The 144,179-nt window shown below is 47.8% G+C and overlaps 1 protein-coding gene across 3 annotated transcripts; it reads right to left on the bottom strand.

The window, feature by feature from the left end:
- Positions 1–31,255: 31,255 nt before the first annotated feature.
- Positions 31,256–134,942, bottom strand: NDUFS5 (NADH:ubiquinone oxidoreductase subunit S5). 3 transcript variants are annotated; one of them, XM_078680762.1, is made up of 3 exons: positions 134,756–134,942; positions 90,904–91,121; positions 31,256–31,493 (listed from the first exon to the last, which is right to left on the bottom strand). In XM_078680762.1, exons 2-3 carry the CDS (start codon positions 91,117–91,119, stop codon positions 31,398–31,400), a joined length of 312 nt encoding a protein of 103 aa, XP_078536888.1. In that variant the 5' UTR covers positions 91,120–91,121; positions 134,756–134,942; the 3' UTR covers positions 31,256–31,397. The 3 variants fall into 3 exon arrangements, with proteins under 3 accessions (XP_078536888.1, XP_078536886.1, XP_078536885.1); XM_078680760.1 differs by lacking the exon at positions 134,756–134,942 and adding an exon at positions 120,859–121,076; XM_078680759.1 differs by lacking the exon at positions 134,756–134,942 and adding an exon at positions 120,680–120,818.
- Positions 134,943–144,179: the final 9,237 nt, after the last annotated feature.

The raw sequence follows: 144,179 nt of genomic DNA, 5'->3' as shown, positions 1-144,179 counted from the left end.
TATTCTCAGGTGACCATTCATCTTCACTTTTACAACTCTATGTAGCATTGGCGAAGCAAACTGCCTTTGCATATTTCCAATGGGAAGGCAAATCATGAGTGAATCCCATTTCCAAACCCCCAAAATGAGGAATGGACATTGCTTTATGTTGACTTTTGAAACTTGAGAGCTCTCTGAACCTACCAGTTCTGAGTCACACTGTTGTGACAAGTCACGAAGGCCCATTGCAGCTAGCTGTGGCCTGTTTCCTGATGGGAAATACTATCCCTTCATGTATCACATGCTGACATACGTCTACTAACAGACACAGGAATGGCCTTTCAATATCCCCCGGAGTTCATGTAACATTCGGATGATCCTTTGGCCAAGAAAACAGAGGTCTATTTAGGTAGTTTTCATTGCCTAACGAAAACAAGCCCACCAGCACCACTAGGGGCAGGACGGATGGTGAAAGGTGAAGGTGACCTAAGACACATCCATTCTGCTGGACATTGTGTCTGTTCTGTAGGGGGTGCTCACCAGGTGGGGGCAGAGGGCAGTACCTTCAGAACCAGGTACTGAATGAGTAACAAACATGGACTCAATATACTCATTGCTGAAATGTATGTTTCTATTGCCTTGTGTTTTTAAGTTGATGAGTATTTCCATAACATGTTTTAAAAAAAAAATAATATATATATATATATGGTACGTGACTTGCATAAATCGAAACAATTCTTCACAGTATTAAATATACTGCTGTAGTAGGTATATCAAAAGGGTCTCTCTGTAGTGTTCTCATCGTAATTATAGGTAACGGAATGTGCTTATTTGTCGCACTTCTTGACAGTAAAGGAGTCTAAACCAGCACTGGGCTTCATTTTCACCGTGAAAGTATCTGTGTCACCTCTCAAGTGTCTCTAGAAATATTGTGTAGGCTACATTTTTAAGAGCAGAATTGATAAGAATTTCTTTCAACAGGTTTACATCCATAAATTGCATGCAAAATTTCTCCACCTGATATATTCCTTAAAATCCTGCATGAAAAATTGACATTCTATCAAACTCACACTTACTTCTAGCCCCTATTTTTCTTTAAGTGCACCAGCTTCCCTTGTTCCTTCTGCCTGCCTTTTCATGGGCCTAACCGCAAACTACTCCAAATAGCCAAAAAAGGCTGAGCACATAGGGTGAAACGACCTACCAGCGAAGGGGTTAATATCTGTGCTGATGACTGGTATCACTAGCTAACAGGTTTAAAGCTGGCACTGACTCCACTGTAGTTCACCAAGAACAGGTGCAATGCTAAGAGCACCTGAACAGTAACAAAATCAGTTTCAAACATGTCGCGTGGCACCAATGCCAGGAGAAAACCACTACAGAGGTCAAATGGGAAATGTTCCCATCAAGGCTTGGAAGGCGTCCTTTCCCCTGCACCCGCACTCACTCCAGTACATGGCTTCTGCAGACAACAAGAGGCCGATTCACAAAGACATTTGCGAGTATGTGAATTAGTACTCCTGTAGCACTACTTCATATACTCTTGAATGGCTATGCCAAACATCTAAAAATTGGAATGTTCAGGGAACTATTCTATTCAGTTAGTACAAATAAAAAGAACTAAGCCCTTTGTGCACTTTTACTAATAGTGGGCTGGATATTTCGGGGCCAATTCAGACACGCAATAGTACTCGTGAAACACTGCTTCTATACTTGTACTTGAAAGCCGTTAAGAATTGGCACCTGAAATTCTTTGAGTCAAACACATCTCTGGACGTACTAGGCTATCTGTGCTCAGCAAGTCTATAGGAATTTGACACACACCATTAGTACAATGCTTTTGCTATTCAGCAAACTTTCCATAGCCTAGCCTGGCCAGTCAGCCTGTGTCCACTAATTGAATTTCCAGGAGCCTCCCCGATCCAGAGGGTTGGTGTGATTCAGGAATCATCCCCTCACGCATCCCTCTGGCCTCTCCCAAGGCTGGTTTATACAGGCTGCAGAATCTCCTTAAGAAAAGCACATCCTGAGCAGGGAGAGCTGTAGGTTTCACTCCTGCCTTCGGGCCACAGCTACCTCAAAGGAGTTGGTGGGCTAATGTTCCACCACCCAATATGGCACCTGCTTTTGGGGAGGGAAATACAAGTCACTTGCCTTCCGAGGGAATACCCTTGGCAACTCAATTGGTGGCAACCACTAGTGAAGAGACACCAAGGGTCATTACTGCCATGCCATCCGTACTTGGGGTGCCGGTAAAATTGGTTTGCTGGAATATAGCCGGAGTCGTAAAAAACCTGAGGGATCTAGAGTGGGCTAATTTCATAGAATCTTTTGATTTTTGCTTACTTCAGGAAACATGGGCAGTTGATACTCCCCACAGGGTAGGTTACAAGACTTATGGAATTGGGGCAACCCCTTCCAGAAGTGGAAGGTCGTCGGGGGGACTTTTGATTTGGGTAAAAATAAATCTAAAGGTTAATATCGAGGTGATAGACGTAAATTCTGTAGATATTTTAGTACTAAAAGTTACAACTTGTAATGGGAATAAATTATTCCTAATAAATATCTACAATAGGCCAGCATCATCTTAAAAAGAATCACCAACCCTTTCTAAATTAGATTGTTTATTGAGTGGGCTGGATCCCAGGGAGGACTTTGTTATTTTGGCTGGCGATCTAAATTGCAATTATGAGCCTGTTTTGGGTCTAAGCGAGATTTTTGAGGAGGAAGACCAGGCGAACAAAATCCCCGTCCTCGAGAATATTAAATCGGTTAAATGTTCCACTTTGGCTCTCCAGCTGATTAAAATATGTACAGAGCATTTCCTTAGGGCCTGCAACGGTCGGTTACCCTCCGACACCTTAAAGAAACCAACCTTTAGTAGGAACACTTACAAAAGTAATTTGGATTTTGTGATTGTTTCCATCCCCCTTTGGTCGCATCTTGTAGATCTTGAAATAATGGAGAGGGTCGAAAGTGACCATTTTCCCTTAAAATTGACCTCAGATGTTGCACTATTTAATGATCTATCTCAACCACTCCCATTTGAGGAAGGTGGTGGCGATAATATCGAGATCCATATTAGTAATAATAGGAGATCGCTTAAATGGCCATTTATATTGGATCACAGTGACATTCTTAGTGAAATATATTCACTCTTTGCTGGGACCTTTGCATCCTATTTAGGTTTAACTCCTGAGGAGGAAGCTAAAACCCCCTTTTTGACAATACATCAGGAGTTCTTTCTCAAACTAAAATTATTGGTAACCAAAATGCCCAAAAAAACCCAGCAAAAGACCCAGAATCTGTCCCATAGTAAACCTTGGTATGACAGATCCTGTAGAGAGTCAAAGAGGGAATTATTATTTGCGATTAAGTCCAAGTCTCAATTGGATGTACAAATAGCAAGAAATAATTACAAGTCCGTCCAAAGGGCCTCGAAAATAGCGTGGGAGGAAGATAAATGGGCCGAATTGCTGTTAGCCGCAAGATTACGCGACAATGTAGCTTTTTGGAGGCTAGTAGCAAATGGGAACCATGTAGGTAGGGTGGTCAAGGATACTTTTTTAGACGAGCAAACTTGGGTAACCCATTTTACAAATTTATATAAAAAATATGATGATTCCCATATGGCATCGAATACAGTAAGTTACGAAATCCCAGCAGATTCTCTTGTTTTTAGTCTAGGGGAAACAGAGTTGGCAATAAGCCAAATAAAATCTGGGAAAGCCCCAGGTTTGGATAAAATTCCTGGGGACCTTTACAAGCATGACTCAAAAATATGGGCACCTTATATCAATTATCTGTGCAATAAATTATCTTATAGTTTAGAATTTCCTGAAAGTTGGAAGGGAGCCGAAATTGTTTTAATATATAAAAAAGGAGATAGGAAGGACCCCTGCAACTATCGGCCAATTAGCTTAATGGACATCCTTCAGAAAATCTACTCACGTCATATTTTATTACGTGTGAGTAATTGGTTGGAGGAAAACTCAATTTTAACCAAATTTCAAGCTGGGTTTAGATCAAAAGTCAGCACTATAGATCAGATCTTTAGATTCTGCTGCCTCTACTGGAAGTACGTAAAGATTAAAAAGGCCCATTTATATGTTGCTTTTGTTGATTTAAGGGCAGCATCAATCAATCAATCAATCAATCAAAGCATTTGTATAGCGCACTACTCACCCGGAGGGTCTCAAGGCGCTGGGGGGGGCGGCGGTCCGCTACTGTTCGAACAGCCAGGTCTTGAGCTGCTTCCTGAAGGCGAGGTGGTCTTGGGTCAGGCGGAGATGGGTCGGAAGGGAGTTCCAAGTCTTGGCGGCCAGGTAGGAGAAGGACCTTCCTCCTGTGGTGGCTCTTCGGATGCGGGGGACGGCGGCGAGGGCGTGGCTGGTCGATCGAAGCTGGCGTTTGGGAGCGTAGAAGTTGAGGCGGCGGTTGAGGTATCCTGGGCCTTGGTTGTGTAGGGCTTTGTGTGCGTGGGTGAGGAGCCGGAAGGTGATTCTCTTGTTGACCGGGAGCCAGTGCAGGTCTCTCAGGTGTCCGGAGATGTGGCTGCGGCGGGGGATGTCCAGGATGAGTCGAGCTGAGGTGTTCTGGATCCGCTGGAGTCTCTTCTGGAGTTTGGCGGTGGTTCCGGCGTAGAGGGAGTTGCCGTAGTCCAGACGGCTGGTGACGAGGGCCTGGGTGACCGTCTTCCTGGTCTCGGTGGGTATCCATCGGAAGATCTTACGTAGCATGCGCAGGATGTTGAAGCACGACGAGGAGACGGCGTTGACTTGTCTGGTCATGGAGAGGGAGGAGTCCAGGATGAAGCCCAGGTTGCGTGCGTGGTCTGTTGGTTTGGGTGCGCTGCCCAGGGCGGGGGTCCACCAGGAGTCGTCCCAGGCGGAGGGTGAGGATCCCAGGATGAGGACTTCAGTCTTGTCCGAGTTCAGTTTCAGGTGGCTGTTCGACATCCATTTGGCTACGTCTGTCATCCCTTCGTGCAGGTTGGCTCTGGCGGTGGCGGGGTCGTTGGTGAGGGAGAGGATCAGCTGGGTGTCGTCGGCGTAGGAGATGATGTTGAGGTTGTGCTGGCGTGTGATGGCTGCGAGGGGGCTCATGTAGATGTTGAACAGCGTGGGGCTGAGCGACGATCCTTGTGGTACGCCGCAGATGACTTCGGTGGCCTCCGATCTGAACGGGGGGAGGCGGACTCTCTGTGTCCTTCCGGCGAGGAAGGAGATGATCCACTCCAGTGCCTTCTCCTGGATTCCGGCGTTGCTGAGGCGCTGTACTAGGGTACGGTGGCAGACAGTGTCGAAGGCTGCGGAGAGGTCCAGGAGGATGAGGGCCGCTGTTTCTCCGTTGTCGAGCAGGGCTCGGATGTCATCGGTAGCTGCGATCAGGGCGGTCTCGGTGCTGTGGTTGGCCCGGAAGCCAGACTGCGAGAGGTCGAGGGAACCGTTTGTCTCGAGGAAGGCGGCCAGTTGCTTGTTGACGGTCTTCTCGATGACTTTTGCCGGGAACGGGAGCAGCGAGATGGGGCGGTAGTTTTTGAGGTCGGTGGGGTCGGCTGATGGTTTCTTAAGTAGAGCGCTGAGTTCGGCGTGCTTCCAGCTCTCCGGGAAGGTGGCGATGTCGAAGGAGGTGTTGATGATGTCCCGCAGGTGGGGCGCGATGACAGCGTCGGCCTTGTTGAAGACGTGGTGAGGGCAGGGGTCTGTCGGAGATCCGGAGTGGATGGAGTTCATCGTGCGGATGGTGTCTTCGGTGCTGATCGGGGTCCAGGTTCGGAGGGTGGTGGTGGGGGGCGGTGGTTCGGTCGTGGCGTGCGTCGGTTGGGTGCTGAAGCTGTTGTGTATGTCCGCGATCTTGTTGTGGAAGTAGGAGGCGAGGGAGTTGCAGAGGTCTTGCGAAGGGGTGATGTCGTTGTTTCCGGCGTTGGGGTTGGAGAGCTCTTTCACGATGTTGAAGAGTTCCTTGCTGTTGTGTGCGTTGTTGTCCAGTCGTTCCTTGAATGCTGTTTTCTTGGTGGCGTGGATCAGTTGGTGGTGTTTTCGGGTGGCGAGCTTGAGGGCAGTCATGTTGTCCGGTGTTGGGTCTCTGCACCAGGTTTTCTCGAGTGCTCTGCAGTTCTTTTTGGAGTTCTTGAGTTCGTCGTTAAACCAAGGGGCTTTCTTGCTGCCGGGTCTGCTCGGCGGGGTCTTCAGAGGGGCGAGGTCGTCTGCGCAGTCGCTGATCCATTTCGTGAGGTTGGTGGCCGCTTGGCTGGGGTTCGTTGTGCTGGTGGGAGGGTTCTTGCTCAGGGAGGTAGCGAGCTGGTCTGCAGAGATCTTTTTCCAGCTTCTGCGGGGAATCTGTTGCTGGTGATGGTGGAGCGTGGTCCTTCTGAAGCTGAAGTGGACGCAGCTGTGGTCCGTCCAGTGGAGTCCCGTGGCGTGGCTGAAGGCCATGTCCTTGCTGGAGGAGAAGACCGGGTCGAGCGTGTGTCCGGCGTAATGGGTGGGGGTGTCTACCAGTTGCTTGAGTCCGAGGTTGGCGAGGTTGTCCAGCAGGGTGGTGGTGTTGCGGTCGTTGTTGTTCTCCAGGTGGAAGTTGAGGTCCCCGAGGAGGATGTAGTCGGCGGAGGGGAGGGCGTGTGGGCTGATGAAGTCGGCGATGTCTTCGCTGAATTGTGTGCGTGGTCCCGGGGGTCTGTAGATGAGGGTGCCTCTGAGGGTGGTCTTGGGGTTGACGTGGATCTGGAAGTGCAGGTGCTCGGCGGGTGCGAAGGTGTCGTTGGAGTCGGTCGTGATGCGGATGGTGTTCCTGTGGATGATGGCGATGCCTCCTCCTGTCTGGTTGATGCAGTCCCTCCGGATGATCTTGTAGCCGTCCGGGATGGCGATGGCGATGTCGGGCGCTGAGGAGGCGTTCATCCAGGTTTCCGTGAGGAAGGCAATGTCTGGGGTTGTGGTGTCGATCAGGTTCCAGAGCTCGACGGCGTGTCTGTGGACGGAGCGGGTGTTGAGCAGGATGCACTTCAGGTGGGTGCTGCTGGTGCTCGGTTTGGTGGGTGCTGGTGCCGTGCAGGTCCGGATGCAGGTGAACTTGCAGGAGTGGCAGCTGAAGGGTCCGTGGGTGCGTCTCGGTGTGGCTCGGTAGCAGCCCGGGGTTAGGCCGGTGTTGAGTGCGTTGAGGTCGGTGGCGTCGTAGGTTTGTCGGGTCGGCTTCCGTCGGTGGGGGCCAGGGGTCCTGGCACTGGGCGCGGTCCAGGCGTGGACGGGCGCAGACGGGCTTACCTTTGGCGCACCTTCGGCGCTCAATCGGTGCTCCCGCTGCGCGCGTCCGCTGCGCGGTCGCTCTGTGGGCGTCATAAATCAGGAGCCGGGAGGGCGGGTCAGCTGGGTGGCGGGAGCGGGGCGGCCAATGGGGTGAAGGTGGGCGGGGCCGCAGGGGGCAGCGGCGGGAAAAACGGCGGGAAAAACGGCACAGGCGGGCGGCTCAGCGGCGGCTGGGTCGCTCGGGGCAGCGGCAGCAGGAGGCGTCGGGAGCAGGAGGGGTGACCCGGCCTAATTAAAGCATTTGATTTAGTGCCACGTAATCTTCTGTGGAAAACCTTGAGTGCAGCAGGTATGCCAAATAATTTAGTAGTTCAGATTAAAAAATTACATGAAGGGAACTTTGCGAGAATTAGATGGGGCCCAAATGGCGAACTAACACGAAAAATTCCAATCGAACGTGGAGTTCGCCAAGGATGCGTCCTGGCCCCCACGCTTTTTTCCATCTTCGTGAATGATATTCCCTCATATTTAGAGAAATGTAAAAATGACTCTCCCAAACTGAACGGCGAAAGGGTATCATCCCTATTATTTGCTGACGATACCATCTTGATTTCTCAAACAAAAAATGGCTTGCAGACATTATTGAACACTTTTAATGATTATTGCAGTCAAAAGGGGCTGGAGATAAACGGGAAAAAACAAAATATATGGCCCTAAATCCAACCAAACCAGACAAGGGTTGCCTAACTTTAAAAGGAATAAAGCTGGAATCAGTGCCCCATTTTTCATATCTAGGGGTGACACTAGATTCCAACTTTACCTGGAAAGCCCAATTGGAAAAAAGCAAACTGATATTTGCTCAGAATGTTAAACCAATACTCAGGGAGCAAAGCCTAAGCACTAGTAAAGCGGTGTCTCCAGTAATGGAACTATTCAAATTCAAAGTTCAATCATCAGTCCTTTATGGTGCAGAATTATGGGGGTCTGGGTCCAAGGAGACCTTTAGTGTCCTAGATAACAATTTTATGCGAAGCTTGGTAAGGGTTCCGAGAGGCACCCCATTAGTACCCTTGCAATTGGACCTTAACTTTAAAAGAACTGACCATCAAGTTCTTATTAGACCGTTAATGCTATGGGTTAGATTGTGGCATGTTCCTGAACTTCAAGCTTATAGAGATGGGCTGAAAGAGATCATGGCGCTGGACAGCCAGAAAACTATTCCATGGCCTAGACATGTTAGGATTTGGTTCAATAACATAGGTCTGAAACAATTCTGGGAGAACCCCGAGCTGTTACCACCCAACCCCAAATTAGTCCTAAAAAGGGCCTTTTGGTCCTTCGTAGCAAATATGACTGTAAACACCACAACCAGTGGCTCATTAGTTTCAAAATTTTTAAACTTTAAGGATGAACCACTCTATGAGATCTTCATGGATGAAATAGAGCCCCCACTTGCCAAAACATTATTTTTAAAATTTAGATATGGTAATCTTTTAATAAAATCAACTTTGGCTCGTTGGGCCAGGAACCGTGATCCATCTTCCCTAGTATTGGATGAAGTTTGCTCATTATGTGAAAACAATCAGATAGCAGCATATCCTTTTTTTCTGCCCCTTGTACGGTCAAGCAAGAAAAAGATGGATTAAACCAATATGCCTATTGTTAGGCTTGAGGTCCTGCTTTCAGGCTCTGAGAATCTTAACTACAAATACATCGCAACAGATAACATTTAGTGTTAGTAGATTTTTACTTTCTATTTTCTACCAGAGGAAAAAAATGGGGCATCAGCTGTAACTGAGTTTTTATTCATCCATGGGCTTGAATTTGTTTTTTGATAGTACCACTGAGTTCAATTTGCTCTTGGAAATATTGTGGCGTCCTCCAGTGTTTATATGATTTTATTGTCATGCTCCGAATGTCTTCCAACATGCATTGCACAGTTTCAAAGAATTAGTTTAATATTTTAATTGAATGTTTATTTTATCTATTGAACTGTAATGTATGTACTGTTCTTTTATGGCGTGAAGCCGAAATAAAGATTTGAAATGAAATGAAAGAGGCCTATATACAGGGCTCCGGTGTCTGAAATGACCAGTGGCAGCTTCACACAACAGTGAGCACCTACCTGTAACATATACTTTGAACCCCACTATTTACCCATGGATAGGTACAGGCAATCCTCATCTATGTACTAGACAAACAAGTTACATACCTTCGATAACACTCTTCCTGGTAAAGACTATCTAACCACAGATCCCTCTGCTTCCTAGACTTTCGATCTTATTAGTGAAAAAGTCCAATTCACTGAACGTGGATGATGGGGGCAGGTGAGGAATCTGCATTTAGATAAGTCACTACCAGAAAGAGCGTTACCTAAGGAAAGTAAACTTCTCCTTTTACCCATAATTTCTCACTTTCTGACTAGATACCAGAGCAGTACATATTAAGAGGCGGGCCTGTGATTTGGCTCAAACTAAATAGTCCTGCAGAACCGAGCAGGTGAAATACCCTTCCCGGCGGACATGGCTGTCGAGACAGTTGTGTTATGTTATGTTATGTTATTTATTTTTTTGTATAGCGCACGGCTACTCAAAAAGAGTGTCCCGGCGCTTTAAATAAGAAGAACTGCAGCACAATGACATAACACTGTAAACAAGGAGAGGAAAAGAACACAGAAAGGGCAAAACAGCGGAGCGGCCTACTGAGAAAACAGCCAGGTTTTGAGGCCTTTCCTACAGGCAAGTAAACTGGTGGCCCCCCGGAGTGTGAGCTGCAATGAGTTCCACATCTGTGGCGCCAGCAATCCAAAGGAGCGGCCTCCCAGGCGGGCTCTCTTCACTCGCGGGACAGCCGCCAGGAACAGAGATTCTGACCTCAGAGAGCGAGCCGGATGGTAAAAGGCAAGTCTCTTTTGGAGATACTTCGCTCCCACCGCATGGAGCGCTTTATAGGCCAAAGTCAATGTCTTAAAGGCAATCCGTTTGCGGATGGGAAGCCAGTGCAGCGTCTGCAGCAAACCCGCAGCACTTGCACGCCTGTTCAATCCAAAAATCGCCCTCGCGGCAGCGTTCTGCACGACTTGGAGCCGCTGTAGCAGGTACTCTGGTAGGCCCAGGTAAAGAACGTTAGAATAATCTAATCTAGAGCCGACCAAAGCCTGCACAGTCAGCTTCCTGTGCTCCTCCGACAAAAGGGGCAGAAACCTCCGCAGCATCTTTAGGAGGCCGAAGCACGTACCCGTCACACCGAGGATCTGGGCTTTCAACGTTAGCCCCTTATCTATCTTGACCCCCAGGTTCTTAGCAGTTTGGGAGGAACAAGACGGGGGGAACATATTAATGGGCCACCAGGCCTGCCAGTCTGGCTCCGTATCACACCCAAAGAAGAGTACCTCGGACTTATCGGAATTGCACTTGAGGCTGTTCAGATGGAACCAATTAAAAACAGCCCCAAGGCAATCCCGGATACTCTCCCCATCAAAGTCTCCTCCACTCTTACAAGAGAAGAGGAGCTGGGTGTTGTGGAAAATTAGTACGTTTTGGTGAACATTATCTGCGCCATCTTGCCTCTTCCCCTGATGCCACACTTTTGTCGTGCGCGCCCGCCATTTTAAGATGCCCCGATCAGAACAAACCCTTTTTGCATGCCGCTGGCCCCTGACATAGCCCTTTGCCTTCACTAAGCCTGCACGCTGACCACCCCCTGCTTGCACCTGCCTTGAGTCATAAACCCCTCTTCGGCGCTGCTCTGCCCCAGGCCCTCATCCTGTTCCCAGTGCGACACCTCCCTGCTTTCCTTTCATGATCTCCGGCCCTTAGATGCAAACCCCCTTTTTCCCCGTGTGCCCGTTTTGTCCTCCCCGTTCCCAAGCCGACACCCAGCTCTGCCGATACCATCCTTGCCCCTCCCCGTACAATAGAAAGCTTCCCCCATCAAAGAATCCCCGGGTTGATCAAAGCCCCCACCCCATGAGATCCGATCAAAACTCCCCACATTCCGTGAATCGGCGGATTATCCAGCTGCGCGATGCTCATCACCTGTTGTGACTAGGGTGGGGACTTCAACAGTAAATGTGTGTGGGAACGGGCCCAAAGGGGAGTTCCGAGAATGTCTTTTCCGTACATCAAAGCTTTAACATGTATATGTAATCTACAATAAAGTCATAAATGTGGGTATAAGAGGCCAGGCCTCAGAAATACAGTTAGAGCACCTCAGAACGATACCTTCTGTCCGTTTCGTTGTGTTCTCCTCCGGAGAGAATAAAAAACCTTGTTTCCTGCTTTCCAGTCTCCAGCGCCTGCCTCTTCATTGATTTAAATAACTAGGGGGTCACAGAGGCAATACCGCCGGGCAAATATCGATTGTCCCCGACCCGATTGAACTTTTTACAATTGGCGTCCCAAGCGTGGGGCCCATCAGCGACTCGTGGATCCAGTGGGAGAGGTCCCGACGACAGAGTGAACGACTGCAACGATCGGGAGAGCTCTTGCCCAATAGACCCTCGTCTGGCAGCCGATCATCCGAACTTCACTAGTTCCGAACAGACCTCTCTCGAGTGATCTACGGTCCTGACTGGGAACCATCAGGAGTGCCGTGAGAAATACGAGAAAAAGAGGACGATCGGGCGCTGGATTCGGAAGACAAGAAACTGTCCACATGGTCCGGGTAAGGTCGTGTTGCCACGACAAGTTGCGAAAAAAATTTGTTTTGATTGCTTGATTGTTCAAAATACTAGTATTGCTTTGTTTATTTTTATTTGGAGATTCACTGTCTGCAAACGGAGAAACAACAGGCTCCCTCTCCCTTTGCAAGCAGTGGAGGATAGGTAGGGTAGCAGCCGTGCTTGTTCTTTTTCTCCCCCACTCAATAATTGCTTGAAACTGAACTGTTGTTCACAAAACTATTGTTTCCTGGAGATTCCCTGTCTGCAAGCAGGGAAGAGACCACCCTTTTTGCAGATAGTGAAAAGGGTAGGTAACGCAGATCTTTGCGGACCTACTCATTCTCCCCATTGTTATTTATTGGTCGTTTGGTTTTATATTTTTTTTGATCCATGAGGTATTCACTACCTGCAAACAACGTAGAATAGAAATATTCTGTCTAGTCTTTGCACCTAGTGATAAGATAGGCAGTGCTGACTTTTTAGTCCCTCGTTACGAGCCGTCATGTCTGTCTTCTCCCCACTGATAAATAGCCTGTTTAGCCCGGACCGGGTGTTAGAGGTGGACCATATAGCTCCACTAGAAGGCACCCCTAATAAGGACATGTTCATAAACTATGGGTTAGTCACCATAGCTTATAATAAATTATGGCACAGGTATACCGAAGATAGCCAAGACAAACAGTGGCCACTGGCAGGATCCTTTGACCTTGATAAAATAGAAACGTTAGAAATAGCCCTTCGAAATAATAAGACGACGCCAATTATGCTCGACAGTCTCGGTATGTGGCGCAGAGAGGCTACGAAACGACAGAGAAAAGACGAGGATAAACCAAGTAGGGAAATATACCGACAGGACAACCCCAGGACACCGCTACCCACAACTTATCCCCCGACACTATGCAAAGGACGACCAGACTTAGGGTCAGACCAATGCGCTTTTTGTAGGTATGTCGGACACTGGAAAGCCCAATGCCCGACTCTACTGAGCGTGAGTAAAGGCAAAGGGCCGACAAGAACGACAGACCGACAGTACGAGAAAAGGCGCGAGACAGAGAAGAACCCGACTTACATAGACAGACCAGACAGAACCACCACGTTTGATTATGCCCGATGGCACAGATTTCGCCAGGAAAATCTCAGCGGCATGCTCAAGTTCTCCTAGGTCGGGCAATGTCAAGACGGGAACCCAGCCTCGTTTAAAATTCACAGACGGAAAGAGATAATTATGACCAATAACTGTTTTTATATTTGTCTTGGGTCTTTGTATGTCGTACTTGTACTGTCCCCCGTCTGAGTCTGTGTGTATGTAATGTACAAATCTGCGTCATCCCTCTACACGTGTTTCCGTGTTACTCGACCTCTGTTAGCAGAAACTTAGCATAAAAGCAACCTGGAAAGAAAGAAATGGTAAAACAAAATCCATAGACCATTAATAAACTTGAACTTTTAATTTAACACAACAAACAAGGAATAATAACGATAAACTGTAGAAAATGAAAGTCAAACAGAACATTCGCCCCCCCCCCATTCTGGAACCTTCCAAAGTAGGGCAGGGTTACGGCTACGCCCAACCAACGGCAACCCATATAAGGCGAGCCCCGCCGCCAACTCTTGGTCAGGAAATCTTAACGTATGGGGGAGCCGGAGGAGAGGCAGGAGCCCGCAGCCTGGGCATTTGCAGGTAGTCCCGCCACATGTCTCCTTGGCCGGCCGCAACGGGCCTGGAAAGACTAAGGTAGTCCCGCCACATGTCCAAAGGAGAACGAGGCACCTCTTCCTTTTCTCTTCCGTCACAGCCGCAGCAGTCCTGGACGGCGGGATGTCCTGCACGTACCTCCACAACAATTTGTCCAAGTTGGGCTGGGAGGGAGAGGCGACGCGGACGAGCCTCTCCCACCTCCACCGGTAGGAGGTTTCCCAGCCCCCAGCCCGACGCCGAACACCCCCAGTCAGGCGATGGTGCCCATACTTCCACAGCACCGGACACACCATGGTGGCACCCCAGTACTTGCGCAGCACCGAACGTACAATGGTGGCACCCCAGTATTTGCGCAGCACCGAACGTACAATGGTGGCACTTGGGGAACACCGGATGTGGAGAGGCCTTCATGCGGGGCGATGAAAAGGAACGGCATGGAGTGCACCGGGAGAAGGAGACGATGTGAACGAGTCTCCCTCGCCCCCCCAGGTGGGGGCATCACAGCTGCACCCCAGCTGAACGTCCCGCTCTCTCAAAACAGGGACCTCTTCCTTTCACTCCGAAGGGTCTCTTCCATTCTTGCAAACTCGACGAGAGTGGCCCCTGTAGGGCCTCAAAATGGCGTCTGGATCCGCTGAAAGGCGGGCCCCGGCCACTAGAGTAACTTTGGCCAGCCGTATAACTCGAACATTTGTCCCATGGAGCACGAGCCCCCATCTCCGACAGCATCTCCGCAGCCTTGAAGATCATACAAAGGTCCCCGGCGGAACCTTCGGCCTTTGCAGGTTTCCGGTAGGGGACGGCTGCCTCGATCGCCAACGAAACAAACATGACATTGCCACACCTTCTGTTAGCGTGAATTCTAGAACTGCCGAAAAGGACTCTGGTCCAAACTGCCAGTAATGGAAACATTTCCCCCTGATGCTGCTTCCGGACTGTGCCGGCCCCGCCCAAAATGGCGCTGGTATCAATCGGAACTTACGAACACCTCGTGGTGTTCCTTCGCACTAATATAAACTTGATGTTCTGAGATTTTATATGATCCTTTGTACACTTGGCTAGAAAAGACGAAGAGAACTCACTCGACGAATAGTGTGAAAAGATCCCCGTTACAAATGTTGATTACGAATGTACAATGTATTATATTTTTATAACTGGTGTAAACCCCATTTACGACGCACACGTACGGTATGCATATAGGAAATCTGATTACAACTGTTATGATTATGCTTCTAAATTATGAAAATATATGCCCCCGAACCCCCAGCCAATTAATAGACGTTTTAGTCTCTTACAAATGAATGAGTAAAACTTTCCGATGTTTTTATTGTTGCAAACGACACCCCCCCCACTGTACGCACTTTAGCCATTGCCACGACCGACCAAATACGACCGCACCCTCATAATCCATATGCTGAAATGATTTTTGCAAAATAAAGTCTTTGAAACTATGGACGGGTATTGCATGCTTTATTTTAAAACAATATGGGATGGGTGGGAAAGTTCTTTTCTGTGCACCCTACTCTGCTCTCTCTTTAAGGTTAAAAGAAGATGGTTGCCCAGCCCTGGAGGACGGATCGGATCGACAACACGACACTCCGCCTTCAAAGTACGCGACTGACTCATGAACTCTCGCGTAGAGGAAGACCTTGACTTCCAAGGATGGGTAAAACGAATGGTGTAAATGAGGGAATGTAAAAGGAGGGTGAAATGAAATAATGTAAATATTATAAAGTACAACGTTCCAAAGTAGCAGGGACCCAAGAACCGAAGAACTTTAGAACGCCACGGCGTTGAAAGAGGTTTAAGGATCCCGATAGTGAGATATATCCTTTGACTAGATACCTCGCACTAGGCACCTCTGGTTTCCTTTTTATGTTTCCCCGCACACGCCCTACATGAACACACTACCCCCCCTCGACTCCGGAAACCATATCCCCGGGGACCCTGCCCCAAGGAGGAAAGACGAGTAAGAGGTAAGTAAAGGACTTATGAATCCATGTATTTGAATGCGCGCGAATGCTGTCTCCCCCACCCCCCCCCCTTTTTCCTCCCTCTGCAGGTTACATCAGAGATTACAGCCAAGGTGTGGCGAAGATCTGAGACCTTGCCATGTCTAAATACACGAAACGGACTAGCGCCGCAGGGTGGTGTCTAAGCACGCCTGCAAACTACTCACGTATCGAACAAACCCGAAAAATTAGCACAACCTGATAAAAAGTGATCACCCTTAAACCAGACCGGATGAATGAACCCATGTCACGTATGATGCGAAACTATGAGGGAATGTGTGTGTGTGTGACTGAGGCGTTGGCCCAACTGGTCGAAGGACCGAGAATGCGAGAAAGTGCGACAACATGGTACCTCCTTTTTTCTTTCCTTTTTTCTCGAGGCACGTCCCCTCTACCCTGTCTAATGCTCAAACTGCATGATTACAAAATTCTAACGCAGACTCGTGAATGCCCTTTACTGTGTAACGCACTAAATAGCCTTTCTTGAATACACTGCCACCCTCTCTGTTGCACGTGTACTATTTAGCCTGCCGTTGCACTCTCTCTCTCTCTCTCTCTCTCTCTCTCTCTCTCTCTCTCTCTCTCTCTCTCTCTCTCTCTCTCTCTCTATTTTTGCACTCCCACTCTTCCGAGTGGTTAGCCCCGAAATTGGCAGATTGCCACCCCTAGCACACCACCTAATTGGCTTCAAATACCGTCAGTATTTGCACAAAAACTTGTCTTTAATACAATCATCCTGAAGCCGCGTCCTTACCTCTCCTTTTCCGCTAGAAGTCAATGAACCCAGGTTGGGCCGTAAGGGAAAGGACAGGTAAGACGACAGAGGTTCCCTAATCTGACCCGAAATAAGGGAACTACATGTCAAACGGCTCCTATAGTATAAAACAAGGACCTCAGAATACGCGACCCTCCCCTCCCCGAATTGTCGCAATACCCAAACCAGAAAAACGATCACCCCCGTTACCTCCCCTGTCTATGTCCCTGGTTGTTTCCCATAAAACCCCTGTCCTTCCTAGTTAAGTAACCGGGCTGTAAAAGGTTACGTAGGACCCAGAATGATGTTTTACAAGGTTAACAGATTAGACCAAGGTAAAGAAATCATCAAAATGAACCCCGCAGTAGTTGAAAAGCAGGATGCACCGATAGAAAGGAAATGTTTAGCCATGTTCGTCTCTCAGCAAAATACCTGTGTAGTACCATGTTGACGACTCACTGTACCCTTTTGTAAATGTGAAACTCTAGAGAACGGCATATCTTTGCCAGATTTGTCTCCCGAAGGTGGGTTACCATCAGATGAACTGTCATGCCTGTAATAAATAATTATGAAGGAAAGTCATAGTAAATCCAACAGGTCCGCCACCGGTCATTCATATGCCAGTTGTGAACATTAAATATAACGGACATTTTCATTCTTTGACTGGAGCTGGGAGAGAAATAGACTTTTTGATTATCTTCATCTGCAAATTTTCTAAAGACTGTCTTTTCAAACTTGTTTAAGGGTACTGCTGTTGGAGGAGAGAAGGACCGGATGTGGGAGCACGAGGCCCGACTGCAGACTAAGGAACACCTGCGACATTAGCCAAGGCGAGACCACGACTGAAAAGAGCTGCAGGACGAGGCACTGTTTTCGACAGCATGAAAAGAAAGGGTCGACCTGATGCCCCTGCTCGACGTCCAGTGCCTATCGACAAGTCCCCGCTCTCTGAATTCCGTCACACGCCCGCCTATTTGAAGTCTCTCGTTCCCCTAGTTTGCTCCCAATTTGGCCTTGCTCCATCCCCCTTTTTTTCCTCTGACCTACCCTGTGGACTGTTTTGAACGCTCTTCTTCCATCTGAACTTTCTGACAATCACCTCAAAGGACACAGGGCGAAAAGGACCTTTTCGACCGGAGACGCGAGGAAAGGGTCGTGCCCTGCAACGCAGAACTTAGAACAGAGCTGGACTCGTAGCTCCACCGCCGGTGCTCAACAGCGCCAACGAAAGACCACAAAGAACAATGAGAACTCGTAAACTTCGAACATTTGACATCCTCAACCACCGTTTTGCTACGCCTCATTTCTCTCCCAGCCGCCATTGTATTGATCCTGCTCCAATCCGAATCCGAAATATGTAATAACCTGCCAGTTCACGTTATGATATGTACTTGCTGCTCTCGCTGCAGAACCGTTTTTTGTATTTCATTCCTATGACTTTCCTGCTGAGCAAATTTATCAAAGTTTATCAAATAGGTGCACCTCCTAAAAACTAGAAATCTCAAAATGTATCGTTTACAACTCTTTTTCATCTAGGGTTCCTACCGTTTTCTTTCTCATGCTCACCACAGTAGAACCGAATAGAAAATGAACCAGCAAGATGTCTTGAATATGTTAAAGGGAGGACTGTGGAAAATTAGTACGTTTTGGTGAACATTATCTGCGCCATCTTGCCTCTTCCCCTGATGCCACACTTTTGTCGTGCGCGCCCGCCATTTTAAGATGCCCCGATCAGAACAAACCCTTTTTGCATGCCGCTGGCCCCTGACATAGCCCTTTGCCTTCACTAAGCCTGCACGCTGACCACCCCCTGCTTGCACCTGCCTTGAGTCATAAACCCCTCTTCGGCGCTGCTCTGCCCCAGGCCCTCATCCTGTTCCCAGCGCGACACCTCCCTGCTTTCCTTTCATGATCTCCGGCCCTTAGATGCAAACCCCCTTTTTCCCCGTGTGCCCGTTTTGTCCTCCCCGTTCCCAAGCCGACACCCAGCTCTGCCGATACCATCCTTGCCCCTCCCCGTACAATAGAAAGCTTCCCCCATCAAAGAATCCCCGGGTTGATCAAAGCCCCCACCCCATGAGATCCGATCAAAACTCCCCACATTCCGTGAATCGGCGGATTATCCAGCTGCGCGATGCTCATCACCTGTTGTGACTAGGGTGGGGACTTCAACAGTAAATGTGTGTGGGAACGGGCCCAAAGGGGAGTTCCGAGAATGTCTTTTCCGTACATCAAAGCTTTAACATGTATATGTAATCTACAATAAAGTCATAAATGTGGGTATAAGAGGCCAGGCCTCAGAAATACAGTTAGAGCACCTCAGAACGATACCTTCTGTCCGTTTCGTTGTGTTCTCCTCCGGAGAGAATAAAAAACCTTGTTTCCTGCTTTCCAGTCTCCAGCGCCTGCCTCTTCATTGATTTAAATAACTAGGGGGTCACAGAGGCAATACCGCCGGGCAAATATCGATTGTCCCCGACCCGATTGAACTTTTTACAGTGTCATCTGCATAGGATACGATCTGGGCCCCAAATGACTCCGACAACGCCGCCAAAGGGGCCATAAAGATGTTGAAAAGGGTCGGGCTCAATATAGAGCCCTGTGGGACCCCGACTCCCAAAGGCGGCATCACGGCGGAATCTGGGGAGGCCCAGACCGTTTGCCGACGGCCAGCTAGAAAGGAAGAAAACCAGCTGAGCACCGTCCCCCGTAGGCCGATCTCATAGAGTCTTGCGAGAAGGCCATCATGGGGGACGGTGTCGAAAGCCGCCGACAAGTCCAACATCACCAGCATGGCTTTGCCCCCAGTATCCAGAACCCCTTTAATGGTTTCTGAAACCTCTAGGAGTGCGGTCTCTGTGCTGAGATTTGGGCGAAAGCCAGACTGGGTAGCGTGCAGAATCTCGTGTGTCTCTAAAAAACTGGAGAGCACCGTCTGAACGTGCTTCTCCAGAATTTTCGTGAGGGCTGGCAGCAGAGAGATAGGCCTAAAGTTGACTGGGGCCTTCGGGTCAAGACCGGGCTTCTTGAGCAAAGGGATGACCATTGCCTGCTTCCAGGCCGGCGGAACCACTCCCTGGCTCAACGAGAGATTCAGGAGAGGGTTCGCCAGCGGATTGATCACTTCCGCAATTTTCGCCAAGAATTTGGCCGGGCACAATCAATCAATCAATCAGGAGTTTGTTAAAGCGCGACTACTCACCCGTAAGGGTCTCAAGGCGCTAGGGGTGGGGGGGATTAGGGGGTGCAGGTTCCATTCCATCAAGGAGGGGGTCTGTCGAAGAGCCAGGTTTTGAGGTTTCTTGTGAAGATGGGGAGCGATGTTGTCTGTCTGAGGTGGAGCGGAAGGGCGTTCCATGCTTTGGCCGCGAGGAAGGAGAAGGAGCGGCCTCCCGATCTGGTCTTTCTGGTGCGGGGGACCACAGCGTAGGAAAGCTGGGCTGATCGTAGGGTCCTTTGGGGTGCGTGGAATTTGAGTCGGCTGTTCAGGTATGCTGGTCCGGTGCCGTGGAGGGCCTTGTGTGCGTGGGTGAGCATCTTAAAGGTGATTCTCGCCTCGACGGGGAGCCAGTGGAGTGTGCGCAGGTGCTGGGAGATGTGGCAGTGTTTTGGCAGGTTGAGGACCAGTCTTGCGGCGGCGTTCTGGATGTTCTGTAGCTTGCGGATGAGGTTTTTGTTTATTCCGGCGTAGAGTGCGTTGCCGTAGTCGAGTCTGCTGGTGACCAGGGCGTGAGTGACTGTCTTTCGGTGTTCGAGGGGGATCCATTTGAAGGTCTTACGAAGGAGGCGGAGGGTGTGGAAGCAGGAAGATGAGACAGAGTTGATCTGGCGGTCCATTTTGAGCTCGGAGTCCAGGATGATTCCCAGGTTGCGTGCGTGGTCTGTGGGGGTTGGCGGGTTTCCGAGGGCGGTGGGCCACCAGGTGTCACTCCAGGCATCGGGGTTTGGGCCCATGATGAGTACTTCTGTTTTGTTGGTGTTTAGTTGTAGGCAGCTGTTTTTCATCCATTTGGCGACGGCTTCCATGCCTTCTCGAAAGTTGCGTCTGGCGGTGTTGGGCTCGTTGGATAGGGAGAGGATGAGCTGGGTGTCGTCTGCATATGACACGATGTTGAGTCCGTAGGTTCTGACGATGGGGGCAAGTGGAGCCATGTAGACGTTGAAGAGCGTCGGGCTGAGGGAGGAGCCCTGGGGGACTCCGCAGGTGATAGGTGTGGGGTCCGAGAGGAAAGGGGGGAGTCTGACCCGCTGCGTCCTGCTGGAGAGGAAGGAGCAGATCCAGTCGAGGGCCTTGTCCTGGATTCCTGCATCGTGGAGTCTGCGTATTAGGGTGCGGTGGGAGACTGTGTCGAACGCCGCTGATAGGTCGAGGAGGATGAGGGCTACTGTTTCTCCTTTGTCCAGTAAGGTGCGGATGTCGTCTGTTGCGGCGAGGAGGGCGGTTTCCGTACTGTGGTTTTTTCTGAAGCCGGATTGGGAGGAGTCGAGGATGTTGTGTTCTTCAATGAATGTGGCGAGTTGGCTGTTGATGGCTTTCTCGATGACTTTCGCTGGGAACGGGAGCAGGGAGATGGGTCTGTAGTTTTTGAGGTCGGTGGGGTCCGCTGAGGGTTTCTTTAGGAGGGGGTTGACCTCGGCGTGTTTCCAGTCGTCGGGGAATGAGGCGGTCTCCAGGGAGCGGTTGATGGTTTGGCGGAGGATGGGTGCGATGGTGTTGGCGGCTCTGTTGAAGATGTGGTGGGGGCAGGGGTCCGTGGGGGCCCCTGAGTGGATTGACTTCATTATCTTCAGTGTGTCTTCGGTGGTGAGGGTTGTCCAGTCATCAATCGCTGGTTTCCGGGTGTCGGGTGTGGTTGGTGAGGGTTCAGTGTGTTGGTTGTCTTCGTCGAAGTTGTCGTAGATGCTCTTAATTTTGTGGTGGAAAAAGATGCTGAGTTTGTCGCAGAGGTCTTGTGAGGGAGGGATGTCGGTAGACTCGCTGGTGGGTTGGGCGAACTCCTTGATGATGCTGAAGAGTTCCTTGCTGTTGTGTGCGTGGGTGGAGATTCTGTCTCCAATCGCTTTTTTCCTCGTTTCTCTGATGAGTTGATGGTGGGCGTTGGTGGCGGCTCTGAAGTTGTTGTGGGCTTCTGTGGATTTGGTGTTTCTCCAGGCCTTTTCGAGGCGGCGGCATGTGCGCCTGGACTCTCGAAGTTCGGTGGTAAACCATCTGGCTTTCTTGGCACGGGTATTGTCGTTTTTCTTGAGGGGGGCTATGGTGTTGGTGCTGTCCGAGATCCATCTATGCAGGGTTCGGGCTGCGGTGTTGGGGTCGTCGTTTTCCGCGATGGTTGGGGTGGAGTTGTTGAGTGAGGAGGTGAGCTGGTCATCGGTGATTTTGGTCCAGTTTCTTTGTGGAAGCAGGTGCTGGTGTCTGTGGATGGTGGGTGTTCTGAAGGTGAAGTGGACGCAACGATGGTCGGTCCATGGGAGTTGGGTGGGGTGGCTGAAGGTGATGGAGTTTCCTGTAGTGAAGAGGGGGTCGAGGGTGTGTCCTGCTGAGTGCGTGGGCTCGGTCACGATCTGGCGGAGTCCAATGTTGTGGAGGTTGTCCAGGAGGGATGTGGTGTTGGGGTCCAGTTGATTGTCGAGGTGGAAGTTGAGGTCTCCCAGCAGGGTGTAGTTGGTGGATGCGATGGCCTGCGGGGAGATAATGTCCGTGATGGAGTTGGCGAAGGGTCCGTGGGGTCCAGGGGGTCGGTAGATGAGGGTTCCTCGGAGGGCGGCGGTGGGGCTGGCCAGTATTTTGAAGTGAAGGTGTTCCATCAGTTCTGTGGACTCGTCAGGGAGTGTGCTCAGGCGGAGTCTGGATTTGTGGACGATGGCGATTCCTCCTCCTGGGTGGATGGGGCGGTCCTTCCTGGAGATCTTGTATCCTTGGGGGATGGCGATGGCGATGTCCGGTCCCGAGGTGGTGTTGGTCCAGGTTTCGGTGAAGAATGCTACGTCTGGGGTTGTGCTGTCCAAAGGCGACCCAGATTTAAGATTGCCCATAAGCGCTAAGGAAGCAGGGGCTGAAATAGATGGAAACACAGCCAACGTCACATCTGGGGGGGCCAGAGGGAGCATAGCAGCCTCAGAGTTGATCGGCCCCGCCGATGCTCCCGGTGGAAAGGAGTCCTGTATAAGTTTGATCTTGCTAGTGAAAAAATTAGCAAGATCCGAAGCCCAGGATTCAGAGGGCCTCTCTTCTGATGTAATGGACCGAGGGGCCATGAATTCTCTCACTATGGTGAAAATCTCCTTACAGGAGTTGGAGGCGGCTTCTATCCTCTCTGCAAGGTAGGCTCTTTTTCCAAGGCGAATGTCCCGGTGATAGGCCTTAACCACCGACTTATAGGTCAGCCTATCCGCCTCGTCGTATTGTGCCCGCCAAGCTCTTTCGGCCACCTTACACTGCTGCCGCATAGCCCACAGTGCTGCGGTGAACCAGGGAGCCGAAACCCGTTTCGGTGTCAAACGGGGGGCCAACACCGGGGCGAGATCATTAAGCCTGTCTAAAAGCCATGCTTGCAGGGACTCCAAATCCTTCTCCAGGTCGCCTGTGAGAGGGCAGGGGTGATCCAGGGCGGCCTGGGCCAACATCGCAGGTGTCACTCGATGGTAAGCCCTAGGCTCTCGGCCCCGCTGCTGTGGCACAAAAGTAGATGATTTAGCTGTGCCCCTAATCGAAAATTTAGCGAGCCAATGGTCCCGACCATAGCACCGGAAGAATCTCTTTCACCTCAAGCGGGGATGTTGAGAAGACCTGGTCAAGGGTATGTCCCTTATCATGCGTGGGCCCCTGAAGGTGAGGGATAAGGCCCAGCGGGGCCATAGCCTCTAATAACTTAGTAGCGGCCGGGTCCGACGGATCATCCAACCGGAAGTTGAAATCCCCGGCTACTATGCAGTGCTCTGCCTTCAGGGCCAGTCCCAGCAGAACCGAATCAAGGTCCTCAAAAAATGTTCCAAAAGGGCCAGGTGGTCGGTATACTAGTAGTCCTTTAACTGATTGGTGCGGAGCCAGAGTAATCGCAAACGCAAGGGTCTCGGAGCCGTTGATATCGTCCACTGGCAAGATAGCGCATGCCGTGCCCTTCTTCACCACCAGTGCCACTCCACCGCCCCTTCCCTTAGCTCTATCCTTCCTGAAGATATTATAATCAGGTGGAATTGCCATAGTGACGTCCGGGTTAGAGAATTCTCCCCACCACGTCTCAGTAAGCATGAGACATAGTGGCTTCTCCGTATCGAGAAGCTCAAAAATGTCTTGTGCGTGTCTGCACGCAGATCTAGTATTTAACAGCATGCAGGGGTATCCAGCACAGATGATGCTATTGTTGGGGGATGATAATAAAGCGCGATTGGGGCGCCAGCCGCAGCAAGGGCAGCATGACTTACCTCTGTAGCGGCCAGGAAAGACAGTACAACAGCCGCTCTTTAAATTGTGTAAAGAGCGAAGCTCCTCAGAGGTATATCGCAACATGGGTAACCCGGGAATACTCATGCCTGGTAACAGAGCCCACCCGCCACCCCGACAGCCTCCGGGACGCTGACGGGCGCAGACGGGCAGGACTCTGGCTCGACTCAGGCACAGCGAAAGGCGCACCTACTGCGCGTACCGCTGCGCAGTTAGAGAGGGTTTAAATAGGGCCCTCACACGTGAGCCGCCACCACTAGGACACCCAAGATGGCGCCCAGAAAGCGTCAAGAGCCCCTACCAAAATGGCGCCCGCACTCGAAGCACGAAGATGCACCCCCAGACCCGCTAAAAGAGCGGTGCAATTTCCTCTAAGGTGCAGGTAAGGGCCAGTAATCCAAGTTAAAAACAGGGACTAAGGAAACGTAAATAAAAGAAAATAGCCAAAAAAGGGAATATTAAAAACGCTAGGCGCTAGCAATACAGCGCTGGAAAGCAGTATCAGGCTGCTGCACAAAACGAGTTCTTCTTAGTCCTGTGCTGTGTGATTGTACGGCACAGCCCCACATAGCTGCCTAGCAGGTGCCCAGGAAAGGGACTCTGCGTGCCAAAACAGTGATAGTGGCATTGGCCCTGGTAGAATGCGCTTGCAGAACTTCTGGAGGCTGCATTTGGCCAGTGCGACACAGATCTTGATGCGGGGAACAACCCCATAGGAGATGGTCTGCTTCTGCATAGCCTTGCCTTTTCCCCCTCCAGCAAACCCCATCAACAGCTGATCGTTGTCCTGGTGATCTCTGGTGTGGTTGATATAAAAACTCAGTGTTCTTTTAGGGGCCAAGCAATGGAGTCTCTCCTCTTCCTCAGCATAGAACACCAGCAGGGTGATGGTTTAACTGATGTGGAACAGTATCATGATCTTCGAAAAAAAGGATACCCGCATCCACAGACCCAGTTTGTCTGGGAAGAAGGTGCTGTATGGCAGATTAACACCGAGCACCTGACGCTCACTCAACCGATGTGATGGCAACAAGTAATACAGTCTTGAAGGTGAGAAGCTACAAAGGACAACTGTGAAGCAGCTCAAGGGGAGTGCACCTGAACTATATGAGGACCAGGTTAAGGTCCCACTGTGGTATGACAAATGGAGAGGGAGGAAACAGATGTAACCTTTAAAGAAAAATATCAAACATGAGATTTAAATAATGAGCTCTGATCCGGCACCTATACAAAGGCTGAAAGGTAACCTTTAACTGTGCTCAGAGCAAATCCTTGCCTGCCGAGGGACAGAACAAACAATAGGATGTCAGATACCATTGCCTTGAATGGGCGAACCTGGTGTGTGCTGCACCAAGCCAAAAATGTGTCACAACGACCGGCGGATACTGTTTTTGTCAAGATGACATCAACTTGAAGATGTCCAGCTGTTGCCACTCAATCTTCAAGCATGAAAGTGGAGCGTGAGAAGAACCAGGTACAGAATCCTGCCCAGTTTCTGCAACAGTATAACCTCCCAGGGGGGCATACCTGATTGGGGGACAGTAGCTCATGGCCAGGAGTTCTGGATACCATAGCTCTGTGCTCAATGTGGGGCCACTAGGATGACTTGGGCACGGTCTGTTCTGATCTTCTACAGAATTCGGGCAGTGGCAGTTTCGGTGGAAAGATATACAGAAGTCTTTAGTTCCACCCTCGGGGAACGCGTTTCAAAGCGAGAGATGCCTTGAATATTCCAACATGTGTGCGGGCATTGCGCTTTTTCAGTGGCGGTATATAGATCGAGCTAGGTTTCTCCCCATGAACGTAAGAGGCCGTGCACCACCTCCGGATGCAACTGCCACTAACCGTCAACGTCCTCCCTGGAATTGAAAGATCCTGACAGGTGGTTCATCACTAGGAAATTCCCTTGATGATCTAGCCATTTCCAAAGGCACTGTGCCTCCGGACACAGGACCCAACTCCGCCCTGCCTGTTGCAATACCAAATGGCGGTAGTGTTGTCCATAAGCACGTGAACTAGCCCCTGCTTAATGGATGGAAGGAAGGCTTTCAACACCAAGTGGATGGCCCACAGCTCCTAGAGGTTGATGTGGATCCAGGACTCCTCTGGAGATCACAAATCTCTGATCTCCACCTCTCCTCTGTGGTCTCCCAACCTAGAAGTGACATCTTGGTCACCACTGACAACTCTGGGTGGAGTAGGGAGAGGAGTCTGTCGCTGACCCAATTGCAATCCAGAATTCATCTCTGCAGATCGTTTGCAGTCTCCTCCAAAATCTGGATGTAGTCAGAGAGGTTCCATTGATGTTTGAGCCCACTGAGACTTCAGATCCCACTGCACAGCCTTCATATGTCACCTGGCATGCATGACCAGCAGGAGGAAATAAGTCCCATCTGCCTCAGAGTCGAATTTGTTGAAATCCAGGGCAGAGGCTGAAAGATCAGGTTCACAACCGTCCTGGTCTATCCTTTCCAGCGGAAAAGCACGAAACAGAACTGTGTTCAGAATGGCTCCTATGAAGGGAAGCTTCTGAGAAGGAGTCAGGTGTGACTTCGGCACATTGATAGTGAACCCCAAAGAAGACAGGAGGTTCGCCATAGTCTGGAGGTGGCTGACGACTGTCTGGGGCAAGCCAGTCTTCAACAATCTTTTGTAAAGATAGCGGAAAACTGGAACCCTTGACCTCCAAAGATATACTGCCACCACTAACAAAGCAAATTGAAAATGTTCTTATCATGAACCACAGTTAGCGTCTGTGGGCCCGCATGACGGGCATATGCAAATACATGTCCTATAGATCCAACACCACCATCCAGTGCCCAGGATCGAGGAGAGACAAGAATTGGGCCAGGATGAGTATTTTGAACGTGTCCTTCTGGAGAAAGGCGTTGGGAGGATGCAAGTCTAAAATAAGACGAAAGCCTCCATCCTACATTGGCCCCATAAAGTAGTGGGAGTATCAACCTCTACCTACTTCTGATGCCGGCACTCTCTCAATAGCCTTTTAGATTCAAAAGGGCCTGCATCTCATCCCATAAAGCTGACAGATGGTCATCCACCAGTTGGTCCAGGAATAGTGGAAGGTTCCGCGGAGCGGTCAGGAAGGGTAGGGCATAACCCTTCTGTACAATTTGCAGGATCCACCTGAGGTTATAGATTGTCAACCTAGCAAGGACCATTGGATCCAGCTGTCAACCCGGGGGCTGTACTTCACTAAGAGCATGCTAAAAGGGCATGGCTATTAGGGCCATGAGGGGGCAGGGGACCGACTGGCACGGTATCTTGTACCATGGGGTTGGTGGGTGCCATGGCCTCAAAAAGGCAGGGGACCTTACGGAGGTTGAACTGGCTGAGCAAGGTACCTCTGCCAAAGCCACGAAAGGAACTAAAGGATTGATGCAGTTGGTGTCGAGGAGCAGAAAGGCCCAGGAAGCATGGTGTGGCCCTGTTCTCCTTGAAGCACTCAAGAGTAGAGTCAGCCTTGTCCCCAAAAAGAAATGCCCCATCAAAGGGCATGTCCATAAGGGTGTTGGCTCAAAAAGTGAGCTTGAAATGGGAAGCCAACTTTGAAGGGCAAGTGGTGTGCGCACACACAACAGAGAGGCAGCTCGATTGTTTAGTTAGACAGGCTGGCAGCAGGGAAAGAAAGCGGAAACAGTTGCCAAACTTGTTTTCCCGTGGGTGTGCAGCCCAAAGAAAGCCACTAGCCTAGGGCAGGTTACCATGCTCCCCACACCAATAAATGGATCCAGACAGGGGTCAAATATCTTGGGAGGAGGAAGAATAGAGCACTATGGAATAGCCAGATGCCAAACTTCACAGAAAGTTGTCATCAGGCGGCCGGGAACTACTTAGCCCATCGGCTATGTACCGCAACCTCCCCTAAGGGCACTTTCTAGGCATAACACGGGTGCCCCTGGCACCCAGAACACAGCTCTCGGCTGACTGGAGAAGAGGACCGAAGAAGGACCACCTTGCTTACCCTAGAACCACCTTGCTTACCCTAGAACTGGCAAAGAAGAGGCTGTAACAAAGCTGGACTGCACCTGCGGCTCTTTGGGCTAGCAAACACAGGAAAGGAATGTGTGACTGCTATGTTCTACTCGCAGATAAGTCGTCCCCTGAGCCCAACCAGAAGCAGAGCCTCCAAGAGTTGGTTGGCCAACTTCTTATTGAGCCTCAAAAGCTGAAGAAGCTTACATGGGAGGGTTGGTAACCCAGATCACCAAACTGTCACTCCTAGCCGCAGTGCAGCCTGGGAGACCGAATACCAATGCTCAAAAGTTACTCCAGAGTCTGCTGGACTTGGAGAGTCGTCGGAGTGCAGCATGGTTGCCTCGAAGGAGCGATATCACAAAAAGAAGGAAACCGCTGAGCTTGCTGTGACCGGTTGCCAGTAGTCCAATTGCGACTGGACTTTTGCTGGATCAAAGAGGACTTGAAGGAAGTCAACCCCTGTGGCCAGTCGCACCATCAGGACCATCAACCAAGGAGTGGCCCTAGGAAGACACCCCTCGACCGCACAACATCTTTGAGCATCTTCAGCATCCTGTATCCCTTGCATCAAGATTACCCCATAAAGACGAAGGGACCACCGAGACTAGGAATGGGGTGAAGACTGCTTTTCGTATTGTGTAAGCTGTTTATTTGGACCTTGATGGTCCCCTTGCATGGTACCCGGTCACCAAAATTAACTCTAAGTAACAGCATGCCACTCTGACCAAAGTTTACTTTAAAAAGTTTTTAAGTGTCAAAAACGTTGAATTTGCCAATGCTTGTTCACTCTTAAGTGAAAGTCTTGATTTACTGTTTGTTGTAAAATCTATAACTCCGGAACCCTCCGGTGGATCTTTTTTATTTTGGTTTCCATAAATTCACAAAAATATACTCTTTTTATTAATCAGTGTTGGATTTCTGGAGTATTGAGTTTTTTTGTTCAATTGTTTTGGTGCTGTTTAAATGCTTTACACTTGTTCCATTATCTAAATCGGACTTCGAAGCCACTGCTACCCAAGTTCGAGCCAAGGTTTGACAAACAAAATCGGACTGGTCCTAGAAAGGTTGGTAGTGTATCACACATTAAGGTCTCACATCCATACCATATAATACACCCCATTTCCACACATAAACAATCAGTGACATGTGAGCCTTTCATGGGCACATCTCTCATGTGCTGTCCCTTACCCATCACCGCTGGCATTTTGCAGATGATGACATGTGACCGTACTATTGCTCGGGCATCTGAAATCCACTCTCTTATGCGGGGAGGGGTGAGGGATCTCCTATGTGCATGTTTTAGGTGAAACGCTGGATACTGCCTCCCTACATAAATTTGTTGAACACTAAGGTATCCTACCACCCTTATTACGAGCCTTAGCTCAGTTGGAACGTATTCCTTTGGAAGGGGGAGAAACCTAAAAAGGCTTTTGATGGACCCTCACACACTATAAACCAGGGTGGGCGCGACAATATTCCATGGAGCATTTTGAATATTCCTTCTAACAGTGTTTAAAGATTAAAAATACCTAAGGGACACCCTGTGAGGGGACGGTGGGGTGTTACTACCCTGCACCCTAGTTTCTTGTCAACATGTTTCAGCCCTTTCAACGGCCTTTCAAAGGTCCTGAGCTTTCATCTGGACTATTCTTTTTCAGTGCCTAGCTATTGTAATTTTGTATTTTTAATCTTTAGACCCTGTTAGAGGGGAAATTCAAAATACTTCCTAGAATATGGGCAAACCCATCCTGGTTTGTGAAGCATGCCACCAACAGGGCCTGTGACGTTCCAGGGTCCATAAAAACCTTTTAAGGTTTCTTCCCATTTTGAAGAAATACGTTCTTAATGAGCTACGGCTCAGTCATTAGGGTGGTAGGATACCTTAGTGTTCATGGAACTAGTGCTCATACCTACCAGCCTGCTGATGACAAGGCAGACATGCAATGGACACTGCTCGCCTTTCTGATACAGGTGACTGCAGTGCTGCTAAGTTGCCCCAGAGGATGTGTGACATCGTTAACTAGTTTCAACATAGCCAGCAGCGCAAAGCCTAATGTGATTTGTAGTTTATTTTTTATTTATTTATAGGAGTGGGCTGTCAGTCTCAGCACATGAAGTGCTTTTGATTAACAAGCCAGAAACGGCCGGGGTTTTATTTAGCACATGACATGGGGCCAATAAACAGACACGTGACTGACTCCACTCCGGCCTCTTCAACCTTCCAAAGGCATATAAGTTAGAAGCAGCCATGCATACCATAAAAACATCAACATGTTATTGGCCAGACAAGTCATCCAAATACTAGACCCATGAAGTGATCCGATTCCCTCTCATCACATGAAAAGCAAACACTTACGAGGTCACAAACAACCGCTTCTTAAAGGTTTCCAGCTTACAGAATTTCTATTAGTGCGAAGAGACATTGGGCCAGATGTAGGTAGCCAAATACCGGTCGGTAACGGCCGATTTTGGCCGTTACCGACCGGTATTTGGCTTTTGAGATGTAGGTGGGTCGGAATTTACAGAATCTGTATATTTACCGATTCGGTAAATTTACCACTTCGGTATTTTTCCGAATCGGTAAATATACTGATTCTGTAAATCCATATGTAGGTGGCACAGTTTGCAGTGCCACAGGCCCTTAAGATTTTTTATTTTACCACCCAATCCTATGGGGTGGTAAAATACCGATTTCCAGTGTACATGCACATCTGTGCATGTACACCTATGCCATGTGACACACAGACATGCCCTTAGGGCATGTATGTGTGGCACATGGCACACAAGCCTGCATTTGGGGTGCTACAGGGTGTCAAAGTGACACCCCGTTCCCCCTGCCAGGATTTGGTATTTACCGATTCTGTAAATACCGAATCTGTATTCCCCATTGATTCCTATGGGCTTCAAGGCCCATAGGAATCAATAGGAAATACAGATTCGGTATTTACAGAATCGGTAAATACCGACTCTTACAGATCGGTAATTTTTTACCTACATCTGCCTCCTTCCAATTTACCGACTCTTAAATACCGATTCGGTATGAGTCGGTATTTAAGAGTCGGTAAATCGAAATTACCTACATCTGGCCCATTGTGTCTAAATAAATGTAGTCATGAAGGTATAGTAAAGAGAACAAACACCTTGCCGCCATAGATAATTAACTGCTTGTTTGCACACTCATCTCAACGCTGGACCACAACCAAACTAGCTAAACCCACCCAACCACCCATTAATCTAATTACTGCAGATTGGGACAAATCCTGCCATTTTCGCTTTCTCCCTTCCAAAATATCCTCCCCTTCAATGCAAGTAAATGGAGTTAATTACATCTCAATATATTTTTTCTCGAAATGTCCCGCTTAGAAGTCCCTAAATGTTGGCATGCTTCCCTCCCTCCCTGGCCCTCCAAGACTCTGCCCCCACGCCCCCCGTCCGCCCCCATCTCAATGGAGTCTAGACCACAGCACTTTGCACAGGTTCTCTTTATTGGGAGCTGGGAGGTGCTGGAGCAGGACAAGAGCAGGAGTTCTAACACCACGAGGAGCCCAGAGCTGCGTCACTCGCGGCTGCGCGCGCCTGAATGTTCGTGTGGAGCCTCCGCCATGGCTAGGGCCCGACGGGCGATCTGTTTTCAGGGTTGGTGTACTTCCCTTCCTTCTCCAGCTTCTGCTTCTGTTGTCGAATCTCGGCGAGGCGCTGGAGCTGCGAACGGAAAACACAATAATGAGACAAAAGAAGGCAGAGTGTGTCCACGGTATATGAAGTAGCTCAGACAGAACTGGGCGCTACAATCTCTGTTCGAGTTTTTCAGAATGTGTGAAGCGCACAGTCTTTGTTTAATGGTCTTATTGCACGTTTTAGGCAGGCCTCCGCCTTTAAACTTGCTCCCTAGGTTACCATATTTTTCAACGTATTTTCGCCCAGTCTAGCAAATCTTTACTTTGTGTAAAGCAAACAAGCAGACACGCTAATCCGCATTCCTCCGCCATGGAGCAAGAGCAGGGCAGAGACAGTGACCCAGAAGTAAGCAGACTCCTTAATTGCGGTGTGAAAGCTTTTTCGCTGCTGACTAGTGACTATTTTTAGTGTTATTTTATATTGGCTTAACTGAGCACAACCCGTTTTTAATTATTTTTTTGGGTGGTAGTTCATGTGCAGACATCAACTGATCATCTAAGACATATAACTCTTTACATTCTCTCTCATTCGAGTATATATATGCAATAAATGCAGCAGAACAGTTTGTTTAATATATATAGCGTTCCTAGGCCCAATAATCCTGAATCCCTACCATGAGTAGCGACCGGTCATGCAGATTGCACTTAGTCATACCCACCATATCTTCTCCAGGGGCCCCAAACATTTTCGAACTTGTGGGTGCAGCCGCGACACTCGTGTAATTTTTTTTCTGCACCCTTGTACCACTCCAAATTTTCCTCCCACTTTCCGAGCGAGGGCAAATGGGCCGCCCCCACAGCTGAGCGATATTTCTTCGTGTCACTACAAGCACCACGTGACTAAACAGCTTTTGGTACCTGCCACAAGTGTCGCCCCACATATTCCAAGGATATAGTACATAACCGGACACTGGTATGGCATCACTTTCAAGAGACCGAGATAACTTTCCAGGGTATTCCGAGGCGAGCACACGAGGGAACTTTTACAGAAGCAATGAACACAAATCATTTGCAGAAGATTGCAGCTTTTCATTTAGAGGTATTGGGATTAGGAGCGTTATTGAGAGGTGGAGGACGAGCAGGTGAGATCTGAATATACATAGGTATTACTTGACCGGAGCACACAACTAAGGGCACGTACAATAAAGGGCGGACATGGCCATCACAGAAGGACAGACGTAGCTTATCAACAAGTCCTATTACTGAAAGGATCTTTCCTGTCCAATACCACATTAAAGATGTATACTGGGTTACAACTGTACATAAACAGTCTGAAACGTGTAATAATGCTACAGCATCCTTCTACATAGGCAAGAAGGAATGGAGTCTCATTTTGGAGCTCCGCATCTAGGGGCGGCAGTCTATACAATATCCCCAACATCCTCCCGGTCCCAAGAATATCAGTGAAATGACAAAAAAACACAACAAATGAACTGTGCAAGAAAAATACCACCTCTTATCGTTATGGAGTGAAGTTTGAAAGCTGCATTATATAGGACCCTCTGGGGTCTAGAGCTGTGTGGGACTGATAACCGCAAATTGCTGGAAACTACCTGTATGCACACCAGAGTATATCCGTAGGACCTCCTGACGATGGTCAGTGGTCACAGATCGAGGAAGTGAAGGTTGCGGACTTACTTCAGGTGTGAGGGCCAACCACAGAGGTGAAAGCATGAACAGGTGGGATGCTTGAACCGTGCAGAGCAACCTCTGGAGGAGTTTGCAAGTCCTCTGTGGTCATCACTAGAAGACATTACAGAATAGGCTCCAAGCACTCCACAGTTCAATGACATATAGATGTCCAATGTCTTTTATTCAGACATATGTTCTCTTGTTCCTTATATGGATGGAAATGTGGGAGGATAGCTCGACAGACTGCTCAGAAGTAATAAGTTTACCCCAGCTCAGCTGCTCAGAAGAGAAGCAAGAAAAAGAGCTTGGTCGAAGACCTGCTCAAAATACTTTACACATCAACAAGGGTGATCCTGCATCGCTTCTGACACATCCTCTGCCAAAAGGTCAGGATTCTTGGTCACTTCTGTCCAGGAACCCATCATTTTGGCCGGCTGCGTACACCTGAGGACTCTTTCAGACCCCTTGTAGATGAAGATGGACGAGGTGGCAAGCCATTATGACTCCTGACACTAAAACATCATTACAACTTGAACTGATGGTGGCTGTTCCGAGTAGAAGGCGGGAGAGTGGTACATGGTGCATCACAGCTTGCTGCCAGCAGGACAGGGAGACGTCTCTTTTGGAGCCTCATGGTGTAACTTGAGCCGCTAAAGATTTCGAGAGCGTCAGGGCCGCGCCTGGGTGATGAACATGCCAGAGATTACATCTAATGCACGGACTGGTAGAATGGCAGAGGTGGTAGCCAGCCTGCTGGGAGAGTAACGGGGTCCATATTGTGAAGTGATTGGGAGACCTTCAGGCTCTTCCTCAGGTCTGTAAAAAACTGTGGGACTGGCTGTTGAAAGTTGGAAGTGATGCTTCATTCACCAGACCTCAGGCAGAAAGCCATGTGGTTGGCAGTCCAGACAAAAAATGTTTGTGGAGTGAAGCCTATTACTACTCTCTCCAGATCTGATCCCTGAAACATCGACAAGGAAAAGAGAAAGGATGCCTATATACGAAAAGACTTGTTGGCAAGGGGGACGGGCACATCGGTAGGCCATCCTGTGAGGTTCGGAGTAGAGCAGAGGGGCAAGATGTTTCTATTTTCACAGATGTACTCTTCATATTCCTACTGCAAAGCTTTGGGAGAGATTCTAGTTGACGGTTGTATGGTATGGCAGGTTTCTATTGGCCCAATGAGGAGCAGTATGCTGTCTACTACCGAGCCTACATGGGTCCAGGGGGTAGACTCTCACGTTGGGAAGGGGGCGGGGGTAAGGCGGCGAGGGAACACAGTTTACATTAGTTAATACAGTTGGGTTGTACATTCTTTTGTTTCTCTGGTGTCTGCCTTCTATTCCCTGACCTCAGGGACTCACTGAATAATGTCAAGTGATTGATTTGTGCAAGGCACATATCCTATGCATACGTGATTTCTGTCGGATAGTGACTTCATTAAGGTGCTAGCTTGGTGACCGATTTAGATTTGTTTTTTGTTCTCACCCGCCCGTGGTTTGTAAGTGGGGCATATCTCTACCTTTCAAGAAACACACAAACAGAACTATTGACCTATTTCTCTGCCGCTTCTTCTCTACAAAATTTGGTCAAGCCAGCTATTCATTTCCACTTATATCACCTTCAGAGCAAAAATGCAATACATTTCCATCTGGTTTCCATCCAGGGCAAGCTACCTAATTTGGTTTTTAACACCAACTACCGAAAACTTTCTTCTACCTTGGTACTTTTAGATCTTGATGCTGTATTTAACACCATTGATCATCCTTTCACATCATCTTAACATTCTTTGAGTATCTATAGATTTGCTCACTCATGATTGGAAACATATCTATCAGATCTTTTTTTCGGTCTCTATGAAAGTGTCCTCTTCATCACGTATATCTTTAAGCATTCTGTTGCAGTGTTTAGTCCTTTACATTTACTCTTTAGACTGTTCCACGCCTCCCATATTTCCTCTCTCACCGTTTATGCATATCTCTATACCAATCATTCTTCTTTAGCTATATGTGCTTTTCTGTGACAAGAAACAGCAGGGGATGAGGAATTGGAGACCGCTTGTCAGAAGATCATGGAGGTATTCTCACTTAAGAATGTGGCAAACCAGCCTTTGGACGCTGGATTACCATAACTGCACTACAGGTTAAGTCCTGGGACATCCGAGTTGAGGCAGCAAGTAGCACTATTTATAAAACACAGGTTAGGCACATGGATGCTGTGTGGAAACTTTATTTGTTGCACTGGCTTTCCGTTTGCCATGCAGTTTGTTCACCAGCATGCCCATCACATTTGTTATTTTCCTCCTGCTCGGCTCTCTCACTATTTTTGCCATTTGCCTGCTTTCCTAACCTGGCTCTTGGATGTCGATTTGGCTTTGCTATATTTACGTGTTTCCCTTTGTTCCTTTTCCCTTGCAGTAAATCCATGGCTTGCACACAAGGTGTATTACTGGCTTCCTACAGTGCGGCTTAGGTACACCGTGGCCCACCATCTTGAAGTATGTAATTACTTGTGGTGTTTCATCATCACAGCAAATTCCTTAGGTAAAATATTATTGATAAAGTCTCATATGCTCGTTCCCTGTACATAGGCTCCAGTCCCTTACCAGAGAATATAGTTACATATCTTTGCTGTAACTTGTGCTAGTTGTTTTTTATTCTCTTGCTGCATCCAATTCCCCTTTTATTTTGGTATTATTATCTGCCTGAAGCTCCTCTTTGGTTTGGACAGTTCTACATTCTCGGGGGCGTCATCCTGCCATTCTGCTTTTCTTTTCTGCTGTAATAACTTGAGTGGCGTCCACAATTCTAGGACTAAATTATTCAAAAACACAACTTAATTTCCTTTCAGCTTCTAATTTATTTTGTGTTCCTCCTTCAATGATTCCATCTGACTCGTACTGTTGGTATTATTGTTTGTTCTCGTTTAACATTCCAAAAATAAATCTCCAAAAGATCTGTTCTTCCATTCACATCTGCTACACGTTTTATACAATCTTGGGTACTGTTAGTTTGAATTACTGGTACCCACTCGATGTAGGTCTTTGACGTTATGCTATGCTTCCATTACAATGTATCCTTCACATATATTATTTGGACTTATGAAATCCCAACACATTACACCTTATTTAGCTATGATACATTGATTGCATATTTTGTATCATCTTCAATTTCATAATTTGTACGTGGTTTTCAAATGTGTTAAAGGACTTGCTCTGTCATACCTCATTGACTTACTCCATCTATGGTACCCTTCCACAGACAAATACTTAGTGGAACATGGGCTCCTACTTAGTCCTCATCCTCCTTGCACCGCTTCTCAAGTCTGGTCTATTGTTTTTCTTGATCCATAGTTGTGAAACTTATGATGTCCATTATCTCCATTGGCAATGTTTAAAAAGCGATAAAAGATAATTTAGTATGTTTAGCTTTTCCTCGTATATAGTTTATTCTTTTGCATTTTTTGCTGTTTTGTCCTTTCTCTCCCGAAAAAAAACCTATTTGAATCCTTCTTGTCTGTCGAATTATCGACCTATCTGCTAGTGTTTTTCCAAAGTTTTGTAAAAACATGTCATCGGCCAGCTCACTGCATTTGTGGATGCCCACCATTTCCTCCATCCTTCACAGTCGTGCTTAAGGCCTGGGCACAGCACTGAGCTCGCCTTTCTTGGTGCGACTGAACATCTAAGACAATATCTGGATGAGGTAGGTACTGATGCAATCATTGTATTGGATTTCAGCACAGCAATCAACACTGTGTCCCATTCTGTCCTGGCTGACAGACTAGTGTCATTAGGCCTTGAAAGTTCAGCTTTGGGGTGGCTGTCTCCTTAAAGGAGTTCACATTTGAGGTCTTGTCAGCCAATGTAAGATCTAAACCACTGTTTTTGACTTCTGGGGTTCCACAAGGTTTATTTTGAGGCCCTTGCTATTCGACATCTACTTCTGCCCTTTGGTGTACCTAATAGAAATCTGCAGACTGACCCTTTTTCAATATGCCGATGATACTCAGATAATCTTTTCTCTATTTTTGGCACAGGACCATGATCCATCTTTGTTGCACTTGGGCATGATAAAAATTTCGTTATGGATAAAATAAATTCACTCAAACTTAATGGTGACAGGACAGAGGTCATGGTTCTGGGTAATAACACCTCACTTTGGGGCCCGAGACACTGGGCGAAATCCTTAGGGACTCCGCCTACTGCGTCTATTAAGGTGAAATATCGTGAAGCCGAAGGTGACTACGGGAACTGCCACCTGTTTTGCAGTCCCTAAATGGTCGAAAAGAGACTTTGGTTAATTACTTTAGCGGTTCAAAGGACTGTAATTCAGGCTCTAGTCCTATCCAGATTGGATTATGGGAATGTCTTGTACCTGGCTGCGGACAAGACCTCTGTCCATCGTTCACAGATTGTTCAAAATGCTGCTTCTAGGATGCTTCTTCCTTTACCCAAGTATACTTCAGATTCTCACAGAGTCCAGGAACTGTACTGGCTTAAGGTTTCGAAACGCATGGAGGTCAAACCATTGTGAAATATGTTCAAGGCCAAACCTGGCCTGGTGCCAAGTTACATGCAGGAACTGGTAGTTCCCGATCAGCCCAGAGGTCCTTCAGATCCTTAACTCAAGCTATGTTTACTGTACCAAGTTTTCTTCTAACCCGTATGAAAGGCCCTACTTTCGCCTACCTAGGCCCAAAATTGTGGAATTCTTTGATGGACGCTCTTAGAAATTGCAAGTAATTTCTCACCTTTTGCAAAAATCTGAAGACGTGGCTATTTTAAGTCACTGTTCTGGGACATTTGACCGGATTCTGCCCTGTGCCGGGAAACCCCTTCGGGGCAGCTGTGTGCATAAGTCACAAAGTATTATTATTCTTATCATTATTATTGTGTTGATTGTATTTCATGATTTTATAATTTTCTATTACATTTTGTATCAATGTTTGCTTGTTTACAACTGGGTTTTGAATAAAAGTGCAATAGAAATCGAAGTAAATAAAAAAACAGTTTGGAGTCATATCACAGAGTGGACATTGAGATACTGGATGCTGTTTACAGTCTAACACTAAATCAGAGTTTCTAACTTTTGCGACCTCCTGGAGTAAGCTTTGTCTGCTGGACCCGCCCTGTGAAAATCAAGTACCGCAAGGGAGTAACACTTTTGTCAAATAAAAGCGTACCTGTATTCTGGACCTGCTACGCCAGTACTTAAAAAAAAAATAATAATAATAATACCAAGTGGTGACTGCCCCCAAAGCACCACTAAGAAGCTCCACACCCTATGTAAAGGAGCATAGCCCCATATCTAGGAATATGATAATAGAGTGTAAGAGACTAAATAATGCATTCTTATTAAGTTATTTATTTAATCACTGTCGACTTCATGTCCCCAACATTATTCCAAGGAAATCATCTGCTTCTCGAGAACCAACAATTAGGTAATATGCCAACAATATTTTCACTTGCTGGAGCTCATATTCCCTCAAAACCGTTTAAGTTGCTAAAAGGTGTGGGTGGTTGGGTAATGCATTCTTTTTGCTCGGGGTTGCCATGAGCAGCACTTAGTTTCAATCTTTGAAAGACCCAGGGGAACTGGAATTAGATCAAACCCAGAGCTATGGATCCGTTCAGAAGGGCTTTTCATTAAGGCGCATATACATGCACGGGTACACCGTTCCCGGATCATTTCAAGCTGAAAGTTGAGCTTCATCTTTATAACAGAACGAGGGGATGTCCTTGGTGGTTATAACTCAACACAGGAACAAAATAAAGTCTTTTTAAAATATGATCAAAGAGGGATTCATCTTTGAAAAGACAAACACGGGAACAACATTCAATGTTTTACTATCGTAGTCTAGTAACATTGTGTTGCTGAATTCAAGACTCCTTAGTTGATGGAATAACAGCAACATTTACCTTTGCCAATGCAGGGAAATCAAGTTATTATATGCAACAGATTTACAACTTGCGTCGACAGGAGTGTTGGTCCTATTGCGGTGGGGTGTTCTTTCCTTTTTCTCCTTATTCCTAAATAATGGGTGCAAATGCATGTAATGTCGAAGCGCCATTAGTTTTTTGCTTGAGGAATTTTCTCGCAGACTACAGATTTAGAGTTTATTGCTCAGTACCTTATAACCTAGTTATCTTATTATGCTTTCCGGGTAGTCTGCTTTTTGGGTCTCGTCTAATAGCGCACGTGCGCTGTCGCTGCAAGGGTATTGTACACAGGAAAGGGCTTGGAGCCCACCCATTACTTACCATTTCTTGGCTTAACTGTCATTATTTTTGTCTGCCTGCTAATATGCCAACATATGGTGCACGTCACTTCATTTTATTTCTCTTGAACATGGACCAAGTACTACTTGACAGGGTACAACTTTTTTCTCCATTTTTCTGCCCATCATTTCCACCTTTCAGTTGCTTTTAACTTTCGTCTTACAGGTTTGTTTGTTGTTGCCTTAATTTGTTTTAGAATTTAGTGCTTCCTTTTACAGCACCACACAAATGGCATAGAATAATAAAGAAGTTTGTGACTTTGTTTTACAGGTCACCACTTTTTTTTATAGCACCAAACAAATGTCCAAAAAAACATTAAAGCAGTCCTTGTGACTGCATGTGTTTGTTGGCTGCGCCTCTTCTCTCCGCATACAAAGTATATGTCTCTTTAAAGGATACATTAGTCTGAAACCTGACTCCGATAGTATTTCTAGACAAGCAGTCCAGTCACATGCTTCGAGTCAGGCTGCCACTAAGCAACATAAACATTTTGGACACATATAAAGTATGTATCTGTTTAAAGTGCTTTAGTTTTGCAGCATCTACTCCATTTCTCCTTAAAACCTGTGCATATGTCCTCATTCTCTTATGTAATCTACTGAAAGCGCTTTTAGGCGCCCTATATTCATATGCACTTCTGTGCAAGACATGTAGCCTAACGGCCACAACTCCACTCCACTCCACTCCAATCTTCCCCACTCCATCCAATGTACTCCTTTCCAATTCGCCCCACTCCACTCCGATCTGCCTCACCCCACTCCAATCCATTCCACTCCACCCCAATCGACCCAACTCCACCCCAATCTTCCCAACTGCATCCCAATATACTCCACTCCAATTTGCCCCACTTCACTCCAATCCACCCCACTCCACTTCAATCCAATCCACCACACCCCAATCTACCCCATTCTACTCCACTATAACAAACCCATTTCAATCTACCCCACTCCACCTTACACCATTCCACTCCAATATACCTACTCCATTCCAATTTTCCCAACTCCATTCTACTCCACTCCACTCCAATCCATCTTACTCCACTCTTGGGGCTTGTGGTGTCAGCGGACATGCCGTGAGGGGAACGGATAACTTCAACTCACCTGCAGCGAGGGCACAGGCTCTTGTTCCTTTGGCCCGCCGTGAGGGAAACGGCTCAAATCACCGGCCGCCTACAACTCCCAGCAACCCTCCTGCAGGCGCCTTGTGCCGGCGTCATCAGTAGGCGCAGCAAGCCTACTTCAGTTCTCCATGCCTTCCGCGGCGCGGGAGAAACCCGGGCAAAGGGCGGGCCATCTGTGGCCATCAGAGGCCAAAGGAGGCTGGGCCGGGCCCTCCCTCGTGGCTTTGCGAACTGGCAGCAGATTGGGTGGACTAACGGCGATCAAGAAAGAAGAAAAGACTGGAGGGGAGGCAGACTGCACTTTGGCATCAGGACTTGAAAAACGCAAGTTGACTGAAAGTAACGATTCTGGGAGGTTGGCTTGTGTTTATTTAGTAATGCGTCGGAGGGCACCTTGGTAAGGGAAGGAGTACTAACTCGAGCATTTTGGTCTGCATAAACAAGGTTCATCTGGGGTAGTTTGTACAGATTTTTTCCAGTATGGCCAGTAAAGTAAGAACTCGCTCGACCAAAGCAAAGTTGAACTTACCCCCACCGCCCCGGGCAGTCTCACAGGACACATGTATATCCCCCCTTTTTATTGCTCAGCCAACTGCAATTGATCGCATGTTGAGGAAAGCCATTGGGGCAGTTTCAAGTGAAATAGAGCGCAGGGAAAGACGCTTGTCACTCACACCGATAACTGACTTAACCACCCAGCCCCAGATATCAGAGAATGAGGTTATGGTCATCTCTCCACTCACCCCTCTAGAGCCTTCTGATCAGGACATCCCTTGCGCACAGAGGGGTACCGGCGTAGATAGGGTGGAATCCATGCAGGGCAAAAAAGCTGTAACCAGACGGAAAAGAAAAGCTTGCCTAAAAAAGCCAAGAAGTAAGAAAACCAAAATCAGCTATCCCCCTACTGAACTAGGAAGCCCACCGAGAGAAGTTAGGGCCAAGCAGGTTCCCCAGTTGTTAGCTCCCCCGAGTTGGATGGCGTAAATACTTTCAGACCTACAAGATCACTTAGAATCATTTATTGCAAGTCAGTTAAAGCCTGTAACTAGTAGGCTGGATAAAATTATAAATGAACTAAAGAACAGCGGTAGGGCGCCGGGCACAGCCTCAGACATAGGCACCACACATAACCAGATTACTACCGACACTAGTCAAGATCAACAGATTGTAACACAACCTAGCAGGAGGTCTAGTGAGCAGCACATAATCATACAGGCCCCTAACCCGTTGGGCACCCCCCTGAATCCGGACAGGGGTAGGGATTATGGGGAGTGGGCTTTACGGGAAGGGGCGGGACTCCCCGTGCCATCAACAGAACGGCAAAGTAATCAGCCCCATATACCTGAAGCAGTAGCGGCAAATCAGACTGGCCGTGGGGCCAATAAATCATCTGCTGAAATGCTACCCATCATAAATTTACCACCGGAAGCGTGCCCCTATGTAGTGGTACTCGCGGGAGTGCCGGATTTAAAGGTAGAGCAGAAGGAGTCACACACTGAGTTAAGAAACAAGATCACACATTGGTTGAACCAGAACAGGCCGCTGACAGGTAATAAAAACGGGGAAATCCTCCACGTTAGAAGGGTGAGCTGGATAGGCAACAGGCGCAAAGATATTGCGGGGAATTGTATAATAGTGAACTTTAGGGACACAAGTGTAGTGCAGCACATTGTAGCCGGTGGGACAGCTAATCTGTCAAGCAACATAAAATCCCTACCACTAGGATACTTTTATCCCAGACAAATTGCCTCCTATGATTCGGCCCATCTCTTTGGGAGACACAGGGAAGGTCCGAATACAAACATGGTTCGAAGCTACATTTCGGGTGGCCCTGTGGTAAGAGATTGGGAATCATCTAAATGGTCCAACAGATTTAGGCCCTTAACCTCCCTAGAGGAAAATGATTGACTGATCAAGTCTCCCCACCTAGTCGAGAAGTCACCAAAAAGTGAAGGTGGGAACACGAATATGCAGGGTTGGCGAGGGGGGAGGCTGAGAGAGCCCCACATGGCTGCCCCCACAAATCTTTTCTCTATAGAAGAGGCTCACACACCAACAGGACCTAACGGGGTGAAACCAGCCAGCATGTCAGAATACAGGATTGGGCCTGCACTGGGAGGCTCTAGTCCTGAGGAGGAGTCAAGGGACGATCTATCCCCGCTCCCACCACAGTGTCGAGGGGCTCAAGTAATACCTGTAAGGGATGATGATGGGTCCGCCACGGACAACCTAAGTGCCTACGGATCAGCCTGTGATCAGTCACCAAAAGGTGGGCTAAAAATAATCTCGTGGAACATAGCTGGTTTAGCATGTAAATTTGACAATATAGAATGGCGGCAATATATAAGTAAGTTCCAGATAATTAGCCTACAAGAGACCTGGGTGGTCGATAATAGTCTCTTCCAAATGATAGGGTATAAATATTTATTTGTGCCCGCCCAGAAATTGAGATCAGGAAGAGCAATGGGAGGACTATCCGTCTATGTAGATTTAAATCTTCTAGTGACATGGACTGGTCCTTCCTGGACATCTCATAATCTCCAGGCAGGGAGGTTTAGGGGCAGTGGGCTAAGGTTGATCCTGTACAATGTATACAATGCAGGAGCCCTTAGAGAAAACAATCCCACCCCACAGGAATTAGACCATAGACTTAACCAGGAGATAGTCGGAAAAAAAAGGGGCCTTGGAACCAACTGTCCTTGTGATGGGTGATTTTAATTGCCACTTATGTCCAGCGTTGTTCCCCCTGAATGCCGAATGGTCATGTTGCCTAGTCGAGAAAGGCCTTCACTTCGAACATACAACTGAGGGAAGGGCATTCAGTAAACTTTTAAAAACCTACGACTTGGCACACACTATTGATGTGGTAGAACTGGAGCAATACGGAACCCTTGTCCCAACGTTTAAAGGGAGAGGGTGTTCGTCATTTATTGATTATATCGTAGCGTCCAGGTTATCAAAAAACTGGATTAGCTCGGTGGCGATTGAGTGGAGCCCATTTAGTGACCACAATCCTCTGGTTTTAGAGCTCACACACATGGGTCGCGCTAAGATAGACCCCGTGGATGGTACCTCTGTGAGGGTCACGGACCAGGGAAGACGGCTCAGGTGGTCAAAGATTGATAGTGAGGCTTTCTATAAATCACTAATGGTCACTGGGAAAGTACCTATAGGCGAGTGTCTAGACCTTGAGATTGAGGGGCCACCGCTGGTTAGGGCGTTTGGGCTAGTAACTAGCCTTGTAGAGGGCCTCATGAAGTCACGTGTCCCTATGAGAAACATCACCCATCCGAGATGGTTTGACAGGGAATGTTCACGTGCCCTGAAGGAGCTAAAAACTAGATTAAAAAAATCAGCCTAGGGACACACAAAGAGTTGTGCAGTGCAGATAGGCATATAAGAGCGCTGTAAAGCAGAGGAAACTATCACTCCAAGTAGATGCATGGGCATATCTAAGGGAGGCCGCAGACCGAAGGGATATGACAGAATTCTGGAGAATAATTAATAAACCATGTTTCCAGGACTGTAACACCCCTGTGATTGACGCAAATATCTTACCGGAACAATGGCTTACACACTTCAAGGGCTTATACAATCACAGTCAGGACATTGCCCAGGGGGAGGGAGGGGTAGGACAGCAGGGCCAAGTAGTAGTATTCTCCCTTGAGGAAATTATTGTGGGAATTCAGGGCTTGACAAAAAACAAAGCCCCTGGCCCTGACGGCACACCACCCGACCTGTACCTGAGTAATGTAGCCCTCTGGGGGCCCTATCCTCACTAGAGTGTCTAATGCGGCGATCAGGTGGGGATTAACCTGCTCCTGGTCTACGGCAATAATTGTCCCTATTTTTAAAAAGGGTATCAGGGACAACCCCCAGTGTTATCGGCCAATCTCACTAATTGATGTTTCCGCCAAAGTTCTGGGCCGGGTAATTTTTAATCGCCTTACTGAATGGACCGAAGAACATAACATCATCTCGGACACTCAGTACGGCTTTAGGACAGGGAGGTCCACAAGTGATCAATGCCTGACCCTTTATATGCTGGTGGCAAAATACACTAAAACCAGCAATGAAGCGATCTATCTTGGGTTCATGGATCTGGCGGCAGCCTTTGACCATGTCAATAGGGAAAAACTCTGGTCTTTGATGAGTAAACTGGTAATTGACTTGAGTCTGATTAATATTCTTAGAGAATTACATCGGGATACCACCGCCATGGTCCGTTACAACACGGATGGGGAGAACACTGAACCCTTTCCCTGCACTAGTGGGGTGAGGCAAGGTTGTATTCTCGCTCCTTTTTTGTTCTCGCTCTATATTAACCACCTAGAGCAGGCTCTGGTTGCTTTGAAGACAGATTGTCCGAAAGTAGGAAAGCGCCATATTACGGTGCTTTTGTACGCGGATGACGCGGTCCTGCTGGCCCGCACCCCGAAGAGTTTATATAGTCTAATTTACATATTGTTCAATTTTATGGAAACACTAGATCTCTCTGTAAACCTAAGCAAGTCCTATGTAATGCTGGCCGGAACAAAACCATGCACAAAGTTCTCCTATAGAATAGGGAACCACACATTAGAAAAGGTACAGTCTTTTTCCTATCTTGGCTTGTTATTTGACGGGACACTAAAGTTTGACTCCCTGGTGGACGAACGATGTAGCAAACTGGTTTCATCAAATGGTGCTATAGCAGGCTATGGGCGTAGGCTGGGTCGCTGGTCCCCTGAACAAGCGATGAATTTGTATAGTTCTATATGCTGCTCTAAAGCTACGTATGGTTCTGAAGTGTGGGGTTTTGTGAATGTTGACCAATTGCAGCGGGAGGAAAATAAATACCTGCGATCGATCCTGAAAATACCCCAGAGCACCCGAGCCGTAATTGCTCACAGGGAACTTGGGAGGCCATATATCGAGGACCTGGTTAAGCTCAGACCAATCATGGCTTGGCTAAAAATCTGGGCAAACCCTGAGGCAGTCTTGACTAGACAAATTTTAAGAGACTGCTTGGATAGGGATAAAGGCCTGGAAATACCTTGGTTGAAATACGTAAAGACCTCCTTGGAAGACATAGACCGGAAAGACCTTTTTTTAAACCCAACAGCAATCTTACCATCTGACAAAATTAAAATAAAGAGGTCATTCTTGGTTTGGAGAACCACACGTAGAGCAGCAATTGAAGGGACCAAACACTCAGTAAGTGCCCATGGCCTTGTTAAGAGCACCGACGGTATGGAACCGTACCTTTATCTTATGTATAACGCTCAGGATAGGTTTTTAATGTCCCGTTTTTGGCTTAACCTTTTACCTAATTTATTAGCTGATCCACCAGGTTTCAAAGTATCGGTAGAGCAGAAGGGTGCCTGCGGCTGCGACAATAGGTCTCCGCAGGACACCCTTCATTTTGTACTTTTGTGTCCACTATATGCAACCCCTAGGCGCAGATTTTTGGTAGACATTTTAAAACAGGCTAAGCTCAGACATGCTAAAGTCGCCTTACTCTTCTTGCAAAGGGCAAATGATCCCCGTACACTTTGTGGTATAATACATTTTTTGAAAGTGTCTTTAAGATTAAGGAAAACAAGAGGGTAGGCCTGTTTGTGGATTTTATGTACCTTTTTAAACTATTCATGTAAATACCAGTTGCGGTCTAGAAGAATATTTAATTGCATTTTAAATAGTATATATATGTGCTTTTATGGTGTTTTTTAATCACCGAATAAAGATCCTTTGAATACTCCACTCTAATCTACTCCACTCCAAACTAATACAATCTACCACACTCTACTCCACACCACTCCACTTAACCCCACACCAGCCCAATCTACAGCACTCCACTCCAGTCTACCCCACTCCACGCCAGTCTACCCAACTCCACTCCAACTCACTCTAATCTATCCCACTCCCCCACTCCGATCTACCCTACTCGAAACTTCCCCAATCTACGCCACTCCAACCATCCCCTATCTACCACATGTCATCCCCCCACTGCACCTCACCCCACTAACTTCCAGCCATACTTGTGTACAACATGCCTAACAACACATTGGTATTTGCAGTCGGTCTCACATAGGTGAGACCTATTGGCTTCTCCAATGGTGGATATACTGGCACATTCCACGTTCAATGTTTTCCACAATCAAACATTTAATGCTGGATATACTTGGGCCACAAGAAATAATGTCTGCACTCACAGTTTGTGTGTACATTATTATCCCCAAGCTTCATGAAGCAATACTGCAGGGCTGTCAAATCTTAATAGAAAATATGCTCATCAAAAAGGCTAGGGGAGAAGCTGTCATCTTCAAGACCTTATCAACCACCAGCTTTCAATATTTTTCAGCTGCGGAAGGTTATCATTACTCATGTTTTGCTCACCTCTTTGAATGTAATCATACTCTTCCTACTGACCAAAGTACACCCACTGAACCCAGACTTTTCAGAAGCTTTCCTGCACTCCATAGCCGGCATAAACATCAATCATAATGACCGCAGTTGGGTGACCTGGATACTTAGGGTAACAAACCGGACTGCTCTCAAACTAGACCCTTCCTTTCGAATATAATAACAATTAACTTCCTCCAGCTGGTCTTATGCATTCAGCTGGACACAACCATAACACAATCGCTCTGCCCTTCGCATCAGAATGACCACAATTCATCACCTTCTACTTCAACCTACTCTACGCTCCTATTTTATGACTATCACCAAGACTCAATTCAAGCTTAACCTCAAAGATCTCCAAATACAGCTTGAAAACACATTGGCAATCGACCTCAGATTAGAATTGCAACAGTCCAACCTCTGGTTCTCTAAAGCCTTCAACAAACTGATCCACCTCAACACTATCTCACTCCTAGATCACCAACAGAAGACCAGCTGGTTCTACGAAGATATAATCAATGGAATGCAGAATACTTGAAAATCAGTGCATAAAGTGGAAGAACACCAACTTCACTGGAACCAAGGAATGCACATAACTGCCATGAAGAAGCCAGTCGGACTGAACTTCTATCACATCTATGAAACCTCACAGATTCCTCTCTGAGATCTATAGCCTAAATGCACTGACACCAGAGTAACAATAACTCCTGTACTAAAGTAAAAATAACTTGTGAGAGTTATAGTTACTTTAGGGCACGAGTTATGATCACTTCAGATAATTGGTGATTTTCAGTGGTTTATTCTTTTGAAATGGTATGTTTTTACTGATATTTCCACCTAACTATAGCGTCCCTTTACTTTAACGTTTGTTTTTTTCAGTTTATCTTATTGATTTATTCACACACATTCATGCATATTTACATACGCACACAGAAGTACAACTCCATATAAAATCTATATTGATGAGCGTAACAGTTACATATCCTACACAAATATACATGTAATGCATAAATATACATAAGATTTTTTTTAATTTAAACATAGATACGTACATGCATTCACATATACATACACAACGGTGCATCCCTGTACAAAGTTTAGATACACATACATACACAATACAAATTAATGCCTATACACATTGGCATATATAGATGTGTAAGATATAAATATACTTAGTTTTATACATAGAAGAAGTTATTATTTTTTTCGTTTTGGTATTGTTCATACTATTGCTGTAGATTATTGTATTATGATCATGTAGGAAAGAACAAGCTTGACTGGTCTTCTGCTGCGGAGATGATTCGTTCTCAGTAGACCTTATTTTTGGCGGTGACTAATTCCATAGTTTAGCCTTTTGCACAGAGAAAGACGTGGTTCCCAAGTTTCTGTTCTGGTATGCTGGTATTTTGCGACGGGTGCCAGTCTAAAGCGTAGGTTCCTGTGTTGGATTAATGTTGTGATTTTCTTCCTGATGAAAAGTACTCTATTGCCATTTATTCTTTACAGATGATACAAAGTAGCTTGAAAGAGGATCTCTGACAACTGGTGCCAGTGGAGGGCCTTCAAGGTGGGGGAGACATGGGTTTGTCGCTTTACACTTAGAAGGCGTGGATTCTGAATATCGACTACAGAATATCATGGGACACTAATATCGTAGACAAAATATATTGAGGAACCAAATATTGAAAGGTTAAAATATGTATGTGCTTTCTATACCCAACTCCACATCTATATTCCTTAACTATATGTACATCTTCAAGGTACAAAGACATGGAGTTAAGAATAGTAAATCTGTACTTCCCTTCATGCACATACCTTTCAATATTTTAAACTACGATACAAGGGTGGCACAATATTTTTGCACTCAATATTCCAGAATACTATCCATCTAGGAGTAGTCTTGCTGCAGGGTTCTGAACCCTCTGTAATCTTCTCATGACTGACAAAGGTGATCAGTGGTATAGAGAAGTAGCATAGTTTAGTTTTGATACAAGAGAAATTGTTGCCTGGACCCTGTGGGTGAATCCTAGGTGTGGGATGATGCGTTCAAAGCAAAATGGTAATCTTCCACCTCAGGCTCGGCCACCCAAAAAACTGCACTCTGAAACATGTAACAAGAGTTGTTGGACAAATAAATTATCAAGTAACGCGACACTGGTTTCCCAGTTAATCACTTCCCACCATAGGTATCCAAGAACATCCTCCTCTCTAAACTTTCTGCCTTCTCAAACAAAGTTAAAAACAAATCCTAGGGTCCCAGCTAGTACCCAAACGACTATAGGACGTTCTCTATCAAAGTCATCCTAAAGAAAAGAGGCCGTGATCCAACAGTCCTGTCCATCTCCTGACTGATCGCCTATAGTTGCAGTATTTAACTAAGATTATAAAATGTGCAAAGCAAAACTAGATTTTGAAATGATGTTGCAAATATTGCTTTTTGTGACTTTTTTCTTCATTGTTGTATCAATGAGTTGAATGTACCTCACACTCTGCACCTTTTCCCTAGCATTCTGTTTAGAGGACTCGCTAAAAGGTTGGGTATTTAAAGTTGTTCTAAAATAAATCTGAGTAATAAACTTCTTTTAAATAATTTACTGAACAGACAGGCTGACATAGATCACTTCTAGACATTTTGTCATCAGCCACACAACAAACAAGCACTGGCAAAGCCAATAGGTTTCGCCTATGCAAGAACTATTGGCTTTGCCATTATGTTTTAGCAATGTTGTACACTAGAGTGGCAGCTGTTGAGCATGGCTAAAAGTCTGTGGGGTAAAGGAGAGTGGAGTGGAGTGTCGAAAAGTAGAGTAGAGTGGACTGATGTGGTGTGGCATACAGTAGAGATGAGTGGCATGGAGAGGAGTGGAGTGGAAATGCGTTACTTACCTGTAACAGCAGTTATCCAGTATTGGTGTCTTTCATAGATTCACATGCCTGAATCATTCCCCGTCATCGAGACGGGAGCCTCCGGTAAATAAAAAAGTAATGTCCTATAGACATACATAGAGAAAATAGGCCCAAGGGTCTCCCCTTAGTGGCCTTTCCTTGTCCTTATGTAAAAAGGACCAAACTCTTACAGTCAGCCAATCAGCTCCGACCTCCCTCTAGGACCTCCCTGGGAGGAGCCCCAGTCCCTCAGATTTTCGTACGCACCCAACTAGGTTGGCGTAATATTGTTAGAGAGGGATGTGAGACCTTCCAGGGGAGGCGGGAGGGTTGCATGTGAATCTATGAAAGACACCAATACTGGATAACTGCTGTTACAGGTAAGTAACGCATTTCTTATCCAGTATTTGGGTGTCTTTCATAGATTCACATGCCTGAATCAGAATAGCTAGCAATCAGATATGCACCTGCGTGATGGAAATGCTCTGTAGTCACAGTAGACAATGCATGTGTCGTCATACAACATGTGGACAGCATAACAGTAACATCACAATAGCAAGGAACGTGCATACCTGGATGGCGGGATGTAGGAAGGCTCACATCACTGAAAGAGATGGCGAAGCACTGCCTGGCCCACTGCCGCATCCTTCTGAAGTTCGATATCCAGGCAGTAATGTCTGGAGAAAGTGTGCGGTGACTTCCAAGTCGCCGCTCTGCAAATGTCCAAGATTGGTACCCCAGCGAACAGTGCTGCGGACGTGGACATCGCCCTGGTGGAGTGAGCAGTAACATGCTCAGTTAAAGGCCGTCCGGCCTTGTCGTGGCAGAATGCAATCGCTGAGGATATCCACCTGGAGATGCTTTGCTTCGTGAGAGGCAGGCCCACTCTTGGTCTGCTGTATGCCACAAACAGCTGTGAAGATTTCCTGAGAGCCTTAGTTTTGTCCAGGTAGAATTTTAGGCACCTCTGAAGGTCCAGAGAATGCAGCGCTCTTTCCGCTGCTGTGGACGGATTTGCAAAGAAGGACCTGAGGACAATTGGCTCGTTGAGATGAAAGTCCGAAGGGACTTTAGGTATGAATTTAGGGTTTGGTCTCAGCACTACCCTGTCTTGTCTGAATTGCATATATGGTTCCTGAATGGACAAAGCTTGCAGCTCGCTAACTCTCCTGGCTGATGTTAGAGCGAGCAAGAGTGCTGTTTTCCAGGAGATGTGTTTGATGGATGCTCGATGGATGGGTTCAAACGGACTTCTCATGAGTTGGTTGAGTACCAGATTCAGTTGCCATGTTGGAGGGACTTTCCGAGGCCTCGGAAAGGATCTGTAGAGCCCCTTCAGGAATTGTTTGACTAGTCTACTGGACCACAGAGAAGGTCCTGTGAAAGTCCTAGTGAATCTAGAGATAGCTGCGAGATGAACCTTTATGGAAGCATGTGCCAGGCCTGACTGTGCTAAATGAAGCAGGTATGGTAGTATTTGTTCAGGGGTGACTGAGAGTGGTCGTAGATCCCGATCCACACACCACATGCAGAACCGTTTCCACTTGAGAGTGTAGGTTTTGTTTGTACTATCCGCTCTCGCTTTCGACAGGATATCCCTGCAGTCCTGCGGGATATTTAGTCCACTGAACTCCCTGTGCTCAGGAGCCAGGCCGACAACTTGAGTGATTGGAGGTTCGGGTGTTGCACCTGACCGTTGGACATTGTTAAGAGGTTCGGGTGCTGCCTCAGACGGATCGGTGACCTGATGGAAAGTCGAAGTAGATCCGAGAACCAGTGTTGTCTCGGCCAGAACGGGGCAATCAGGATTAGGGTACATGGCTCCGCCTTCATCTTCCTGAGGAGCCTCGGGATCATTGGAAACGGAGGAAAGGCGTACGCAAACGCGCTGGACCATCCGATGGAGAATGCATTCCCCAGAGACCCTTGTTGGGGATGCCAGCTTGCGTAGTGCGGACATTTGGTGTTTTCTTTGGTGGCAAACAGGTCGATGTTCGGGACTCCCCATTGAGAGAAGACGTGTTCCAGGGCGTTGTCGCTCAGCTCCCACTCGTGGGAGAGGGATCGTTGCCTGCTCAGGGCATCCGCGATAGTATTGTCTTTTCCGGGGACATAGTCCGCCTTGAGTTGGATCCCGTGTAACACCAGCCAGTTCCAGATTTTCTGCGATTCGCGTGATAGAGAGAGCGAACGCGTTCCCCCCTGTTTGTTGAGGTAGTGCATCGTCGTGGTGTTGTCCGTTTTGACGAGCACTGGGGAGTTCTGGATGCGTGGCAGGAATGCCTGTAGAGCAAGATATACCGCCCTCAGCTCCAAGAGATTTATATGGAGCAGTTTTTCCTGAGAGTCCCACTTGGCGCTGATTCGAAGATCTTGTAGAACGGCGCCCCATCCTTCCAAGGAGGCGTCCGTGGTGATCACCAGAGGTGTCGCCGGAAGGAGAAACGGTAATCCTACATTCAGATTTTTTCGATTCCTCCACCAAGCTAGGCTTGTGGACATTTTTGGTGTGATTTGCACAATGTCCTCGAAAGAGCCAGTGCTTTGGGTCCATTGGGTTGCGAGAGCTTCCTGCAATGGGCGCATCCTGAGTCGGCAGTGAGGGATAAGGAGTATGCACGAAGACATCATTCCCATGAGGGATGTGTAAGTGCGCACTTTGATGTATGTTTTTGTCGCCACAGCCGTGGCCAGAGATAGTATCTTGTCCGCCCTCTCCTTCGAGGGAAAGGCCTTCACGCACTCCGTGTCCAGGATAGCCCCTAGGAAGGTGATCCTTGTCGTAGGGGTGATGCAGGATTTTTTGAGATTGATGGTTAATCCTAGCCTCTGAAAAAGATTGGTGCAGGCGCAGGAGGATGCTGCCGCGTCCTCGGCTGAGGGTGCTTTCACCAGCCAGTCGTCTAGGTAAGGGAAGACTTGGTGACCCAACTGACGCAGAAATGCCGCCACCGGTGCTAGGCACTTCGTGAAAATCCGCGGCGCGGACTTGAGGCCAAATGGTAGGACTCTGAACTGATAATGTCGGCCCGCCACCTCGAACCGCAGGAACTTTCTGTGACGCTTGAGGATGGGGATGTGGTAGTAGGCATCCTGGAGATCTAAGGATGTCATGAAATCTCCTTGTTCGAGAGTGCCCAGGATTTCTTGAATCGTCACCATCCTGAACGATTGGCTCCGTAGGAAGGCATTGAGTGCCCGAAGGTCTAGAATGGGCCTCCACTTGTCCTCTTTCTGTCTTACAAGAAAGAAGTGTGAATAAAACCCCTTCCCCTTCTGGGATGCTGGAACTCGTTCGATTGCTCTTTTTTGTAGCATTATAGCGAGTTCTAGGGTAAGGAGCCGTAGATGTTTGTGCGTCCGTCTTTTGGGAGGTGTGTTGGGAGGCAGGGATGTGAACTCGAGAGAGTGTCAGAATCTTATAATTTGGAGAACCCATCGGTCCGTGGTGATGTGTTGCCAATTGTCGAGGAAATGGGTCAGTTTTCCTCCAATTTGAAAGGATGTAGAGGGTGGTGGGACTGGCTGGAGTAATCGGTCACTGGCGTCCGCCAGCGCCCCTTTTGGAATTCCTGCCCCTGAAGGTAGATCGTCCGTATGAAGATTGACGGGCTTGTTGTTGTTTATGCTGGTATTGATTTTTGTTGGTAGAGGAATACGAGGACCGGTTCTGGTAGGAACCGCGATAAGAGGACTGACCTCTGGATCGGTTTCCTCGAAAGGACTGGTTCCGGGACTGTAACGTGCCTAGTGCCCTTGCAGTGTCGGTGTCCTTCTTGATAGTTTGCAGTGCCTCGTCGATCTTGTCCCCAAAGAGATGCTGGCCGTCGAAGGGCATGTCCAGCACCTTCAATTGTACTTCCTGGCGGAACGACGTCGCCTTCAGCCATCCTTGACGGCGTAGCACAGCAGCTCCGGCTAGTTGACGGAAGCCAGTCATGGCTGCATCTATAGCGCAGTCAATTATTTCCGCCGCCGAAGATTGACCTTCCGACAGGAGAGCCTTGACCTCCCCCCTTACGGCATCAGGCAGTTCCTTCAGGTATGGGGCTATGTCCTCCCAGAGTTGGCGATTGTAGCGCCCCAACAAGGCAATGGAGTTGGCGATCTTGATGGTCATGGCCGACGTGGACGTGAATCTCTTCCCTATCGTGTCCAGCTTCCTGCCTTCCTTGTCCGGAGGAGCGGACAGTGGGGAGGAAGGGTTGCGGGAGTGTTTCTGGGCCGCCTGCGTGACCACCGAGTCAGGTTTTGGGTGCCCGTTGAGGCAAGCCGCCGCCTTAAGTGGGGCTTTATATTTCTTGTCCAGGCGCGGAACAACCGCAGGCACGGAAGCGGGTGTCAGCATCAATTTCTTGCCCTGTTCCCACAAGAACTCTATGATTGGAATAGATTTGGTTGCCTTTTGTGTCTGCTCTTTGAAGTCATGCAGGAAGCAGTCCGTTTCCGTTGATTCCACTACCATATGGAATCTCTTCGCTGCCCGTTCCACAATTTTGTGGAAGCCTGCTATGTCCACAGGCGGCGAATCCGCCTGTCGCGGTTCAGGTGAAGCCGGGGATGGCGCTACATACTCGTTATCTCCATACTCGTTATCTCCATCCTGGTCCGAGTGGACCGAGTGGACTTCCTGGACCTCTCCTTCCTCCAATTCTTCCTCCTCCTCGTCGTCGTCCGAGGAGTCCATCACCTGAGGCTGGGTCTCACGGTGGTTTTGAGGGAGAGTTTGAGATCGTTTTGGGGCAGACGCTGGTGTATGGTCTACCGGTGTCTGATGACCACTGTCCGCATCCGGGAATCTTTGCTTGTAGTCCTGTACAAGGAACCGCAGGTCATTGACCAGAGTCGCCGGTAGGCATATCATGGGGGTGACCTCCGTGCGGACACTAGTGTGGATGGAGTGTTCCTGAAAAGTTAGCTCCTCCTGCTCCTCATCGGTGCTTTGGCACTTGACGTTGAGGTCCGAGATGGAGGTAGCTGGACCCATGCGGTCATCCTCTTCGGATTCCTCACTTTGGAAGATGTCGTGAGGTGGTTGCATCTCCACTTTGCTCGGAGACGTGGTTTCCGGGGTAATTTGCGTTTTTCTAGACTTGCTAGACGCAGCATGTGTTCCTGTCGACGTCGAGGGCGTCGTCGACGGCGGTAGCATGAGGGTCGGCATCTCTACCAGTTCGGATTTTTTCCATGGTTCCGATGCCATCTCCGACGACGAGTCTTCCTTCGTCGTCGGCGACGACGAGTGTGTCGTCGACGGTCCCTTCGTCGACAGTTCCTTCGTCGACGGTTCCTTCGTCGGCGGTTCCTTCGTCGACGGTGCCTTCGTCGACGGTGCCTTCGTCGACGGTGCCTTCGTCGACGGTGCCTTCGTCGACGGTGTCGTCGTCGACTGCGTGGACGACTGTACCTTGGTCGTCGACGACTTCGATGACGATGTTGTCGTCGTCGGTACCTTCGTCGACGGCGAGCCCGCCGTCGACGGTGTCTTCGTCGTCGTCGTCTTCGTCGACGTCTGTGAGTTCTTCGACGACGGTGGGCTCGTTAATGACGATGCCGTCGTCGATGGTGTGGTTCTCGTCGTCGACAGGGTCTTCGTCGTCGACGACGATTGCAGTAATATAATAGAGGAAACAGGTCTACCTGATGATGTTGAGGAAGTAGTCGTCGTCGTCGACGCTGAAGGCGATGACGCTGATGTCGTCGACACAGTGGTTGTGACAGAGGTTGTTTTGTGGGTCTGTCTGGTAGACGATGGAGCAGGCCTTTTGAAGGTGTGATCAGCCTGAACAGACACTGAAGATGACGTAGATCTTGCCTCTGAAGACTTTTTTGTCTTCGTAGGAGGAGTGTCTGAGGGGCCCGGGGAAGATACCCTAGGCCTCTTTTTAGAGACTTCTGAGCTTTTGGAAACACTGCTCTCAGAAGATTCTAGATTGTCTCTGTCCTTCAGCCTGTCCAGCCAGATGAGAAGGCGTCCTTCCCTGTCTCTCACAGTCTTTTTAGGGAAAGACCTACAGATCCTGCACTTGTCCGAGACATGATCTGGGTAAAGGCAGTACAAGCATAGCTCATGCTTATCATCCACATGGATCCTCTTCTTCCCACAGGAAGAGCAGGCCCTGAACAGGGCTTTCTTCTGTGACTCCGACATGGAAGAAGTTTGTGGAAAGAAGCCACTTACTGCAAAACAGTGTAGTGAAGAATCCTTGAAGGGTTGAGAGCGAGGAATCACTTTTGAAGAAAGTTAGATGGTTATAAGTAATCTTGAGCAGAGCTCAAGCTGGAGACTCCCTAGCACAACGTGCGGTAGAAAATCTGAGGGACTGGGGCTCCTCCCAGGGAGGTCCTAGAGGGAGGTCGGAGCTGATTGGCTGACTGTAAGAGTTTGGTCCTTTTTACATAAGGACAAGGAAAGGCCACTAAGGGGAGACCCTTGGGCCTATTTTCTCTATGTATGTCTATAGGACATTACTTTTTTATTTACCGGAGGCTCCCGTCTCGACGACGGGGAATGATTCAGGCATGTGAATCTATGAAAGACACCCAAATACTGGATAATTATGGAGTAGCGTACAGTGTTGTGGAGTGTCGTGGAGGGAGTAGAGTGTCGTAGAGTGAAAGGGTCAAGAGTTGAGTATGTGAGAGTGGAGAACAGTCTCAAAGCTGAGTGGAGTGGCATAGACTGTCGTGGAGTGGTGTAGAGCAGTAGAGTACAAACAGGGGCGGAGTCGAGTGTTGTAGGACAGAGTGGTCTACAGCGGAGTAGAATTTCAGAGTGGGGTACAGTGTTGTAGAGTTGAGTGGCATCGAGTACAGTGGCAGGGAGTGTTAGGAACAGAGTGGCATATTGTGTCAGAATGGAGTGAGGTAGAGTGGAGCAGTGCGTCACAGAATAGAGTGGAGTAAAGTGGAATAGAGGGAGTTGCGTAGAGTATCACAGAGTGGAATAGTGTCTTCTTAGAATAGCATAGAGTGGAGTAGAGTGCTGTAGAGTTGCATATGGTGGAGAAGAGTGTCAGTGGAGCAGAGTTTAATGGAGTAAACCATTATAGAGTGGAGTATCATAGAGTGGAGTATAGTAGTCTAGTGGCATAAAGTACAGTGCTGCAGAGTAGATTGGTGTAGAATACATTGGTTTTGAGTAAAGTAGTGCAGAGTGCATTGACAGAGTGCAATGGCATAAAGTAGAGTGAAGTAGCAGAGTGTAGAGAGAGTGAAGTGGTGCAGGTTAGAGTGACGAGGTGCAGAGTGGCGAGGTGTAGAGTGTAGTGGTGCAGAGTGCAGTATAGTGCGCAGAGTGGTGCAGAATAGAGTGCAGGGGCATAGAGTGCAATGGTTTAAAGAGCAGTGATGTAGAGTACAGTGGTGCAGAGTAGAATAGAGGGGTGCAGAGTGCAGTGATGTAGAGTGCAATGGTGCAGAGTGACGTAGTGTGCAGTGACACAGCAGAATGTTGTAAAATACACTGGCGTAAAGAGCAGTGGTGCAAAGTAGTTGGCGTAGGTGCAGTGGTGTAGAGTGCACTGGTTTTAAGTAAAGTGGTGTAGAGTGCGTTGGCGTAGAGTGCAGAGGTTTAGAGGGGAGTAGAGTGTTGCAGAGTGCAGAGGCGTAGAGTAGATTGTTTCAGAGTAGAGTAAAGTGGAGTGTTGCAGGGAAGAGTAAGTGGTGCAGGGTAGAATGCAGTGGCATAGAGTAGTGGTGTAGAGCGCAGTGGTGTAGAGTGACAGAGTGGAGTGTTTCAGAGTGGAGTGGTACAGAGTGGAGTGGTAGAGAGTAATGGCGCAGAGTGCATTTGCAAGGAGTACAGTGTTGCAGAGAGAAGCGGCGCATGCTAGAGTGCACTGGCATAGAGTAGGGTGGCACTGAGTAGAGCAGAGAGGCGAGGAGTGAAGGGGCGTGGAGTGGTGCAGAGTAGAGTGCACTGGCATAGAGTAAGGTGGCGGAGAGTAGAGTGGCACAGAGTTCAGTGGCGGAGAATGCAGTGCTTCAGGGTAGAGTGCAGTGGTGTAGAGGAGAATGGTGTAGAGTGCACCGGCATAGAGTGGTGCAGAGTAAAGTGACAAAAGGCAATGGTGTGGCATAGAGTAGAGCACAGTAATGTAAAGTGCATTGGTGCAGAGAAGAATGGCATAGTGTGTAGTGGCATAGGCTGTATTGGTTTAGAGTAAAGGGGTGTAGAGTGCAGTGGCGTAGATTGCGGCGGCGTAGAATAGAGTGGCCTAGTGTAGAGTGGCATAGAGTGGGGTGGAGAAGAGTGGAATAGACTGAAGCGGCATAGAGTAGCTTGTTTCAGTCTACAGTGAATTGGCGTAGAGTGCAGTAGTTTAGAGTAGAGTGTCAAAGATTGCAGGGGTGCAGAGTAAATTAGCATGGCTTAGAGTGAAGTACAGTGGTGGAGCGATGCAGAATATAGTGGCATAGAGTTCAGTGGCGGAGAGAGTAGGTTTGCAAAGTAGAGTGACTGAGTGCAGTGTCATAGAGTGGAGTGGTGCACAGTACATTGAAGTGGAGCAGAGTGGTGTGATGCAGAGTAGCGTAGAGTGCATTGGCGTAGAGTAGAGTGGTGCAGAATACACTGTAGTGGCGTAGAGAGCAGCAGCGTAGAGTGCACTGGCATAGAGTGCACTAATGTATAGTGGTGTAGAGAGCAGTGACAGAGTGCAATGGTATAGAGTGATGTAGAGTACAAAGGCATGGAGTAGAATGTTGTAGAGTATAGAGATGTAAAGTGCAGTGGTGCAAAGTAGTAAGTGTAGGTGCAGTGGCATAAGGTGCATCGGTTTTTAGTAAAGTGTTGTAGAGTGCAGTGGTTTAAAGTGGAATGGCATAGCAAAAAGTGCAGTAGCGTAGAGCGGTGCATCATAGAGTGATGCGGCACTGGGTGGAGGAGTGCAGTGGCAGAGTAGATTGTTTCAGAGTAGAGTGGAGTAATGCAGGGTAGAGTGGAGTGCAGTGTTTTAGACCGGAGTGGCATAGACTGGAGTGGTGCAGAGTGCAGTGGCCTAAACTGGGGTTGTGTAGAGTGCACTGGCATAGAGTGGTGCAGAGTAGAGTAGAGAGGTGTAGAGTGCCTTGTCAGAGTACAGTGGGGCATGTTAGATTAGAGTGGCATTGAATGCAGTGGCATTGAGTGTATTGGGGATGCGTACAGCAGAGTGGTGTAGAGTAGAGTGCAGTGGCATAGAGCAAAGTGGCACAGAGTGGCATGGAGCTCAGTGGCACAGAGTTCGGAGTACAATGCTGCAGAATAGTGTGTCGTAGAGTGCAGTGGTGTGGAGTAGAGTGGTGTAGAGTGGTGCAGAGTAAACTGACGTTGAGTACAATGGTGTAGAGTATAGTGGAACAGAGTGTAATGTCGTACAGTGTATTGGTTTTGAGTAAACTGGTGTAATGCGCATTGGTGCAGAGTGCAGTGGCGTTAAACAGAATGGCGTAGTGTGGAGTGGCATAGAGTGGAGGGGCGCAGAATAGAGTGGCGTACCATGCAGTGGCATACAAAGGTTGTTTCAGAGTTGAGTAAAGTGGCGCAGAGTGCAGTGGTATAGAGTACAGTGTCACAGAGTTCAATGGTGCAGAGAAGATTACAGTGGATTAGCAGAAGTGATACATGCTGTAACAAAGAGTTCTATAGTGGTGATGGGGAGATGTGAGAAATCACACCCATTTTGGCTTTACCCACTACCTGTTTCTTTTGACTGGACTACAGGTTTTGACAATTCACTAATCAGGTTCTCATTGCTTGTGCTTCCCTTAAAACCTAACGATGAGTTGGAAAGACTCATCATACAAGTGCTCCAGTTGGTTGGACAAGAGTGCAGTGTACTTAGTTTCACCGAGGCAGGTTCACAACCTACATTTTGTACTGAGGATACCGCATAGAATAAGGGGGAGAAAAAGTCATGCTGGTTCCTTGTGCTAGACTCTGGGATAAGACAGTAAAACAATGTGTGGGCGGAGGCTGTGCCAGCCTAGTGCTGCAGCTTCCAAAGACTACTACCTGGAGACCAGCTTTAGAGTGCAGGCTGGGTTCAAGGTAAGTTCAGAAACCAACCAGCTTGGTTGTCCCAGGGGAGGGAAAAACCATAAATGGCCTGGCTAGGATATCTCACCTTTTACAGTAATGAGTTTCACAATGATGATAAGATTTGAACGGACCACTCACTGTGCAGAGTTTTAGCTGCAAGTGGGAAACCTGGCTATAGGTGGAGGATCAGAGTAGGGCAACCCCAGCACAGACCTCTGTTAGGTTTGCCACATCTGATCGTGTTTGGTTCGTAAAACTGGCAATCTTAATGTCTTGAAGCCTGTTAACCAGCCGATTTCAGGACAAGGTCTAAGCTCAGACAGAAGCAGTTAGAGTTTGAATGTGACAAGTGATTGATGGAGCCCATACGTGTGTGTGCTCCCAAGGGACAGAACACGGCTAGTAATCTGAACATCTGGGGAGGGCAGCCGGAATACAACTACACATGCTGCATAACTTCGAAGAACAGGAGAGACACTTCGGGAACACTGGGCAAATGTTGCAACAGCTCTGACCAAGAACTGCCATCTCGTGGTAGGCCCCAGGGATTCAAGAAGGCACTTCTTATGAAACAGACCAGATTGAATTGGTTTGGCACTAGTTTTTCGAATATTCTTTGTTAGAACTGGGAAGTGAGTGACGAAGCCAACTTCCTTTCACTGCGTTCTGGTATCTTGAAGAACTCTGAAGTTTGGAACATGTGAACTATGTCTGCCTGCATGAGGTCTCTGGCTTGCCAGACAGAAGGAGACAGCCTGGAGATGGGAGATGTGTTGTGCTACTGGATTGAAAGGACGCCTACCATAGATACGCGTGAATCCATGCAGAGTGGAGAAAAAGTGTGAAATAGAATTGCTACTTTGAAACTCTAAAGGGCATATTCGCAAAGTATATTTTGTAATACATTTTGTAGTACTACAATAATACTACAAAATACTATTCACAAACATACTCGCAGAGGTTCAGTCTCTGCCTTTCCTATTCATTTCTTTTAGGAGAACTCTGCTCTGACTGCGGAGTCTACGCATACTTAGGTAAATGTTTTAGTAGTAAATGGGAGAGGGACAGATGGGAGAGGCTGGAAAATGGGGAATACGAATGGTTAAAGAGGAAGAGATTAGGAGGGAGTAATGAGGTGTTTAAGGATAGATGTCCACCCGTCCACCCACCCACCCACAAAAAGGTAAGCCCATTGCTTTTCACAAACTGCACTTCTAAACTTACTATCGCCAAAAAAGGAACAAAACAGTAGAAAAATACTCCAGTTCAGAGCTGGAGTAACCCCAGCACCACAAATGGCCAACCACTGGTACTGTAACATGTTATAATAGACAATAATGGCAGTAGGAACTTAAAATAATGCCCTATAGGAAATATTTGTTAATTACATTATATTATTTAAAATAATTACAAATATAAATATAATTTAATGTAAAAAAAAAAAGCTACAAATAAGGGAAATGGTACTTACCAGTATGCACCTGTTCTTGGCATGTAGAGCTGCACAGTCTCACACTGTGCATTAGATCGCCACCTGGTGTTAAGCTCGGATGATTGCATGTTGTTGTCGTCTTGGAAGAAGTCTTTGTAGTCACGAGATAGGTGACTCCTCCCTTGGACGATAGTGCGCATGGGCATCAACTCCATCCTTAGATTGTTTTTCGCCATGATGGGAAATGATGGAGTTAGTAGAAATAGAAAAAGGGAAGTCCATGTGTGTGTATCTAATTAAGATAGAACTGGAACAGATACATGCCCCGGGGAGGCGGGTGGGCATGTGAGACTCTGCAGCTCTACATTCCAAGAACAGATGCATACTGGTAAGTAGCATTTTCCGTGCGAGGCATATGAGCTGCAGATCTCACACTGTGCATCGATTGTACAGCAGTGTCACCCCTAGCGGTGGTCACCTGTATCTGTTGCAGTTGTTTGAAAGAGAGTTTTGAGGACAGCTTGGCCTACTGCAGCTTGTTGCTTGGCTTGCACATTAACACAGTAGTGTTTAGTGAAGCTGTGTGTTGTAGACCATGTTGCTGCCTTGCAGATGTCTTCTAGGGGAATGTTCCCTAACAAAGCCATGGAGGCTCCTAGTTTGCGTGTGGAGTGCGCTCTAGGAGGAACTGTTAATGTACGTTTTGCTTTGTGATAGCATATTTGTGTACATTTTACGATCCACCTTGCAATTCCTGCTTTAGAGATGGAGGTGCCCTTATGTGGTGGAGAGAAAGCTACAAACAGTTGCTTTGTTTTACAAAATAATTTGGTCCTATCACTGTAATAGAGAAGAGCTCTTTTTACATCTAGTGTGTGTAGAGCTCTTTCTGCAACAGAGTCTGGGTTTTGAAAAAACACTGGCAACTCTACTGATTGATTTAGATGAAAAGGAGTAATTACTTTAGGAAGGAATTTGGGATTAGTCCGTAGAACCACCTTGTTACGGTGTAATTGTAAAAATGGCTCTTGTATAGTGAAAGCTTGAATCTCACTAATTCTCCTAAGAGAGGTAATAGCAATAAGGAAAGCTGTTTTCCATGTAAGGAATTGCAGTTCACACTTATGTAAAGGCTCAAAGGGGGGCCCCATGAGCCTGGTAAGAACAATGTTTAGGTCCCACACTGGAGCGGGTGGTAACCTAGGAGGAATGATTCGTTTTAATCCTTCCATAAAAGCTTGGATTGCAGGTACTCTAAATAATAACATATGTTGTCTATTTTGTAGATGTGCTGCAATTGCTGCAAGATGTAAACGTATAGATGAATATGCTAGATTAAATCTCTGTAAATGGAGAAGGTAACAGATGATATTCTGGATGGAAGCATCTAGAGGATCAATTTGATTATTAGTGCAGTAAATGGCAAATCTCTTCCATTTTGAAGCATAGCAAGCTCTAGTAGTAGGTCTTCTGGCTTCTTTGAAGATATTCATACAGTCTGGTGGCAGGTTAAGGTAACCAAACTCTAAGAGTTCAGGAGCCAGATCGCCAGATTCAGTTGACTTGGATCTGGATGTCTGATGTCTCCATGGTTCTGCGTTAGCATGGATTGTGTCAGACACAGTCTTTGGTGTGGAACTAAAGAGAGTTCTAGCAGTGTGGTGAACCATGGTTGTCATGTCCATGTGGGAACTACTAGGATTAATTTGAGAGATTGTTGTCTCAGCTTGCGTACTACTAGTGGTATTAGTGGGATTGGCGGAAAAGCGTATGCAAATCTGTTCCATATCACATTGCCCTTGGACAGCGAGTGTGGAAACCTGGAGGCGAAGGTTGGGCATTTTGCAATTTCGTGTGTGGCAAACAGATCTATGTCTGGATGACCCCACTTGTGAAAGAATGGTAGAAGAACTTGCAGATGTCCCATTCGGGAATCTGTTGTGTCTGTGGACTTAACAGATCTGCTATCTGATTGTGAACTCCTGGAAGGTGATCTGCAAGCAGATATATCTTTTGTGGAATGGCCCATCTCCAAATGTTCTGTGCGGGCTGGGACAGTTGCAGGGAATGTGTGCCTCCTTGTTTTTGAATATAGTACATGGCTGTCATGTTGTCCGTCCGGATCAAGACAGGTTTGTTCTGTACATGTACTTGGAAGGATTTTAGTGCTAGGAATATTGCTAGCAGCTCTAGGTGATTGATGTGAAGCACCTTTTGTTGAGCGGTTCATTTTCCCTGAGTTGTATGATGGAGCAGATGGTCCCCCATCCTGTGAAACTTTGTGACTAAGGCTTGAATGCTCTGTATCCTGGCTGGACTGGGATAAGCTAGAGCTGTATCCGTGTTTACGGTAGCCCCTAGGTATTGATGTACATGAGAGGGCTGGAGATGTGGCTTGGTGTAGTTGATTGTAAACCCCAATTCGTGCAGTGTTTGAATTGTTTGAGATGTGTGTTGGACACACTGATTGAATGACTTGGCTTTTATGAGCCAATCGTTTAAGTATGGGAAGACGTGGATATGTTGTCTTCTGAGATGTACTGCTAGGCACTTTGTAAACACTCCTGGTGCAGTTGTGACCCCGAATGGAAGGACTTTGAACTGATAGTGTTGTCTTTCTAGTACAAATCTGAGATACTTCCTGTGAGAAGGATGTATGGGAATGTGGAAGTAGGCGTCCTTGAGGTCTAGTGTGGTTAGGAAATCGCCTTGTTGCAACAATGGGAGCACTTGTAAAGTGATCATGTGAAAATGATCTGAGTGTATATACAGATTGAGAGTCCTAAGGTCTAGAATTGGTCTTAGTGTTTTGTCCTTTTTGGGTATTAGGAAATAGAGTGAGTAACCCCTGTTCCTTGATGTTGCAACGGAACTAGCTCTATTGCATCTTTTTGCAACAATGAGAACCACTTGTTGGAGCAGCGTTAGATGTTCTGTGGACATTGGACGCTGTCTGGGTGGTATATGTGGAGGAGTAGCCGTGCACAGTGTGAGATCTGCAGCTCATATGCCTCGAACATATCATTTAATTATAAAATATTTCAATAACCTTTTTAAAATGAACATTTAATGTAGCATATTTTTTAATAATATGTTTGGATTGAAGGATTTTTGTAACGTTAAATTATATTTAGTTTTAACAATTTTAAATAACTTAATTTAACATTATTTCCAATGGGGTTTTAAGTCCCTATCTCCATTCTTATCAATGGAAAGGGTGTTGCAGTATCAGTAATTGGCCAAGTGTGGTGCTGGACCTATTACTGGTTCTTTTTGCAGCAGTAACTTACACTCTTAACTTTGGTCCCACCACTTGTTTCGGGGTGCAGATGTAAGCCTACACATTTGAGTAACTTTACACTCAGATTTTGTGAATAGCCTACAGTAGTAAAGTGTTTTTAAAAAAAATGTATCAGTAGTATGGTGATCTAGATCAATGTACAGATATCATGTTATAAACATCAATGCCATATACTGTTGCCCGGTCATGAGAACGGCTTGCTGTGGTCCCCGTTCATAGAGCGCATCCCGTCGGGGGCACCTTACAGGAGGTAATCTTACATTGTAATCCTGGCTCTTTTGCGAGTGCAACATTCTAGGGACCCTTTGTACCCCACCACCAAAATGGTCCATTTGAGGTTGCATCCTACATTACTACTTTTTAGATTTACTTATTTTCTGAAACAAAACAAAAACGTACAAACGTATTATTGCTATTTTACAGCATCTGGCGGTATAGGCATTCTCCCTGTAGGTTGTATTAGTAAGTCTTTCTTTGATACTTAGGCATGGTTTTTTACGTGGTGCAGAGTCTCGTATCTTTGATCTCAGTACTCCGTTGGGGTGTGCCTGAGCGGGAGCCCACGCTTAAGACGGACCAAGAGTGCGGGCCTCGCTCATCTGCAGGGCCTCCAAGGCATTGGCCTGTGAGTCTGCTGGATCTGAACATATGTGTGCATGTGGCTCAGGAGTGCCGCCCCAGCATGAGTAGAATCCTGGTGTTATTGTCGCTATGTGACTACTGGGGAGGAAAGTTTGGGGGGGGAGGGGGAATCCCTATTGGAGTACCGGGCCATGTGGATGACCCAGTTTTGTCCGCGGAGCAGTCAGTGTAAGTCCTGTCACAATGATTTGTCCCCTGTGCACTGTCCAGCATAACAGCCCAGGTCTCGGCCTGTGATGTCATCTGTGCGGACCGACTGGAGCCGGCGTTCTTTCGCTACTCCCCATTCGCATAGATGCGTCCTCCATTTCTCCGGAAGGCGGGAAAGTGGGGGGGGGGGGCAGCCGACTTCCAGTGAATAGATATACGGCATTTCGCGAATACCAGCCCAAGCATAACAAATTTATGCTGCATATGAGTTGCGGCCTTGGGAGTCTGGAATACTCCCAGGAGACATTGCTTAATTGAGGATTCAATTGAGAGTTTCGTTGCTCTTCGCAGAGTGTCCAGCACTATGCTCCAGTAGGAGAAGAGCCTGGTGCAGGCCCAGGTTACATGGACCAAGTGGGCCGGGAGGTGCCACATCGTGGACACTTAAGTGAGAGCGATGGGTCAAACCTCTCCAGGCGCACAGGGGTCGGGTAGATGCAGTGTAGGTAATTGAACTGTGTAAGTTTGAACCAGGCATTGCTCGAAACATCTTGAACCAGCGCCGAGGCACGTTTCCATTCCCCGTCCGTTAATGGTGTCTGGGTCAGGTCCAGTCTGTGTTCCGTTTTTAGGGCCTTATACAGCCGGGATATTAATCCTGGGAAGGAGCCTGGGTCTAAGATTGTGCACAACATACTCGATTCCACGGGCTGACTCGGGAACATGGTCCAGATTTCGTGAAATGTGCGGGTTATCTTTGCATACTGGAGGAAATGGCCCTCCAGGACCCCATAATGTTCCCTGGCATCCTCAAAGGATAAAAAGGAGTCGTTGAGGTACAGATCCTCTGCCATGGTGCAGCCACCTGCACTCCAGCATCCATTACAGATTGTATCCGACAGTATTCCGGGAGCCTTTCCAGTGGAAGCGCGCATGCGTAGGGGGCCTTTCGTAACAAGAATCACCGTCCGTTTCCAGGCCCAAGCAACCTGTTTCACTATGAATTAGTAATTTGGGGGAGTTCTAGTTCCCATCATCAGAACCTTGGGAAGTCTGCCTTTGGGCACCAGCCGGCCAGCAGTCTTTTTTCTAAGTCTGTGCCCACTGCGCACCGTTACGCCGCATGTTGAACGAGACCTGCAATATAATAGAAGATGAAGTCCGGAAGCTCCAGGCCGCCCTGATCCATTTCCATCTTTAGGAGGTCGGAATGCGGCAGAATGAGTTCTGGAGGGTGTATAGATATCTGGACAGTAGGACCATCTTCGCCTGCGCCACCTGCCCCATAACTGACAACGGTAACCGGTTCCAGAGGAGTATGGACTCTTTCAGGTTGTCGAGGATTTTCCCAGTATTCAGGGCGCGCTGGGCTTCGGGAGAGTGCGCTATCTGCATTCCTAGATAGCGTAAATAATCGCTCTTCCATTTTAGTGCTATAGGTGGGGGTGCAGCCGCCTCACGTCCCGCCAAACCCGACAGCAGGAATGCGACTGATTTTGTAGGGTTAATTACCAGTCCGGACACTATAACGAAATCGTCCAAGATGTCCAGGATGGCCTCTGCTGGCCAACGCACATATATCAGTTAGTCATCCGCATAAAGGGACACAATATGGGTCTATCTGTCTAGCTCCAGGCCCCAGCACTCCATGTCTCTCCGGAGACGAATTGCAAATGGTTCAATAGCAATCACAAATAGGAGCGGGGATATGGGCACCCCTGTCTTGTGCCCCGTTCAATGGTGATCAGCTCAAAGACCAACCCGCACTTGCGCACCCTTGTTGTGGGCCTCTGGTACATAAGTCGCACTCATGCCACAAACTCAAGGCCCAGCCACATTCTAAGTAGAACTTGCCATAGTTAATCCCATTGCAGGGTGTCAAAGGCTTTTTCAATGTTTAATGAAATTACTGCTGCTGGTGTCTCCGAGCCTGCAATCTGTTAGCCTTCGTAGGTTCATGTGCTTTCCTTGGCCGGCATAAACCTGCACTGGTCCACCTGCACCAGATGGGTCACCACCCTATTCAGCCTTGACACCAGCACCTTACCCAGGACTTTGGTGTCCACTCCAAGCATGGAGAGGGGGCGGTATGAGCACGGCGATGTGGGGTCTCTACCTGGTTTGAGTAACATTACTATTTGAGCTTCTCTCATAGAGTTTGGGTGTATTCCCAACTGCCTAGTTTCCCGTAGCTCTCCAGCAGGCCCGGGAGGAGCTGGTCTACGTATGCCCTGTAGAACTCCACAGGGAGACCATCAAGCCCTGGGGTTTTTCCCCCTGCCATGTCCCGCAAGGCCTCTTGGAGGTCCTCAAGGTCAATTTTCGCTCCAGCATCTATTCCTGTTCCTCAGTGAGTTGCGGCAGGGACATTCCGTCAAGGAATTTCACTATTGCAGCATCTCCAGCCCTTTGGCACCTCATGTATACGCTTGCTAGATGAGTGCGCAGTTGTAAATTTATGGTCGATTGCGTGTGTGTGAGTGACCCATCTGGCTGACTGATAGTACGGTCGGGGTAGGCATTCCCTCTTGACAAGCCATGCTAGCAACTTCCCTGTTATATCGCCTTCTTTATGTAGGAGCTGTCGGTATTCTCGTCTGACCAGACAGTCCAACCTGTCCCATAGTTCCCCTACTTGACGATGAGCCCAAAGCTGATCTACGTCCAGCACCCTTGAATTAGGGATTGTACTTTGCAGAACGTTTAAGTCAGTCTTGGCAGCTGCTCGGTACACCCCCAACCATTGACTCACCCCCCACCTTTGATAAGCACTCCCAGTGCAGCACCACTTCTAATGTGTCCCACTCCGTGCCCCTGGCATCCGTAGACAGACAATTACTATTAAAGAAGTTGGCAATCAAGCCACTGAGCTCTGAGCGGAATTCTTCGTCCTTCAATGTCCATGGCTGTTGCCGCCAGAACTGGACCACGGGCCTAACCCTCCCTGCACCCCACTGCAGTAGGCCTGGAGCGTGATCTGATAGGAACCTTCAGAGAATGCGTATGCTGTGGGCATGCTCAGCCGCATCTTCCATAAGCAGGAATCGATTAAGGCGACTGTAGACCGTGTGCGTCGGGGCATAGCATGTGCACTCACCCTTTGCTGGGTGCAACGTCCTTCACCAATCCACACACCCCAGTCTCTGCATTAAATCCGGTAGGGCCGCAACCATATTGGGTTTAGTGTGCAATTTTGGGGGAATCTGTTGATTGACCAGTCCAGCCGTGTTCGAGCACACAATTGAAATAGCCTGCCTAGAGGAGTGGAATGCCTGCGTGGGCCACTATTAGTTGTCCGTGTTCGGGGCATAGATATTTAAGAGGCAGACCTCGGACCCATCCAGTACCCCATGAACTAGTATGTCCCTTCCCCTGTATGTCTGCATTATAGCTCAATACCCGAAATGGAGTCTGCGGAGCTATGAAATGAAGAATTTCTAAAGCGCAACATGACCCAGAGGTATCTAGACGCTAAAAACACCAAAATGCAGTTATTCCCAGAGAGATGTTACTGGTAGAGCCAGGTTTTTAAGCGCTAAGCTATCGAAATTGCCACCCCACGTGCATAGCTAGAATATGTTGCACAGAACATATGTCCCCTCCATTTCTCGTGTAATTTTTGGGCCTCCTTGTCAGTTAGGTGTGTTTCTTGCAACAAGGCTATGTGGGTCCGCTGCCTGCGGAGATATGTTTGTCTCCTATACCTTTTCACCAACGTGCCTAACCCTCGCACATTCCACGTGATAATGTTAAAACCTGCCATTACTGAGTTATATGATTAAACAGGGGTTGCCATGACCTTTCCGCCAGAGTGGTCTACGCATCAATAACCCATAACACAACTGTTAGCGCCTAAAAACAAAACTCCACAGAGTCTTTACTCGGGCGTGCGGGACTCACTCAGCCCTGCAGCTCTCCATCAAGTGCCTGTTAAACCTACTCTCTGAGTCAGGGCAGGTGGCACCTACCGCTCTGGGTCCCCGAGCAGGGCAGGCTGGCAGCGCACGAAGCCACGGAGTTTCCGGGCAGAGTCCAAGGCAGGAAGTTCCAGCCTGGCCGTCGCCCTGCAGGCGCATCCCGCTCGGGAGCCCAAGTGAACCAGGCTGCCACCAGGAAGTGCATACGCGCGCTTCGTAAATAGCGCCTTTTAGCGCCTTCAGGTTTATGGGTTAGACAATGGAGCACGCGAAAAGGAGAGCCAGGCTAGAACTCTGCTCTGTTGGTCATATTTACTTGTCTTCTAGTTTCTTTCTTTACTTTCCTCCTGTCTCCCTCCGAGCTTTCTTTGACACGTCCATCCTGGTCTTCCTTTCATTCCTGATGCGGTCACCTTTCTGTCTTTCATGTTTAATATATCTCCCCCTACGGACAGAACAAGCACTCACATGAGGACGACTTCTTCCGGCGGCGGTCGGCCTGAAATGGCTGCCGCAAAGCTCCCACATTTTCGCGATTCGGGGCGTGTTTTTGCAGTTTTGAGTGACGATGACGTCACGGCTTGAAAACTGCAAAAAACACGCCCCCGAATCGCAAAAAGACGGGGCTTGAACAGAGTGTCGCCCCTCTCCTCCATTGGCTGGCCTCTGTTTAGGAAGCCAGCCAATGGAGAAGAGGGGCGGGTTCAAGCCCCACTGTAGCCAAAACATAAAATATCGGATTCTGCCCACTGCTTACGCAGTGCGACGAAGGCCGAGACCTAAAAAACAGTATAGAGAGAATAAAGATAACTGAATAGGAAGAAAGCAAAATAGTAGAGAGAAGGAGAGGAGGATGAGTGTAGAGAGGAAAGAAAGGATGAGGGAAAAGATGATATGGCTAATCGGGCAGGGTGCCATGAGTCCGAGACCAGTTCCGTTCCACAGGAATGTTCACAATAGGTGTCCAGTATGTCGCCAGGGTGCGCAGGCCAGCTCACAGTTCCTTGTGGTTAACAATGGTCGCCACTATCCTGAGGGGGCCACATAACTGCAATCAGACTCCCGGCAACGTCTTTTGCCATCGTCCTGCTTCAGGTACTCGAGGATTGAGGGGTTTCCTCCACTATGTCCCCAGTATTGATCTCAGAGTCAGCTGAAGTGACTACCTCCACCAGTGCCCTGGCCTCCTCCCGTTCCGCCAGCAGCAGCGATTTACTGACACGGATCACCTGGTTTCCCTCACTGCTTAACTGTTGTGCTCCAGTTCTAGGGAGCGTCTTGCTGCACAACTACTCTCTGGGTGGACCGGGAGGGCTGCTTATTCCGATGGCCTTGTTTCCGTGTCCTGCGCAGTGACCAGGGCCCCGCAGGGGGTTCACCAGCGCTCCCCGGAGCCGGTATGACCTCTAACCAGTCCCAGGCTGCTTCCTGGGTACAGAAGTGGTCAGCTTTGTCCTGATAAAATACTCTAAGTTTAGCCTGTATAATAGCATGTACTTTAGGTTCATTGCTCGCAGCTTCTGCTTCACAACGCCAAAAGACATTCTCAGTTGTTGGACTGTTCAGGTGTAGCCAGGGAAAATGCGGATAGTATGGTTTTCATAGGCTGGATCGCAACTGCGTCGACTTCCCGGAGTATGTGATCTCGATCCCTGTAGGTGAAGAACTTGGCTATGATGGTGCGGGGACCGACCCAACAGGGTGGGGGGTGGGGGGAGGGAGGTGAAACGGGGATCCGTTGCCAGGGACCTTTCGCTACTGTTTGAATTTCGACCCACATCAGGCCCACGTCAGGCAAAACTGCGTCAATCTTGGCCTGGACCAGCTGACTATAGGCCTGTATGGTCGCAAGATCTGTGCACCTGTGGGCTCAGGGCCTATCGGGCCGGCACAGAGGCCCCCAGCAGCTCCAAGCGCGCCACCTTGCTCTGGGCCGTGAACTGGTCCATCTTTGTTTGTTGGACCCCCCCTCTGGGGCCTGTCTTTGTCCATGTCAGCAATTCACCGTCCGAGCTACATGGACCCGGAGCCGATCCGCACAGGCCCTGTGTCGATCTTCCTTTTTCCTGATTTGACTCGGCCTGCCCCCTCCGGGCGGGCTCAGTTGGACCTAGTGTGCCTAGCCCAGGGGTTTTCAGGGACCCACAAGGGTCCCCCGGGAAGGGTTTGGTGTGTGAAGGCGAGGATGAGGATTTATGTATGCACCCGGAAAAGCTTACTGTCCAGGTGCCGCATGAGCCCCGCTTCTCGGCACCCCGAGTCGCTCGCAGGCCTCAGCACCCACGCGGGCCTTCCTCAGGTTCTTCGCCGCTCCCATGGTTTCAATGGTGGCGCTCTGCCTAAGGGGGGGGGGCGAACCACAGCCCGTGGTGTTCACTGGGCCCTGTTTCAGCCCCTCCGGCCACTGGGGTCACCTTTGGGAACCGCTGCAGTCCGGTTTTGGCGTCCCGTCCTTAGCCGCTAGGCCCAGCACCAGGTGCTCTGGCTCACTTCTCAGCTGGCGGTGCCCTGTCGTCTTGCACTGTGGCCCGGTCCCTCCGCCACCGTCAGTCGGCCGTCTGTGATCACTTGCTGCCTGCTACAGCTCCGCTAACGTCGGGAGAAGGGCCTCCGCAACCACACTCAGCATGTCCCTGTGGCCTAACAGCCCCAGCTGACGTCTTGCCGTCAGTCACTCCCTTAGGGTGCCTCCATTTGGGTCGGCCCACGCCAACGCTCAAACCAGGGCGACCCCGAGGTGTCCACAGCTCGAAATGAGGGCACCCAGCATCCCAATGGCAAGGATAATTTAGGATATTTGGCGGGCCAGTCGCGGATCTCTCTTAAAAAGCAGCCGCTGCGGCCGCCATCTTGGCCAAACCCCCTACAGTAGTAAAGTTACTCGTAAATATAAGAGTAAACTTGCATGAGTAAATTACTCACAAGTGTAAGCTACCTTTCAAAATAGTCCCCCATATCTTTTGTGACTGGTTCTATTTTTTTTATTTTTTATTTTGTGCTCATTTTAAACATAAATAGGTTTTGTATTTTCCTAAACTTGTCTGGCAGCTTTTCTGAGTGGCTTCTTGTGTTATATCGGCTGATCCTTTGTGCACATTAAATGAAGTAGCCTTCTGTCTTAGTCCCGCGCTACACAAGAGTAGACAAGGCTGTGTTAGAGAAACAGTGTTTACCAGAGAAACCGTGCTTGCCTAACCAGGAGCAAGTTTTACACAGTAGTGGGAGAATTTTCCCAACGAGCAACAATGTTTCGAATAGGCAACATACTTTTTTTTTTTTTTAATTATTTTTATTGTTGCATCTGCAAGAAGAAACAGTAAGATATTTCGGCAGCCGGCAGGGCGTCAACATTCCCCCTCTGTCCGCTGCATGCGCAACTTTTGATACCATCAGTCACATTATTCCTTATGTAGCTACAACTTTAACATTATAACAGTAATCCAAAAGCCGCTTACCACCTCCCCCTCCCGTCTCCCCCACACCCAACTCCCCTCCACCCTTTCAGTGCAGACTGGTCTCCCCACACCAGAGTATGTGCCGTCGGGCTGCTCCTGATCCACATTGTAACTTCTGTTAAATCTGCCGTGTCCCGAGCCCTCCCGTCATTCAGTTCCCCCCTGCTGGGCCTCCCTCTAATCCATGGTGCTGTCTCCATTTTGTCCACACTCTCTTAAACTTTTTGGGGAAGCCCCTCGATTTATAAGTCACTCTTTCAGCTGCCATGTACAGGTCCATGCCTCTCCTCCACTCCTCAATGTCCGGTCGTTCCGCCGCACCCCAGTACTTCGCAATGTCGCGCTTAGCCACCACTAAGGCCAGTACCAAGAAGATAAGCAGGGGGCGCGGCAGGTCAACCTCAGTTGTCATGCCTAGTAAAGCCAATTTAGGGTCGCGCGTCAAAGCCAACCCCAGGATCTCCTCTAGCTCAGTGAATATTTGTCCCCAGTATGTCTGTATGATGTCACAGGCCCAGATCGTGTGGTAAAAATCTCCCCGGTCGTGGTGGCACCTAAGGCATGCCGGGTCAGTTATTTTTCCCATTTTGAGGAGGCGTACCCTGTCAAAATAGGTTCTGTGCAGCACGTTTAGTTGGATGAGGCGTAGCCTTGATTTAATCGCCACCTCACGGGGATGCATCAAGATAATCTCCCAGTCTAAATCCTCCATTTCTCCTACATCTGCCTCCCACACACTCCGCAGCCTTGCCAAGTCGCCTAGCATGTGGTTCGTCAGGGTTTTATACGTGAGTGATACCACTTTACCTATGAACTGCTCCTGGAGTAGCCTACCCTCTAGCGGTGCATATTCTGGGATGTCTATGAGCGTGATGTTTTGTGCCCTCCATGCATGTCTCAATTGAGCGTATTTATAGAACTGTGTGTTATGTAAATGTAAATGTAAATGTACATGTAAATGTAGTATACTTGTAAAGCGCACAGCTGCCCCAGCAACGGGGCGTCCCGGCGCTGTATAACTCTGGGGAACCCGTCCTGGCTTTCCCTGTGGGATGGTCCCTTGCTGGGAGTCCCCAAGGTGGAGCCAGGCATCCCCGGAATTGGTGGGGCCCGTGTGGAGATTAGGCAAGCTAATGCCCAGAGTTGCCGAGTGGAACCCCTGATTAGAGTAAGCACCGAAGCGGGAATTATCGAGTCCGCTGACCAAGGTCCTCGACCCTGCCGCGTCGGGAATTGAACCCTGGTCCCAGGCTGACTTCTGCTCTCAGGCCTGCTGCCTCTAACCAGTGAGCCACACTACTCCACAACAAATCCGGCAAACTTCTGGCTTGGCTCAGCAGAAAAGAAAGAGCAGCGAGGTTGGTGGAACAGGTCACAGCGGCAGATGGACGGCAGGTGAATACGGGCGAAGATATAGCGGAGGTCTTTGCGTCCTACTTTGAACGTTTCTATGAGGCCAGAGACCTAGGCACGGGCAACGACGCACGGTCCTACATGGGCGAGGCAGAAGTGCCGGTGTTGTCCGCCGAGGCCTGCGAGACGCTAGAGGCTGAGGTCACCCTGGAAGAAATTGCTGACGCCATAGCCACTCTGAAGTCGGGGAAAACGCCCGGGCCGAATGGCTTCCCGGCGGAATTTTTCAAAAAGACAGCCGATCTATTAACACGCCACTTAAAAACACTGTTCTCGGAGGCACGCCGGGAGGGATGCTTACCACCAGACCTCGCGTTGGCCACAATCGTACCAATCTATAAGGAGGGCAAGCCAAAGGGAGAGTGTGCATCGTACCGCCCCATATCGCTCCTTAACATGGAGGTGAAGATTTTGGCCACCATTCTAGCTAAACGTCTGAGGACTGTCATAACAGACCTTATCCACATGGATCAGTCGGGGTTCCTGCCGGATAGGGCAACTAAGTTGAACCTCCGTCGTACTCATAACTGGTTGCAAGAGGTTAAGGGGAGGAAGGAGCCCCATTGGTTCCTCTCCCTCGACGCGGAGAAGGCCTTCGATGCGGTACACTGGCCGTTCTTAATGGCGGTGCTACATCGATTTGGATTCGGCCCCAAGTTCCAACAATGGGTCCGACTTTTGTACACAGCCCCAAGAGCGCGGGTTCGGGTCAACGGGAGGCTGTCTCGCGAATTCCAAATCGGCAGGGGAATCCGTCAGGGATGCCCGCTATCCCCACTCTTGTTTACACTCAGCATAGAAATCCTAGCGATAAGGATTAGACAGAATCCGGAGATACAGGGCTTTTCGGGGGGGAACCCCGGCGCTACTCAGGAAAAAATCTCCATGTACGCAGACTACGTGCTGTTGTATGTCACCGAACCGGAGACTACAATCCTGGAACTATTCAGGGAGCTGGGCGGCTTTGGTGCCAGAGCGGGTCACACCATAAATTGGCACAAATCTGTCCTCTATGACCCTCAGGGTCGGGAGAGAGGGGAATACCTCCCGGAGCAACTAATACATACTCCGACGGGATTCCAGTACCTGGGTATATACGTCACCCTGGATAGGGAACTCTCATTTCACAAAAACATAAAACGGATCATGGATAGCACGACGACGGAGATGACCAGATGGAGACATCTGCCGCTCACCATTTTGGGCCGAGCGGCGATGTACAAAACGATTGTCCTTCCGAAGTTTCTGTATGCGCTCCAAAATGAGTACTACCAGTTACCGGTTAATACCATAACCAAAATCCACGCAGACCTCCGGGCGTTCCTGTGGCTAGGGAAACAACCCCGATGCAACCCAAATTCGTCTCTAAGCATCTGAAATGACTTCAGCTCCCCCCTTGCAATGACATCCCCAATGGTGGATATTCCTATATCGTCCCATCTCTGGAAACCGCGTAGCTTGCTGAGTTCACTCAACCATTGGCTGTGCCACAGTGGCGTCTGTCGGGTAGGCTTCTTGTCCCACCCCATACGTCTAGTAGCCCTTTTCCAGGCGTGTAGGGTAATCACCGTGGCCGGTAAAAGCGAAGTCTGTATCGCCCCCCCGTATAGATAGTAGAAGAAATTTCTGTGTGACATAGTGGAGCGTTCCAGGGCATACGTGGGGTGGTCAGCAGGCGCGTGTAGCCATTCATTGATCGGGGCGAGGTGTTCCGCCCAGTAGTACGCCTCTAGGTTGGGGAGTGAAATCCCCCCACTGTACTGATGGCGTTGTAAAGTCGACAAGGCCACTCGGGGTTGTTTCCCTAGCCACAGGAACGCCCGGAGGTCTGCGTGGATTTTGGTTATGGTATTAACCGGTAACTGGTAGTACTCATTTTGGAGCGCATACAGAAACTTCGGAAGGACAATCATTTTGTACATCGCCGCTCGGCCCAAAATGGTGAGCGGCAGATGTCTCCATCTGGTCATCTCCGTCGTCGTGCTATCCATGATCCGTTTTATGTTTTTGTGAAATGAGAGTTCCCTATCCAGGGTGACGTATATACCCAGGTACTGGAATCCCGTCGGAGTATGTATTAGTTGCTCCGGGAGGTATTCCCCTCTCTCCCGACCCGGAGGGTCATAGAGGACAGATTTGTGCCAATTTATGGTGTGACCCGCTCTGGCACCAAAGCCGCCCAGCTCCCTGAATAGTTCCAGGATTGTAGTCTCCGGTTCGGTGACATACAACAGCACGTCGTCTGCGTACATGGAGATTTTTTCCTGAGTAGCGCCGGGGTTCCCCCCCGAAAAGCCCCGTATCTCCGGATTCTGTCTAATCCTTATCGCTAGGATTTCTATGCTGAGTGTAAACAAGAGTGGGGATAGCGGGCATCCCTGACGGGTTCCCCTGCCGATTTGGAATTCGCGAGACAGCCTCCCGTTGACCCGAACCCGCGCTCTTGGGGCTGTGTACAAAAGTCGGACCCATTGTTGGAACTTGGGGCCGAATCCAAATCGATGTAGCACCGCCATTAAGAACGGCCAGTGTACCGCATCGAAGGCCTTCTCCGCGTCGAGGGAGAGGAACCAATGGGGCTCCTTCCTCCCCTTAACCTCTTGCAACCAGTTATGAGTACGACGGAGGTTCAACTTAGTTGCCCTATCCGGCAGGAACCCCGACTGATCCATGTGGATAAGGTCTGTTATGACAGTCCTCAGACGTTTAGCTAGAATGGTGGCCAAAATCTTCACCTCCATGTTAAGGAGCGATATGGGACGGTACGATGCACACTCTCCCTTTGGCTTGCCCTCCTTATAGATTGGTACGATTGTGGCCAACGCGAGGTCTGGTGGTAAGCATCCCTCCCGGCGTGCCTCCGAGAACAGTGTTTTTAAGTGGCGTGTTAATAGATTGGCTGTCTTTTTGAAAAATTCCGCCGGGAAGCCGTTCGGCCCGGGCGTTTTCCCCGACTTCAGAGTGGCTATGGCGTCAGCAATTTCTTCCAGGGTGACCTCAGCCTCTAGCGTCTCGCAGGCCTCGGCGGACAACACCGGCACTTCTGCCTCGCCCATGTAGGACCGTGCGTCGTCGCCCGTGCCTAGGTCTCTGGCCTCATAGAAACGTTCAAAGTAGGACGCAAAGACCTCCGCTATATCTTCGCCCGTATTCACCTGCCGTCCATCTGCCGCTGTGACCTGTTCCACCCACCTCGCCGCTCTTTCTTTTCTGCTGAGCCAAGCCAGAAGTTTGCCGGATTTGTCCCCCATGTCGTATAATCGGTGTAGTGTTGCCAACGACTGCGTCCTAGCCTCATTGGATACCGTCTCCCTACAGTGTCTTTGAGTATCTAGCAGTTGTCTGAGTGTTCCTGACTCCTTCCTCTGTTGGTAGGCTGCTTCTAGGGCCAGGATATCCCTTTCAAGGGCGGACACCTCAGCCTGTTGTGCTCGTCGTGCCTCCCCTAATCTGCTCTGTATTCGGTCCCTCAGTACCGGCTTCATTGCCTCCCAGAATGTGACCCCTGAGTCTACTGTCCCTTCATTTTCGGCTATATATACCTTAATGTCTGCTCTGATGCCACGCAATATTTCCGGTGTTTGGAGGTCCCATGCCGCTAGGCGCCACTCAGCCCTCATTCTACCCCTCTCCCGTCCCAACTGTGCGTAGAGTGGCGAGTGGTCCGAGATACCCCTAGCTTTATATTCCGCCATGTCGTTCGGGGTTAGGTATTCTCTAGATATGAATATGTAGTCTATCCTTGAAAAGACTCTGTGTGCCGCTGAGTAAAAAGAGTATGCCTCCTGTGTGGGGTGGAGCCTCCTCCAGACCTCAGTGAGCCCTATGGTGTGCATTTGTCTTGCTAGTACCGAACATGCCCTCCCTTGACGCGCTGTTCCAGTCCGATCCTGTGTTGCACACATGACGTCATTAAAATCGCCACCTACTATCTGAACAGTATCCGCTGTATCGATAAGGATGGCGGTGATTGCTTTGAGGGTGCGGTCTTGGAGTTTCTGTGGTGCATATACTGAGATGCTAGTATACCGACAGTTTTTCCATGTCCCTTGTACCCCCACATAAGTCCCCTGAGGATCTAGCCATGTATGTGTGATATGAAATGGTGCTGTTTTCTTTATTAGAATCGCCACCCCTCTGGAATCTGAGGTATACCCCGCATGTGCCAGTGTCACGTAGTTCCCCCGCGCTATAAAAGCACACTTATTGCCCTTGAGGTGAGTCTCCTGTAGTAGGACTATGTCTGGTGTCACCCTTTTGATGTATGCGGTTACCAGCCCTCTCTTAATCTTTGACCCAAGGCCGTTGACATTCCACGTCAATATGGACATTCCCTGGTAACCCATATGTGAGGTATTTAGTGCACTTGCCATTGTGTCCCGTCAGTGTCTATCGTGTCGCTTCCCTGTGGTGGAAGAGTGATGCGGTGTGTCGAGGTGCGCTGCTTCTGCCCACGAACTGCTTCCCCCCTCCCCCCCTTAACTTTCCCTGGCCCCAACTCGAGAAACATTAAAAACCTTCCCCCCTAACCCACCCCCCACCCCACCTCCCTCCCCTGTCAGTTGTGTCCCCGCCTGGGACCAAACTATCCACGGGAGAAGGCCTGTCGCCCTCCCACACATCCCTCCCTTAACTTGTCAAAAAAACAATGAGAAGAACGTATGAAACAAGGAAGGGCGTGGTAACTTGCGTGCTCCATATCGCCGAGCTGCAATCACTCTAGTCCCCGGACACCAATGTAATTCAAGAGCGAGAGTCTTGTGAGTCTATGGTGGGCGCCCGCCCCGACGAGTCCTGTTCCAAGAGCTGGATTTCTGTGACCAGCGGGTGTTCTGACTCCTCTACTATATCCTCCTCCTCCCCTTCGGACGTGTGGCCCTCCAATACTGTTCCCTCGTCTCCTTCCGACCGGGTTCCGTTCCTCAAGACGCCGAATCTAGAGTTTGCCACCGGAACACGACCAGGCGACGTTGACCTGCTCCCTCTCCGATCCTCCGCATCACGGGGTTGGTATGGCGTCTCCGGTTTCCGAGTCTTCATCCGTCTCGTTTTCGCTCACTGTGGTTTCGGCCGCTCCCGGAGCGGCCGTCCTCGTAATGATCTCTCCATCGCTTCCCGGCCCGCCGCCTCTCTACTATTCAGGATGGGACGTTCCTCAAGCCACTGCCATGCGTCCTCAGGATGTGCAAAGAAGAAGGACTTTTTTTTTTTTTTATTTGTTTTTTTTTTTGGTTTCAAGACATTTATTGAGCATTGTCAGGAACACACAGCGTCTCGCCAACAACCCGGAGGCCGGCCGCTATCAGAGCATACAGTAATACAAAGCATTTCCAACATGTATTCGTGTTACAACAGTTCTGCCGACAGTTCCATCCAAGTGACAAGTGCAGCGTCTGTACAGCTAAATAAATGAGTCTCGAGGTGTTTTTGGTTTTGTGAACTTTTATATAACCAGTAACATGTGCAGTGTCCCTACAAACTCAGGAGTGAAGGGGGGGGGGGGGGCACACGGGCACCCAGGCGGGCATATCTAATCTCGATAGGCAAAGGGGGGGCGGCGGAGTGGCAGAGGCATGAAGCCACAAAAGAGGGAAGGGCCAGCCACGGTATCGGAAGCAGCGGTTAGCAGGCCCCAGGAACGTCGCGGAGGATGTGATGACCTACATAGGTTCTGAACTGAGGGGGGGGGCCAGGAGAGGGACAGAGAGGGGGGGTGGATGGGGGGGTAGCAGGGGGGGTGGTGGGGGGGGGGGTGGGAAGGGGGGGGATGGGGAGGGGGGGGGGAAGAGGAAAGGGGGGGGGAAGGGAGGAAGCAGCAGACCTAACACGTCATATACTTTAGCCCAGGGGCTGTATCGCCAGTCCAAAATAGCACCATCTAAGGATCCTTACTACCCAATTTCAATTGCTGTCAGTCCCAGGCGGGATTGGGGGGAGGGGGGGGGGGAGGGGGGGGAGGAGGAGTGAGGAAGCAGATAGCACAGCATGCCATACACAGCAGTCCAGGTGGTACATTGCAATACCATGAACACCATCAACAACTTTCCGGTGCCCAACTTCAAGTGCCGGCATCCTCGGGCGGATCAGTTATCAAATAACATTGTAAAGGGGCCCATATATCAGTAGGCCTAGAAGTAGGCGGTAGTAGTTCAGAATAGGTATGCAATTGCTCCTGGCAATACACCATATCACTCATCCAATCCTTGAATTTGGGCGCTCTTCCCCTCCCCCATCTACAGGCCACCCTACGTTTGGCCAATAGCATAGCCAGTGCCACATATTTGCGGTGAGCCACTTGGAAAGGTGCAACATATCCAAGAAGGGCCACCATAGGGGATGGATCCACCGTCATGTGTATCATTTTAGAGAGGGCCTGAAATACCTGAGTCCAGTATCTATTCACTGCAGGACAACCCCATGCAAGGTGAAGGAAATCAGCTCCCGGGGCCCCACACCTGTCACAGGCATCGGTAGGCCTAAGCTGGAATCTGTGTAGGCGCGCTGGAGTGTGGTACAGCCTGTGCAGGTATTTATAGTGGATTATCCTAAAACGGCTGTTAGACGATATGTGCTCAGTCTGCTGTAGGCAAAATTCCCATTGGGTGTCCGTGAAGGTCAGTGCCAGATCCTGTTCCCATTTCTGCCTAGCGGGCAGAGCAGTGTATGTCGTGTTGACCCGTATAGATTTATAGAGTGCCGACACCAGTTTAATAGGATGGTCGTGAAGCAGCATGTTGTGTAAGGGAGGTAGCACCGGGGGCTCGTTGGGGAAATCAGGCGTGATAGCTTGCAGTCCGTGTCTGAGCCTAACATAATAAAACAAATCCAGGGGCGTCGGGTGGATGCCCTCATAGAAATGTTCCCTAGTTCGGAAGACGCCGGCTAGGTACAGGTCTCCCCACGTAGTGACATTAATCTTTTTCAATAGTTTTTGAAAACCAGTCTCCTGTAGGAGCGGCAGCTGTGGGTGATAGGCCAGCGGCAATGACGGTGCGTATAGGAAGTGCAAGTCCAGCCGAGACACAACAGAGTTCCATGCCGTCACCGTGCTCGACACAGTGGTAGGGGTCTTGTCCCTTCCTTCAACCTGGGAGTAGAGTGCTCCTTCAATAGGGATGGGGTGTGCCAACCAGTGCTCAGCCGCCAGTTGGGGCATATATCTCTGCTGGCGCACCCAAAAGTACGCATAATGGGCCTGAGCAGCTCGGTAATAGAGCTCAAAGTCGGGGATTCCAAATCCCCCTTGAGAGTATGGCCGGATAAGGATCTCCCATTTGAGTCTGGGCGTCTTACCTCCCCACACTAGTCGGAGTAGTTCTGAGCGTAGCAGACGAAAGAAATGGGAACCGGGGTGGTATGGAATGTTCAAGAATAAGTATAAAAGTTGAGGGAGTATGACCATCTTAACCAATGAGGCTCGTCCCGCCATGGAAAGAGGGAGCGTGATCCATCTGGATATATTGTCACTCATCCTGTCCATCACAGTGCCATAGTTTGCACGAATCAGTTCTTCTCTACTCTTTTCCACATGTATACCCAGGTACTTAAAATCCCCTGTGCACCAGGCAAGTGGGAATTCAAGTGGGAATTGAACTGTCGAGGCAGTAAGGGGGAAAATACATGATTTCTTCCAGTTGATTTGAACCCCCGAAAGGGCACCAAACCGAATGAATTCACGGAGTATGGTATGCAAGTTTTCACTAGGGTGGCGAACATAGAGGGTGATATCATCAGCATACATAGAGACAAGTAACTGTCTCTGAAAGCAACGCAGTGCCTTGTCCTGATGATGCTGACGCAACTTAGCCGCCAGGGGTTCAGTAGCTATGGCAAAGAGCAGGGGGGACAGGGGGCAACCCTGTCTTGTTCCTCTTGTGATGGGGAAGTCTGATGACAGTTTCCCATTGATGAGTACTTTGGCTGTTGGATCTACATACAGTAATTTAATCCAGGAAATAAAGAGAGGTGGGAAGCCCATTCGCTCAAGTACTTTAAACACATAGTCCCATTCGAGCGAGTCAAACGCCTTGGTGGCGTCTATAAAGATGGCTGCCATTGGGAGATCCTCATGGACGGAGTCGTACACTGAGAAAAAGGTACGGAGATTATGTGACGTAGCCCTTCCAGGGACAAATCCGGCCTGGTCTGGAAGGATAAGTGCAGGCAAGAGGAGGCTGATGCGCGTTGCAATCAGTTTCGCGAGGATTTTAACGTCGCAGTTTAATAGGGACAAGGGCCTATAAGAGTCGCAGTCCGAGGCGGGTTTCCCTGGCTTAAGCAGTGATGTAATGAGGGCAACTCTCATGGAGGCAGGGAGTTGGCCCACCTCCAATGCGTCTTCAAAAACTTCCCGCAATACCGGTGCCATGAAGTCAATAAACGTCTTGTAGAATTCTATAGGTATGCCATCTAAACCGGTGGCCTTACCCGATTTCATGCCCATGATAGCTTCCCTGACCTCGTCCAATTCAAAAGGGGCGTTCAAGAAGGACCTCTGCGCATCACTCAACCAACCCAGGGAGACATCCGCTAGATAGTCATCCAATGTGAGTTCACCATGTCTGCCACTGGAGTACAGTACACCATAATGGCGCACAAATTCGTTAAGGATTTGTGTGGTGTCTCTAAGTATTAGCCCCTCAGCCGTCTCAAGTTCCAGTATTATCGTCGGAGCGCGCAATAGTTTGACCGTCGCTGCCAGAGCTTTCCCAGGCCTCTCACCCTCCCCATATCGTCTAGCCACCCAGTATTTGTTCCGAAACTTCACCTCGCGAGCAGCTTCTTCAGCGAATTCCGACAATTTTTTGCGAATGGTAGCGAGGGTCGTATTGTCAGGATGTGCTCTAAGGCGAATTTCAGCACTGCGCAAGTCAGCCTCTATGCTGCGTAATCGGGTCAGTATGCTCTTGAGAACTCCCGAGCCCTTTGCTATACATAAGCCTCGGAGTGTGGCCTTAAAGGCATCCCATATAGTCGCAACGTCCTGGACAGAGTCTTTATTGCGTTTAAAGAAATCTAGGCATTCAGCACGGAGTTCCTCTTGGAATACCTCGTCCAACAACATAGTGGGCTGCATGCGCCACGCCGTCACCGGGGGGCCGAGCTCAGAACCAGTCAATGTGATCAAAACGGGGGAGTGATCGGAGTACGTCCTGGGGAGATGTGACGCATGTATCAGCGCTGTAAAAAGTTGTGAGGTTAAGAGGAAATAATCAAGTCTCGCCCATGACTTAGCCTGCGCTGTAAAGTGTGTACCCTCCTCTCTAGGTCCGCAGTGTGACCGCCAGGCATCAACTAGATTGTTACCGGCAATAGTCGCTCTAAGGACTTCGCGCCCATTCGTATAGTGGTGTGGGGCGGGGTGTGATCTATCCAGAGGGGGGTGTAGTGTCACGTTGAAGTCTCCTCCCCATATGATGTGTTGTGGTCCTGTCTCAACTATAGCCGCCCATAGAGAAGTAAAGAATTGAGGGTCATCCGTGTTGGGTCCATAGCAACAGACAAGTGTTACCGACATGTGTCCCAGTCTACCCCACAGTAAACAATACCGTCCCTGGTGATCCACCTTGGAGCCAGCAGGCTGAAAGGGTGTGGATCTCTTAACTAGAATGACTGTACCTCGTGCATACGATGAGTAGTTAGCAAAGATCAAGTGAGAAGCCCACCTACTCCCAAAGGTCTGTGACTTGTGGGGCGCAGAGTGCGTTTCCTGTAGGAAAGCAATGTGAACACTATGACGATCGAGGTAACTCAATATTTGTCTCCTCTTCCTATGATCCCCCAGCCCTCTCACATTCCAAGTAATCACAGTCAAGCGTGTGTCATCCATGTAATCGTGTAATACAATAACTGCAGAAGTAAAGTTTGGATGGCCACCAATCCATCCTCAGCAACAATCAAAGCATCATCCAGTCGGACCAGCCCATCACCCTCAAGTGGAAACAAAAATTGGAATAGAAAGGAAACGACCTGAACCCCTCCGCCATGTCCCCGCCATGAGTAACGTGCAGTACACCCATCCGGCCCCCGCACCCCCAGGCCATAATTAAGGAGTCTTCCATAGAGCAAATACTTGAGCTTAGTATACAACATGCACATGTCAAAACTAGAATCCCAACAGAGTCCCCAGTAATCCCCTCCCCCCCACCCCCCCCCCGACAACTCCAGCAACCGAACCATGCTGGAAAAAGAGCAGGCAATTCTCTATGTGTAACAGTACATAACAAAGCATCCCAGAGCATTCAAAGAAGGGTCCACATCCCTCCGCATTAGCTCGTTCCACCCAGTTGTCAGTCCACCACCCCCCACCCACTGAAGCCACCCCAACAACCCCAGCAACCTGACCAGGCCGGAAAAAGAGCAGACATTTCCCAATGTGTATCTGTACAGAATAAAGCATCTCAGAGCTTGCAAAGTAGTGTCCACATCTTCCCGCGTTAGCCCGCTCTACCCAGTTATCAATCCTCCACCCCCCACCCACTGAAGCCACCCCAACTAGCCAGCATCCCGTTCCCACCCCCCACCCATACCCCAAAACAGTGCTAAAGAGCAACCAACAAACAAGCAACCATGTGAATGTCATTGGGGAACACCCAGTCGGGGCCATCAGAGGTGCACGTTCCACCACCCCCAGCCATCCCACTCCATGCATGTCCACTCTAGGGTCACCCTCGGAGCGAAGAGGGATGAAGGGGGTGGGGCCTGGCATACATTACCACCTGCAGTCCAACACCCGTCCATGGCACCCCAGGGGCAGCAGCAGTCAGTTCCCGGCAGGGCGAGTTCCACCTATCCTCGAGGTGAGTGAGGATTTACCAGTCAATATAAGGAGGATACACCGAAGAGAGCCAGCCGCCACTTATTCTGATCCAGATGCATTGAAGTCTTCTGTTTCCGCAGTCCTCTTGGGTCGTTTGGGCAGGGTTTTAAGGTAGTCTTCGACCTGTTGTGGATTGAGAAAAAAATGCTGTGTACCCTGGTGAGTGACTCGCAACTTGGCCGGGTACAGGAGAGCATAGTCAATGTTCAAGTCACGGAGCTTCCGTTTAACAGCAAGAAATTTCCGTCGTTGTTCTTGTACCACCGGGGTAAAATCAGGGTATATCGAGAATGGCACTCCATCATACGTCAGGTTCTGGTTCGCTCTAGCTGCTTTGAGCGCCGCATCACGATCCCGGTAATTGAGCAGGCGAGCAATAATGGGTCGCGGTGGGGTCCCTGGTTGTGGTTGAGGCCCAAGGGAGCGATGCGCGCGTTCCACAATAAAGTGAGGCGAAAGAGCTTCCGCCCCAACTGTTGCTGTAAGCAGTTTCTCGATGTATAGTTCCATCTGCCCCGTGTTGGTTGATTCCGGAATGCCCGTGATGCGCACGTTGTTCCGCCGGCTCCTGGCTTCCAACTCCTCGTTCTTGGCAGCAATTACCCTCAGGACATTGTCCATTCTGGCAAGGCGGGAGTCATGTGCTGCGGTCGTGTCATCATTCACCGATATTCTGCGTTCCGCCTCAGATATGCGTTCTTCGTGGACATCCATCTTATGGGCAATGCTGTCCATCCTGGACGTGAGTCGGTCTACCTTGTCGACCACCGTCGCAAAGCCCTGTCGCATTTCTTGCAGGATGGTGGCCATTTCCGGGGTCAGCTGGGTCGACGTGGAGGCCTCCGCAACCGGGCTTCGGGGTGGCACCGCTTCTCCTGTGTGACGCGTCCCCTTTTTCTGCGGCGCAGTTTCAAACTGCAGTTTGGGCTGTCGACTGTCTGGCTTCCCCATATCTGCAAATCTATAGATGGACTTCCTGCGCCCCTGCGCCGTTTGCACCGCCGTCTTGAAAGGGCTAGTGAAGAATATAGTGGCCACACACCACGCAGTGCGGTGTAGCAGCGCCGATCTTGCCGCTCGTGTGCCAGGGATTGGGGGTAGCTGAGCAAGTGCTGGCGGGGGTAGCTTCAGCGTGAAAGAGTGCAGTGCCGATGTCTCGCAGGAGAAAGTGCAGGAATCTCGGCCAAACCGCAGTGTTTTCAAAGGGGTGGGAGCATCCCCATTCCGGCTCAGTAATATAAGGAGTCCCCTCGCGTCCAGGCGTTCTCCGTACAGCTGCAGAGCAAGAACCAGTGAATAGGTATCAGCTCCACTACAGGCAGTACAGCGTAGTCCAAGACTCTCCTGTTCCACCCCCAGCACCCGGCAATAGTGGCGCCCCAAGGACAGTCTTCCCAATGATGGTGTGGCGCGAGGAGAAGTGCAGAGAGAGATGGCAAGGTGCAGGACTCACCCAGCAAATATTAAGGCCCTCGAGGGAGCACCGATGAGCCACAAAACTGAAATGCTGGTAGCGTGTAGGCTAAGTGGCAGAGGGCGGGCAGCAAGTACGCATACTGTCAGGGTCTGGGCGGGCTGGTATGGGTCACGGGCGCCCTGCCGGTAACAACCGGCAAAGCCAAATGCTCCAAATATACACTTGTTGCCGCCAGCAAAGGGGAGCCCCAGCCCAGTAAATTCGGCGGGAGCGCCACACCCCCTCTGCCACCGCTCCGCAGATACAGCTCACCGTGATGTCTTCTGCCTCCAAACTCCGCCGCCGATCACTCTGGAAGCCCAGGCAGGCCACTCGCCAAGGTCGCTGGGCCCTCCCGCCTCGTGGTGAGCCGGGGGCTCGCGTAGATCTGGGAGCCGAGGTCCGACACCGCAGCAGGCAGGTTCCCGTCAGCCGGGGGGTTCCGTCAGCCGTAACTACGGCGTCCAAGGGTGTAGAGCCTCCAAAGTCCCACCGATCGTGGAGTGATGCCAGCTGCCCCTCCGTGGGGATTTTCGGGCGGGTGCGTGCAGTGAAAGTAGGATTAATTCCGGATTAATATGCCAGGCTGCTGGAGCCTCACGAAGGTGCGGCCATACAGCTAGTGCGCCCTCTAGCGCCCCCTGCAAAGAAGAAGGACTTGTCTTTAAAAAGCACTTTAAGCTTTGCAGGGAAGAGAAGCATGTAGGAAATGTTCAAAGACCTCAGCTTTGCCTTCACTGAGTCGAAGGAGCGACGCTGTTTCGAGACCTCCTGGCTGTAGTCCGGGAAAATCATTATGGTTGTGTTTTCCCACCGAATCTCTCCCTGCTTCCTGGATTCTCGTAGGATTAAATCTCTATCAGCATAGTTCAGGAAGCGTGCTATAACTGGCCTTGGTCGTGCCCCTTCCGGTGGTTTGGCCAGAAGGGCCCTATGCGCCCTCTCAATGACGAAGCATGCGGAAAACTGCGCCGTTGGGAATGTAGCTGTCAACCAGTTGTGTAGGAAGGAGGACATGTCCTTCCCCTCGCTTCCTTCCCTAAAGACCACAAAGCGTAGATTATTGCGTCTGGATCTGTTTTCCGCGTCGTCCACCTTCCACAGTAGCTGACGGTGTGAGGCCTGCAGCTCAGCCATTTCTTTCTTCAGCGCTGTTATGGCTACCTCGTGATCACTTATTCCAGTTTCCGTCGCCGCCACCCTTTGTTAGGTTCCGGAAGTCTTGCCTCAGCAGCGTCACCTCAGAGCCCACCTCTCCAATCTTGACCTCCAGGGCCGAGCGGGACGCCTGTATGTCAGTCCTAGAGGCCTGGATGGCCTCCATCAACATCGCCGTATCGGACCGCGATCCGTGTGGCCCGGACTGCTGTTCCGCTGCCGGCCAAGGCGCTGCATAATTATCCATGGGGCCTTGTTTCTTAGTCCTCGTTGCTGGATCTCCCTTCCGCATGGCTTCTCGTTCCTCGGGTACAATCTTCTGGCGCTCGGCGCCCGCCACCGACCCCCGTCGCCGCGTGGGAATGTGCCAGGCCACGCAGGAAGCAGTGGCTCTCCGCTTTGTTACACCGCCTGTATCCACGCCCAGCAGGTATCTTCTCCTCGGTATCTTCTGGCCTCGGCTCCGCAGCTGGATGTCTCCTCTGCGCTCTCTGTTTCCCTCCCTGAGGGACTCCGCATGTGCAGGAGGTGGGGAGCCCTGTATGAGCCCTGTATGGTGTGGGTGCGGATATATCATGCACCCCTCGCCCCAGGTGTCTGGTCCAAGCCTGTAAAAATGCAGGTGCCCGTTACCTCTCCAGACGAGCCAGGTCGGTGACGGCACTCTCCATGCGTCTCAGCGAGGGTATAGGGGTCGGGAGCCCGCCACTCAGATGGGCCGACACCGGGCATTCACTAGCTGGCCCCCGCAGCTTTCGTATGCTCCCCTGCTCACCTCCCGTCTGCCTGCGCCATGTAGCTGCGGTCTCTCACAGTCCGTGTGCGCCCCGCGGCCCCTTGTCACGGCCAGCTTCCGCTACCTCGCTTGGCCGCTCCTCTGCCGCCTCGGTTCTTCCGCCAGGGGCCCCCGCCTCACCTAGACCTCGGGACTGCTACGTGGGGCTGCTGTCTCTCAGTGGCCGCCGCGGAAGTCGCCGGCCGACATCTTGGTAAAGGCGGCCGGTAGACCGCAGCGTCCCGTGTCGCCTCAGAGCCTCTCTCCTTGTCCAAGGCGGACTCACCGAGGCTGGTCTCTCGATGTGATGCCGTCTCTCGCCTCCGTAGTTCCAGGTGGGCTACAGATGCCTCCTAGGCTCGCCGGGGTCTCTCGGGCTTCGCGGCCGCCATCTTGTCCGCTCAGGAGCTCATCGGGGCGGTCACGGACCTTCGTTTTGCCGCGGACCCTGTCACTTTTCCGCCACTTCCACACGTCCACCAGTGTCTGTGGTGTCTGGGCTGCCGCTGGCTGTCGTCGGTGTTCCGCGGGGGAAAGTTATACGTCGGATTAAGATGCTGCTCGGCAGGAGCTCCGGCTAGATACGTCTAAGCTGCCATGCCGCTGGCCACGCCCGAATAGGCAACATACTTGCATATACATTATTAAACAATTTCTTTAATCATGAACTTTTCCTTATTTAAGAAGTATTAAGTTTATGAAGGCATGGCCAGAAGGGAGTCGCTTTTTCCACTTAGAAAACTGCAGTAGAACTAAGAATAAAAGCAAGCACCGTAGATTCTTTTCTATTCAGATTTGATTTTGTTTTTAACTTAAGATGTGGTCCACAGGCCGTCAATGGTAAGACTTTCCAAGAATTACACAATGGTGAATGATAGCGTTAAAGGGATACTGTTCTTCTTCTTTCCCGAGTTTGGCTGGCGTTATAAGATCCAGCAGCTATTCGTGCAAGGGATGCTACAAAGAGATTACCATGCAGTGTCTGGGCACCAGAAAGTTTTGTTAGGGCAGGCTGATGGAAGGCAACATGAATGTTAATAGTTTTAGGGCCAACACTTACATATACAAACTGAGACGCTTCAACAACATTATTTAATGTGGTGTCACAACAATGATTTCAAGGGCCTTCTGACACACAAATTGGTACAACAGTGCTTAGTGGCCCGATGTTAGGAAGGGAAGGATTAGCTGTAATTCTGTTATGATTAGGCTTTCAGCTAGCACAAGCACATCAGCAGTTGTGCCTTTGTGCAAGCCTAGTGTATTATTACAGTGGATTTTGTTCTTCAGTCAAAAGGGAAAAATGAAAACTGAGGACGTACTAGCCAATGACAATGTGTGTTGGCTAATAGGCTAACAGATAATAAACTACTTCCAGTTTGAATTTCGAGCCTAAAATGTGGCCTGGAAAATCAGCATGAAAAGATCCTAGATTGGATTCTACATCAGTTTTCTGTATTTGTAATGTGAGGCAGAGAACCCAAACCCCCACAGCACCCCACAGTTGGGTAAGCACACAAACAAGTCCAAAGGCAAAACCACAGGCATGACTCACTGCGGAGCTGTGGCAGTGGTGCTCCTCCAACGTCAGGCGGAACAAGTAGACCTCCATGCTGCACCAGCCACAACCTCACATCAACTGCTGCGTAAACTGCCTCCGCAGCGTGAATGCAACGCAGTCCCCTCCTCCTTGCTGCACTGGCCCATGGTCCGCCTGACAACAGCCAAGCAGGCTCCGTGGAGCGGTCTCCCCAAAGACGTAGCAGGATGCGCACCATGCCTAGATGGTGAAGGCATATCGCGATCCTTCTGACCCAGCCACAACGCGTTCCACAGAAAGTGTAAAATGGCAACCCGCAGATCCCCTTGGTGAGTCCTAACAAACCTCCTGCGTACTCCCTCTCGAAGTGTTATCATCTCCTAATGTATTACTTATAAGCAACGTAACATATTTTGGATCTCCTTAATATACACGGGCTAGGTCACTTTCTTGATTGCCAGCTCTGTAAAATGATCTCTAGAACAGCTGTAGCAAGCCTTGGCTCTCCTGGTATATACCTGGCACTCTAAGTGCAATGCTCTAACGCCAGGGCAAAGTCTTCCCCTTACGATACCCAAAATAAATTAGCCTGTGGCCAAACATGAGGACCACACCTGCAATTATGCTAGGAAGATACTTCCACAGACTAACACCTTCAGAGCAGTGTATAACAACCTATAATTCGGAGGTTTATTCAACTAAAAATGTAAGCTATATTGAAGAGTGCCATTCATATAGGCACGTACACGCATTTTACCAGAACATCAGTTACTCGTCATCAACTTATGATGGTCTTTAGGCGTAGCTGAAGACTTTCTAGAAGGGTTAGAAAAAATCTGGAGCAGATCTCCTTTGAGTGAGCTTCCAAACTTACAGAGAAATGCACCGTCATTTACATTACTTAAATAGAACATATCAATTATTTAGCTGCTCATATTTATATTCATACACACAGCTTTATAAAATACTTTTTTCAGGATTGCAATAACTACTTTCTTTTCTGCATAGAGTAAAATCCTTCCCCATAGCCCTGGTACTCGGCCCTTACCGTTTTGGTGCGGTTTATACATTCCTTGAAGTCCTCTAGCTCCAGGGCACACTCCTTCAGGGCGCGGGTCTGTCCGATGCCGTGTGCACACTCCACCCACTCCTTCTCGAAGGCATGGCATAAGGCCGGCCGTTTGTAGGGCTGCTGCGAGCTCTGCAGGAGGAGCCACTTGTCTATGTCGATTCCCAGCTTACTTTGGAGGTCCAGGAAAGGCATGGCTGAGGAAAGAAGGATAAAGGGTTCGTCAGACACAGGAACAAGCGTGGCTTTGAAACATAGACGGGTTTCAGAGACTCACTGAGATGCACTTTGGGACAAGAAGTTGTGCATGTAGGGTTGCGCTTTTCTGAGTGCAACACTGCACACGTTTTACACTTACTATTTTATCATGGCAGAACAGGTCATACAATGATGACCTTGTGTATTAACACATGAAAAAACAATTAACTGTTGGTGAATAACATCCTGGAAGTAACTAGTTTTTCTTCTTCAGAAATTGTTTGTATTAAAAATAGGGATTTATTTCGTACTGACTGATATGGTTGTCAGCAGGACTCAAGTCCTAAAAAAGACCGGGGGTGGGGAAGGAGACTCACCAAATTAGGCAAAATGGGTGTGACATCACCACAAGTGATATCACAGGAGGTGACATCACTGTGTGTGACACCACAGGAAGTCACATCACAGCCTGTGAGATCGCACGTGACACCACAGGAAGAGGCATCACAAGCCATGACCTCACAGGAAGTGACATTAGATCTTAAAATCTCACATATGTTTAGCAGGTCTATCATGATTACATGCCAAAATATTGATGCAACCCAGAAGCAAAATCTGGACCTCGACTAATACATTTCTTTTTATTAAACCCGGCAACAAAGGAATTGGCAACAAGGGGAAATGTGGCAGTAAATATGTTCTGCTTAATTGGTTGCAATGTCTTATAAAACATCTCCAGCAGTAAGGGAAATTCAATAAAGAAAATTGTGCTTACAGACTAAAGAAGGCGTACCCATGTAACAACCGAAGGAAAAGGTCTAGTCCTCTTGGGAGGTTACAAATGAAGACAAGGTGGTACTAAGGAGGGACTAACAATCCTAACAATGAATCAGAGGCCAGCATTTAGAAAGGATAATGAAACAAACCAATGACAAATATGGGCAGCGAGTGGGCAGGGCTTCCCGTACATACTCCAATACAGCATGGCTCGCAGAGCAGTGCATGCCCGGCCCAGGCTCGACCTAACAAGAGGCCTAGCAGCCCATTAACGCCTTAACCGCGGTGGTTTTTCCGCCGCGGGCGTTCTAAAGGGTGGGCGGGGCTCCGTTGGCCGTTGGCTACGGCAGCACTAGGAAGGTAGTGCCGACTAGGGTGACCAACCGTCCGTAAATTTCACGGACAGTCCGTAATTTCGGCCGTCTGTCCGTTGTCCGTGAAGGATTCTTCAACGGACACCATTTGTCCGTCATTTTAGCCGGGCCCTGGTCGCCCCACCCTAAAGCCGGCACAGCTTGCCCCCACCTCCCTTCTTGACTCCCATGCAGTAGCAAGGCTCAGATACCCAGCAGCATTGGAAAGGCACAGCGGGATGGCACCCCTCACACCTCCAGCCCTTGATGAGCTGTTAAGAGGTGCTCGAAGGTGACTGAAAGGAGGGGCTGCAACTTCAGCAGCAGGAGCATCCATTCAGATGCAAACAGCCCTGAATGCGTCATGTCTCTGCAATTTAGAGGGGGCCTTACACATTCCATTTCTACCCAGGGCCCCAAACATCCTAGACTCCGCTCAGCCAGATTACACGGAGGCAGCACGTGGTTCTCTTCACAGAGCTTAATTACTGTCACTAAATTGTAAGCAAACCGCCGTTCTTTGAACATGCAGTCTATAATGTAATACAATAAAGAAAAGGCACAATCGTACCCACACTGATTAACAAAGTATGGAGGACAATCAGTTCAATCAGTTCTCTTAGAGTATCTCCTGTAAGTACTGTACATCACAGTGGGGGATGGCATTTTGGACAGATAGCCTCCTGTGCAGGAGGGGGCGAGGAGCCCAAGAAGATACTAGAATACTGCATGCCCACCCCTGTGCCCACCCTGGTGGATCCTGTTCCCCCTCCTGTGATGGCTCTTGTCCCCCCTGTGGTGGATCATGTCTCTGCCCTGGGTGGCTTCTGTCCCAGTCGTGAAGTTCTTGATGAGCCTCTTCTCAAAAGGGCTCAGCTCAAAATTAATATGGAAAGGTGGGCGAGTAAGTAAGTGAAGGGATGGGTGGATGGCTGGATGAATTAGTGAAAGGGTAAATGGATGAATGAAAGAGTGAATAAATAGATAATGAGAGAGGATGGATGGATTGATGAATGAGGGGAAGGATGGATGAGAGAAAATGTAAATAGCTGGATGTATGGGTGGAAGGGTAGCTGGATGATGGATGAGGGGAAAGATGGATGAGGGGAAGGATAGATGGATGCATGGAGGGGAAGGATGGATGGATGAGGGGAAGGATAAATGGATGGGAAGGATGGATGGATGAGGGGAATGGTGGATGAAAGGAAGGATGGATGAGGGGAAGGATGGATGGATGAGGGGAAGGATGGATGGATGAGGGGAAGGAAGGATGGATGGATGAGGGGAAGGAAGGATGGATGGATGAGGGGAAGGAAGGATGGATGAGGGATGGATGGAGGGGAAGGATGGATGGATGGAGGGGAAGGATGGATGGATGAGGGGAAGGATGGATGGATGAGGGGAAGGAAGGATGGATGAGGGGAAGGAAGGATGGATGGATGGATGATAAGGGGAAGGATGGATGGATGAGGGGAAGGATGGATGATGAGGGGAAGGATGGATGATGAGGGGAAGGATGGATGGATGAGTGGGTGGGTGAAAGGATGGATGGATGGAGAGTGGGTGGGTGGGTGAAAGGATGGATGGAGAGTGGGTGGGTGAAAGGATGGATGGATGAGTGGAAGGATGGATGGATGAGGGCAAGGATAAATAGATGGGAAGAATGGATGGATGAGGGGAAGGATGGATGGATGAGGGGAAGGATGGATGGATGAGGGGAAGGATGGATGGATGAGGGGAAGGATGGATGGATGAGGGGAAGGATGGATGGATGAGGGGAAGGATGGATGGATGAGGGGAAGGAAGGATGGATGAGGGGAAGGAAGGATGGATGGATGGATGATAAGGGGAAGGATGGATGGATGAGGGGAAGGATGGATGATGAGGGGAAGGATGGATGATGAGGGGAAGGATGGATGGATGAGTGGGTGGGTGAAAGGATGGATGGATGGAGAGTGGGTGGGTGGGTGAAAGGATGGATGGAGAGTGGGTGGGTGAAAGGATGGATGGATGAGTGGAAGGATGGATGGATGAGGGGAAGGATAAATAGATGGGAAGAATGGATGGATGAGTGGAAGGATGGATGAAAGGATGAAAGGATGGATGAAAGGAAGGATGGATGAGGGGAAGGATGGATGATGGATGAAAGGAAGGATGGATGAGGGGAAGGATGGATGGATGAGGGGAAGTATGGATGGATAGATGGATGATGAGTGGGTGGAAGGATGGTTGGATGGATGATGAGGGGAAGGATGGATGGATGATGAGGGGAAGGATGGATGGATGATGAGGGGAAGGATGGATGATGAGGGGAATGATGGATGGATGGATGATGAGTGGGTGGGTGAAAGGATGGATGGATGGAGAGTGGGTGGGTGAAAGGATGGATGGATGGATGAGGAGTGGGTGGGTGAAAGTATGGATGGATGGATGAGTGAGTGGATGGGTGGGTGGATGGTGGGTGGGTGAAAGGGTGGATGAGTGGATGGGTGGGTGGATGGTGGGTGGGTGAAAGGGTGGATGAGTGGATGGGTGGGTGGATGGTGGGTGGGTGGATGGTTGGGTGGATGGTGGGTGGGTGGTGGGTGGATGGTGGGTGGGTGGTGGGTGGGTGGTTGGGTGGATGATGGGTGGGTGGGTGAAATGATGGATGGATTGATGGATTGATAAGTGCAAGGGTGAATGAAAGGACGTATGAGTGAAAGGGTGGATGTAAGGATGGATGAGTGAGTGAAAGGGAGGGTAGATGGACAAAAGGATGAATAGATGTGTGAAGCAGTGAAATGATAGATGGATGAGTGATAGGGTCAATGGATGGATTTATGAGTGGATGAGTAGATGGATTGAAGGAAGGTTGGCTAAGTAAAAAGGTCGATGGAGAGAGAAAGGGAGGATGGATGGATGACTAAAAGAGTGGATGGGTGGAAGGATTAGTAAGTGAAAGGATGGCTGGATTGGTGAAAGGGTAAATGGCTGGATGGATGAGTGAATGGATGGATGGGATGAAGAGTGGATGGATAAGTGTACAGATGGATAGGGTGGATGGATGGATAATGGATGCATGAGTGAAGGGATGGATGAGTGAAATGATAGATGGAAGGATACATGATGGATAGGTTTGCAAATGGTTGAATATGTTTGGAAATGGCTGGGCTTACTTATATACTATTGCGCGACCTCTGAGGTGTCTGTAAAACGTACCTATTGTCCTGAAGTTTTGTCCTGAATTTTGACCTCCTGTCCTGAATTTGTGTCCTGAATTTGCACCAATGCCAGTTGGTCACCCTAGTGCCGACGGGAAGCACGCAAGGGGTTAACTTCGGCCTTTGTGATGGGCCTAGCTTGCTTCTGATAAGCCCCTTACCCGTCTGCAAATTGCTGCTCGGGACAAAAAAGGCCAAGTGCAGGCGCTGCAGAAAGTGTCCCGGTGTCAGAAAATGACAGTGGGACCAGTTCAGTATAGTGAAGTGGCAGTCCACTAAAAGCGGGCAGCTTTGAAGAAGGGTAGGCAGCGTTTATCCCTTGGAAATAGTGGATAGATGGCATCCACCCGCTTATACCCTCGACTCGAGCCCTGTTCTCAGAGTTTTGTAATAGCTACATAATGTTCCTACGGTGCACCTTTAGTCGCTTGATGAGCAGGCTGTTACCTTGCTGCATAATTTAGTTAACCTGGCCATATAACATAGACCTCCGTTGCCACATTAGTCCAGAGGCTTGAAGTAGGGAAGCGACAGACCAAAAGGACCTCCGTCTTTTTTGCCACCGTTTATAACCCGGGGGTGTGTTTCAGCAGAGATATGCGTGAGCTTTAAGGTCTAGCTCGCTTCTGACCGAAGCACGGAGCTCACAGCTGGCGCGAGGGTGTTAAGAGCGCCTTGTTCGCATTCGCTGCTGCATGCAAGTCACGCGCACGGAGAGCAGCAAAGTCAGCTCAGCCTTTCCGACGTCAATAAAGGGTTCCATGCAGGAAGGGTGCAGTGAAAACGGGAGCGCGGCCAGAAGACCTTTTCACACAGGGTCGTGTTGATAGGCTCAACATGGAAATGGCGAAAAGACCGTCTGACAAAATAATGTAAAAGACCATCTGACAAAATAATGTTGTTTTACTGAAATAGTGCAGCCGGTTATAAAAATTATTTTACATAGGATAACGAGTTTCGGGTTTTTCTTTACATAGAATTGTCAAAGAAGTGAGCGTTTAAACCCCCAAATATACCTAGGTGGAGCAGAGGAAGGATGCTGTCAAGCTGAGGCATTGCTCCGTTTCGTCGGTATCTTGGCTCGGGGACTGGGGAAGAGCAGAAGGTGTCTGTCCGGATAAGCGTCTGACTTCATTTTGAAAGAGGTGGCAGTGGGATTTTGAGTCTTATATCCTTTGCAATACCTCAGTGCCTGCTGGTTGTAAAGTAAATATCCGGTGCTCCAATACTGCTGTTAAGGGGCCCCGAGTCACATCGGGCAACTTAAGCCAGTGTTGGGTTTACCTCGCAGCAGTTTGCATTCTGGGGACGTCTAGTTTTGATTTGAGTTGAGTAGATAAGAGTATACACAGCTCAACATGCTAAATACCCGTGCGTAATAGGCGTTGCTCCATTATCGGACTACAATTAAAACATACAGATGTTCTGTAATAACAAGTTTCCCCTTAAAGATGCCTGTTTTACTGTATATAATATCCAGTAGATGCTATTTCTAAAGTACTCTGCAGTGTTGACATAACCCTTCTCCCTCGGGCTCGGCTCGCCACTCGGCTCTACCTGTGAATTCTTTGCTTTGCCCAGTTGTTGATGGGGCTTTGGGTTCAGTTTCTTTGAGTGCATTGGAAGAGACTGGAGTAGTGGCCACTGGGGACCTGTGCTTCGTTCTCCCCGTCCCTACTAGCCACACTGTCCGAGTCACATGACTTCTAGACTTTGTAAGATCTCATTGCCTTCAAAACCTGTGGAACCAAAGCACCTTTGCAGGAGATCACAGGGGACTGGGCGAATCTTACCGGTGTCCCCAAAGTGAAAGGTTCGTAACACGAAAACACTATACCGGAGGTATTACAACCTGATTTGTTTTTACTTAGTAAACATAGATGGTGAGTGGGAGCCACAAACCTGAGCAGGTCGTTTTCATCACAGCCATGACTGGCAAGCAGGTCAAAAAGTATGTCTATGGTTGAACACATCGTTTTTGAAATGTCTGTCTTTGGCAGTGGCACTGCCTTGAGCATATACAATTTTAGTGCTTGTGGCTTGAAGTTTTTCAGGTTAAAAGGCTATTACTTCTTATGTCAAGTTTGCCCATCTGCGCCTTCTGCCTGTGCCTTTAATCTCAGGATGACAATCTGCAGTTAAGGGTCACACGTTTGTTGTGCTCAGGATTGAGTAACGTCTCTCCCTTCTTCACACCTTCATTGTATTAATGCACGAGGCAGGCGTTTCAGAGCCTCTGGGGCCTGGCAGGCGGATGTGATCTGTGTTTTTGGGGTTCTCATTATTCTGCCACTCCCCCCCCATTCCCACCATTGTTTCTTGATGATGTGCAAGGGCTTGTATCTGCTGCGCCTTGATGTTATTGTTCTGGTTCCGGCTAATTGTTCTTCTGGGCGCTAGGCCCGCTGTAAACTATTGTTTTGGTAATATGTAATGACTGCACACCAGAGAAGCTCGAACATTCACTGGAGATGTGCTGTAAATGGAGGCCATGTCTTAACTCGCCATTGTGTGTGATAAGTTGTGTAGAGTTGCTGCATGTTGACAGTGGGAGTTGCACAGTGCAGCGGCATCATTTAATGTCACCTGTCCCTGTGGTGCTGCTTGTAGCCAGGGCTGTTCCAATGTTGTATTCTTTTGGCAACATTGCTAATATCTAGCAAGTCTTGCACCATCACGTTTGTTAGTGACATTTTCACTAAATTGTTTTTATCTGTGCTTATTTAACTCGAACAAAATGGTTCTGGGTGAGGTGCACTTTGCAGGAAACGGGGTTCTCCTGTGATGTGCAATTGTTCATTGACCCACTTTGCAGAGGAAAAATATGCATCTTTTTTGCAGCTTGGCTGACTTTGAATAGTAGAAAAGTATCTAGCTATTCTGAGGAGACTCGAGTGATGGTAACCCTGAAAGCCTAACAAACTTTTTTCAGTTAAAAAATCGGCAATGTCTAAAAACTTCACAGACGTGGAAAAATGTTTGTGTACCCTACCCCCAACCCCTGTGAGTTAATCTATCTTATTTTTTTCGAAGTAAGCCTGTTATATATGTGTCCCTTGCCAATTATATTAGGGGCAGTACCCTGCTGGTGGGAGGAATGGAATACTTTCCTTGGGCTTCTGTTCACTGTAGTTCTGATTCTCACATTATGGAATCTAGACTATAGTCCCCCAAGTGCAAAGAAAAGGCCTGCACTTAATGAGCTACTCTCACATGGACTTGGGAAATTGGGGAGTTCTGATACAATGCATGTCTAATGCTCCTAATAACTGTATATGTGGCACACATCTCCTGTGGGTGAGGGGTTAGGTATAACACAGGTATCATGGACTGTAAAGACTCCAATCTTTTCCTGTAGATCACTCCGAAGTATAAGTCTTAGGAATGCACCCCACAAAAACCCATTTATAACGGCCTTGTCTGTTCATGAAAAAATGGGCCACAGAGGTTTCGCAAGTCCAATTTTTTGTCTAAAAGCAGGTAGATTAAACTGGAATATGGGTGAAAATTCTGATTCCATCTCCTGATGGGATATATGTATGCAGTGAAGGACAGAGCCGCATAGGTTCAAAGGTTTTCGAAGTGGGTGTGATAGGAAATCATTGTCACACGTGTCTACTGCTAATTTTTAAATAGCGAAGGTATGTAGCAAATATGCGCTGTGCACGCGATTATATATATATATATATATATACACGCCTTTTCTGTGCATGTGCTTACTTACATATGTATCTACAGAGTTAGCTATTTATAGCTAATATAAATACTGGTAGTAGTAATTTTGAAATCTGAAAGGCAAGTGTTTAAATCCCGATTCGTTTCGAAAAAAAAAAACCAATTGGAAGCAGTTTAGTATTTTTTTCGGTTCCAAAATACACCAGTTTCCGCTCATTTTGCACACCGAGAAAAAGATGCCCAGGCATAAAGAGAGAGGCAAGTGCGTTTAAAATGTTTGATTTATTTATCTGTGCAGTGCGTGGCAGGAACGGTGTAGGATGTGAATAACATTTACTCTCAAATCCAGTCTGCACCCTTTTGCTTGCACACAAAGGACATGTGTCTGGTCATTTGTGGAATACACCCCCATCCCTCGATGTTAAGACAGGAGATAGAGGGGGCGGCATAGGCCTAGTGCAGGGAGGTGAGGCCTTAGATCAAGGCCTGAGGGGTCCAGATCCATTTGGCAAGAAGTAAAGAACCCACATGACTCTAGAGGCTATGAATGTGCTCAATTTCGCGGAGGTGCCGCCCACTCTTCCTGTTCCCACTTAGTTCCTTGTTTTTTTTTTTTTACAATGGGTGTCAGGGCTCCTCCACACCTAGGAAGGGGATTTCATCCAGGATCAGGCCAGAGGGAGGAAGGGGCTAATCGACTCAGGTGCCATCTCACCCCCCCACTCTTCAGGACAACCCTTGCAGTAGCCCCCAACAGCAAGTCTCTTGCCCCACATCTGCATAACCAGTTTAGCTTCCCTTTGTCTTTCATATCAGCCCTCTTATATGTGAAAGGTAAGTCTATGCACACACACCCATTCCAACACCGCACACAAGGGTTTAAAAAAATAAATATACTTTTGTATAGCGAGGATTCGACCCGAGGGTGTTGGAGCACTTTGCATGAGCACCGGTTACATTGCACAAGAACACATCAGTTTTTGTAGGAATCGGGAGATGGAGTGCTTTGCCTGGAGTTGTAGGATGTTGGGCCGACGCCCAGCCTTAACCCTTGTTCCCCAGCTCCGGATTCGGCAGCTCTGACCTTAAAGTCCCACGCTCTCTAAGCATGAATGAAAGAGGAATTACATGGCGCACTGATTTTATGTGTACAGTTTTATAGAACGCAAATTTGTTCAGTGGCACTGGAGCACTTTAAATCAGCATCTATGGCTCTAAATGTTTAAATGATGTTTAAGATTGAAATGACATGTTTAAGCTGTCTGCCCTGGATATGGAACACTATGAATAAAGTTACTCACTACAGTTTACATTAGCTGACAACTTGCTAACTCAGAAAGCCTTCTCCCACTATACTCCTAAATACTGCATGAAAAAATTACATTGATTTACTCTCGCTTGATTCCTCTCCTTTCTTTCTTCAGAGTGACCCCCTTCTTACCTTCCATCCAATGCACAACTTATACTTATGCGTATAGCCTCCTCTCATTCTCATGCCTGCCTGCCTCAATCCTCCTTATTGTAATTCTGCAATTGACTGACACCTCATTTCATAGATCATAACCTCTCCTCTTTAAATCCCTATCCCTGTAATCGAACATTAACTATTCTCAGCCAATCTATCCCACCAACGGTTCACCTGAAGCCACATAGCCCCCACTAATGATCACCCCTACCCGATATTAATATGTTACAAAGTAACTGGAGTAAATGTATGCACTGTTTCTTGAGAGCACATTACTAAATCACAATAAACACTGGACTAACCACCAACTTTGGGTTCAGGAGTAGCATGCTAGTCGCCTTAAAGCGCTTTGACGCCTCGACATGGGTAGCAAGAGCTATCTAAATCCAATTACAATACAATAACGATTATTTTTTATCTTTACAAGACTTGGGTCTGTAAATTAGTTTGGCCATTAATTTATAGTTTTCCTGAAATACCTCAAAAGAATATTAAAGGACACAATTTATGAGCCTACACTACATGTAAAGGCTTCCAATGGACTGCATCACATTATACACGTTGTGATATAATGATAAACGCTATGCACTTTGGTAAGATTGTTACTTGTTGTGTCTTGTATACATAATAAACAGAAAAAGAACTACCCAAAAATAAATGAACAATGCATTTCAAAAGGTAACACAGGTTTGGTTATTATACAGGATAACTAAATATTATGCGTACTATGCTTGCCATGGGGGAGAGTATGAATGCGTTAAGAAAAGACTGACAAGAAGGAATGCCAATACAATATAACAATAACGACACATAAGTTATTGCGTTTAGTTAAATACTACTAAGCTTGACCTTTCCCTTGGTGAACAAAAGCGCAACACCAGGGGAACCGCCGTGCTCTAAAGTGCACACAATAGCTAAACAGACATTTAACCGTATACTCTTGTATCCCACATTCCTGACATCTGTGCTCCAAAGCAACACAACAGTCTCATGCTACTGCACATCATTAGTTCATCCACCGATTTCCCTGCTCCACCACACAAATAATGGCCGCTGCACAAACACACTGTGTAAATATCTCATATCAATTTAGATCATTCCACACATCAGATTGTGTGCTTCTCTACACAACATACCACTGCCTCCTGCACCAACCTGCATATTGTGCACATTTGAAGAGCAACTCTTCTACTACTCTGAATGTTATGTACTTGCAGCAATATTGAAATTACACAAAATGAAATATGTATTTCAGGAGATGTCCATGATACAACACAAATACCACAAACAAAAGCACGCAGAAAATACAGCATATTATTAAACAAACTCACAACCCACCTAGAACACCACCTACTGGACAAAACACTCAATCAAGAGTCAGGAAAAAAACGCAGCACTGAAACAGCACTCATCTCAGCCACCAACGACATCGGGACCATCATTGTCTGAGGAAAAACAGTTGCCCTCATCCTGCTCAACCTCTTCGCAGCATTTAACACAGTCTCCCACAACACACTCATCAGAAGACTTCACAAGCTCGGCTCTAGAGGACCGGCACTCAACTGGATCTGCTTCTTCCTCCTAGGAACAACCCAAAAAGTCAGACTGACACCGTCACATCAAAGAGTCCCTCAGGGATCGTCACTCAGTCCAACTCTGTTCAATGTCTACATGAGACTGCTCGCCAACGTCATCCGATCCCAAGGTATCACATCTCAACTCCAACAAGACAGAAGTATTGGTCTTCGCAAACAGGACATCCTCTTGGGACGCCACCTGGTGGCCGACAAAGCTATGGACAACACCCATCAACCACATCAGAAATCTGAGAATCATCATGGGTGACAAGCTTAACATGACAGCACAGGTCAAATGAGTGAGCGCTGCCTGCTTCCACATCCAACACATGCTATGAAAGATCATCAAGTGTCTGCTGCACAACACCGATGCAGCGTCATCAAGCACTCATCACAAGCAGACTCGACTACAGCAACACACTCTACGCCGGAACATCCAAGCTGCTACTACACAGACTGCAGACCATCCAGAATGCTGCCGCACATCTCACTCTACCTCACAGAACTCCACTGGCTCCCCAGTCACAAACACATCCAATTCAAACTCCTCACTCACACATACAAAGCCTTGCACAACCATGGGCCAACATATCTGAACAGCTTTCACCAGCCTGCCAGGAACCTGTGGTCAGCCTCAATGTCACTCACACACAACCCTCACATTCAGAAAAGCAGAGCAAGAGATCACTCATTCTCCCACATTGCACCAAAACATGGAACAACCTCTCACAACACGTCAGAGCCTTCTCCTCATTTCTGGAGTTTGACAAAAAGCTGAAGTCCTGGCTCTTCGAATAATCTACGGAGATCACATGCTCAAGCGCCAAACAGTGACAAAAGAAGAAAGCATATGTGAGAAGTTGGCCTGGAATAGGATGTCCACTAATTAAAGTGGGCACCTTGCACCAGTCCAAACAACACTTATGGTGATTTAAGAGGTCAAAGATAACATTTGAAAGCTATCCAAGTGGTAGCTATGGAGAGCAGCCTTTAGGCTTAGTCTTGAAGGAATGTTAAGCAGCTTCTTTTACCAGAATGTAACCTTAATGTAGTGGCTAAATGAAAGGGGAACCACACAACAGTTATAAAAATATGTATTTATTATTATAACACACCTTTAATACCTCACAGTATCTGCTAAACACAGATAATCAAAAAGCACACAATACTGTAGCACTAATACACAGTGGGCTTCAGGGGGAAACCAAACTACATACTAAAATAGTGGTATAAGAACCACAACTAGAGTCAAGACAATGTCTAGAGGTTGTAGAATCACTGGGACTCCGAGGAACCACCCAAGGTGAGTAAGTAAGGACCCCATGGAGGACGGGTGCAGTGTGAGAACATGCTACATACAATTCCATGGGAGAGTCGCAGTTTTAGGGTTTAAGGACCCTTCTAAATGGATTACAAAGAAACCCTTTAGAACATAGAAGGTTGGAGAGCCACCCCACCCGTGGATACCGAAGTACCAGAGTTACCTATCCCAGGGAAGCCGGGTGCGTAGGGTCAAAGTGGTGTCGGAAACCGCGGTCGTTCTCAATGGGAGTCTTCAAAGAAATGCCACTGCTGGGAAGAAGAAAAGTGTCCGGTGGAACCCACAGGTGGCTTCTTGAAGGAAGGAACCTGAAAGCAGAGGGGACAGAGTCTGGGTCACTCAGGAGTGATCAGGGGTTCGGTAGACAAATGCCCACCGATGTCGGGAGCTTCAGGTGTGAAGATGGAGACCATGACTCTGCAGCCACGGGGTCCAGGAGACGTCGAGGACGACCAGGAGGGGGATATGAGCTGTCCCACGAAGGATGTCAAGTGCTGAGGGGTCAGTGTCTGGCAGGAGCACCAACAAGCCTTGGCAGCAGCAACCAATGAAAAAGGTTGAGGAAAGTCATGTCTGGCCCAGCAAGGACCAGGAGACTTACCAAGCAAGGGAAGTCAGGGCAGGCCTGGAGCACCCAGGGGAGCCCAAGAAAATCAGTGATGTCCCTCAAATGGACCCACAGGCCAAAGGCACAGGAGTTGCAAGGTTGACCTCTAACAGTTTCACAAAGTCACAGCTTGCAGGGCAGAATGCAAGGAGGCCGAAAATACGAAATGTGCGCAGAGGCTGGGGCTATCAATAGCCCAATGCACTTAGTTGGGGAACGCCAACAAGCAAATACAATTGCAAAAGTATGCGGTGCACAGGGGTTCGGGTTATGCGGTCCCCACGAGGGATAATGGCCTCAAACTGGGTGAGGGGGCAGCTCGAACTCAAGGAACGTAGGCACCCACCTCCTGTGTTGCTGGAGCCTTCGGAGTACGCAGGCGCTCAGGATCAGCAGACCTGTCAGTTGGGTTACGGTGCCTGCGAATGCAGGGGAGTGACTCCTTCACCTCAAGGGAGATACTTCAGAGGTCTTCAATGCTCCACAGGTCCTGCGCGGAGCCTGTATGGTGCACAGGCACGGCTTTGGACGGAGAAAGAGACGAAGTCGGGCACAGTCGATGTCCAGCGAAGTCCAGACGGTCGAGTTTCAGTGGTTTCTTGCTCAGAATCTTGTCCACATGGAATCTAGGGTCCTAAAGCCAGGTAAGCCCTTTTGTACCAAAGGGAGAGGGTTGGACAGCTTCAGAGGACCCTCCCAGGGGAGAGTCAGGACAGTGGGGAGGCTACTCCCCTGTCCTTTGTCCAGTTTCGAGCAGGAGCCAACAGCTCCCAGGGCTGGTTTGAACTGGACTATGCGCAGGGAAACCAAGTGTGCCCCAGATGCAGACTTTCAGGCACTTTGGAAGTGCACCCACCCATCCCCAATACACTAAATCCTGTCTGGGAGGTGGTCACACCTCCCTGTGACATGATGCCTATTGTCCTGCCTTCTCCTGCTCGAGCGTGGCTCAGCAGCAGGAGGGCAGAAATAGATCTCTGGTCGGCAGCAACCATTTTGTGCTGCCCGGGTCGAGAAGGCTGGTACCGGAAAAACCAGTGACCCCACGAAGCTTGCTTCAGAAGGGTGGAATCATACCTCCACACCGGTTACCGGTGTGGAGGTATGATTCCAAGGTGTTTGATACCAAACACAACATGTTTTGTTAATGCCATTTTCGAGATAGCATTTTATGCGGGCATATAATGCACTTCTACCTATATGTCTGGCTGCGTCACCAACAACCCGGGAGAATGGTCTCCGAAGGCTGCAGAGGGGCTCTGCTTATGCAGGGGCACCCTCTCACGTAAAACCCAGCACCCTGCCTTCAGGATTGACAAGGCCTGCTAGAGGGGTGACTTATAGGTTTTAAGTGTAGTGACCTATAGATATAGAAAACCTATACCCAAAGTAAGTGGTGCAAGCACCAGCTTACACAGGCTGCACATGGCAGGCCTGTAGTTCTATTTTGCACAGCCTCTCATGGGTGGCATAATGCATGCTTCAGGCCATGGGAGGCCATGGGGTACCTATTCCATTGGTACTATATACTAGGGACTTGCAAGGGTACCCTAGTATCCAATCTGAAGTGTACGTAAGTACATGCATAACATTTTAAGGAGAAAGCAGATAGACTGGGGTCCTATTTAGCAGGATCCCAGTTACACTAGTCAAAAACAGTAACATCCAGCAAAAAGTGGGGGTAACCATAAGAAGCAGATCCTACTTTCCTACAGCATGGAAGAAAAATATCTGGCAAAAGTGAACTAAAGGGAAAGTGTGTGAATGGTGGTGGGTGAAAGATGCATATTGTGGAATCAAGACTATGCAGCCTTACTATCTGGCTACCCTGATATTCGTAAAGCTGACACGGGTCTTCTAAGGAGAGCTTTGAGCCGCATCACGTATTGTATTGTTTTACAAATGAAACACTGAGTACCCAATCTCTAACAATTTTGTTCTTGTGGTCCTTGTTTTCCAAGAGACAGACTATGATGAATAGTTCTTTCCCTCTGCAGGTTCAAGGCATACTTGAGCTTAGCTTATTTAACACATGGAGGCAGCTCACTGGATTTTAAATGACCCCTTCTTGTAGATGCCACATCTTACATCTTATGACGTCCACACATTTGAACAGACATTTTCTCTTAACATCAGGCTAACCACCGCTATCATCTTCCAGGCGTTTCCTCAATCTCCTTTTCTGTTTTACTAACACCACACTAAACCCACCATTATTTCTCATCTACAGCAGTAATTCCCTATTCCTCGGCGGGCTACAGTTCAGAATTACAGTGAATGAAAAGTGAATAATCTTTCGGCAACCCCTAAATGCAGGCTGATCATGTTGTTAAAGACACGGATTGGGCGTCGGAACGTTTCATTAGCCAGTTCCTGATGTTTTTAATGCTCCCCACCACTGCAGAATTCTCAAATGAAAGGCTCATGTAGGTAGCTTATTTATTAAGCAAGGTTACAAATCTGGATGATGTCCCACCAGGAGCCTTTCTGCTTAGTCTCCTCATCAACTGTCACTCCTGCCTCCCCGACACTGGATCACATACTCCACATTCTATTCTTACCACACACAAACCTTCCGTTCAAATTATATCACACAGCCAAGCTAAGCACTGACTCCTAATACAAAAGCTTAAGAGCACTACAAATGCTAAATTTAAATCTTTGCTCTGCCTCCTCTTCTGCAGTGTGAAAGTTCAAGGAGTTGTTGTACATTAGCTAGGTAAAGACTAGTTAAACACCTACTCCTCTATTATTACTGACACGTTTCGCTTCCTACAGCCCCAACTGAATAGGATCAGAGTCCAACATCCTTCTCTCTATTGCAACCTATATACATGTGTACTCAGGTGGGAAAGCCTTTTCTGACTGGGAAACTAAGTTAAGGAACACAATTTCACCTTGGAGCTAAACTCCAAAAATCACTTGAAGCTTTGTATAACTATCAAGACTCCGCCCAGTCACCATATTAATAGCAAAAACCTTTGTTAGCCCCTTAGAGTCAAAGCAACAGCATATGCCTTGGGTGACCAATCATCCATAAATTTCACGGACAGTCCGTCATTTCATTGGCAAGTCCGTTGTCCATCATAATTCTTTTTACGGACACCTTTTGCCCGTAATTCTGGGGTTTTCAGGAATCTGCAATGCCTAACGTGAGAAGCCTCAGGAGTTTTACAGCACTCACTGTTGGTGGCTGGCTCACATTTCTTTGAAGTGAAGAGGCTTCAACAGCCCCTCCCAGACTGCCAGTTAGCCCCACTGTCATTCTGCCTGAGGCTGATTCTCATACTGAATGACAACGGGCCATATTGCAGTTACAGCATGTAGTGTGTTGGTGCCTGCATTCTTTTTTTTTTTTTTTTGTTTTTGGTTCAAGACATTTATTGAGCATTGTCAGGAACACACAGCGTCTCGCCAACAACCCGGAGGCCGGCCGCTATCAGGGCATACAGTAATACAAAGCATTTCCAACATGTATGAGTATTACAACAAGTCTGCCAACAGTTCCATCCAAGTGACAAGTGCAGCTTCCGTATAGCTAAATAAATGAGTCTCGAGGTGTTTTAGCTTTTTTTTTTTTTTGTTTCCTTAAATTGTGATATAACCAGTAACATGTGCAGTGTCCCTTCAAACTCAGGAGTGATGGGGGGGGGGGGAAGGGGGGGGGGGGGGGAAGAGGGGAGGGGGCACACGGGCACCCAGGCGGGTATAACTAATCTCGATAGGCAATGGGGGGGGGGGGGGCGGCGGAGTGGCAGAGTCATGAGATCACAAAAGAGGGAAGGGCCAGTCACAGTATCTGAAGCAGCGGGTTAGCAGGCACCAGGGATGTCGCAGAGGGTGTGATTTCCCACAGAGGGTCCTGAACTGAGGGGGGGGGGGGGGCAGGAGGGGGGAGGACAGAGAGGGGGGGGGAAGGGGGGGGGGGAGGAGAGTGGGGGGGGAAGGGGGGGGGGAGGAGAGTGGGGGGGGAGGGGGAGGAGGAGGGGGGGGGGGGAAGGGAGGAAGCAGCAGACATAACATGCCATATATCTTAGCCCAGGGGCCGTATCGCAAGTCTAAAATAGTACCATCTAAGGATCATTACTTCCCAATTGCAATTGCTGTCAGTCCCAGGCAGGATTGGGGGGGGGGGGGGGGGGGGGGGGGAGGGGGGGAGGAAGGAGGAGTGAGGAAGCAGATAACACATCATGCCATATACAGCAGTCCAGGTGTTACATTGCAAGACCATGAACATCATCAACAAAGCACTGTTGCCCAACTTCAAGTGCTGTCATCCTCGGGCGGATCTGCTATCAAATAACATTGTAATGGGGCCCATATATCAGTAGGCCTAGAAGTAGGCGGCAGTAGTTCAGAATAGGTATGCAATTGCTCCTGGCAATACACCATATCACTCATCCAATCCTTGAATTTGGGCGCTCTTCCCCTCCCCCATCTACAGGCTACCCTACGTTTGGCCAAAAGCATAGCTAGTGCTACATATTTGCGGTGAGCCGCTTGGAGAGGTGCAACATATCCCAGAAGGGCCACCATTGGGGATGGATCCACCGTCATGTGTAGCATTTTAGAGAGGGCCTGAAATACCTGAGTCCAGTATCTATTCACTTCAGGACATCCCCATGCAAGGTGAAGAAAATCAGCTCCCGGGGCCCCACACCTGTCACAGGCATCGGTAGGCCTAAGCTGGAATCTGTGTAGGCGCGCTGGAGTGTGGTACAGCCTGTGCAGGTATTTATAGTGGATTATCCTAAAACGGCTGTTAGACGATATGCGTTTAGTTTGCTGTAGGCAAAATTCCCATTGGGCGTCCGTGAAAGTCAGTGCCAGATCCTGTTCCCACTTCTGCCTAGCAGGCAGAGTAGTGTATGTCGTGTTGGCCCGCGTAGATTTATAGAGTGCAGACACCAGTTTAATAGGATGGTCGAGAAGCAGCATGTTGTGCAAGGGAGGTAGTACTGGGGGCTCGCTGGGGAAATCAGGCGTGATAGCTTGCAGTCCATGTCTGAGTCTGACATAATAAAACAAGTCCAGGGGCGTCGGGTGGATACCCTCATATAGATGTTCCCTAGTACGGAAGACGCCGTCTAGGTACAGGTCTCCCCACGTAGTGACATTAATCTTTTTCAATAGTTTATGAAAGCCAGCCTCTTGTAGGAGCGGCAGCTGTGGGTGATAGGCCAGCGGCATTGACGGTGCGTATAGGAAGTGCAAGTCTAGCTTAGACACGATAGAGTTCCATGCCGTCACCGTGCTCGACACAGTGGTAGGGGTCTTGTCCCTCCCTTCAACCCGGGAGTAGAGTGCGCCTTCAATAGGGATGGGGTGTGCCAACCAGTGCTCAGCCGCCAGTTGGGGCATATATCTCTGCTGGCGCACCCAAAAGTACGCATAATGGGCCTGAGCAGCTCGGTAATATAACTCAAAGTCGGGGATACCAAATCCTCCCTGTGAAAATGGCCGGATAAGGATCTCCCACTTGAGTCTGGGCGTCTTACCACCCCACACCAGTCGGAGCAGTTCTGAGCGTAACAGACGAAAGAAATGGGAACCGGGGTGGTATGGAATGTTCATGAATAAGTATAAAAGTTGAGGGAGTATGACCATTTTGACTAAGGAGGAACGTCCCGCCATTGAAAGAGGGAGCGTGATCCACCTGGATATATTATCACTTATCCTGTCCATCACAGTGCCGTAGTTTGCACGAATCAGTTCTTTTCTACTCTTTTCCACATGTATACCCAGGTACTTAAAATCCCCTGTGCTCCAGGCAAGTGGGAATTCAAGTGGGAATTGAACTGTCGAGGCAGTGAGGGGGAAAATACATGATTTCTTCCAGTTGATTTGAACCCCCGAAAGAGCACCAAACCGAATGAATTCACGGAGTATGGGATGCAAGTTTTCACTGGGGTGGCGAACATAGAGGGTGATATCATCAGCATACAGAGAGACGAGCAGCTGTCTCTGAAAGCAACGCAGCGCCCTGTCCTGATGATGCTGACGCAGCTTAGCCGCCAGGGGTTCAGTGGCTATGGCAAAAAGAAGGGGGGACAGGGGGCATCCCTGTCTTGTTCCTCTTGTGATGGGGAAGTCCGATGACAGTTTCCCATTTATGAGTACTCTGGCTGTTGGATATACATACAATAATTTAATCCAGGAAATAAAGAGAGGCGGGAAGCCCATTCGCTCAAGTACTTTAAACACATAGTCCCATTCGAGCGAGTCAAACGCCTTGGTGGCGTCTAAAAAGATGGCTGCCATCGGGAGGTCTTCATGGACGGAGTCGTATACTGAGAAAAAGGTACGGAGATTATGTGATGTAGCCCTTCCAGGGACAAATCCGGCCTGGTCTGGAAGGATAAGTGCAGGCAGGAGGAGGCTGATGCGTGTTGCAATCAGTTTCGCGAGGATTTTAACGTCGCAGTTTAATAAGGACAGAGGCCTGTAAGAGTCGCAGTTTGAGGCGGGTTTCCCTGGCTTAAGTAGCGATGTAATGAGGGCAACTCTCATGGAGGCAGGGAGTTGGCCCACCTCCAATGCGTCCTCAAAAACTTCCCGCAATACCGGCGCCATGAAGTCAATATACGTCTTGTAGAATTTTCTAATATGTTTTTAATTGACTATTTGTTATATTGAAATATAATCCTAAAAAAACAAAAACAAAAGAGAAATACACCAAAAAACTATATAAAATATGTAATTTCTCCCAAAAAAATTGATTGATATGAATAATACATAATAATAAAATTATAACAGAAATTTCCAATGTTTGGAGACTATCATTATACAGTTGGACTTTCTATTTTCAATTATATATCTAGACTGTATTAACTTAAGTACAATTGGTATGTGTCACTTAGCTATAGACTTTCCCTAACTCAATTCTATAGGTATGCCATCTAAACCGGTGGCCTTACCCGATTTCATGGCCATGATAGCTTCCCTGACCTCATCTAATTCAAACGGGGCGTTCAAGAATGACCTCTGCGCATCACTCAACCAACCCAGGGAGACATCTGCCAGATAGTCATCCAATGTGAGTTCACCATGCCTGCCAGTGGAGTACAGTACACCATAATGGCGCACGAATTCGTTAAGGATTTGGGTGGTGTCTCTAAGCATTAGCCCCTCAGCCGTCTCAAGTTCCAATATTATCGTCGGAGCTCGCAATAGTTTGACCGTCGCTGCCAGAGCTTTCCCAGGCCTCTCACCTTCCCCATATCGTCTAGCCACCCAGTATTTGTTCCGAAATTTCACCTCGCGAGCAGCTTCTGCAGAGAATTCCGACAATTTTTCGCGAATGGTAGCGAGGGTCGTATTGTCAGGATTGGCTCTAAGGCAATTTTCAGCACTGCGCAAGTCAGCCTCTATGCTGCGTAATCGGGTCAGTATGCTCTTGAGTACTCCCGAGCCCTTTGATATACATAAGCCTCGGAGTGTGGCCTTAAAGGCCTCCCATATGGTCGCAACGTCCTGGACAGATTCTTTATTGCGTTAAAAAAATTCTAGACACTCATCACGGAGTTCCTCTTGGAATACCGCATCCAACAACATAGTGGGCTGCATGCGCCACGCCGTCACCGGGGGGCCGAGCTCAGAACCAGCCAAGGTGATCAAAACGGGGGAGTGATCGGAGTACGTCCTGGGGAGATGTGACGCATGTATCAGCGCTGTAAACAGTTGTGAGGTTAAGAGGAAATAATCAAGTCTCGCCCATGACTTAGCCTGTGCTGTAAAGTGTGTACCCTCCTCTCTAGGTCCGCAGTGTGACCTCCAGGCGTCAACAAGATTGTTACTGGCAATAGTCGCTCTAAGGACTTCGCGCCCATCCGTATAGTGGTGTGGGGCGGGGTGTGATCTATCCAGAGGGGGGTGTAGTGTCATGTTGAAATCTCCTCCCCATATGATGTGTTGTGGTCCTATCTCAACTATAGCCGCCCATAGTGAGGTAAAAAATTGAGGGTCATCCGTGTTGGGTCCATAACAACAGACAAGTGTTACTGACATGTGTCCTAGTCTACCCCATAGCAAACAATACCTCCCCTGGTGATCTACCTTGGAGCCAGCAGGCCGAAAGGGTGTGGACCTCTTAACTAGAATGGCTGTACCTCGTGCATATGATGAGTAGTTAGAAAGATCGAGTGAGAAGCCCACCTACTCCCAAAGGCCTGTGATTTGTGAGGCGCAAAATGCGTCTCCTGTAGGAAAGCAATGTGAACATTATGACGATCAAGGTAGCTCAATATTTGTCTCCTCTTCCTATGATCCCCCAGCCCTCTCACATTCCAAGTAATCACAGTTAAGCGCGTGTCATCCATGTAGCCGTTGAATACAATAATTGCAGGAGTAAAGCTTGGATGGCAACCAATCCATCCTTAGCAACAAACAAATCATCATCCAGTCGGACCAGCCCATCGCCCTCAAGTGGAACCAAAAAATGGAACAGAAAGGAAACGACCCTAACCCCCCCGCCATGTCCCCGCCATGAGTAATGTGCAGTACACCTATCCCGCCCCGCACCCCCAGGTCAAAATCAGGGAGTTTTCCATAGAGCATATACTTGAGCTTATCACACAACATGCACATGTCAAAACTTGAACCCCAACAGAAGTCCCAGCAATCCCCTCCCCCCCACCCCTCCCCAACAACCCCAGCAACCTGACCAGGCTGGAAAAAGAGCAGACAGTTCCCAATGTGTATCTGTACATAATAAAGCATCCCAGAGCTTGCAAAGTAGGGTCCACATCTTTCCGTGTTAGCCCGCTCTACCCAGTTATCAATCCTCCACCCCCCACCCACTGAAGCCACCCCAACTTGCCAGCATCCCATTCCCACCCCCCACCCATACCCCAAAACAGTGCTAAATAGCAACCAACAAACAAGCAACCATGTGAATGTCATTGGGGAACACCCAGTCGGGGCCATCAGAGGTGCACGTTCCACCACCCCCAGCCATCCCACTCCATGCATGTCCACTCTAGGGTCACCCTCGGAGCGAAGAGGGATGAAGGGGGTGGGGCCTGGCATACATTACCACCTGCAGTCCAACACCCGTCCATGGCACCCCAGGGGCAGCAGCAGCCACTTCCCGGCATGGCGAGTTCCACCTATCCTCGAGGTGAGTGAGGATGTACCAGTCAATTTCAGGAGGATACACCGAAGAGAGCCAGCCGCCACTTATTCTGGCCCAGATGCATTGAAGTCTTCAGCTTCCGCAGTCCTCTTGGGTCGTTTGGGCAGGGTTTTAAGGTAGTCTTCGACCTGTTGTGGATTGAGAAAAAAATGCTGTGAACCCTGATGAGTGACTCGTAATTTGGCCGGGTACAGGAGAGCATAGTCAATGTTCAAGTCACGGAGCTTCCTTTTAACAGCAAGAAATTTCCGTCGTTGTTCTTGTACCACCGGGGTAAAATCAGGGTATATCGAGAATGGCACACCATCATATGTCAGGTTCTGGTTCGCTCTAGCTGCTCTGAGCGCCGCATCACGATCTCGGTAATTGAGCAGGCGTGCAATAATGGGTCGCGGTGGAGTCCCTGGTTGTGGTTGAGGCCCAAGGGAGCGATGTGCGCGTTCCACAATAAAGTGAGGCGAAAGAGCTTCTGCCCCAACTGTTGCTGTAAGCAGTTTCTCGATGTATAGTTCCAGCCTCCCCGTGTTGGTTGATTCCGGAATGCCCGTGACGCGCACGTTGTTCCGCCGGCTCCTGGCTTCCAACTCCTCGTTCTTGGCAGCAATTACCCTCAGGACATTGTCCATTCTGGCAAGGCGGGAGTCATGTGCTGCGGTTGTGTCATCATTCACCGATATTCTGCGTTCCGCCTCAGATATGCATTCTTCATGGACATCCATCTTTTGGGCAATGCTGTCCATCCTGGACGTGAGTCAGTCTACCTTGTCGACCACTGTCGCAAAGCCCTGTCGCATTTCTTGCAGGATGGTGGCCATCTCCGGGGTCAGCTGGGTCGATGTGGAGGCCTCCGCGACCGGGCTTCGGGGTGGCACTGCTTCTCCTGTGTGACGTGTCCCCTTTTTCTGCGGCGCAGTTTCAAACTGCAGTTTGGGCTGTCGACTGTCTGGCTTCCCCATATCGGCAAATCTATATATGGACTTCCTGCGTCCCAGCGCCGTTTGCACCGCCGTCTTGAAAGGGCTAGTGAAGAATATAGTGGCCACACACCATGCAGTGCGGTGCAGCAACGCCGATCTTGCAGCTCGTGTGCCAGGTATTGGGGGCAGCTGAGCAAGTGCTGGCGGGGGTGGCTTTCAGCGTGAAATAGTGCAGTGCCGGTGCCTCGCAGGAGAATGTGCAGGAATCTCGGCAAAGCCGCAGTGTTTTTCAAAGGGGTGGGAGCATCCCCATTCCGGCTCAGTAAGATAAGGTGTCCCCTCGCGTCCAGGCGTTCTTCGTACAGTGGCAGGGCAAGAACCAGCGAACCAGATATCAGCTCCACTTCAGGCCGTGCAGCGTAGTCCAAGACTCCCCTGCTCTAACCCCAGCACCCGGTAATAGTGGCGCCCCAAGGTCAGTCTTCCCAATGATGGCGTGGAGCGAGGAGAAGTGCAGAGAGAGATGGCAAGGTGCAGGACTCACCCAGCAAATATTAGGTCCATCCTGGGAGCACCGATGAGGCACAAAACTGAAGTGCTGGTAGCTTGTAGGCTAAGTGGCAGAGGGCGGGCAGCAAGTTCGCATACCGTCAGGGTCTGGGCGGGCCGGTATGGGTTACGGGCGCCCTGCCGGTAACAGCCGGCAAAGCCAAATGCGCCAAAATACACTTTTTGCCGACAGCAAAGGGGAGCCTCAGCCCAGTAAATTCGGCGGGAGCACCACACCCCCTCTGCCACTGCTCCGCAGATACTGCTCACCGTGATGCCTTCCGCCGCCAATCTCCGCCGCCGCTCACTCTGGAAGCCCAGGGCGGGCCACTCGCCAAGGTCGCAGGGCCCTCCCGCCTCGTGGTGAGCCGGGGGCTCGCGTAGATCTGGGAGCCGAGGTCCGACACCGCAGCAGGCAGGCTCCCGTCAGCCGGGGGGTTCCGTCAGCCGTAACTTCGGCGTCCGAGGGTGTAGAGCCTCCAAAGTCACACCGATTGTGAAGTGGTGCCAGCTGCCCCTCCGTGGGGATTTTCGGGCGGGTGCGTGCAGGGAAAGTAGGATTAATTCAGGATTATTAAACCAGGCTGCTGGAGCCTCACGAAGGTGTGGCCATTCAGCTAGTGCGCCCTCTAGCGCCTTTCTGGTGCCTGCATTCTGCTTTTGAAAAACAACAGCTTACAACTATGGTGGAATCTATACGTTTTCAGAGACACTCATATTGGAAGTGTTCTTGTCAACCTATTAAATAGTAAAATTCTGTCTGATGGTCAGAAGGATGAATAAAGAACAAACTAAGTTCAACTTAAGTGCAACTGTAACAGGAGCCATGCTTTGGCGTACCCAGTGCGCTGCATTTTGAAATAGAGGACAGGGCTAATGGCAAAAACTTCTGTGTACTTTGCCAGCCTGCAATTATTATGCAACCATAAAAATGTTAATTTAACTCTGGTGATTAAGGTATCACCTTGAGATATCTGAGCTTTGTCTGATACCTGTTTTAAAGAAGAAGAGCAGAGGGATAATGTGCCTCTTGCAAAGCACAAAGTGTAACAAGCAGTTCAAAAAATAGTTTTTATATAGATAGTTCAGTGGGCTCATTTGGATAATAATAAGTGTGTATTGGTAAGAACAACCCCCAACCACTATGTTATATTTTAAACCCAGAGTTTGCATTTCTCCAGACCAAGCATTCTTAACATATAATCGGGGCAACTGGAATTATTCACTTCTCCGGCCGCTGTTTTTTTCTCATAATTATTGATTTGTCGCATTTACCATATAGACTTTTATCTGTTGCATAGTCTGCAAATTTTAACAACAAAAAATGTTTCTAGCTCACATGGATCAAAAGTTACTAGAAGAGTGGCAAATTGTGTTCATGCGTAGTGGAAGGCCCTTCAATGGTCATCTTTCCGTTGATTATTTATGTATTTCGTTGTTAAGCTGGAATTGATTAGGGAAATATTTGCTAAGACTGTATTACTAAGTTTCCACGTATTAAAATTAAAAAATAATAAAGTAATACTACAAAATATGTGCTGCATTATGCCGCATAATATGCCTTTACTTGCTGTATAATGTGGTCAGTCCTGCCGCATAATTCCAGTGGCCCTGCATATAATGCCTACCGGTATGTATGACATGGAACTCCTACATCTTGCAGCCCTCATTGTCTTAAGTAACATTTCCAGTACATTGACTTACACACTTATGAGTCATTGTCTCTGAATAATATGTATGTCATGTGGGGCGCTCTTGACACTACATTGGGTTGAGTACCACTATAAAATAAACTAAATACTAATTGGAGAGAGTATATGGAGAAAAGTGGAACACTGTTGAATACTGGTACTGAGGGAATCCTTGGGGGAATGAGGTCTTTGGGTGGGCGGCACCAACAAAGATTGTCACACCGGTTGGGACCAGCAGTAGAGCCAGCCCTGTCAGGGGCGTACTTGTCATTCCTGTAGCCTTTGAGATGCCCCAGGCCCTAAGACAAAACCACGTCAGGAGCCGATTGTGGGATGGACTGGTAGTAAGACAGTCTATGAACAGAGAACGTTCATTGTATTGTAATCCCTGTTTCTGTACAGTTTTTATTTCAACATTTCTAGTTAATGGAGAATGAACAGCACAATTAGAAATGTCTAACATAGCATGACTGGTGTGTACTAATCCTAAAACTTCTACTGCTCCACTGTAACCTGCCAGGCAAGGCCCTCGTGAAGCAGTCTTGGAAGGATTTCTCCCTCATTACCTGCTGCCGCCATACCGGTGGTCTGACAGCCATATTTTGAGTTTGGCAGTCGGACTGACGCAGTCCCGCTGCAACTGCCAGGGAACCACCATTCCCCAGCGATGTTGCAGCTGTGTGAGGCAGTAATAGGCTGGTGGTGCAGCTGCGGCACCGCCAAGCACATTACGAGTTTCTTCAGTGCTAGCCTTTTTATGGCGGTGAACTGGCCATGAAAAGGCTGGCGGTGAGGAAACCAAGGGTGCCTCAGGGCCATGGGGATTTATGCAGAGGGGCACATAGTGTGCTGTGCAGGAACTTGCTTTGATGTTCCCATTGGGGTGCCTTTTTAATAGGCACCGCCATGGGCACGCCAAAGGACTGTCCGCCAGACAAGAACTCGTAATCTGGCCGGCAGTGAGCTTTGGCAGTGTGGGAGCGGGGTGGTGCCGTGTTGCCCGCTCCCACACGGCCAAACTCAGAATCAGGCCCTTTGTGTTCAAGAATTGAGGGCATATGTCAGGCAGTATCGTCTGACAACTTTCTGCATATTCCTTTCACATGTGGATTAGTGTTTACGAAATTCTTTAACTTTGCAGTCAAAGACAGAATAGTAAAGTGGACTAGTTGACAGTCTTGCTGTGGTGGTAAAAGGCATGTGAAAACAAGGGCTGTAAGCTGTCAGTTTTTTTGTAACATGCAACTTTTAAATACCTGTTAATCAACTGCGCAAATGTTTCAAAACATATCAGCAGTTAGGAAACCAAAAATGGACCACTTGTTTGTAATTTAGACACTTTACTTGGTGATGTTCAAATGATACATATTTGCTGAAACCACATTTCCACACAGTATCATTGGTGCACCATATAGTTTTATCAGTAAAACTGCATGTTGTCATTTTGCTTCCATGCAATGAAAATGTTCTGTATGTAAAAGACTTTTGCCTCCTTCTGACCTACAATAATGTCTCAACAGTGTATACAGTTGCTAGTCTGTAGCTCACTACTGTGCATCAATGAGAATCTGCAGTTTACAGCTCACACAAATGAAACAGACCAATCAGTATACTATTTCCCATATACAGATAAAATAAGGAGGGCTGAAATAGGCTAGCCAGGGCATTATGCAGTATTGTCAACTCCTACTTAATCATTCTGGTCCACAATAATGCCATAACGATCAGCAATCTGCAGCCAATTATAGTTCATGCAGGCTAGTAAATAACCCTTTTCCTGCGTAATGCTCTTACCCTCACATAAGACCCGTCTGCTATGGGTCTTATTCATCACTCAGTACTGTACCAGCCCCTAAACCAGTCATCAACAGCTGAATAGCCATGGAATACCTAAACCAGTCATCACCAACTGAACAGACATGGAATACCTAAACCAGTCACCACCAGCTGAATAGCCATGGAATACCTAAACCAGTCATCACCAGCTGAACAGACATGGAATACCTGAAACTACCGGACACATAAGATGGCCACTCGAAGGACTGCACTCTAGTCCAGCACTGCAGGTCCCAATTAGATACATTCTATACATGCTGCTTTACAGCTCACAATGGCACTCAGATATTAGATGCTAGTAACAACATCCGTCCAAGCAGATCTTTCTGACCACTTCTCTAACTAAACTTGCCTGCTCAGCACCATGAACTGTAAATAAAATATCAGACTTGGCAACGCAGTGCAGCAACTATATAAATAGATTATGATCATATGAAATACAACAAAAAAATAAAAAAATCGGCTTAGTTGCCAAAGCTGCACGCATACCAAAAAAACATGAAGTGCACAATTGTCTCAACCTAAAATAAACTCATTTTAACTTGTACTCATGTGGATTGTCTATTTACTCACTTATATACTATTGCGCGACCTTCTCTGATGTTTCTGTAAAACGTATCTGGTGTCCTGAATTTTGACCTTCTGTTGTGAATTTTGACCATTTGTCCTGAATTTTTACACTCACCGTTCTGAATTTGCACCCATGGCAGTTGGTCACCCTACATATACCCGCAATCATTGCCTAATTTGTGCCGGTGCTTAGCACTGGCACTTATATCTCAGGGCCGGGTCTACACTCTAGTCGAACCCACGTGCAATTGAGCAATAATTGACATGCGCATTCTCAGAGTATGTGCCACCGTTCCAGCCTCGCACCATCCCTGTGAAGATATCAAACATCAATGCATACGCGCGTAAACTATTTCGAATCTGCCACCCACCTAAATGTGACCCACACACCTCACATTACCGCCAGAAACTGAAACTGCCTGGGGCCTGGGCTGGGTCTAGACGTAGGTCACCAACACCGTCAAACCCCATTTCCTTTTTGCAGTCATTCATTGGTAGTGCGCAAACGTAATGCACTATCAATAAACGATTGCAAAATATAACATTAGCCTGGCACCATCCCTCCTTGGTGAATTGTGAAGATTGTTCCCCAAATAAGACCAGACCAATCAGTAGTTGTTTTTACCCGCGGTCCGCCCATCACACTGCGCAGCTGCAGCGTTAATCATTATCACAGGACAGAAGCAATGAGCGTGTCAAGAAGCAGGCCTCCTCCGTTGCTGATTAATTTAAACTAAGAAGGCTCTCCCGGATTCAAGGTAAGTAATTGATGCCTTTAAAATTAACCCACATTATATTTGTGTACAATTCAAGCTTTGAAATGTACGATCATGGTAAATAATAGTGTGGGGCCCATGGCAGCAGCTCTTCCTGTACTACTCCTGCTGGCTTTTAACTTTTGCAGTGAAATCTTTTTATTAAGTTAAAAGCCAGCAGCAGTGGGCCTCACATGATAAAGCGTGATTTTGCATAAGGAGCAATTTGAATGCTTTGTAGACAAATATCACACTGAACCCTAATACACAGCTGATGGCAGAAAAGCAAGACTATCTGAACGTGCTACTAGACAAAAAATTGCCTCCAGTTGCATGTTCAGGTAATCGTGTTTTTCTGTAATCAGCTGTGTGCCATTGTTCAGTGTTATATACAAAGCATTCAAATGAGTGGAGTGGAGAAGTTAGCTCAGTTGATTAATGCAATTATTGATGCTGGCTAAGTGTACTCAGATTCCAACAGATGCACTCAGCCTTTCATCCTTCCTTCTGTTATTTAAGCCTTGAAACTGGACTACTCATAATGTTCGCCAATTAAATATAACATTTATTGTTGCTGCTATCATTTCGAAGTGAACTTCTCAAGGTGAATGTTCTCCTTGTTGAGATAAAACTTTATTTATCTTTGCTGCACAGGAAGAAGAAATAGTGCTGTTTGTGGTACAGCTCAGCATTTTGTAACGGAGGAGCTCGCAGCAAACAACGCGCTTTATGAGGAGGAGGAGGAGGGGGTGATTCCTCACAGCCTCCCCTGTGAGCACAGGCCTAAAAAGGCACAGTTACTACATCGAGTCGCCAGGGCAGCCTTCATTGGTTGCTTCTGTTCCGAGTTGCAGCAAAGATGCGTCTGATCACTCTGCCAGAAGGCAGTTTGAAAGGACTGTGATTAATCCCTGCCCCCCAAGCCATTCTTATAGCTTTGGGGCCTGTGTTTGCACTGTCATTGGCAGGTGGTAGGGGCAATGTGTGGTGCAAGCTGCAGTGGCCCTCCAACAGGAGCCCCAGCACTTATTTTTATTTTACAAATTAAGCACTGCCCGCAATATACCAAATGCACATTACATAAAACACACTCGAAAATAACATAACAAAAGGCAACAAAATACATACATCTAAATACTTCTGAAATTATGACAAAACAGCTGTAGACCATATGAAATCCTAACCGAATGTCCCATTTCTCCAGCAGAGAAGACCTGCTCCATTCTCAGGCTGTTCCCTGCACGCCCACCTTCCCAACACATAAAACCCCTGTCAGACCAGGGGGTGTGCACAAGGGCGAGCCTTACCTCCCACTTCCAACAGACGATCCAATGACGATGCTTCGCCTTCCTTCAAATCCAAACCGATTTCAAAACACCAAGGTCTCCGGTATTGAAGGACTTTTTTGACAGACTTCAATACCCAAAGGCAACCGGAAAGCACGTTTCTATTGATTGATGGGCGAATTGAACAATCACAAGCCACAGTGAGTAGGTGTGCTGCGTCCGTACAATGTGTGATTGGTTAGGAAAATAACCCGCCCCAAAAAAACAGTCCTATTTCCTGCTCCGGAAGAGATTATTTAGCCGCTCCGGAAATGATGGATCTATTAGTACTGAGCCTTTTTCGGACCCTGTCACAATCTCTTTTCTGCTCGACTGTCTTTGAACTCTGGACTGACAGCGCCATCTGCTGGAACAAGAAGCGAGAGCTTCGAGGCTCAGCACAAGGTCATTTACGATGATTGAGAGTTGTACGGAGAGGGCAGACAGACGTGGAAAGGTCAAAATCGTGAGCAGTGCCACTGTGCCAGCATAAAAGGGTCTATCAATCAGGCTAAAGGGAGTGGGCAAGCCGTGGGTTTGTGTTCAGACAGACACAGTTTGTATCTGATACTGCTCCAAAGGAATTGCAAATTGACAGTTTGTATTCAGAGTTGCCACAATTTTCACTAAAAATACTTGCCATTTTTTGGGGGAATATAATGGAGGTTGTGCATGTGACAGGAGCTGCTACACTAAAACCACAGCTATAAGTTCATGCAAATTTCACAGTATTTTTTAAGGAAGCAATTTTGTATCTATTTGCTTCAAAACATTTAGAAACAGTGTAGGTAACATTAACATTCTTTGGACGTGTGTGTGTTGCTCTGACTATATATTTCAAAGGTGGTAAAATACCAGATTTTAAGGATTTTCTTGATTTTTCTACCTGTTTTAGGTGCCCAGGTAACTATTTGCAGCCGACAGATATCACACTTTTACACGTTTTACTGGACAACCATGCTGCTTTACAAACAAAATGTTATTTATGAGCTCCGGACGTCCCATGTAGGCAAACAAATATGTTCGCTACTTTAAGTATGGTCATTCCATAAAGGCTGAAAAATTTGAGTACCAACTTCCTCCAGCTCATTAAGAACACCTTTTTAAGTTCGGGACGTTCATTTGATTGGCTACTGCATTATGGATGTTCTAGTTTTGTTTAGCTTCCATTGATCTAATTAGATCAACACACCTAAAAACAATGATTTGAAAGTGAATTAGTTAGGACAGGAGACAGTGTCCATAGTGACTTAGACTAAAATGGTCCCCTTGTAAAGAGTGGTCGTAGTAAGCTGAAGAATGCAGGTATTCAGCTGTACATGAAAATGTGTCAAATGACTTTGGATTCATTGCCACGGGTCACAATGACATTCCGTCTTGGTGACTCGCCATCATCCCAAATTTTACCCACTTAAAATAGTGTTCCTTTTGATTTCCAAAGAAAATTGATAAATTCTTCTTTTTCACCATTATCCTTATTACCTTCATTTAGTGCGCTACCTTAACCAGCTCTCTTGGCATCAGTCTTGCTATGGTCACGTTTTTAAATTTGGTCTAATGCTGGTCAAGAAGGATGCAGCTCTGATCTCATGGGATAAAGAATCCCATAACACAAATCCTGCCATAAAGACTGCCCCTTTTCTCATAGTTTTAGGTTTGAGTCTAATACACATTACCAGTTTGTTGGCCTTTTGAAGGTCTTTTCCCTGGGTATAGGATGTGGTATGACCTGTAAAATATGTTGGTGCAAAACTATTAAAGCATCTATACAACCAGCACTCAAATTCAAAGCCGAGATCCTCCTTAAGTTATTACTGAGCCCTTGTATTAAAACTGCAACAAGGTTAACTGCAGTATTTTGGGGGCTCTGGAGGCACTTTATTTGTAAGGAGGTAAGCCCAGAAAATAGCTGCAACAGGACACTCAGCATTTTATTTTTGGTGCATTCTGGTCATTTCATGTAGGCTAACAAGTACGTAAACTTTGAACTTTTGTCACTCCACACAATCTAAAAAAATGTCAATAGTTCGCTAAAGAATGATAATACTGTATTTGAAAATATCCTCCCTGACTGACATTGAATTCATTGCCCAGGTTCTCATTGGATGACTGTGACTCACCACCACCTCAAGCTTAAACTGCTTAGATGCAAAGTTCTTCTTGATTTCTGGTGGCCCAGTTACTAAGAAGTTTTTGTTTAGTGCACAATAGAGAAACAGATGGATTTATTCATTTGTAGAAAGCAACTTCCCACCACGTTCACCTCCCGGACTTTCAACTTCATCCCATCTTCAAATGTAAATCCCAGATTTTTTACTTTAGCAGCAAGAATTAGTACTTGTTTTAACAACCACAGGAGTTAAGGTGATCATTCGGCCCTACACCCTTTCCTACCAAACCGAATGAGTGCAGTTTTGGAGGCATTAAGCTTGAACTGGTTGTCATTTATCCAGGTTTCAACATTGTAGTGTCGTGAGACTGTGTATCAAGACCCTAGCTGTTCTGGGCGGGCTCAATAGAGGAAGAACGTAACTTGCTGGAAGGTGTTAAGGTGTGGTTATTAATGGTTAATACATAACCAGAGGGCACTTTGTAATTGTATATTGAGGAATAAAGATGTACAACCCAAAGCTCCATGTGTGGCTTATTCATTTGCATGCTCCCGGGCTTGGGTGAATCCTACAAACATCATGGAGATGATTGTGTAATGAGATAAGAGCCCTAAGGAATGGATGCACACTTGGGTGGCATCAGCGTAGGACTGGGCTCACACATAGGTGTTTGTTAAACAGGTGGAATAGAGAGGCAATCAGTATATTGACTAACAAATTTCACAAGGTTGGTACATGTGGGACTTCACTGTGGGGAGAGACTGGTGTGGACATGGTTCGACGGTTGTGAAATAAATTATTGTAACCATCTAAAAGCAGAATGGCTATGCAGAAGGTCCTTAAACCACAGCAATTACTTCAACTGACCGTGTGATGGTCAATCTGAAATGCACTTAGGTAGGGGGAACTGAAGCTTATAGTGTGTGGAGGAAGGTGTAACTTCACCACTCAGTGAGGAAGGAAAGGATTTCTTTTTGTTTAGTAACCCTCACACACCCTAGTGGTGTCATGCTTCATCATCGGGTCACCCCGACGCCTAGAAGTCGGGGTGGGCTCAACCACAGTGTTGGGAGCTCTTTGAAGATTGTAGAAGACCAGGAGGGCTAAAGAAGTAAAAAACCTATGACAAAACCCCAGTTTCCCTTTATTATTGGGTCTGTCACGGTTATTAAAATAACGTAAAAAATGGGTGGGTGTAGAAGTGTTATGGTCCTAAGACCCTAGTGCCAACATGTTTCAGTCCATACGTGGTCTTAAAGATCCAGGACTTTCTTCAGGGCTCGGGTCGGCCTCCCTGGGGTACAGTAAGGGGGATTCCCTATCCTGTCAGTGAAATCAAGGGCAGAGTAGCTGCTCCTTATGTGTGTGATAAGAAATGTTCTACCACATGTGGGTCTCCATCTGGGAGAGATTGATAAAAAGAGGGAAAAAAACATACAACATTTTTGAGTATACATGCAATTTTTACACCTTTGTTTATCCCAATACGTGCATAATTGAAAGAGCGAGCCCACCAGTGCCAAGTGATGTGCAACTCAGTAGTATTAAAACTCTTTCAATCTTGTGCCACTTTCATCAAGGTCTGTACACTCTCAGGACTTTGTGACAGATTATAGTGGAGTGGCAAGCTTTACTCGAAAACTGACAGTAACAACATGCCAGGTAGTGCGTATTACAAATGAGTCAGAACACTATAAAATCTTTACCATCATTCTCCCAACATCCATTCTAAAACTTCATGTAAATTTGAAACAGTTATGGTGCTCATTCTCTTAACGTTCCATGCATCAACTCACATACTTAGTCTTACCCAGATTCAGTGGAGTCTCCGTGTCTCAGGGGACCGTTTGGCCAAGTGGGGTAGCTCTGTAGTCAAACCCTATAGTATGCCCCCAGAGAGAGAAAAATCTTTTTAGCTTCTTTCAGGGTTCTAATACTGCTAGTGGTGGTGACATCGGGCCATGTTAAGCAGGCAGCGTTACCACGAGGAGTCCAGCGGTTTTAAATGGTTGCACTTGTATGTGTGCGCCCTCTTACTTACTTTGTCAAGAGTCCTGCCCCGCCTTCCAACCTGTTCGGTCTCGGTCCCCGGCTTTTGCACAGTTGTGATCGGGACCAGTGTACTTGTAAGTAGCGTTCGCCCACGAAAACGCCAAGGATTGTCGGCACCGCCCTACGTGTGATGTAGCGACGTGTGCGTGGCGTGGCGCGCGGCTCTAAGGCTCATTGGGATTGTAGTTAGTGCTGCAAGACCCAGAGTTGCTATATGGTAGATAGCGAGAACTGGTTGTAATAAGAGTGGTGGCCCGTTTTCCATTATATGTTGGGCACGCATACATATTATTTCATATTACAGGGTTAGCGGAGGTTATTTAAGTTCAAGGCACTTGTATTATGGGGTTGGTATGTCCCATATACCAGAGTTACCTATCCCAGGGAAGCCGGGTGCGTACGGTCAAAGTGGTGTCGGAAACCGCGGTCGTTCTCAATGGGAGTCTTCAAAGAAATGCCACTGCTGGGAAGAAGAAAAGTGTCTGGTGGAACCCACAGGTGGCTTCTTGAAGGAAGGAACCTGAAAGCAGAGGGGACAGAGTCTGGGTCACTCAGGAGTGATCAGGGGTTCGGTAGACAAATGCCCACCGATGTCGGGAGCTTCAGGTGTGAAGATGGAGACCATGACTCTGCAGCCACGGGGTCCAGGAGACGTCGAGGACGACCAGGAGGGGGATATGAGCTGTCCCACGAAGGATGTCAAGTGCTGAGGGGTCAGTGTCTGGCAGGAGCACCAACAAGCCTTGGCAGCAGCAACCAATGAAAAAGGTTGAGGAAAGTCATGTCTGGCCCAGCAAGGACCAGGAGACTTACCAAGCAAGGAAAGTCAGGGCAGGCCTGGAGCACCCAGGGGAGCCCAAGAAAATCAGTGATGTCCCTCAAATGGACCCACAGGCCAAAGGCACAGGAGTTGCAAGGTTGACCTCTAACAGTTTCACAAAGTCACAGCTTGCAGGGCAGAATGCAAGGAGGCCGAAGATACGAAATGTGCGCAGAGGCTGGGGCTATCAATAGCCCAATGCACTTAGTTGGGGAACGCCAACAAGCAAATACAATTGCAAAAGTATGCGGTGCACAGGGGTTCGGGTTATGCAGTCCCCACGAGGGATAATGGCCTCAAACTGGGTGAGGGGGCAGCTCGAACTCAAGGAACGTAGGCACCCACCTCCTGTGTTGCTGGAGCCTTCGGAGTCCGCAGGCGCTCAGGATCAGCAGACCTGTCAGTTGGGTTACGGTGCCTGCGAATGCAGGGGAGTGACTCCTTCACCTCAAGGGAGATACTTCAGATGTCTTCAATGCTCCACAGGTCCTGCGCGGAGCCTGTATGGTGCACAGGCACGGCTTTGGACGGAGAAAGAGACGAAGTCGGGCCCAGTCGATGTCCAGCGAAGTCCAGACGGTCGAGTTTCAGTGGTTTCTTGCTCAGAATCTTGTCCACATGGAATCTAGGGTCCTAAAGCCAGGTAAGCCCTTTTGTACCCAAGGGAGAGGGTTGGACAGCTTCAGAGGACCCTCCCAGGGGAGAGTCAGGACAGTGGGGAGGCTACTCCCCTGTCCTTTGTCCAGTTTCGAGCAGGAGCCAACAGCTCCCAGGGCTGGTTTGAACTGGACTATGCGCAGGGAAACCAAGTGTGCCCCAGATGCAGACTTTCAGGCACTTTGGAAGTGCACCCACCCATCCCCAATACACTAAATCCTGTCTGGGAGGTGGTCACACCTCCCTGTGACATGATGCCTATTGTCCTGCCTTCTCCTGCTCGAGCGTGGCTCAGCAGCAGGAGGGCAGAAATAGATCTCTGGTCGGCAGCAACCATTTTGTGCTGCCCGGGTCGAGAAGGCTGGTACCGGAAAAACCAGTGACCCCACGAAGCTTGCTTCAGAAGGGTGGAATCATACCTCCACACCGGTTACCGGTGTGGAGGTATGATTCCAAGGTGTTTGATACCAAACACAACATGTTTTGTTGATGCCATTTTCGAGATAGCATTTTATGCGGGCATATAATGCACTTCTACCTATATGTCTGGCTGCGTCACCAACAACCCGGGAGAATGGTCTCCGAAGGCTGCAGAGGGGCTCTGCTTATGCAGGGGCACCCTCTCACGTAAAACCCAGCACCCTGCCTTCAGGATTGACAAGGCCTGCTAGAGGGGTGACTTATAGGTTTTAAGTGTAGTGACCTATAAATATAGAAAATCTATACCCAAAGTAAGTGGTGCAAGCACCAGCTTACACAGGCTGCACATGGCAGGCCTGTAGTTCTATTTTGCACAGCCTCTCATGGGTGGCATAATGCATGCTTCAGGCCATGGGAGGCCATGGGGTACCTATTCCATGGGTACTATATACTAGGGACTTGCAAGGGTACCCTAGTATCCAATCTGAAGTGTACGTAAGTACATGCATAACATTTTAAGGAGAAAGCAGATAGACTGGGGTCCTATTTAGCAGGATCCCAGTTACACTAGTCAAAAACAGTAACATCCAGCAAAAAGTGGGGGTAACCATAAGAAGCAGATCCTACTTTCCTACAGCATGGAAGAAAAATATCTGGCAAAAGTGAACTAAAGGGAAAGTGTGTGAATGGTGGTGGGTGAAAGATGCATATTGTGGAATCAAGACTATGCAGCCTTACTATCTGGCTACCCTGATATTCGTAAAGCTGACACGGGTCTTCTAAGGAGAGCTTTGAGCCGCATCACGTATTGTATTGTTTTACAAATGAAACACTGAGTACCCAATCTCTAACAATTTTGTCCTTGTGGTCCTTGTTTTCCAAGAGACAGACTATGATGAATAGTTCTTTCCCTCTGCAGGTTCAAGGCATACTTGAGCTTAGCTTATTTAACACATGGAGGCAGCTCACTGGATTTTAAATGACCCCTTCTTGTAGATGCCACATCTTACATCTTATGACGTCCACACATTTGAACAGACATTTTCTCTTAACATCAGGCTAACCACCGCTATCATCTTCCAGGCGTTTCCTCAATCTCCTTTTCTGTTTTACTAACACCACACTAAACCCACCATTATTTCTCATCTACAGCAGTAATTCCCTATTCCTCGGCGGGCTACAGTTCAGAATTACAGTGAATGAAAAGTGAATAATCTTTCGGCAACCCCTAAATGCAGGCTGATCATGTTGTTAAAGACACGGATTGGGCGTCGGAACGTTTCATTAGCCAGTTCCTGATGTTTTTAATGCTCCCCACCACTGCAGAATTCTCAAATGAAAGGCTCATGTAGGTAGCTTATTTATTAAGCAAGGTTACAAATCTGGATGATGTCCCACCAGGAGCCTTTCTGCTTAGTCTCCTCATCAACTGTCACTCCTGCCTCCCCGACACTGGATCACATACTCCACATTCTATTCTTACCACACACAAACCTTCCGTTCAAATTATATCACACAGCCAAGCTAAGCACTGACTCCTAATACAAAAGCTTAAGAGCACTACAAATGCTAAATTTAAATCTTTGCTCTGCCTCCTCTTCTGCAGTGTGAAAGTTCAAGGAGTTGTTGTACATTAGCTAGGTAAAGACTAGTTAAACACCTACTCCTCTATTATTACTGACACGTTTCGCTTCCTACAGCCCCAACTGAATAGGATCAGAGTCCAACATCCTTCTCTCTATTGCAACCTATATACATGTGTACTCAGGTGGGAAAGCCTTTTCTGACTGGGAAACTAAGTTAAGGAACACAATTTCACCTTGGAGCTAAACTCCAAAAATCACTTGAAGCTTTGTATAACTATCAAGACTCCGCCCAGTCACCATATTAATAGCAAAAACCTTTGTTAGCCCCTTAGAGTCAAAGCAACAGCATATGCCTTGGGTGACCAATCATCCATAAATTTCACGGACAGTCCGTCATTTCATTGGCAAGTCCGTTGTCCATCATAACTCTTTTTACGGACACCTTTTGCCCGTAATTCTGGGGTTTTCAGGAATCTGCAATGCCTAACGTGAGAAGTCTCAGGAGTTTTACAGCACTCACTGTTGGTGGCTGGCTCACATTTCTTTGAAGTGAAGAGGCTTCAACAGCCCCTCCCAGACTGCCAGTTAGCCCCACTGTCATTCTGCCTGAGGCCGATTCTCATACTGAATGACAACGGGCCATATTGCAGTTACAGCATGGAGTGTGTTGGTGCCTGCATTCTGCTTTTGAAAACAACAGCTTACAACTATGGTGGAATCTATAAGTTTTCAGAGACACTCATATTGGAAGTGTTCTTGTCAACCTATTAAATAGTAAAATTCTGTTTGATGGTCAGAAGGATGAATAAAGAACAAACTAAGTTCAACTTAAGTGCAACTGTAACAGGAGCCATGCTTTGGCGTACCCAGTGCGCTGCATTTTGAAATAGAGGACAGGGCTAATGGCAAAAACTTCTGTGTACTTTGCCAGCCTGCAATTATTATGCCACCATAAAAATGTCAATTTAACTCTGGTGATTAAGGTATCACCTTGAGATATCTGAGCTTTGTCTGATACCTGTTTTAAAGAAGAAGAGCAGAGGGATAATGTGCCTCTTGCAAAGCACAAAGTGTAACAAGCAGTTCAAAAAATTGTTTTTATATAGATAGTTCAGTGGGCTCATTTGGATAATAATAAATGTGTATTGGTAAGAACAACCCCCAACCACTATGTTATATTTTAAACCCAGAGTTTGCATTTCTCCAGACCAAGCATTCTTAACATATAATCGGGGCAACTGGAATTATTCACTTCTCCGGCCGCTGTTTTTTTCTCATAATTATTGATTTGTCGCATTTACCATATAGACTTTTATCTGTTGCATAGTCTGCAAATTTTAACAACAAAAAATGTTTCTAGCTCACATGGATCCAAAGTTACTAGAAGAGTGGCAAATTGTGTTCATGCGTAGTGGAAGGCCCTTCAATGGTCATCTTTCCGTTGATTATTTATGTATTTCGTTGTTAAGCTGGAATTGATTAGGGAAATATTTGCTAAGACTGTATTACTAAGTTTCCACGTATTAAAATTAAAAAATAATAAAGTAATACTACAAAATATGTGCTGCATTATGCCGCATAATATGCCTTTACTTGCTGTATAATGTGGTCAGTCCTGCCGCATAATTCCAGTGGCCCTGCATATAATGCCTACCAGTATGTATGACATGGAACTCCTACATCTTGCAGCCCTCATTGTCTTAAGTAACATTTCCAGTACATTGACTTACACACTTATGAGTCATTGTCTCTGAATAATATGTATGTCATGTGGGGCGCTCTTGACACTACATTGGGTTGAGTACCACTATAAAATAAACTAAATACTAATTGGAGAGAGTATATGGAGAAAAGTGGAACACTGTTGAATACTGGTACTGAGGGAATCCTTGGGGGAATGAGGTCTTTGGGTGGGCGGCACCAACAAAGATTGTCACACCGGTTGGGACCAGCAGTAGAGCCAGCCCTGTCAGGGGCGTACTTGTCATTCCTGTAGCCTTTGAGATGCCCCAGGCCCTAAGACAAAACCACGTCAGGAGCCGATTGTGGGATGGACTGGTAGTAAGACAGTCTATGAACAGAGAACGTTCATTGTATTGTAATCCCTGTTTCTGTACAGTTTTTATTTCAACATTTCTAGTTAATGGAGAATGAACAGCACAATTAGAAATGTCTAACATAGCATGACTGGTGTGTACTAATCCTAAAACTTCTACTGCTCCACTGTAACCTGCCAGGCAAGTGCCTCGTGAAGCAGTCTTGGAAGGATTTCTCCCTCATTACCTGCTGCCGCCATACCGGTGGTCTGACAGCCATATTTTGAGTTTGGCAGTCGGACTGACGCAGTCCCGCTGCAACTGCCAGGGAACCACCATTCCCCAGCGATGTTGCAGCTGTGTGAGGCAGTAATAGGCTGGTGGTGCAGCTGCGGCACCGCCAAGCACATTACGAGTTTCTTCAGTGCCAGCCTTTTTATGGCGGTGAACTGGCCATGAAAAGGCTGGCGGTGAGGAAACCAAGGGTGCCTCAGGGCCATGGGGATTTATGCAGAGGGGCACATAGTGTGCTGTGCAGGAACTTGCTTTGATGTTCCCATTGGGGTGCCTTTTTAATAGGCACCGCCATGGGCACGCCAAAGGACTGTCCACCAGACAAGAACTCGTAATCTGGCCGGCAGTGAGCTTTGGCAGTGTGGGAGCGGGGTGGTGCCGTGTTGCCCGCTCCCACACGGCCAAACTCAGAATCAGGCCCATTGTGTTCAAGAATTGAGGGCATAAGTCAGGCAGTATCGTCTGACAACTTTCTGCATATTCCTTTCACATGTGGATTGGTGTTTACGAAATTCTTTAACTTTGCAGTCAAAGACAGAATAGTAAAGTGGACTAGTTGACAGTCTTGCTGTGGTGGTAAAAGGCAGGTGAAAACAAGGGCTGTAAGCTGTCAGTTTTTTTGTAACATGCAACTTTTAAATACCTGTTAATCAACTGCGCAAATGTTTCAAAACATATCAGCAGTTAGGAAACCAAAAATGGACCACTTGTTTGTAATTTAGACACTTTACTTGGTGATGTTCAAATGATACATATTTGCTGAAACCACATTTCCACACAGTATCATTGGTGCACCATATAGTTTTATCAGTAAAACTGCATGTTGTCATTTTGCTTCCATGCAATGAAAATGTTCTGTATGTAAAAGACTTTTGCCTCCTTCTGACCTACAATAATGTCTCAACAGTGTATACAGTTGCTAGTCTGTAGCTCACTACTGTGCATCAATGAGAATCTGCAGTTTACAGCTCACACAAATGAAACAGACCAATCAGTATACTATTTCCCATATACAGATAAAATAAGGAGGGCTGAAATAGGCTAGCCAGCGCATTATGCAGTATTGTCAACTCCTACTTAATCATTCTGGTCCACAATAATGCCATAACGATCAGCAATCTGCAGCCAATTATAGTTCATGCAGGCTAGTAAATAACCCTTTTCCTGCGTAATGCTCTTACCCTCACATAAGACCCGTCTGCTATGGGTCTTATTCATCACTCAGTACTGTACCAGCCCCTAAACCAGTCATCAACAGCTGAATAGCCATGGAATACCTAAACCAGTCATCACCAACTGAACAGACATGGAATACCTAAACCAGTCACCACCAGCTGAATAGCCATGGAATACCTAAACCAGTCATCACCAGCTGAACAGACATGGAATACCTGAAACTACCGGACACATAAGATGGCCACTCGAAGGACTGCACTCTAGTCCAGCACTGCAGGTCCCAATTAGATACATTCTATACATGCTACTTTACAGCTCACAATGGCACTCAGATATTAGATGCTAGTAACAACATCCGTCCAAGCAGATCTTTCTGACCACTTCTCTAACTAAACTTGCCTGCTCAGCACCATGAACTGTAAATAAAATATCAGACTTGGCAACGCAGTGCAGCAACTATATAAATAGATTATGATCATATGAAATACAACAAAAAAATAAAAAAATAAAAAAATCGGCTTAGTTGCCAAAGCTGCACGCATACCAAAAAAACATGAAGTGCACAATTGTCTCAACCTAAAATAAACTCATTTTAACTTGTACTCATGTGGATTGTCTATTTACTCACTTATATACTATTGCGCGACCTTCTCTGATGTTTCTGTAAAACGTATCTGGTGTCCTGAATTTTGACCTTCTGTTGTGAATTTTGACCATTTGTCCTGAATTTTTACACTCACCGTTCTGAATTTGCACCCATGGCAGTTGGTCACCCTACATATACCCGCAATCATTGCCTAATTTGTGCCGGTGCTTAGCACTGGCCCTTATATCTCAGGGCCGGGTCTACACTCTAGTCGAACCCACGTGCAATTGAGCAATAATTGACATGCGCATTCTCGGAGTATGTGCCACCGTTCCAGCCTCGCACCATCCCTGTGAAGATATCAAACATCAATGCATACGCGCGTAAACTATTTCGAATCTGCCACCCACCTAAATGTGACCCACACACCTCACATTACCGCCAGAAACTGAAACTGCCTGGGGCCTGGGCTGGGTCTAGACGTAGGTCACCAACACCGTCAAACCCCATTTCCTTTTTGCAGTCATTCATTGGTAGTGCGCAAACGTAATGCACTATCAATAAACGATTGCAAAATATAACATTAGCCTGGCACCATCCCTCCTTGGTGAATTGTGAAGATTGTTCCCCAAATAAGACCAGACCAATCAGTAGTTGTTTTTACCCGCGGTCCGCCCATCACACTGCGCAGCTGCAGCGTTAATCATTATCACAGGACAGAAGCAATGAGCGTGTCAAGAAGCAGGCCTCCTCCGTTGCTGATTAATTTAAACTAAGAAGGCTCTCCCGGATTCAAGGTAAGTAATTGATGCCTTTAAAATTAACCCACATTATATTTGTGTACAATTCAAGCTTTGAAATGTACGATCATGTTAAATAATAGTGTGGGGCCCATGGCAGCAGCTCTTCCTGTACTACTCCTGCTGGCTTTTAACTTTTGCAGTGAAATCTTTTTATTAAGTTAAAAGCCAGCAGCAGTGGGCCTCACATGATAAAGCGTGATTTTGCATAAGGAGCAATTTGAATGCTTTGTAGACAAATATCACACTGAACCCTAATACACAGCTGATGGCAGAAAAGCAAGACTATCTGAACGTGCTACTAGACGAAAAATTGCCTCCAGTTGCATGTTCAGGTAATCGTGTTTTTCTGTAATCAGCTGTGTGCCATTGTTCAGTGTTATATACAAAGCATTCAAATGAGTGGAGTGGAGAAGTTAGCTCAGTTGATTAATGCAATTATTGATGCTGGCTAAGTGTACTCAGATTCCAACAGATGCACTCAGCCTTTCATCCTTCCTTCTGTTATTTAAGCCTTGAAACTGGACTACTCATAATGTTCGCCAATTAAATATAACATTTATTGTTGCTGCTATCATTTCGAAGTGAACTTCTCAAGGTGAATGTTCTCCTTGTTGAGATAAAACTTTATTTATCTTTGCTGCACAGGAAGAAGAAATAGTGCTGTTTGTGGTACAGCTCAGCATTTTGTAACGGAGGAGCGCACAGCAAACAAGGCGCTTTATGAGGAGGAGGAGGAGGGGGTGATTCCTCACAGCCTCCCCTGTGAGCACAGGCCTAAAAAGGCACAGTTACTACATCGAGTCGCCAGGGCAGCCTTCATTGGTTGCTTCTGTTCCGAGTTGCAGCAAAGATGCGTCTGATCAGAAGGCAGTTTGAAAGGACTGTGATTAATCCCTGCCCCCCAAGCCGTTTTTATAGCTTTGGGGCCTGGAATACTACGAATTGTCACACTTGTAAGGGGTTGATGGCTAGTAGCTGTGTTTGCACTGTCATTGGCAGGTGGTAGGGGCAATGTGTGGTGCAAGCTGCAGTGGCCCCCCAACAGGAGCCCCAGCACTTATTTTTATTTTACAAATTAAGCACTGCCCGCAATATACCAAATGCACATTACATAAAACACACTCGAAAATAACATAACAAAAGGCAACAAAATACATACATCTAAATACTTCTGAAATTATGACAAAACAGCTGTAGACCATATGAAATCCTAACCGAATGTCCCATTTCTCCAGCAGAGAAGACCTGCTCCATTCTCAGGCTGTTCCCTGCACGCCCACCTTCCCAACACATAAAACCCCTGTCAGACCAGGGGGTGTGCACAAGGGCGAGCCTTACCTCCCACTTCCAACAGACGATCCAATGACGATGCTTCGCCTTCCTTCAAATCCAAACCGATTTCAAAACACCAAGGTCTCCGGTATTGAAGGACTTTTTTGACAGACTTCAATACCCAAAGGCAACCGGAAAGCACGTTTCTATTGATTGATGGGCGAATTGAACAATCACAAGCCACAGTGAGTAGGTGTGCTGCGTCCGTACAATGTGTGATTGGTTAGGAAAATAACCCGCCCCAGAAAAACAGTCCTATTTCCTGCTCCGGAAGAGATTATTTAGCCGCTCCGGAAATGATGGATCTATTAGTACTGAGCCTTTTTCGGACCCTGTCACAATCTCTTTTCTGCTCGACTGTCTTTGAACTCTGGACTGACAGCGCCATCTGCTGGAACAAGAAGCGAGAGCTTCGAGGCTCAGCACAAGGTCATTTACGATGATTGAGAGTTGTACGGAGAGGGCAGACAGACGTGGAAAGGTCAAAATCGTGAGCAGTGCCACTGTGCCAGCATAAAAGGGTCTATCAATCAGGCTAAAGGGAGTGGGCAAGCCGTGGGTTTGTGTTCAGACAGACACAGTTTGTATCTGATACTGCTCCAAAGGAATTTCAAATTGACAGTTTGTATTCAGAGTTGCCACAATTTTCACTAAAAATACTTGCCATTTTTTGGGGGAATATAATGGAGGTTGTGCATGTGACAGGAGCTGCTACACTAAAACCACAGCTATAAGTTCATGCAAATTTCACAGTATTTTTTAAGGAAGCAATTTTGTATCTATTTGCTTCAAAACATTTAGAAATAGTGTAGGTAACATTAACATTCTTTGGACGTGTGTGTGTTGCTCTGACTATATATTTCAAAGGTGGTAAAATACCAGATTTTAAGGATTTTCTTGTTTTTTCTACCTGTTTTAGGTGCCCAGGTAACTATTTGCAGCCGACAGATATCACACTTTTACACGTTTTACTGGACAACCATGCTGCTTTACAAACAAAATGTTATTTATGAGCTCCGGACGTCCCATGTAGGCAAACAAATATGTTCGCTACTTTAAGTATGGTCATTCCATAAAGGCTGAAAAATTTGAGTACCAACTTCCTCCAGCTCATTAAGAACACCTTTTTAAGTTCGGGACGTTCATTTGATTGGCTACTGCATTATGGATGTTCTAGTTTTGTTTAGCTTCCATTGATCTAATTAGATCAACACACCTAAAAACAATGATTTGAAAGTGAATTAGTTAGGACAGGAGACAGTGTCCATAGTGACTTAGACTAAAATGGTCCCCTTGTAAAGAGTGGTCGTAGTAAGCTGAAGAATGCATTGATACATGAAAATGTGTCAAATGACTTTGGATTCATTGCCACGGGTCACAATGACATTCCGTCTTGGTGACTCGCCATCATCCCAAATTTTACCCACTTAAAATAGTGTTCCTTTTGATTTCCAAAGAAAATTGATAAATTCTTCTTTTTCACCATTATCCTTATTACCTTCATTTAGTGCGCTACCTTAACCAGCTCTCTTGGCATCAGTCTTGCTATGGTCACGTTTTTAAATTTGGTCTAATGCTGGTCAAGAAGGATGCAGCTCTGATCTCATGGGATAAAGAATCCCATAACACAAATCCTGCCATAAAGACTGCCCCTTTTCTCATAGTTTTAGGTTTGAGTCTAATACACATTACCAGTTTGTTGGCCTTTTGAAGGTCTTTTCCCTGGGTATAGGATGTGGTATGACCTGTAAAATATGTTGGTGCAAAACTATTAAAGCATCTATACAACCAGCACTCAAATTCAAAGCCGAGATCCTCCTTAAGTTATTACTGAGCCCTTGTATTAAAACTGCAACAAGGTTAACTGCAGTATTTTGGGGGCTCTGGAGGCACTTTATTTGTAAGGAGGTAAGCCCAGAAAATAGCTGCAACAGGACACTCAGCATTTTATTTTTGGTGCATTCTGGTCATTTCATGTAGGCTAACAAGTACGTAAACTTTGAACTTTTGTCACTCCACACAATCTAAAAAAATGTCAATAGTTCGCTAAAGAATGATAATACTGTATTTGAAAATATCCTCCCTGACTGACATTGAATTCATTGCCCAGGTTCTCATTGGATGACTGTGACTCACCACCACCTCAAGCTTAAACTGCTTAGATGCAGAGTTCTTCTTGATTTCTGGTGGCCCAGTTACTAAGAAGTTTTTGTTTAGTGCACAATAGAGAAACAGATGGATTTATTCATTTGTAGAAAGCAACTTCCCACCACGTTCACCTCCCGGGCTTTCAACTTCATCCCATCTTCAAATGTAAATCCCAGATTTTTTACTTTAGCAGCAAGAATTAGTACTTGTTTTAACAACCACAGGAGTTAAGGTGATCATTCGGCCCTACACCCTTTCCTACCAAACCGAATGAGTGCAGTTTTGGAGGCATTAAGCTTGAACTGGTTGTCATTTATCCAGGTTTCAACATTGTAGTGTCGTGAGACTGTGTATCAAGACTCTAGCTGTTCTGGGCGGGCTCAATAGAGGAAGAACGTAACTTGCTGGATGGTGTTAAGGTGTGGTTATTAATGGTTAATACATAACCAGAGGGCACTTTGTAATTGTATATTGAGGAATAAAGATGTACAACCCAAAGCTCCATGTGTGGCTTATTCATTTGCATGCTCCCGGGCTTGGGTGAATCCTACAAACATCATGGAGATGATTGTGTAATGAGATAAGAGCCCTAAGGAATGGATGCACACTTGGGTGGCATCAGCGTAGGACTGGGCTCACACATAGGTGTTTGTTAAACAGGTGGAATAGAGAGGCAATCAGTATATTGACTAACAAATTTCACAAGGTTGGTACATGTGGGACTTCACTGTGGGGAGAGACTGGTGTGGACATGGTTCGACGGTTGTGAACTAAATTATTGTAACCATCTAAAAGCAGAATGGCTATGCAAAAGGTCCTTAAACCACAGCAATTACTTCAACTGACCGTGTGATGGTCAATCTGAAATGCACTTAGGTAGGGGGAACTGAAGCTTATAGTGTGTGGAGGAAGGTGTAACTTCACCACTCGGTGAGGAAGGAAAGGATTTCTTTTTGTTTAGTTACCCTCACACACCCTAGTGGTGTCATGCTTCATCATCGGGTCACCCCGACGCCTAGAAGTCGGGGTGGGCTCAACCACAGTGTTGGGAGCTCTTTGAAGATTGTAGAAGACCAGGAGGGCTAAAGAAGTAAAAAACCTATGACAGAACCCCAGTTTCCCTTTATTATTGGGTCTGTCACGGTTATTAAAATAACGTAAAAAATGGGTGGGTGTAGAAGTGTTATGGTCCTAAGACCCTAGTGCCAACATGTTTCAGTCCATACGTGGTCTTAAAGATCCAGGACTTTCTTCAGGGCTCGGGTCGGCCTCCCTGGGGTACAGTAAGGGGGATTCCCTATCCTGTCAGTGAAATCAAGGGCAGAGTAGCTGCTCCTTATGTGTGTGATAAGAAATGTTCTACCACATGTGGGTCTCCATCTGGGAGAGATTGATAAAAAGAGGGAAAAAAACATACAAAAATTTTGAGTATACATGCAATTTTTACACCTTTGTTTATCCCAATACGTGCATAATTGAAAGAGCGAGCCCACCAGTGCCAAGTGATGTGCAACTCAGTAGTATTCAAACTCTTTCAATCTTGTGCCACTTTCATCAAGGTCTTTACACTCTCAGGACTTTGTGACAGATTATAGTGGAGTGGCAAGCTTTACTCGAAAACTGACAGTAACAACATGCCAGGTAGTGCGTATTACAAATGAGTCAGAACACTATAAAATCTTTACCATCATTCTCCCAACATCCATTCTAAAACTTCATGTAAATTTGAAACAGTTATGGTGCTCATTCTCTTAACGTTCCATGCATCAACTCACATACTTAGTCTTACCCAGATTCAGTGGAGTCTCCGTGTCTCAGGGGACCGTTTGGCCAAGTGGGGTAGCTCTGTAGTCAAACCCTATAGTATGCCCCCAGAGAGAGAAAAATCTTTTTAGCTTCTTTCAGGGTTCTAATACTGCTAGTGGTGGTGACATCGGGCCATGTTAAGCAGGCAGCGTTACCACGAGGAGCCCAGCGGTTTTAAATGGTTGCACTTGTATGTGTGCGCCCTCTTACTTACTTTGTCAAGAGTCCTGCCCCGCCTTCCAACCTGTTCGGTCTCGGTCCCCGGCTTTTGCACAGTTGTGATCGGGACCAGTGTACTTGTAAGTAGCGTTCGCCCACGAAAACGCCAAGGATTGTCGGCACCGCCCTACGTGTGATGTAGCGACGTGTGCGTGGCGTGGCGCGCGGCTCTAAGGCTCATTGGGATTGTAGTTAGTGCTGCAAGACCCCGAGTTGCTATATGGTAGATAGCGAGAACTGGTTGTAATAAGAGTGGTGGCCCGTTTTCCATTATATGTTGGGCACGCATACATATTATTTCATATTACAGGGTTAGCGGAGGTTATTTAAGTTCAAGGCACTTGTATTATGGGGTTGGTATGTCCCATATACCACACGACTGCTGCCATCATGTTGTAGAAACGTGGCCTCTCAGTGAAGTGTCCAACGTGTGTTTAGTGTGAGTGGACTAAAAAGAGGTTTTGTAAACGAGGAATTAAAAAAATTATTAATAACCAGATCATATACCTCCATTTTATTTTGCTTAAAGACAGGCCGACTCCTTAGCCTAATCTAAGGTGACGTATTTCTAGGAGCTGTCCAGGGCATGTGAACAAGACTCATCTGTTGAGTTGGCTCCATGGGATATAATCGTTCAAACCCACTACGTGTGTCTTCAAACGATACACCCACCTTTGTTCACGTTCCAGCAGTCTGTGCTGTAAGTTGGTCGTGTCTTTCACCTTTTCTATAATGGTCCACCTGATCTCAGTATATTTGTGTCCCTTTTCTTGGTAATGTGCCGTGAGTTTTGTGGCTGTTATTGCACGGCGTATTGTGCTTCTGTTCTCGCTGATGCGGGTCTTAATCTTACGGCTTGTCATGCCGACATACATTAGATTACACGGGCACTTGATGAGGTATACCACTGCTTCAGAGTTGCAGTTAGTGTGGGATCTTTGTTCCCAAGGTGAGTTTAGTCCTAGTTCAAGGTGTTTAGTGTGTTCTGTGAATGGGCATGCTACACAGTTCCCGCACGGATAATGACCCATTACTGAAGGAGTATTCCACAGTGTAGATTGACTTATGTGTGGGGGTATTCGTGTTCCGCTGTGCACCAACGAGTCTCTAAGACTTGTGTTTCTTTTGAAAGAAAACATGGGCGTTTCAAAATGAAGTTTATTTGATGTAAGGATTTGCCATTCCCTATTTATTATCTTCTTTACATCATTAGACGATGAATTGTATGTAGTGACACATATGAGTTGCTCAGGTTGTGTTTTCACATGTGTCTCTAAAAGGGCCTCTCTAGGAGTGTTGCGTGCTCTCTTGTTCGATTTCTCAATAATTTTGGTTGGATACTTTTTATGTTGTAATTTCTTAGTGAGGAGCACTGCCTCCTTTTTGTATGTCTGAAGGTCAGAGCAATTTCTGCGCACTCTTAAAAACTGGCCCACTGGCAGATTTTCTCATAGTGCGCGTGGATGTGCACTGTTAAACCTAAGCAGGCTATTTTTGTCAGTAGGTTTGGTGTAAAGGGAGCTAGCTAATGTGCCCTCTTTTGCTGTGAATGTGACATCTAGAAATGAAATCTGTTCTTTATGTGTGGTCATGGTAAAGCGGAGATGGGGATTCAGACTGTCAACCCACTCTTTTAATTCAATAAGGCCTCCTATGTCACCCTTCCATACCATAAAGATGTCGTCGATGTACCTATACCATTTATAGATGTTGTTGGAGAATAGGTTCTGGGTCCAGATGTGTAGATTTTCAAAATGGCTGACATAAAGACGTGCTAGGCTTGGGGCGAATGTGCTGCCCATTGAAGTACCATGTACCTGGAGGTAAAGTTAATTCTCGAACTTAAAAAAAGTTCTGCGTGAGTGCCAGATGTATGAGAGTAACAATCCACTCTATAGGTGCTGCCCACATCCATTCGTCCATTTTCAAGATTTCTTCCACTACTCTGATACTCTCCTCTTGTGGTATATTTGTGTATAATGCCTCTACATCAAGGCACACTAGGATATTTTCATCAGGGTTGTACTCTACATCTGTTAGTAAGTTGAACAGGTGTTTTGTGTCCTGTACATATGACCTGATTCTCATTACCAGTGGGCATAAGAACCAATCAGTGTATTTTGATAATGGCTCTAAGAGTGATCCAATGCCCGAAACTATGGGTCTGCCCGGGGGTGGGACTTTGCCCTTATGGATCTTGGTGATCGTGTAGAAGAGGGGAGTACTAGGATCCTCCTGGTTCAGGAAATCGTGCTCCTTCTTTGTGATCCACTCTTTTTCCAAAGCATCCGCTGTGAGTGTGCTAATGGTCATCTTTAGACGTGCGGTGGGGTCTCTGTTGATCTTCTTATAGTACCGTGTATCTGGAAGGAGATTCAAGCACGCGGTTCTATATGCGTTTATGCTCTGGACAACTGTAGCCCCACCTTTGTCTGCCGGCTGTATTACAATGTCAGTTCTGGTCTTTAGGGTTTCAAGGGCTAGGCGTTCTCTGGTACTTAGGTTGTTAAATCCATCTTTCTTGGGGTGTAGTTCCTCCACTTCTTTAACCACTGCTTCCTCTAAGGCCAGGACTTCTGGTGGCATCAGGTTTGAAGGGGGGAAAAAAGTAGATTTTGGTCTCAGGTTTGTGTAGGTGCCATCTTCTAATGGTCTCTCTTTCTCCATGAAGAATGTCTTCAGGCAAATCTTTCTGATAAAATCGCCCAATTCACAACGTAGATGGAACTTGTCTAAATACGTTGTAGGGACGAAACTCAGTCCTTTCTCTAGGACACTGATTTCTTCCATTGTGAGGGTTTTTTTCAGACAAGTTCACCACTAGTCCTTCTTGCTGCTCGGGTCTGGTTGTTGCGGGCCTTTGGAGTAATTCCATGAATTCGTCTGTGTCCAGTCTTCTTCCCATTGGATCTTTCTGTTCCTGCATCTTCCTCGTCTCCTTCGTCTTCCGCCCTGTCCTAAAAAATGTTGATTGTAGTCAGGTTGGTAGTATGGACCAGTAGGAAACTGAGGGGGGCCTTGAAACGGCATCGGACCATATGGGCCTGGCCATGGGTACATCTGTTGGTGTCCATATCGTTGATTGTAGCCTCCTCTTAGTGGTCTTCTCCCTTTCCCCCGCCAGCTTTTGTTTGACCCATCGCTAGATCAATCGTCATATTCTGAATCAGAATTTGTTGATTGGCCACTGCGTGATGATCCTGATTCCGAGTTTTCTTGGTTCTTGTAGTCGTCTTTGATGTAGGGGTACACAGTCTCATGATTGAATTTCTTCAAATCCTTCTGTAGTTTATTGATTTTCTTCTGCATGAGGTAATCCTTATGCTCAGTAATCTCCTTGTTCACTTCTAATTTCTTCTTATATAGAGTCAGCTTGATTTCCATTATCAGCGAATCCTCATTGGTTTTTATTTTGATCAGTAGCGCCTCTGCAAGGTTTTTGGCTGTATTTATAATTAAAATTAACCAATCGCGTGAGCATCGCCACACGATTAGTGACCACTCTTTTTTAAAAAGGAGATCATCTAGAAAAATTCTTGGTGCGTTGGTCATCAACAGTCCTGTTGGCGCTGCATTGCCACGGAGATAATCGCTCATGATTGCTCCGTGTAGAAGAATTTTCATTTGGCTCCGTTTAAGTTCTTTTAGTTCATCCCAGTTTTGGGCTTGGGACAAGTTTTGGCTAATGTTGGTGTCAGATAAAAGGGACGGTCCAGCTAAAATTGCTGATGCCATGTCATCCGAGTTGCCAATCCCTAATAGTTCTGCCATGTCTTTATATCAATGGTTTTCTGAATGAGTATCAGATAAGAAGGACATTGGTAGTAGATGGGGTTGTCAATACATGCTTGAAACCTGAGTAATACTAGGAAAACCTAGTCAGAAAAAAAATTCTGAGACTCACCCTACAGCTGTGCGCTGCACTAACCGTATGTAAACAAGGAGGCTTCTTGAAAAACTTTTTCAATGCCTGGAGGGTAGAGAGGAAATTGGGTCGGAGTAACTCCACCCAAATGAAATCATTAAACCACAGCAATTACTCCAACTGACCGTGTGATGGTCAATCTGAAATGCACTTAGGTAGGGGGAACTGAAGCTTATAGTGTGTGGAGGGAGGTGTAACTTCACCACTCGGTGAGGAAGGAAAGGATTCCTTTTTGTTTAGTTACCCTCACACACCCTAGTGGTGTCATGCTTCATCATCGGGTCACCACGGCGCCTAGAAGTCGGGGGGTCTTAACCACAGTGTTGGGAGCTCTTTGAAGATTGTAGAAGACCAGGGGGGCTAAAGAAGTAAAAAACCTATGACAGAACCCCAGTTTCCCTTTAATATTGGGTCTGTCACGGTTATTAAAATAACGTAAAAAATGGGTCGGTGTAGGAGTGTTATGGTCCTAAGACCCTAGTGCCAACATGTTTCAGTCCATACGTGGTCTTAAAGATCCAGGACTTTCTTCAGGGCTCTGGTTGGCCTCCCTGGGGTACAGTAAGGGGGATTCCCTATCCTGTCAGTGAAATCAAGGGCAGAGTAGCTGCTCCTTATGTGTGTGATAAGAAATTTTCTGCCACATGTGGGTCTCCATCTGGAAGAGATTGATAAAAAGAGGGAAAAAACATACAAAAATGTTGAGTATACATGTGATTTTTACACCTTCGTTTTTCCCCAATACGTGCATAATTGAAAGAGTGAGCCCACCAGTGCCAAGTGATGTGCAACTCAGTAGTATTCAAACTCTTTCAATCTTGGTCTGTACACTCTCAGGACTCTGTGACAGATTATAGTGGAGTGCAAGCTTTACTCGTAAACTGACAGTAACAACATGCCAGGTAGAGCGTACAGGTTGGAAGGCGGGGCAGGACTCTTGACGAAGTAAGTAAGAGGGCGCACACATACAAGCGGAACCATTTAAAACCGCTGAGCTCCTCGTGGTAACGCTGCCTGCTTAACATGGCCCAATGTCACCACCACTAGCAGTATTAGAACCCTGAAATGAGCTAAAAAGATTTTTATCTCTCTGGGGGCATACTATAGGGTTTGACTACAGAGCTAACCCACTAGGCCAAACGGTCCCCTGAGACACGGAGACTCCACAGAATCTGGGCAAGACCAAGTATGTGAGTTGATGCATGGAACTTTAAGAGAATGAGTACCGTATCTGTTACAAATTTACATGAAGTTTTAGAATGGATGTTGGGAGAATGATGGTAAAGATTTTATAGTGTTCTGACTCATTTGTAATACGCACTACCTGGCATG

This window comes from Lissotriton helveticus, chromosome 3_1 (assembly GCF_964261635.1).
Source record: "Lissotriton helveticus chromosome 3_1, aLisHel1.1, whole genome shotgun sequence".
Classification (NCBI taxonomy): domain Eukaryota; kingdom Metazoa; phylum Chordata; class Amphibia; order Caudata; family Salamandridae; genus Lissotriton; species Lissotriton helveticus.
This window is presented reverse-complemented; position numbering and strand designations above follow the sequence as displayed.

Bases quoted from the DNA above. Each gene is read 5' to 3' on its own strand.
- NDUFS5 (XM_078680759.1), bottom strand. From the start codon at position 120,722: ATGGTCTACAGCTGTTTTGTCATAATTTCAGAAGTATTTAGAT. The intron at 91,122-120,679 runs GTATGTATTTTG...TTCTTTCCTCAG, and splicing joins AATTTCAGAAGTATTTAGAT to CCATGCCTTTCCTGGACCTC. The intron at 31,494-90,903 runs GTAAGGGCCGAG...TTCCGTTCGCAG, and splicing joins GTATAAACCGCACCAAAACG to CTCCAGCGCCTCGCCGAGAT.